We start from the raw sequence: 144,179 nt of genomic DNA on the forward strand, positions 1-144,179 counted from the left end.
TGTATGGTTTCGTGTCTATCAGATACGACAGATGGTGCCTTAGAAACCCGTCATGGTGTCGTGTTTTTCACGTCAGGTGAAACAGAGCCAGGGCTTTTTTATTCAGTCTAATCAGCGAGTTTTTGTGAACGGAGACGACGTGTTCCAGCGGCGATGATGACGACGGACCACCGCGATGAGGAGTGTTGCGCAGCGACGACCTGCGTCACTTTCCAGCCGGCGGACGGGTGGACGGCGAGCAGAGGAGCAGAGGAGCAAAGCAGCGCAGCGCGGCGGGGACACCAGCGTTCCCGGGGGAGAGGAGATCACTCATCCCGACGCGACGCTTGGCGTGGCGGTGGCGGTTTCCACTTTCCAGGCCGACTGACAGCACAAGCTGAGGGCCTTCGCAGACCTTCTCGTGTGGGGTCTGTGATGAAGATGTTCGGCTTTTCCCATCTCTGATGATGTTTCAGAGCTGGGAGGGGGGAGGTGGTTATGAGAACTTTCAGCGAAAACAGCGGTGAACATTTTCTCAACTTGGTCCGTGCGGCTGAAGCGAACTTTCAAGGTAACTAGAAGAAGCGGCATACAGAAGAATTTCCTTTGTTCATATCGGAGGGGAGACACATTCCTTCTTTCTGATTACAAATTGTGTCGCGTTTCTACTAATCATTTTACCATTATTCACTGTTTGGGATTATTTATTTGTCAGAAAAGTGATTTAAATTACGGGATGGAAGTTATTAGTGAGGGGTTAAATTTCTGTTGGCTTCTGGGGTAACGTGTTCTTCCTTATTTTTTCATGTGAATCTCCAAAAAGAGGGGTTCATGTGATTTGGTGTGTTATTGGTCCTGTGAATCTCCAAAAGAGAGGTTCATGTGATATTGGTGTGATTTTGGTCCTGTGAAACTCCAAAGAGAGTTCATGTGATCTGGTGTGCTTAAACATGTTATCCTAGATTTGAGTAACGACGGAAATTATCCTCCTAATGATGTAACTTCTGTAATGAAATCATTTATGTCGAGTTGCTTAATCTTGAATGTCTGTGTTTGAAAACCATGTTGGGGAAATTCTGTACTGTAATGCTGTTATTCTGGTGTCTCGAATGTATTGTTAAGCTGAGGATCGAGGGGGATAGGAGAGAATTATGGTTCCATATTTCTTTTGCGACAGACGTTTGTTGTCTGTCGAGGGGGGTTGTGTGGAATCTGGAAACAATAATTCTTACAATATCTCATGTTCTTGGGCATAGCATATGGTGATCCTGTTTATTCAGTTGGTCAGACTAGCTGGCTGGCTTAATTGTGCAAGTCATTTCGTCTGCAAGGCCTGTCTTTGATATTCAAGGACAGGGGTGTCGATGGTTTGAGTCTGAGTTCCTGTGACACACCCAAAGTACATTTACATGTGTTGTATCTGAGACAGTTGTTCAAAGGGTAAATGGTTCAAAGGGTCTCTACCTATCTAGGGGGGTGGCCAGTGGCCAGCTGTCTGGAGCTATGTGTAAAACTGTACTTAAGCAAGTTGATTTCTATGTCAAATTGTCAGTCGATCCGAGGCCGTGAGGCTGGAGGAGCCTATGCCATGCTTTGCTGTATGCTGTGTTGTCGAAATAAACATCAAGGAACATCTAATCTGCTCTGTCGTGCCGTCACAATTCTCTTGCTCTCCAGCTTTTTGGTTAAGTGTCTCTGTACAGTATTTTTGTATGGTTTCGTGTCTATCAGATACGACACGCGCGTGCATGCATGTGTGCTCAGTGAGTGTGAGGTGCCGCTGAGCAGACGTATGGATGTTCGGCCTCAGCGGAGCAGCTCTTGGGGCTCCATGTTCGAGGGTTTTGAACCAGCACACAGGAGGAGGAGGAGGTCCTGACATCTGGAGCAGGCTGTTGGAGCTGGGAGAAGGTCAGTGGACGTCCGTCTGACCAGACCCAATGTCCTGGACCTCCAGACAGCCCTGGGAACCCCCGTGGAGAAGAGAGGCGTTACATTCATTTTGCTCCTATATGACACTAAAATGTGGAACGCCCCACCAACGGCGATTAAGACATGTGAATCCCTAGACTCCTTCAAAGAGCACCTGCGGACGGCTGCGATTCGAAACTGGCCCCTGTAAATAAGTTTTCCTTACTGTACATGTTTTCCCCGTTTTTACTCTATACAATGATGATTTATTTATTTTTCTTCATAGACGTGTATATTTGTACGTATTTAAATGTGACAAAAACAAGTGCTCTTTCTGTTTTCATCCTTGTAGCAGTTTTTGTATTGGCTTGTGCTTTCATTTGAAATGCACCCATTCTACATACTGTAAATTCAATATTCAATCAATCAATCAATCAGCTAAGGACAATCAGAAAACGAAAACTAAATAAAAACTAAGCTATGATGACTAAAACTAAGACTAAATATATTGACAATTTTGTCAACAAATACAAACTAGACTAAAATGTTAGGAAGGGACTAGTGGTCCAGTATAAGTCATTTTACACTTGGTTGCATGATCAAATACATTACGACGGCATCAAGGCCCACCAAAATAAACTTTAGTCGACTAAATTAACTGCAGATTTAGTCGACTAAAATCTTATGACATTTAGTTGACTAAAACTTACACAGACTAACACTAATACATTCCAGGTGACTAAAATATGACAAAACCTAAATTAAGTTTCATTCCAAAGATTATGGGCTATATTTCTGTCCATGCTAAACCCCTTATCCCTAAACTACGTTGCCTTTTTTTACTATTTTGAAAATATTCCTTGAATAGTTGAACTGTAGCTTGTAGATTGGCTATTTTAACTAATCAAAAATGTTTTTCAAAATAGTAAAAAAGGGTAAAGTAGTAAGGGGTTTAGCGGGAGGCATACTATGGTCCGACGGAGCATTGGTTCGACATGCGTCCGCACCTCGGACTAGCGTCTGCTCCCGTGCTTGCGGTTATGGTTAGGTTAGGGTTTGAGGTGGGTTGTCGTGTTTCGGACCAATGACTAGTCGGACCAAACACATGCACCCGGGTTTAGCGTGGACATAAATAGAGCCCTATGACTAAAGAAAAATCGAAAATTGCTTCCAAAAACCACACTGCAGTGAAGGGGTTTCTCACCGATCCAGAAGGGTTTCTTTCCTACAAACTTCCACATCCAGGTCACGTCTCTGGTAGAATGCACACTGACCAGGTTACTGTCTGATCTGCAAGACACAACACAGTAACGTTACAGTACCAGGACACAACACAGTAACGTCACAGTACCAGGACACAACAAAGTAACGTTACAGTACCAGGGCACAACACAGTAACGTTACAGTACCAGGGCACAACACAGTAACGTTACAGTACCAGGACACAACACAGTAACGTTACAGTACCAGGACACAACACAGTAACGTCACAGTACCAGGACACAACAAAGTAACGTTACAGTACCAGGACACAACACAGTAACGTTACAGTACCAGGACACAACACAGTAACGTTACAGTACCAGGACACAACACAGTAACGTTACAGTACCAGGACACAACACAGTAACGTTACAGTACCAGGACACAACACAGTAACGTTACAGTACCAGGGCACAACACAGTAACGTTACAGTACCAGGACACAACACAGTAACGTTACAGTACCAGGGCACAACACAGTAACGTTACAGTACCAAGACACAACACAGTAACGTCACAGTACCAGGACACAACACAGTAACGTTACAGTACCAGGACACAACACAGTAACGTCACAGTACCAGGACACAACACAGTAACGTTACAGTACCAAGACACAACACAGTAACGTCACAGTACCAGGACACAACACAGTAACGTTACAGTACCAGGACACAACACAGTAACGTTACAGTACCAGGGCTGGCTTGTGATTGTGATTTCATTTTGTTTGTTGCCACGGACATACAAAATGAGCGGACAATAATATTACCAGAAACACATTTAAAACCCATTTTGGGTGGGAACCCCTTTTGGTGTTAGCATTATGCTATGCTTTAGCTATTGGAAAATAGCAGATCTACAAGCTCATAGCATGCCACCGAGTGGCACGCTACGAGCTTGTAGGTCTGCTATTTTTGAAAAATCGAAGAACGACTGACATAGACACATAGCTTTTTAAAAAAAATGTAATTTTCAAACAGACATTTTTAGAATCTGATCTCAGGTCAAAATGGGTTAAGAGTAGTTGGCCTACTTAGGACCATGACAGTTCTGTAACTCTACTACTCTACTCTGAGAGTGTACAAATGGAACCAAATTGACTAATTTACGGGTCAATGTGGTTCCATTGGTACCCTCTCAGAGTTAAGGGGGTCCTTACAAATAAAACATTTGAGAACCACTTGTACTAGTAGTTGGGACTCATAGGGCAGTATTATGCGTGTCTTAAGTACCAGGTCTTATTACTTAACTTAAGACCTGGAGGCGTGATCAATGCCATTTGGCTATTCTGAGTGGCCAAACAGCATTGACATGCTGTGAAACATGAAGTGCAGTGAACATACTAGTATATTCAGTATATTTAGTACTATACTATAGTATACTATAGTATAGTATGACAGCAGTGGTGGAAAGTAACTAAGTACAGTTTTGAGGTATTTGTTGAGTACGTCAGATGTTATACTCCACTACATTTCAGAGGCAAATATTATACTTTTACTCCCTTACTCACTATTTGAAAACTTGAGTTACTAGTTACTTTGTAGATTTTGAATATAAAAAAAAAGACAGTAGCCAATGAAGTCTTTTTGACCTTAAGTCAGCTTGTGTGGTATAGCTGGCCTTACTTCAGTCATGTGTTAAAGGTCTGGCTCAGCCTGGTCAGAAGGTAAAACACTGCACTCTGGTGGTCCAGATATGAAAGTGGGGTTATGAAGCGTGTTTGCTTACAGCAGTGAACAGGCCCGCTGAGCGCTGCCCCAAGTGGCCACTCCTGGACCCTGCAGGTAGCAATGTCTCCTGTAATGAGTCCAACCGCCTGGACACCCACTGACCACTGGCTGGACCGTCTGACACACACACACACACACACACACACACACACACACACACACACACACACACACACACACACAACAGATGAATTATGATATCTGACCTAAGATCTATGGTCTAAGATCTATTCTATGACATCTAAAGCTCACGTGTCCGAAATTCAAAGGCATCAAAAGCAGCAGATCTACAAATTCGAAACGCATTTTGAGCTTGCAGATCTGCTATAGTTTGATGCTTGTGTGTGACATGATCACATAGGGCGTTAATTTACGAGAAAACCCCCCCCACAAAAAGTTAAAATATGGAGTAAATATGCAAAGATATGATTTTATAATAATTTATCTTCAATATTCCAGGTTGTTCTTTTTTAACTTATATAATTATCCCCCAATTGTTGCAACCAATTTTCCCACCCAGTGTCAATAGTCAATATTATGTAATCCTGGGCGCTACACTATAGCTCTGCCAACCTGGGGAGAGCAACGGACTTATTTCAATGCATGAGCGTCCAAGCCGCTTCTTTTGACCGACAGCGCTACCGACTGTGCCACCGCGCCCCTGAGGTTCCTGGTTGTTCCCTATTTTTACAGAAACAGAGAAGCTGCAATTTGATTCTAAGAGTGTTCCAGGTGCCTACCTTGTGTTGCCTGGTGACAGGGTGGCCTCTGGTTAATTCTGGGCTGTCCATCTGAGGTTGGTCCCTGAACCCCTGACCTCCGACCTCCTGCTGGAGTCCCGGGAACATCTGGGGATCAGGCCCCACCCCCTGCAGCCTCACCTGGAGTCCAGGGAACACCTGGGGATCAGGCACCGCCCCCTGCAGCCTCACCTGGAGTCCAGGGAACACCTGGGGAGCAGGCTCCACCTCCTCCTCCAGCCTCAGAGATGTCAGACTGTGGAACTGATGGAACAGTGTGCAAACAATGATCTCTCTGATCGAGTAACTTGAGGCATGACCAAATTTGGGCATAATCTGAGCACCTGTGACAGACAACTTGGACTTTCTGTAACAACATTTTAGACCAAAATACATATGTATAGTACAGATACTAACGGCAGATGACGTTTAAATGTAAACTGACTGATTTCAACTTTCCTGGCTTGTAAATGTATCGCTTCTAATGAAAGACCTTCCTGGTCCTAAATGTAAACTTCATGGTTTATAATACAAACTTCTAATGTAAACTTCAATAAACGGCATGGCTTATTGCGACGGCAGGTCACATTTACTATGCAATTGTGCATTTCCTGTCAGTCAGTCAGTGTATCACTCAAAATCCCCATACATGGGGAAAGCCCCCATATATGGTGCCCAGGTCCCTGATATCATAGTAAAAGCGACTTGCTGTCGCTGTGGAAATATCCATGATATTGGTATTGTTCAATAATGAAGGTACTATCCCAGAGTTGACTCGACAAGAGGTCACCATTACTGCTGGCAAAGCAAGTTAACAGGAAGGTGTGAAATGTGACACCTCCGTCTCCCTCTAAGAGAATGTCAGTGCTTGTAACTATTGTATGTACCAATATTTGTCTACTAAAACTCCTCAGTGTAATTATCCATTGAATGTCTAATTATTGTAATGTAGCAGTAATGTATGGATTGAATGTATAGACTTGGAGTAGTCAGACAAAGGACTGCCATAATGAAGCAAGCCGGAGAAACTTCCTCAAATAGGCCTCACACACAACGGGGGAGCTGATAAGGGCAAACTGCCGGTGAATAGCTGAAATCAGCAAACAGCAGTTGTGTAACCAGAGCCAGTTCTACTAGCCGGCCAAAGCACATGTCAGTTGTAATACTTCCTGGTCTTTCAACCAATAGAAAGGCTGTTACAATGTGCCAGCAGCCAATGATGCCAGGTTGGTACGGAACCGCCCACAGGGCGGGCTCCACTGAACAGAGATTTTATAAACCCTGCGTGGGGCTCTAGCAGTCAGATTCAAACCAACTACGAAGAATCCACACCTCATGTAACCACATGGACATGATGAACAACAACTCACATTAGACCAATGGTAATTATTGATACATAATGCAAACTATTAATAATCAATGAATAATGTGTTATCCATGTGTTGTAACCTGCCTGTAATTGACGAATGCTATGTATATCTCTGTTTCATCTGTACAGGTTTTTTACCTAAACGAACCACTAAACGAACCACTAAACGAACCACTAAACGAACCACTAAACGAACCACTAAACGAAACTAAACGAACCTAACTAACGTCTAACCTAAACTGGGTTAAAACTAACCCTTAAACCAATCCTAGATAATTAGTTCATGTGTTTAAATGTATGTTTGTTAAACGACAATAAAAGTATAAAAGACACTTGGGTTATATTATTTAGACAGTTTGAGTAAAGACATACTCTTTTGTGCAGTTGTGGCCTTTCAGTAGGCGTAGCTATGGACCATGATGCTATCAACTTAGCAAGTTAAATCGTGGATAGCTATAAATCTGAACAGTCGCAATTAAGCCCACAGATCCCTGATGTCATCAATATTGGCCAGCAACTCTACATCTGACCTCAAACCTCAAACCCTTAGATCTCCATATAAGGATATACCTGTATGTCAGAACCTGTTCTGACATTCCATATGTTGATCCTTCTCCAACCACCCTTCCTCTTCGATGTCTATCCATTTAAACACTAGACGGGCCTAGACGGGCCTGCCCCAACGTTATTAATTCAGCCGCGCCCGGCAGCCGGCGAAAACTCAACAGGCCCGAAACATTAAGGCATTGCCCAACCTGGGCCCTCATCAAACCCTGTAAACTCAAGACACTGCCTCCGCTGCCACCCTTAGATCTCCATATATGGAGCTGACCTGTTCTGACATTCCATATGTTGATCTGACCTCATCAAAACCTGTACACTCAAAACACAGTCCATATATGGCTAGTACAGAATTCATTCCATATGTTGATCTGACCCCCCATGCCAAAGCGCCAGCGCTTGCCCAGCAGTCTGCCGTCACCCAGGCGGATTCGTGCACGCGACCTCGAGGTCTCTTCTCGCCCTCAAGCGTCTTACTGGTAATATAATCTTCCTTATTTATAAAGTAGACGTCCTGGTTTATAATGCAAACTTAATGGATTATAAATGTAAAGTTACTGGTTTATGAACTTCTGATGTGTTTCTAATATAAACTGACAGTCGTCTTACCGTCCAGACTCTTTCTTCAGTCTTCTGTCCAGACTGCTGGACCTACAGATGCCAAGAAAAATGTTTCAATCAATTAACCTTCATTTATTTATGCACATCTAGATCTGCTATTTCCACTACTTCTTAGACTTTTTGGAATATATATATATATATATATATATATATATATATATATATACATATACATATACATATACATATACATACATATACATATATAGTGTATATATATTAGTATCGTGACATATTAGTGTTGTCACGATACTGGATCTTACACTTCGATACGATATTCTGAAAAGTATTGATATTTCGATACCATTTTCGATACCACGCAACCATGGCGATTTTAGTGCAAAATAATATTTTTATTTCAAGAAAAATACAGAACTTGAGGTAGTGCTTTTATAAAAGCTGTGCAATCTTATGCATTGTCATACCTATTAAAGAAATATAGAATATGAACATTACAACAATCAACAATGAAAACAATGTTCACTTGTTTAACAGTTCAACACTTGTTGAAAAGCCTGAGATACTAGTGGTACCGTGTAACACATTCAAAAGGCATAAAAGTTCAAGTAAAAATCAAAGCAAATACAGTACAATATATTCTCATCTTGTCTATTCAAGTAACAACTTAAGTGCAACTGAGGTATAGTACACAATATAAACTTGAAGTACTACAAACAAAGTACAAACTCTGAACCCTGAAATGATCAACTGTCTGGAAGTTCTATTATTTCTTATACAGTAACAGTACACTAGTACAGTATGTGCAACTGCAAAATAATGCAATAATGTAATTTAAAGTAATAGAAGCAGACAAGCAGTTATATTGAAAAGGCACTTTTTGACAATTGAAAATAAATAAATAAATGCAACAAAACAAAACAGTGCAACTGTGCAACAATGCAATCTAATGCATTTTCAATAAAATTCAAAACAAAATAGTTTGTGCTAGGAACACCAACATGTCAATCTGTAAGTCGTGCCCTTCTTGGACTGCAAATAAACCCTGATGTACTGAATACATTCCCATTAACGTTGCGATGGGAACGATGTACAAAAACGAATTTCACCCACTTCTTTACCCTGTAAACCTGTGATGTGACAATAAAACTGATTCTGATTCTGATTCTGATTCTGATTCTGATTCTACACGCTCTGAAGCTACACTTGAAGCAGCGATGCATAAGTACTTCTTAGCAAAGTGGGCAAGGTGAGGTAACATTTGGTCATGTCTTCTCCACCATTTGAGTGGGTCCTCTGCTGCATTGAGTTCAGGTATCTTTTCATAGATTGAGAACTCTTTTTGGAGTCCTGCGCCTGCAGCAGGAACCCCCTCATCAACCTCCTCATCATGACTCTTTTTTCTCCCTGTATGCTCCCTTCAGACTCGTTTTCTTTTTCTTTGCTGGTTGCTGGGCCTCTGGAGATGGGGGTAGTGGAATTGGGGCTCCTGTTTGCAGTAAATTGGCAAGAGTTTGTTTTACCTCCTCTCTTAAAGTAACAATACTGGACTTGGAGCGTGGATCAAGGAACGAGGCTGTGTTCAGTAGCCCGTCCTCATATCTTTGCCTGAGATCCCCTGCAATCTTTTCTTTCATTTGAATTGTAAGTCTGCCGTCACCTGTCTTAACGGTCAAACAATTGAATATCTTCCAACATAGGGGAAGGACCGCTTGCACAACCTCAAGAGCTTCAATGTCGTTGTCCCTGGATATGAGGTGCCTTTTCTTTTTATTTTCAGGCTTCGTTAGATCAGCATGTGGTCCTGGAACTCCAGCTCCAACACCTTTAAGAAAAGAAAAAGAGAAAGAAGAGAAATTACTGCACTGCAAAGCAATCAACACATTTTAATACACTTAAAACTGGTAAAACATAGGCCAAATTGTAAAATAAAATAAATGGCAAAAATGGTGAAAATAGCTGATCTACAAGCTCACCTCCTTTTGTTTTGCCTTCAACTGTCGAAGCATCTTTGGAGACCTGCTGAATGCAGACACAGTCTGTCTGAGTCTTGACAGTACTGCAGGCACACGATCCATATTCAGGCCCTTGTTAACGGCGAGGTGGAGGTTGTGCCCAAAACAGGGGACCCATGTGAAGTCCTCCATGAATGCCTTCTTATTGTTTGAAGCATTATCAGTAGTGATGCCAGTCATGTTTGACATGTCCAGCTCCCATGTTTCACGTACCGTCTCCTCCAGTGCCTCCTTCAGGTTCTCCCCTGTGTGATCAGAGTGCATCCCAGAACAGCCCCAAACACCAGCTCTGCATGTCCCAGGAGTCTGTTATAAATTGGAGCGTTACTGCCATGTAACAGGAGTTGGCCCTGCTGGTCCATAGGTCAGTGGTACAGGCATAGAATGGATTGCTCTGAAAGCTGTCCATAACTTCAGATTTGACCTCGTTGTAAAGGGCAGGGATTTCAGTGGCCATTAAATAAGTATGTGAAGGAATGGAAAATCTACAATCTAACTGGCGAAGAAGATATTTAAACCCAGGTTTCTCAACCGTGTAAATGGGGATCTTATCAATGCAGATATACTGTGCTACGGTCTTGTTCAGTCTTATGGCGTCCCGTGACTTGGGATCATAGACTCTCTGTTGTTCAAAGGCATCACTTATTTTAGGTTGTGGCGTTGCCGTTGCTGCAGTTTCATTCGGATTCTTCTCTGCAGCTTCTTCTCTCTGGTGCTAAAAGAGAAATATAACAGAATGGATTGTTTTTATTTTGATTATTTCTAAACATTTATTTAGTGTTTCCTCTTTAAATTAGGCCTTTAAAATAACTGATCTTATTGATTAATCATAGAAAGAATCCAAAGTACACGTAATAGTAAAGCACAACAGTAAACAGTTCATTATTTTCTGACCATACTATTCAGTATTATTCACCACATCATCTTGGTTTCTATTCATATATTAACCAATGCATCCTGTCTAAAATACTAGGCTAGCCTATATCCGGTATTCAGTCACACGCACGCACGCATGCTTCCGTATCCTCCTCTGTAGACCGCAATGCAACCTAACATTGTTTAGCGATAGCTCGGAAGAGCGATAACTTGGAAGAGTTCACTAAGGTGCTGGAAAAGGCCTTTACCACCACGCAGCCAGAAGGAAGTGCTCAGCAAAGATGGAGCTGCTTGAGGGATAAACTGCACAGCATAGCACTGAAGGTGTTTGGAAGGAAGAAACGTTTGTCTCAGGACTGGTTTGAGACCCACTCAAGCGACCTCAGCCCTGTGATGGAAGTAAAGCGAGCTGCTTTGCTTAAATACAAACGATGCCCCACCCGGTCCTCACTACAAGCCTTACGAACAGCAAGGAGCATAGCCCAGAAAACTGCTAGGCGCTGTGCAAATGATTATTTTCTGCAGATCTGCGAAGACATTCAAACAGCAGCTGACGCAGGCAACATTCGTGGGGTTTACGATGGCATAAAATCAGCTATCGGACCTGCACTGCAGAAAACTGCACCCCTTAAGTCTCCAACAGGAGAGATCATCAGAGACAAAGGGAAGCAGATGGAGAGATGGGTGGAACATTATTCAGATCTTTACTCCAGGGAGAGCACCATCTCTGATTCTACAGTGGAGGCAATCAAGAGCCTGCCGACCATGGAGGAGTTGGATGAAATGCCATCCCTGGAGGAATTGAGCAAAGCCATCGACCGCCTACCTTCCGGAAAGGCTCCAGGCCTAGATGGTATCCCACCTGAAGTTGTCAAGTGTGCAAAGGGACCCATGCTAAACAACTTGCATGAACTTCTCCTCCAATGTTGGGAGGAGAGTGCTGTACCACAAGACATGCGGGACTGCAGCATTATCACCCTCTATAAGAACAAAGGGGATAGAAGCGACTGCAACAATAAGGTATCTCTCTGCTTAGCATAGTGGGGAAGCTCTTCGCCCGTGTTGTTCTGAACAGGCTCCAGAAGCTTGCAGAGAGAATATACCCCGAGTCGCAGTATGGCTTCAGGTCCGAGCGATCCACGATTGATCTTCTCTCTACGCCAACTGCAAGAGAAATGCAGGGAACAGAGGATGCCTCTGTACGTTGCTTTTGTTGACCTGACCAAGGCCTTTGATCTGATAAGTCGTGATGGCCTCTTCAAGATCTTGAACAAAATAGGATGCCCCCCAAAGCTCCTAAAGCTGATCCAGTCTTTCCATACAGATATGAGAGGCATTGTCCAGTTCGATGGAGCATCCTCGGATGCTTTCAACATCCGCAGTGGTGTGAAGCAGGGCTGTGTCCTTGCTCCAACGCTTTTTGGCATCTACTTTGCTGTAATGCTGCAACATGCTTTTGGACAGTCAACTGATGGCATATACCTCCATACAAGATCAGATGGAAAGCTATTCAGCCTCTCACGCATGAGGGCAAAGACTAAAGTCAGGAAATTCCTCATCAGGGACATGCTCTTTGCAGATGACGCTGCACTGGTAGCTCACTCACAAGAGCAGCTGCAAACACTCATGGATCAGCTCTCCAATGCATGCACAGACTTCAGACTAACCATCAGCTTGAAAAAAACAAACATTTGTTGAGAACCCCCCTTCAATCACCATATCAGACTATACACTGGAAGCAGTGCACCAGTTTACCTACCTTGGCTCTACAATCACGGATAACCTCTGCTTAGACCCTGACATCGATCGGAGGATTGGTCGAGCTGCAACAACTTTTGCTAGGCTAAACCAGAGAGTATGGACCAACAGTAAACTATCGACCCACACCAAGATGGCTGTCTACAAGGCATGCATCATCAGTATCCTGCTGTATGGGAGTGAGTCCTGGATCACATACTCAAGACAAGAACGACGCCTCAAAGCATTTCACATGCGAAACCTCAGACGCATCCTTAACATCAAATGGCAAGATCGTGTCACAAATGAGGAAGTCCTCAAACAGGCTCAGATGCCCAGCCTCTACACCATGTTACGCCAACGACGTCTTAAATGGCTCGGCCATGTTCGCCGCATGTCAGACGGGAGGATCCCCAAGGACCTGCTCTATGGACAGCTTGCCACTGGCACCAGGCCAGTGGGCCGACCCACCTGCGGTTCAAAGTCGTCTGCAAGCGCGACATGAAATCCATGGGCATAGGAGTAGACAACTGGGAGGACAGTGCAAGTGATCGTGCCTGCTGGAGGCATGAGGTCTGGACTGGAATCCAGAAGAGCGAAGCGGAGCTGAACAAAGCAGCAGCAGAAAGGAGAGCTAGGCGAAAGGCACCTCAATCGGCGTCAGCGCATTCAAATGTCATCACTGCCAAAGAGACTGTCACTCACGTGTTGGGCTGCTCAGACACACAAAGTACTGTTCCCTCAGCACCACCTGATCCAATCCAAGTGCGCTTGTGCCATAGTCTCTCGAGACTGAAGGCCACTACTACTACCAAAGCAGCTTAACATTAGCAACAGCTTTAGCCATCGTAGGACGACACACAGTACACAGAAACACCGACATATTATAACTATAACACACAAGTCAAGTTACCAACCTCTTTGAACTGTTTGTGAAGGTCTTGGTGTCTATCCTGCAGGTGCTTTGCTAAGTTGCTTGTGTTAGCTCCTTTTGTCGGCACAACACGGTGGCATCTCTTGCACATGGGTCTGTAAATGTCCTTTGGTTTTCCGTGTCCATCCGATTCAAATCCAAAGTATTTCCAAACGGCACTTCTGCCTTTCTCTTTATCTAGCAGAACATGCTGCGAAGCAGGGCCGTAGGAGACATGGGCCGCGGAGCGGCTCACGGCACGGTCGCGAACCATTTGTTGGGCCACCGGGAAGAGAAAAGGAATAAAAAAGCCTCAAATAGGGCAGGCACTTGGACCATGCGGCCACTGACTCGGAGGGGGAAGTGAGGGAAACGACAGATCTACCAGGCGCATGGGGCTGCTGCCCCTGTCATTTATATGGAACGAACGTACGCTTAGCTTGATGCTAACGCGACTCCCCCCCCCCCCCCCCCCCTCTCTCTCTCTCTCTTTAACGCGCGATAGAGAGACGCGTCTCTCTCTCTCTCTCTCTCTCAGCAGGGAATCATAGCTTCAAATTGACATTGGTTGTTAATTTAAATTGATGTGTTGATGTTATTATGGTATTTACCATAGGCAATATGCCAATATTGAAAAAAGTTAAAATGACCAGTGAGCAGGCTCATCAAAAAGGTAAGATTTGCACTAGGCTATTTCTGCTGTGCAGACCCGTTTTTACCCGAAAATAACGACTTTATAACCGGAAATACCCGATTTTTTTCGCACGCATGTGGGCCGGAGTATCGAGTATAGAGTATAGAGTATCGATACATCGATACAATGAAAAAGTCATATTGAACGGTTTTAATTTTTCAGAATCGATATTTATCGATATATCGATATTTTCGACAACACTAATATATAAAATACTCTTGAACAATTCGAATTATTCTTGATATTTTGATTCTTGATCTTTTTAAATAATATACTGTAAATATTTGTGTATATGTTGGAAACATTTTTTTTTTACCCGAGAGACCCATACAAATTGATCTGCGACCAAAAATTTGGGAATCAACTACAAACCAACCCTGGTCTGTGGAGCTCCGGCTCGGACCCTGTGTGTGCCGCCGCCGCCCCTGGTGGCCAGTGAAGGTATGCCGGGGTGGAGGTGGGTGTGGCTGAGGGTGTGGCCAGCAGAGCCTGGCTGGTCCTGGAGGGCGGGGTCTCCGTGGTCGTTGTAGCGGTCCGGGACGTCTCCACGGGGACGGTGGGGAGGGGCCTGGGACCGGCTCTCCCACAGCACCTCCACCTCGATGTCCGTGATTGGATCCTCCGCCTCCAGCTCCTGCTGCTCCTCCTCCTTCTGCTGCCTGGGGGGAGGAGGAGGAGGCGGATGAAGGGGGCGTGTCCTCTCCTCCTCGCTCACCATCAGGTCCTCCGGGTCACACATCCCTGATGAGAGAGAGAGAGAGAGAGAGAGGGAGAGAGAGAGATTGCAAACATGACTAATCCTCCTACATTAAACTCATTCACTGCCAGATGAAATACAAAAATGTAACCCACCCTGACAAACAGTAAGTCATTGTAAGTATAAGTATGTCATATGAAAAAAAGGGAACCATAGCTTCAAACATATTGGTTGTTCAGTCTGACCCATCATGTTTAGGAGATGTGGCTTATCGAATAATGTCTTGCCGAGATACAGGAGTTGAGAAAATAGCCCTGAAATATTCACTTCTGTGGTCTGTGGTATTTAGAGAGTGCTTGTTCCCCTCTGTTCAAAATATGTGTGTGTGTGTGTGTGTGTGCGTGCGTGCGTGCGTGCGTGCGTGCGTGCGTGCGTGCGTGCGTGCGTGCGTGCGAGAGAGAGAGAGAGAGAGGGTGATGGAGGGAGGGAGGGGCAGGGCTGGACTGGGACAAAAATTCGGCCCGGGCATTTTCGCGTGAATTTGGCCCAGACCGGCCCACCACAACCAGCGCGCAGATAGGCAACATAATATTATGTGGCCCCCCCCCCTGCACTGCACCGCCGGGGGGGGTCAGGGGGGGCGCTACCCCAGAATGGCAGCACGCCCGGACCTTTTCTGGTGGCCTGCCGCCTATTGGCCTGCCTGCCTGTCAAAAAAAAAAGAAAAAAAAAAACATTTTTTTTTTTTTTTTATCATGGCGGCCCCCTACGGTCGCGGCCCACCGGGCAAATGCCCGGTATGCCCGGTGGCCAGTCCAGCCCTGGGGAGGGGGGAGTATGCTATGAAAGGAAGAAAAGTGAGCCATTAGTCGTTACAAATGCTAACCCTTTTGGTGCTGTAAGTATATTTGGGGGATGTAACCCTCCTCACCTCCTCTCGGGTCAATGATCTCCACGCTAGCGGAGCTCGTGTGTCCCAGCAGTGCATTCTGGGGGTTCTTCAGAAACACGCTGAAGCTCTCGTGGTTCTCTTCCAGTCCGTCCGCCTCCAGGAACACACTCCACGTTTTCACATTCACCCCTGATTTGGAGGAGGTGCAAAGAAATGTTGTCTGTGAAGTTCGGTGCGCTATCATAGATTATTATAGAGCCCCTTATCAAGGTCCAGGGACGTGCACACATAGATATCAAAGGGGGCTTCAGCCCCTGCCCTTTTACCCGTCTGTAAAACAACTGCCCTCTCCAGACGACGAATGCATGCATTTACTATGGTGAAAGAAATGCAAATGCCCTCCTCTCCTTCCCATGCCATACCGGAAGGCAGCATTCAGGAGAATTGTTTTTCCGAAGTCTCCTGCGACTAATTTGTTTCGAAATCCATGTTGTTACACCGCATCTCCAGTAGATAAAGAGTGCTGGGTTGCGCCCCGGAAAAAATTTCGCTAGTTTGGGCCAAAAGTGCTCTCTTATGGGGTTTCAGCCCCTGCCTCTCTGCACGTGCCTGTCAAGGTCCATTATTGATTGGGCATTTGAGCCACGGACCACCATTTGATGACATTTAGCCTCTCAGACCCAATTGAGCCACGGACCACCATTTGATGACATTTAGCCTCTCAGACCCAATTGAGCCACGGACCACCATTTGATGACATTTAGCCTCTCAGACCCAATTGAGCCACGGACCACCATTTGATGACATTTAGCCTCTCAGACCCAATTGAGCCACGGACCACCATTTGATGACATTTAGCCTCTCAGACCCAATTGAGCCACGGACCACCATTTGATGACATTTAGCCTCTCAGACCCAAAACTAAAGAATATTTTGTTATCATTGGATGTTATCTATAATTGTGTAGACTTCTTATGAATGAACAGTAATGCAGATGTTTAACAAAAATGAAACTCTTGAGAGACTTAAAATGAAACCAAATGGACCCGTAAGGGTTTCATGTTAACTATCTATATATTCTATATATATTTGATACTACAGTCTCTTTCTAGTGAAGTTTAGTAATTTGGATGCAATCACATTAGCGATTTCTTCATATCCATATGAGTAAAACCGCCAGGATCATTTGTTTTTGGAACACTGTTTTAACTTGAAGAAAATTCCATGAAAAAAAAAGGTGTAAATTACGCCAGACTGCCCCCCCACACACACAGATCAACAGAACGCACGCACGCACGCACGCACGCACGCACGCACGCACGCACGCACGCACGCACGCACACACACACACACACACACACACACACACACACACACACACACACCTGGGTCAAACTGGATCAGGTTGGCTGTGCTGTGTGTGAAATCTCTGCCCACTTTAGCTGAGCCTTCCTCCACCTGTAAAATAATGAGGTAGATACAATGAAGTATTGATCAGCGATTATGATAACGATACATGTATTCATCAGTGATTACCTGTATCATCTGGATGCATTAATGTTAAAGGTGTACTAGGCAGGTCTGCAGTGTTTGTACACACAAGGAAGTGGTGTTGGCAAACAGAATTCAAACTCCCCCCCCCCCCCCCCACTTCCCCCCTGTCATCGTCACACTAAAGCAGTGGTTTTCAACCCTATTCATATCAAGGCCCTTATTTATTTGGTATTTGAGCCATGGTCCACCATTAATGACATGTAGCCTCGCAGACCCAAAACTAAGGGATATCTTGTTATCGTTGGATAAAGTTTTTCCACAATTCTAGTGTATTGATGTTGGTACTATTCAGCGCTGACCGCACAGTTCAGGACTCAGAACTTCTACGCATTCCTCAGAAACCAGTGAAAATGGAGCTGGATGAGATTCCAACCCTTGAGGAAACTACCAAGGCCATTAATCAATTGAAAAGTGGCAAGGCTGCAGGAATTGATGGGATCCCACCGGATGTCTGGAAACACGGAGGCCCTGTACTTCACACTAAGCTCCATGAGCTCCTAGTGTGTTGTTGGGGGCAAGGCAAACTACCAAAGGACTTACACGATGCAATTATCATAACCCTGTACAAGAACAAAGGGGAAAAGTCAGACTGCTCTAACTACCGGGGTATAACACTGCTGTCCAGAGTGGAGAAAGCTCCTATCAAGGCATTTGGTGTTTGACTTGGGGGTTTCCAGGGCGTGGCTTGGTAGTACTCTCCGGGTGATTCGACCTGAGGTGTGAGCTTGAGGTAGTAGTGCTTTGAGGTCCGCTGGACAGTTGGGAGTGTGCATCTTGTAGAGAACAGTTGTTGCTGTAACTGTTCGGCGATGACTCAGCTTGCTGATGGCGTACTGCTGTAGGGCAAGGTCCTCATCTACCCCAATGATTTTTAAGGCCTTCTTTTGGATGAAGTCTAACTGCCTGAAAGTGGTCAGAGAGGCATTCATCCAGGCTAGGCAGGAGTACTCCATGATGCTCCTGACCTGGGTTTTGTAGATGTTGGCCCTGCCTTTGGCATCAAGCTTGTTGGCCAGCTTGTGCAGTGCTCCAAGACGTTGGCCAGCGCGTCTGCAGATGTTGGACAGATGGCTGGTCCACGTAAGTTTGCTGTCTATGCAAAGACCCAAAACCTCCATCTGCTCGCTGAGCGTGATCTTGGTGGTGCCAAAGAAGAGATCTGATTTAGAGTCCCTTTTGTGAATCGGGATCACTCTAGCAGTTTTCCATTGGTCAGGGAACAAGCCAAGCGATTCCACCAGCGCTGCCTCCGCACCATCCTCAACATCCACTGGAGTGACTTCACTACAAATACTGAAGTACTCGAGAAGGTGGAGACCATCAGCATAGAGGCCTTACTGTTGAAGTCACAGCTGCGTTGGGTGGGACATGTTGCCAGGATGGAGGATCACGCCTGCCAAAGATTGTACTGTACGGTGAACTCTCCTCTGGCCATCGTAACATCAGTGGTCCAAAGAATAGATATAAGGATTGTCTAAAGAAATCCCTCCGTGTATGTCACAATGATCAGCACCAGCGGTCTACCCTCGCCTCAAATCGTGAGACTTGGCGTCATACCATCGATGGTGGCGTGTCTACCTTTGAGAGAAACCGACGCGCCGTAAAAGAAGAAAAGAGAAGAAAAAGAAAGAACTGGAATGCAGCACAAGCAGAAACATCAGAACACCCGTTTCCCTGCAGCGGTTGTGGCAGAGCTTGCCGGTCAAAAGCGGGCTTCATCAGTCACCAACGTGCCTGCAGCAGACGTGGACATCCGCCTCCCAAGATCTTCGTTCGCGAAGCAAAGCCATGACCATGATAAGAGAGACAACAGATAAATGTTGATCAAAATGTGTAGACTTCTTGAAAATGAAGTACTGCCGATGTTTAACAATAATTTCAAGATCTGTAAGGGTCCATGAAGTTACCAACTCTCCATCATTTAGCTGGGGACCACCTGGAACCCCTTCAAGGACCACTGGTTGAAAACATCTGCACTAAAGCACCCGGCCCTCCTCCTCCCCCATGTTTATGGATCGATCAGGTATGAGCTGCACGCCTGCATGGATGCATTCATGTTAACAATAGATATTGATCAGGCATTACCTGTATTGATACGTAGGCAGGGTCAATGCTCTTCCCAGAGCGCTGCAGTGTGATGGTCAGAGTCCCTGCGTTCTCACACACTCTGTAGCAGCTGGAAGAGAGCTCTACCCTGCTCCACATCACCTCTAATCTGTTAGGGATAATGCAATGCAACACGCCACGATGTTAGATACAATGCAATGCACAATACAATACAATACAATACAATACAATACAATACAATACAATACAATACAATACAATACAATACAATAGTAATAATAATAGTATTCACTAATAATAGTAATAGTAATAATAATAAAATCTATCCTAAGATGCCATCAAAGAAAACTTTTTTTACATGTTAACTCGAGCTAGGTTTAAACGGTTTAAATGTTTGTGGTACATGAGCCTATATACTGTAAGTGAGGTAGGGGAAGAGAAGGGGAAAAAAGAGGGGGAGAAAGGGGGGGTAGAGGTAGAGAGAGGTAGGGATAGAGGGGTGGGGGAGAGAGAGGTAGAAAGAGAGGGGGGAGAGTGAAGGGAGAGAGAGAGAGGAACAGACTCCATCTGCCAGGGACTCTTGACTGTTTCAAAAAAGATGTAAAACCATTTGTTTCATGCTATGTTGACTGCCAGCCCTTCCCTGCGCCCAGTTCAATTTTGCTTACTTTTTAAGTAGTCACAGAATTGTCATCTTCACTACGATCGCATCCCCGACCGCTTATGCTCCGAGACGTCCGCTTGCGCGTTCGCCAAAGAAAACGCATCTGACACCGACCATCTGTTCAATCTCTCTAGGTCGTCCTCACAGAGGAGCCCTCCATCACCGATTCCGGTCATCCCGGTTCTCCATACATCTGGCCAGCTCGTTGGTGCTTTGTGCTCCTGCGTCGTTCCTGAGTACATCCACATATGTTGATGTGGGACGTCCTCGTGACCAGTGCCCGTGTGTTGGTTCCCACAGCACTACTTTGCTGGCTGGCAGCTATTGGTGTCTTTGGCAGTGTCCTGCTAGTCTCATTCTCGTGGCTGCTATCAACTGGCTCACCCTTGGCACTGCATCATGCAGATTCCTGATGGTAAACATGTGTACTCTTGCTGATGTTAAGTTCTGCACCAGTCTAGAGACTTCTGCAGGGCTTGGCTTCAGGGTACAGCATTCACTGCCATATAGAAGAACAGACTCTACCGTTGCGACTGGAATCGGGCGACTGTGGCTCAGGAGGTAGAGCAGGTCGTCCAATGATCCATGGGTCGGCGGTTCGAATCCCGGCTCCTCCTGTCTGCATGTCGAAGTGTCCTTGGGCAAGACACTGAACCCCAAATTGCTCCCGATGTGCTGGTTGGTACCTTGCATGGCTTTTTTTTTTTTTTTACCGTTGCATAGAAGAAGCTGAGTTTGGTTTGACGGGGGAGAGTCAGTTGAAAAGTGAATGTTGGTCACGGCAAAGGGTGGAACGATCCAGGAGGAGAAAAATGAGCATGCTAGAAAAATGCTCCAGGGGACCCCCCTGGGACACCCTCAAGGACGACTGGGTATCCTCGAAACCACTGCAATGCATGAAGGTGGCGGGTGTATGTGTTTGGTTAGACATACCAACTGTCCTACACCCTACCCAAAGCCCTGCTACAAGTAAAATACCAATAATGAAAGTCAATAATGTAAGTAGCTATATCCTTAAATATAATTTGTGTGATATACTGTAATGTAACTGTAGCAGTGACTGGGACAACATGAAGAAAAACAACGCCAAGTGACAGCTGTGTACGTAAACATGCGTGAGCATGCTTGCAGTCCGCGACTGGTTGCACCACTCTGGCCCTCATGAAGTCACATTTCGTCCAATGCGGCCCCCACCCTAAAATGAGTTTGACATCCCTGCTGCCTAACCGCACGCAGAATCCACGGGTGATTTGTAACCGTCCACGCGTAATTTGTAACCGGCAATGTATTGAGCGATGGTGTTGTCGGACTCATGACTGTGGGACTGTTGATATGTCTAACCAACATTTCTCTGCTGTCGGGAGGAGACTCCAGGAAATTAAGAAAAGCTTATATTTTTAAAAACAAAGCAATACAGCCTCATCAAAGTTTGTGTTGTCAAACTTTATATATTGTCAATTACTTCCATGAGAGGGGGAGGGGTGGTGGAGTTAGTTGCTTTAGCAGACATTTTGAAGGTGCAATGGAGTTAAGAGGTTTTGTCCAAAGGGTTTTTTACTACTTTCCATTGGTTCAATATTTCCAAAACAACACACCGATGTAAAGGGTGTTCAATAGCACTGATTTATGCCAAAACAATCTAAAACCTAAAAAATGGAGTTATGAGGTTTTCTCCCGACAGCAACGATATGAACCCCCAAAAGGGCAGGGGAGACCGAGGGAGACACAGATGGAAACTGACGATTGATTCGCTGTGGAGACACCCTAGCCCCCCCTGACCCTAAAGCACATGTAAACTGATGATCCGTCATGCAGTATAGAGGTCATAGGTCAGAGGTCATACATACGTTTCGGGCAGCATGGTGTTCCCTGCGGGGTCGCTGAGACGGAACTGGAAGCTGTCTGACGTCACGTCCACGTCCGATGGGACGACGTAGAGCACAAGCTTCTGATCCACGTCGGCCTGCGTGAACCTGCTCTGTATGTAGGAGCCTGTAAATACAGTAGTAACACTGTGAACCTGCTCTGTATGTAAGAGCCTGTTAATACAATATGTGACCGTTTCTGACCGAGGCTAAGTCATTGATTGACGTTGTTCACTTTGACCCACCAGTTTTGGAGATATGGCTGATAGAGGAATGTCTTGCAGAAAACAGCGAGTTGAGAACAAAACAGGCTTGAAAGGTTCACTTCTGTGGACTCTAGCTACATGTTTAAGCAACTATTTCATATTTACATGTCGATTTCAGCTCTGACATTTATTTCAGACATGCCCTAGTATGTGAAGAGTCTGCCTGTGCTATTAACTCATTTTTGATTAAAAAATAAAGACAAATAAATCTCCTCTCCTGAACAGTTAGTCGTGCCGCCATGACTGGAAGGTCAACATCTCCTGCACAGTGCCCCATCACTGCAAACTCCATCGCATCGCTCCTGCTGAGCAATGGCCGCTTCCCCAACGCAGACAAGGACTTCACTCGAACAACATCAGCAAGAGTCCACGAGCTGCTCAGGGCCCCAGGGTGCGATTCCAACCTATCCATCAACTTCACTACGCAAGAAATTGATCTGGCCAGAAAACGCCTTAAGACTGGTAAGACACCAGGCATAGACGACATCTACCCGGAGTACATGAAACACCAAGGCAAGAAGGCAACTGACTGGCTACGTTCCTTCTTCTCTGCATGCCGCCAAAGCTTAAAGCTGCCGAAGATCTGGCGCCGTGCCAAGGTGATCGCCCTGCCGAAGCCAAACAAGCCGAGTGATGACCCGAAGGGTTACCGGCCCATCTCCCTCCTGTGCGTACCCTTCAAGCTGCTGGAACGCCTCATCCTGGCGCGCCTCACCCCAGTGATCGACCCCCAGCTCCCCAAAGAACAAGCTGGCTTTCGAAGTGGTATGTCGACAACAGACCAGGTGACCCTTCTGTGTCACGACATAGAAGACAGCTTCCAGGCTGGAGAGAAGGCTGGTGCCGTCTTCTTGGACCTCACAGCTGCCTACGACACTGTCTGGCTGCGCGGGCTACACATGAAGCTCCTGGAGACCATCCCAGACAAGCACATGGTGAGCTTCATTATGGAGATGCTGAACAACCGCAGCTTTCGGCTCCACACCAGCAACGACCAAAGCAGTAGGGTGAGAAGGCTCAGGAACGGGGTCCCGCAGGGCTCAGTGCTGGCACCGATGTTATTCAACATCTACATCCACGACCTACCCCCAACAACATCAAGGAAGTACGGCTACGCAGACGACCTGGCAATCCTGCTCAGCAAACCATCCTGGGAGGCAGTAGAGGAAGGTCTCTCGGAGGACAAGAACATCCTATCCTCATACTTGAAGGACTGGCGCATTAAGCTCAGTGTTGAGAAGACTGTAGGAACAATGTTCCACCTCCACAACAGGGAAGCAACCCCTACAGTCCCAGTCCTCCCCAACATACCTTGGAGTGAAGCTAGACAGAACACTGTCCTTTAAACAACACCTGGACAGTGTTAAGGGAAAGACCAGCGCCCGTGCAGCACTGATACGGCGCCTAGCCGGAACCACGTGAGGAGCCTCCACGAAGACACTGCGCATCTCCACCGTGGCCCTGGTGTTCCCCACCGCTGAGTACTGTGCCCCAGTCTGGAGCCGTAGCCCCCATGTCCAAAAGCTGGACGCTGCCCTCAACAGCACCCTACGGACTGTCTCCAGATGCCTACGAGCCACTCCAACCAACCAACTGCCAGTCCTTGCTGGAATCGCCCTTGCAGAGGTCAGGCGAGAAGCAGCCACGCTGGCCCTCACTCAGAAGGCACGGTTGAGCGAATCCCACCTCCTCCACAAGGTTGTCACGGAGACACCACAGCGCACGCGCCTCAAGTCCCATCGTCCTTTTGCCACACAGCCCCAGGAACTGCTCCGCACAACACCAGCCGACACCTCCAAGGATTCCTGGGTGAAGGCGAGATGGAGGGACCAGTGGAAGGCAGCAGAATCATCCAGGCTTCACTACTACATCGATGATCCCACATGTGTTCCTGGTCAGCACCTCCCCCGCAAGGAGTGGACAACCCTCAACCGCCTGAGGACAGGAGTCGGACGTTTCGGTGCAGCCATGCAGAAATTGGGTCTCACAGACAGTGCCCACTGCGAATGTGGGGACCCACTACAGACTAGAACACGTGCTGACCAGCTGCCCCATATACCGGCCACCGAATGGTGATCGTGGGCTAATTGACCTAGACAATGACACACTGGACTGGCTTGCTGCAACGGAGCTGAAGGTCTAAGGACATACGACAGAAGACTGTCTCTGTATCAAAAAGAGTCACATATTAACACTCTTAACCCATAAGTAGGGTGAAAAAAGTAGGCTACTCAATTGGTTTACTGAAGTGAAAGCTCACAACGCGTCGGCCATTTTCAATACTTCTTAAACATTTGGTTTTATTTTTTGAAATTTTGTATATTTTTCCTTGATTTCTTTATGTAATAAGGGCCTTTCTCTGCACCACCTCTCTCCCATTGTTTATATTGTATTTTTAATTTAATTTCCAAGATGGCCGCATCACCAGGAGGGGGTGGCCTTACTGGGCTGCGTTCACACATTCAAGACACATGTCTGTGTATAATGGCCGCTCCAATGCATTTCCAATGGAAGCCCATATGGTTTGACCAAACATTTTGTTCGATGGGGGGGAGGGGGGCAGAACACATCCATCAAAGCTGTGTTCAGACACAAGTCAGGTGTCAGACACAAGGCCCACCCCCTCCTGGTGCTGTGGCCATCTTGGATCCTAAACACAATATAAACAATGTGAGAGGGGTGGGGCAAAGAAAGGCCCTTATTACTGAAAAATAAACACAAAAAAACATTTAATTTCGTTTTTAATTAATGAAAATGTTTGCTTTTTTAGGAAAGTTTTTCGGAAAATGTTTTGAAATAATAATTATAATATTAAAAACAAAATGTAGGAAACAAAAAAATAAAGGGACCCATAATAATTTGTCTGCGACCCACAAATGGGTACCGACCCAGGGTTTGGGAAACAGTGCTGTACAGGATACTGACATGACAAAGTACCTTACCGGGAACGCATTTGTGTCACCTTATAGCTATTGACGACTTTAACCATTATTTTAAACTTTAGCTGTTGAAAATTAGCTCGTAGCGTGGCACTGAGTGAGCTTGTACTGTAGCTATTTTAGAAAAATCGTGAAAATGAGTGAAAATCTATATATTATTTCACAGCAAGCGTTTTTAACTCATCTTTTCTTCTTGGGAGTCCCTGGAACAACATATTTTCAGATGAGAGTCCGTGTCCAAATACAGATAATTCAGTGGGTCCTTGACATGAAAACGTTTGAACACCAGTGCACCACTGATATGTTTGGATTTGGAAGATATTTTGTAGAATCTGGTCTCAGGTTACACAACAGGTAAAGTACCTGTGAGCACATTCTCCAGGTACCCAAAGTGGGGAGGTCTGGTGATGGAGTACTCCAGCTGGGAGGCGGGGCTGTCGGGGTCGGACGCCTGGAGGTGGGCGGAGCTTATGAAGATGCCGTATCTGGCCCCTCCCTCCAGCTCCACCACTGTGCTGGGGCTCCTCCTAGTGGTCAGACCCGGAGGCAACCTGTCTACACGCTCCACCTGCACACAGACAGACAGACAGACAGACAGACGGTGACTCGTTTGTTAGCGAAGAGCGCCATCAAGCGTAAACACTGAAAACTTCCAGGGACCCCCCCAGGGACCCCCCCACAGAAGCAAATATTTGAGTAAAATACATTCAACGTGAAATAATATGTATTCAAATATTTGCCACATTTCTTTCATGATTAAAAAAAAATAGCAGATCTACAAGCTCTTAGCGCAGCACTTTTATGTGGACACGCCCACCAGTTCATTAAGTATGCCTGGTTTGCCTGGTGGTGGGTGGCAATCCACCTGAACGGAAGCCGCACCCACAGCTGTTGTTGTATGATAAAGGGGGAGGGGTTAGGGGAGTGGATGATATTTTGATGTGACTATTATCACTTATTTTTTCATTGGCATGTTTGACTGTCAAGGTTTCAGCCTCCAGGAAGAAAACCTAAATACCAAGGGAAGACATCATTGCACATAAGAACCACACCAAGGGGTCTAATGAAGTATTGTCACCTCATAAACACCTGCAAAACTGAAAAAGAAAATCACGGCACTCCATCTTTAAAGATATTAGGCCCCTCCCACCTGTATGTTAAACACAGCAGGCTCCTCCCTCAGCTGACCCGTCTCCAGGTAACCTGCGTTGCTTCTGTCCGACGGCAGGAAGTAGAAGCGGTCGATGAGCCCCAGGCTGCAGCGACATGAAAATAACACAATAAACTGTAAATAATACTAAATATATTTTTGGGGCTTTTGTGCCTTTATTGATAGATCACAGTAGGTAGACAAGAAACGGGGAGAGAGATGGGGGCATCCAGCATGACACTGTCATGGCGATCCAGCATGACACTGTCATGGCGATCCAGCATTACACTGTCATGCTGGATTACCAGCCAAGGTGCCTGGACTGCTAAAGGCTCATTGTTCTGCCTCCCAGGCAGTTAATTTTGTGTTTAGCACTACCTGTGCTTCTAGTGTGGTATTGCAACAGAAGTAAGACTGGGGGATGGGTAATTTAAGTGTTCAACCTCTTGTGAGTTGTTGATTGCAAGAGTAGCACCTGTTCTTTATTGGGAGTAATTAGGGCACAGCCGCACAGGCCAGCTCAGTCATTTTTGGAAAAGTACTGGTAGAGAGCAGAGCTCCGTCTCTCTTGGAAACAACACTGTTACGGCCGGGCTCCACCGGGCGCGTCAGCGTCGCGTCTCCGTCACCGTCAGGGAATGTTCCCTTTTTAATCAATGAAGGGTGGCTCCACTGCCCGCGTTGACGGAGACGCGACGCGTGCATTACAATTGAACCGGTGCGTTTTTTGACGCGACGCAGACACAACGCAACGCGTCCGGTGGAGCCCTGACAGCAGTCAGATTTTAAGTTTGTTACAGCACATGTTGCAGATTTCTGTGTTCGCCATCGTAAGCATTGTCTGTAAGTGGATATATTTATTGTTTGCATTTACATAATTCAAAATGTTACATTTTGTCTTTGTTGTTTGCTGATGGAATATTTGTGTTTCTGTTTTGTTTTATATTACAGTTTACTATATACTTTACACACATCAAGGAAATTAAAACCGGAGCTAGAACGCTACATCCTGACTCTGTGTGGCGTTTAAAGGGAGTTTGGCTGGCTGTCAATTAATGGAGACACTGTTAGGAGGACAGCACACTCATTCTGGAGTTTCGGTGGTGAGGTGACCACCGCTCTGGTGGTGAGCTGACCACTGGAGCTGAAATAACATTGAGCGGTGGTGAGTAAAAACAGAGAGAAGGGCTGGCAGTGGCGGTGGTTTGCTCTTCACTGCGGCTCGTGACGTCATGTTGTAGTTCGGTGGTCACCTCACCACCGGAAATCCAGACTATGTATGAGCCTTTAGACGGCCCAGGCCATAAAATAAAATATGAACATACAGTATTATCATCATTTTTCAGAAGAAGGGAAGATATATCATCATCATCAGCTCTGTAGCAGTGGTCGGCAAACTGTTCTTCTGGATCGGACGGTTGCCGTATATTAGAGAAGTCTATGGTTGGCTCTTCCAGGAGAGATTTTGCGCTCTCGTTAGAAGGTGAGTGTAAGTGCCATCCAGCCGTTTCTCTAATTTCCCTACATTTTTGTAACCCATTTTTTCACCCAGTGTCAATTGTCTAATGTAATCCTGGGCTCTACACTCCCTCCGCCAACCTGGGGAGAGCAACCAACTGACCTATTGCTTTCTTCAATGCATGAGCGTCCAATCCGCTTCTTATCACCTGACAGGGGGAGTTTCCCTGGTTGGACGTAGCGCGTGGAAGGAACACGTTATTCCAACCAGAAATTTCCCCTCCATCAGGCACCCCGGCTGGCCAGGGGGAGGCAGTTTACCAGTTTACCAGGATTACTGCATGTTTTTTGTGAGGGTACCTACGGCTAGGGGACATGGTAGAACATGCAAACTCCCATACCTAGGGTATGGGCACTGATGAGACGGAGGAGAGGACACGCCCCCAGCGCAAAAATGTGACAACAAAAATGTGTTTGTTGTCATGAGTTGTCAAGATCCGAGTTGGCTTTGTCTGGGGCTTATAAGGTACTTATACTTTCTGAAAGGTCTATAGGAAAAATGCATGGGAAATGCTTTTCCGGGCCTGTCGTCGTCTATTCCAAACATGCAAACATGACCCACTTTAATTACTTCGGTCTATATGTAGCTTTATGAATAGTATTAAGATGTTATTGTATTTTTAAAATTTGTATTCAGTTAATAAAGTTAATAAGTTAATAATTAAAATATAGCAAAAATAGCTGATCTACAAGCTCAAAATGCGAGTTAATATGCAATGTGGCCCATCTGGGGTGAGTGTGGAAATATAGTGGCCCTCTGGAGTGAGTGTGGAAATATAGTGGCCCTCTGGAGTGAGTGTGGAAATATAGAGGCCCTCTGGAGTGAGTGTGGAAATATAGTGGCCCTCTGGAGTGAGTGTGGAAATATAGTGGCCCTCTCCATCGTCAAAGTTGCCCCACCCCTGGCTATTAGCATTATGAAACTCTAACCTTCCAGGGACGTGGCGGTAGGCCAGCTTCAAGTCGTTGACGTCCGCCTGTGTGAAGCTCTGGCGAGCCGCCAGAGGCTGATCGCTCAGCAGCAGCCGGCCGTAGCGCGGAGGCTGCGTGAGGGTGAAGGTCAGGTTCGCGGGCGGGGTGTCGGGGTCGGTCAGCTCCAGGTGTTCGGGGGTGATGAGGGTGTGGGCGGCGCCCTCGAGCAGCTGGAGGCCAGCGTTGCGGCTCAGCGTGGGCGGGATGCGGTCGCCGTGCTCGATGCGGAAGTGCAGCGTTCCACTGCGAGACGTGTCGCCGTTGGTCACCACGAAACTGTATGAAAGAGAAAAACAAGAACACCACGCGTATCGTTAACTGCCATGTGATACAAGCGCTCTCCGCTGTGCATCTGCCCACCCCTCCCCCCCCTTTTTTTCCTATTGTTGTTTTTTTTTTTTTTTTTTTTAACGTGTAGTTTCTCTGTCACGACCTCCCGGCCGTTGTTTTCGTTCGTTTACGACATTTTCAGGGCTGTAAAGGTGATTTGCTGTTTTTGAGGGAGGGGGGCCAGGGAATTCCACACTGGGGTGGCAGTGCTGTAGAAGGAGAATCTACCCATATGTTTGTTCATTTTAAAAGTGGCCCGTATACCAGATCGTTCTCCCTCTAATATTGTGGCTACTAGAGGGGGTTTTCATGATTCTGAATCCATTGCAAGCATTTGTTTTGCACGAAAAACACTCCTTGGGCTAAAACGGCAACACCACGTTTTCATGACATGGTTAACCTGAAGGAGTCGGCCTCAGCGTGGTGGCTGTAGTGTAACGACCCTGCAAAAGCACCCTGCAAAAGCACCCCATTCGACCCGTATCTCTGCATTCAATCGGCGAAATCATCCGTTATCAGCACCTTTCAATGAGCTCAGTATGGCCATACTGGCATACTCACTGTTTCAGTATGTCATTATCACCTATTGTCATTATCACTGATGTCCTGACGGAGGCGCGCCGTGTCTGGTGGCCTTGAGCCACGTGAGGCACCGCCGAGCGAGGCGCTAGCCGAGCGAGTCGCCGTGCCGAGCGTTGCGACAGCCACCAGACCCGACTCAGCGCCGTCCGAGTTACGTCCCGATAGGCAGAGAATAGTATATATTAATAGCCCCTAGTTTCCATGCGCCGACAATAGTTGGAAATTACACGTCCACCAGGGGGAAACCTTGACCAGGCTATGTTCAGCCAAGGGTGAGTATGCCAGTATGGCCATACTGAGCTCATTGAAAGGTGCTGATAACGGATGATTTCGCCGATTGAATGCAGAGATAACGGTCGAATCCGCTGGCAAAATACTCTTTGGCGTGGCTCTTTGCCTGCCTGCTCTGCTGAGTTGGAGATCGGGGTTCGACTCCAGCTCAGGATGCTAAATGTTTCAGGAGGAGGGGGTATAAGTTAGTGGTAGGAGGAGCAAGTTACGGCTGGGTCTCTTGCAGTGTCGTTATACAGCATGTTGTCATGGTTACCTGAAGGAGTCCGCCTCGGCGTGGTGGCTGTTGTCGTGGGTGTAGCAGACTCGGTGCGCCGCCACGTCAATCTGGGTGAAGGCGGCGAGGGGCACCCCGGGGCGCTGTGCCGCGTGAACATGGCCGTGGCGAGGAGCAGCTTGCACACTGTAGAGCAGCTGGTCCGCCGAACCGGAACCGTCCGTGGCCGACAGCACGTCCGTGGTCAAGACCACCCGGTCCCCCTCGGTGAGGACCACGGGGCTGGTCACCAGCACGATGGCACCTACGCACGCACGCACGCGCACACACACACACACACACACACACACACACACACACACACACACAGTGTTAATTGTGTCGACTTAAACTATGACGAAAAATGTTTGTTGACTACTGTTTTTCACTGACAAAAACTAAATATGAAGTAAGCTATGATGATTAAAACTATGTCTAAATATACTGACAAGTAAAAACTAGACCAGTAGAACTAAAGGACAAGTCATGTTCTGTTTGGTTGCATGCGCTCAGCCAGTCTACAAAGCTGGCATTACAACATCAAGGCCCGCCAAAATATGTTTTAGTCGACAATATCGACTGTAGATTTTATAATATTTGGAATACATGGACTCCCTAGGGAAGGAGAGGCGGAAAGCCTGGAAGGATCTTGTGGAGAACATCAACATGACTCAGAACAGCCAAAAAGCGTGGTCCACCATCCGGAAAATAAACGGTGATAAGATCACACCACCCGCTATATCCGACGTAACATCAAACCAGGTTGGGAGCCAACTGGTGGCCAACGGGAGACGAGCAGAAAAGCGCAGGGCCAAAGGACAACACCATCTCACCATCATCCCGGGCAGTCAACAGAACATGTCCATCCTAACCAAGCCCTTCACCCTTGAGGAGTTTGAAGCAGGACTAAACACCATGAAGCTGGGCAAAGCTGCAGGTCCTGATGACATACTGTCTGAGATGATAACCCACCTAGGCCCAGTCGCCAAACAATGGCTATTGGACATGTACAACATCTGCCTACAAACCCAGCACATACCAACGATCTGGAGGAAAGCCATCATCATTGCTCTTCTAAAACCCGGAAAAGACCCCAACCTCCCCAAAAGCTACCGGCCCATCTCCCTGCTTTGCACCACCTACAAGCTGTTCGAGAGACTACTCCTCAGCCGACTATCCCCCCAGATAGACGCTGAGCTAATTAGAGATCAAGCTGGATTTAGACCGGGAAAATCCTGCACAGGCCAACTGCTAAACCTCACCCAGTACATCGAGGACGGCTACCAGAAGAAGCTGATAACAGGCGTTGCCTTTGTTGATCTTTCGGCAGCTTATGACACCGTCCAACTGCAGGCTGCTGATCAAAAAACTTTTCGACATCACAGCAGATGCCAAATTGTGCAACACAATCAGATGTCTCCTGAGCAACCGGATGTTCTACGTCACACTCAACAATAAAAAAAGCAGATGGTTCCACCAGAACAACGGGCTGCCGCAGGGCAGCGTCCTGGCACCTCTCCTCTTCAACGTCTACACCAACGACCAGCCCCTACCAGAAGGATGCAGCAGGTTCATCTACGCAGATGACCTAGCCATGACAACACAGCAGCATACCTTCCCAGAAGTGGAGTCAACCCTGGAACAAGGACTGACAGATATGTCCACATACTATCTGGAAAACCACCTGCGTCCAAACCCCGGGAAGACACAAATCTGCAGCTTCCACCTTAAAAACAAGGAGGCCAAACGGGAGCTCAATGTAATCTGGGACGGAGGCTTGAGAACCACCAGCACCCGGTCTACCTGGGAGTGACCTTAGACCGTACCCTCAGCTACAAAGAGCACATCCAGAAGACGAGAGCCAAGGTGTCCACCAGGAACAACCTCCTGCGCCAATTAACCAACTCAAAGTGGGGAGCTCACCCAAGCACGCTGCGCACAACGGCACTAGCCCTGTGCTTTTCTACCGCCGAATATGCCTGCCCTGCATGGTATAAATCAAGTCACGCACGCAAACTAGACCCTATCCTCAACGAGACCTGCAGGATAATGACTGGGTGCATCAAAACGACCCCCATACCCTGCCTCTACGCCCTCTCTGGAATCGCCCCCCCTGACATCCGCAGAGCAGTCACCGCCAAAGCCGAGCGCACAAAGCAGGCCCATGACAACCGGCACTCACTGAATGAACACTTTGCCCCCCAAAAACGGCTCAGGTCCAGAAGTAGCTTCCTGGATACCACTGCAGAACTGGAGACCACACCATCTGTCGCCAGGACCACGGAGTGGCACAGCCAGTGGAGCAGCATGGGTAGCCAGACAACCCAGTGGACAGAGAGAGGCATCACCCCAGATGAATGTCTAGCGACTGGCCATGACCAATCTTGGGCCGTCTGGAAAACCCTGAACCGTCTGCGGGTCGGTGAGGGACGCTGCAAGGCATCCATGAAGAAGTGGAAACTGACTTTTTCTGATGCATGTGTGTGTGTGGCGAGCCACAAACAATGGACCACATCATGGGATGTATCTCTGCTCCTCAATGCACTGGAGATGACCTGGCCGAACCAAATGCCGCTGCACTCGCCTGCGCCAACCACTGGAAAGACGTGATATAGAGGATGGCCAGACACGACGAAGATTCCCCTTACATATGAAATATGTTGGGTGGAGAGATAGTCTCTTCACTCAGAGAACAAAGGTTACAAAGTAACCATACGTTATTCCTTGCACATGGAGGAATAAACCAGTCTACTTAAGGAAGCTGCCCTGTGTTGTGTCCTTCCTTGCCCTGGGTAGTGACTAGTTTGACTCAGGCCAGGTGTGACTGCTTAAATCAGTCATCCTCCATCTCACAAATGGGTTAACACAGTCAAATCCGGGTCATTCCCGTGCACATTCGACCCCCTGACCTTTGTGGGCGACCCTCACTGAGATGAAGAAGGTGTCCGTCGTCGGGCTCCGGTTGTCACCGTCACTGAGCTGGAAGCGGAAGCTGTCGTGACCTTTGAACCCGGCGGTGGGGGCGGTGTGGGCGTAGCGCACCCGGTTCATGTCCACGTCGTCCTGGGTGAAGTTCTGACCCGGGGAGAGCTCTGCCCAGTCTGACCTCTGACCCGCAGAGAGCTCGGCCCAGCCTGGACGCGCCTGTGGAGAGAGCAGGACCACACAGGACACACGCACGCACGTAACGCACGCGCGCGCACACACACACACACACACACACACACACACACACACACACACACACACACACACCCAACTTCATCTTTTTTATTTCTATCTTCTTTTTATTTTTTTAATTATATTGGAACGTTTAAATCCTATACGATTATTATAGGGATTTCATAATCCTATTTACACAATGATTAGTCTTTAGGGTTCTCTGACTCTGACTCTTAAAACGTAACCAAACGTTAGAGAGGTTACTGTACCTTTAACGTAGAGTGGAGGTTACTGTACCTTTAAGGTAAATAGGAGGTTACTGTACCTTTAAGGAGAGCTCTCCGTAGCGCGGCGTGACACTGAGGATGTAGAACAGCTGCTCACTACTAGAGTCCAGGTCCTCACTCTGCAGGACCACGCTGGAGATCACCCTGTTCTGCAGAGAGGACACCTCCAAGCCCGCGTTCCTGACGCACGCACGCACGCACGCACGCACGCACGCACGCACGCACGCACGCACGCACGCACGCACGCACGCACGCACGCACGCACGCACGCACGCACGCACGCACGCACACACACACACACACACACACACACACACACACACACACACACACACACACACACACACACACACACACACACACACCCAATTTCACCTTTTTTATTTCTATCTTCTTTTTATTTTTTCAATTATATTGGAACGTTTAAATCCTATACGATTATTATAGGGATTTCATAATCCTATTTACACAATGATTAGTCTTTAGGGTGCAGGTTGTGTTCCATTCAATATCCTTCTCCTATCCCTGCAGCTCACAAATCTTGCTGTACTTCGCCCAGCTGATATGGGTGTTTTTTTGCCATTGGTCATCTTTAACCCATTTTGGGCAGGAACCCCATTAGTTGTTTTAAGCATTATATTATGCTTTAGCTGTTGAAAAATAGCAGATCTACAAGCTCATAGCGCGGCACCGAGTGTCATGAAAATGTGGCACAAATCTTTGAATATATATTCTTTCAGAGCGAACGTTTTTAACTCAAGTCTTTGCTTCTGAGGGGTTCCTGGAATAACATATTTTCAGACTGGGGTCGGTGGCCAATTACATATCATTTTTGGGGTCCTTGACCCAATTTCAAGGTCTAAATGGGTAAAAAGAATATATATATATAGCGTTGGTACCTCAGTAGGCGAGGTGTCTCATCGTTGACGGGCGTCACAGTGATCTGCATCGTCCCCTGGACTGAATGAAGTCCGTCTGTCACCTGGACGGTCACCCTGTCCCCCTGCGTCTCTGTGTCATCATGGAGGTACACTATCTGGAGGCCTAGAGGAGAGAGGAGAGCAGATTTACACTATCTGTGGGCCTAGAGAAGAGAGGAGAGCAGATTTACACTATAGGCCTGGAGGAGAGAGGAGATTTACACTATGTAGGCCTGGAGGAGAGAGGAGATTTACACTATAGGCCTGGAGGAGAGAGGAGAGGTGATTTACACTATAGGCCTGGAGGAGAGAGGAGAGGTGATTTACACTATAGGCCTGGAGGATAGAAGATCGGAGCTAATATCGGAGGGTGAGGTTCCATACGGGGCTAATATGGACCTTATGGTGTGTTCTCTATATATATAATAGCTCGGCTATTTTCAAAGGGCCGAAATGTATATAGGGCCAAAGTGGTCAACGTATAGGCTATATTTTGTAATAGTAATCAAAGTACAAAGTAACTAGTAACTAAAGTTTTCAAGTAACTCTAGCGATGGCCTGGGTCCAGGCACCTTGGCGGGTATCTGTCATGAATGCATGACAGTGTGTCGCAGGTTTGAGTCCCGATCCCGACAAACTTTACTGTGTGTCTTCCCCCCGCATCTCTCTCCCCATTTCATGTCTACCAATAGAGGGTATGCGCGTGACATCATTATCATATCTGGAAGTTATGCGGGAACGCCTACCGAGTGGCAAAAAACTACTTTCTGGCCCATTCATCCACACAGAAAAGTCCTATTTGATTGCATTAAATGACGTTAAACAATGTTAAACTCACTTTTCCACTCACTTTGCCACTCAATGTGCCACTCGATTTGCCATTCGCTTTATGCATGTGCATACTCTCTATTGCTACTCAAAAATATAATATAACAAAAATATCTTAAAAATCATAATAATTGTAGTGGAGCAAAAGTACAATATTTGCCTCTGAGATGTAATTGGGTAGAAGTAAGTACTTGGAAATTGGAAATACTCAGATAAAGTGAAAATACCTCAAAACTGTATTTCCGTAAATGTACTTTTTACGGAAATACAATTAAATATTTATGTATTTACCTTGTCTCAGTTCCTGCAGGGTGAAGGAGTGTACATGGAGGCTCTGGTGGAGAAGCTGCTCTCCCATGTCTCTGTACCTGGAGAATGGATTAATAACAACTATATCAGTTATGCAATATAACTATATCATCTATATAGTATGTTACTACAATGTAACTACATCATATGTACAGCGTATGTTACTACAATTTATTACATGGCTTGGTTGAATGCTTGATTCTGATTGGTCAATCGCTGAATTCAGCGGTGAGTTATGTCTTGATAATGACCGCTCCGCTGTATAACAGACCTCTGCCTAATCAAACCCTCTGAGCACCAGCTGTGCGGCTGCGCCCCGCTTGATTTACTGCTGTTTCCAACATGACAGCCATGTAAACACACAATGTCATTTACAGCTAAACATTGCTCTCAAAAATGTTTTTGAAAACATTTGAGCAAGAAATAGACGAAGCAGGACCCGGAAATGGATTCTATTTGATCAACTCACTTCCTTGTTTTCCGACAGTGCATGCTCCAGCCCTGCAGCTGGCCAGACACAACCAGCGCGAACTTATGGAATACTTTTTTTGTCGTGTTTTGGGTCATGTATTAATTTATGTTAGGTAGCCATGTAATAAGCGGGTGTACATAATTCACCTTCAGGGAGTGTAACCACCTCGGCTTCGCCTCGGTGGTTAAACTCCCTGTCGGTGAATTATCTCCCGACAATGACCACCTAGCCAGATATTATCCCTTACTAACAATTATACGTATGGTACAGCATGTTAATACAATACAACTATTACAATCTTATGGTATGTATGTTAATACATTATAACTATATCTGTATGGTACAGTGTGTTAAAGCAGGGGTTCTCAACCCGTGGGTCGCGACCCCTCGGGTTGCAACTGAATGGCTGGAAAGTGGAAATGAAGAGTTTACATAATAGTACACATAGTACATGCATACACCTTCCCTGATGATTATATCTGGTTTCAGTATTTATTTATGGTGTATTGTCTCTATTATTAAGGTTATTGTAGCAGTCCATTTATATTGGGGGTCGGGAGGGGGCGGGGCGGGGGTCCCCGGCCAAAAACGTTGAGAACCCCTGTGTTAAAGGACCACTTATAATTGGTCCTAATGTTCATGATAAAATGCCATAATTTTGTTCTACTCAGTCTGTGTTTCATAGGAGGGCTGTGGTCAGATCAGAAACCGTCCACCAGTGACATCATCATTAGGCTTCTTTTTTTAAAACAATTAGATTTGTATTATCGTGAAAACGATGGTTTCCATTATTGCATTGCAACTTTTCAGAAATAGAAAGACTGCTTGTAGCTTGTATTCCCCATTGTTGATGTCACTGGTGGGCGGGTTTCTGAACTGCCCACAGCCAGTAGGAAAAAAATGGTTGCATTTCATCATGAACATTAGTGAGGACCAATTATCTGAAGGTAGGTTAACGTTGAAAAGTGGTGAAGTGGTCCTTTAATACACTATAGGCAGTATCTGCATGGTAGGGCATGTTACTACACCAGTGGTTCCCAAACCTTTTCATGTCAATGACCCCCAAAATGACACTCATTAGCCTGCGGACCCCCATTAGAAAACAAATGCCAAGGACCCCCATAAGAGAAGATGTTTACAGCTGTAGCAGTGATGTTCAACCATTTTCATTTCAAGGACCCCCAGTTTGATATGCAACAGGCTACGGACCCCTATTTAATGGCATTTATATCTCTGAGACCTTAATTTATATTGTAAAATCAATGTTTAATTTAACTCTGTGAGTGTACAAATGGAACGGGTCCATTTGGTTCCATGTATACCCTCTCAGAGTTACAGACCCATACTGTAAGTCTTTGTTTCCTTCTTCTATGAAATTACTTAAATCTCAAAAAAGGTGGGCATAATAAGCTTCGGCTTCAGCCCTTTCCTTTTCGGTCAATTGTATCATGTCAATCCTTTTTTCTGTATGTAATGTTGGGATAAACCATGACCGAGACAAATAAACTATCTATCTAAGGGTCCATTTGGTTCCAAACTATAATTTAGCTGGGGACCCCCTGGAACTCCCTCAAGGACCCCTAGGGGTCCCCAGACCCCAATTTGGGAACCACGTGTACTCGCCCATCTCCCTCAGTACCTGCTCAGGTCCTTCCCGTAGATGCCGTTGAGCAAGGAGCCATGAGCCGGGGGTTGGACCACGGTGAAGGTCAGGAGGTCGGCCGGAGCGTCCAGGTCAGAGGCGTCCAGGAGGGACGGGGTTAAAAGCCTGACCCCGCCTTCCTTCACCTGAAGGTGTTATACGTAAAGGGATAACACCATTTAGACCCGACACCAGATTCTACAAAATGTAATGTCTTCTAAATCATGACAGTTTTCAGTTAAAAAGCCTATGTTTCTATGTCAGTGGTTCTCAAAGTTTTTCACGTCAAGGAGCCCAGAAACTGTAATTGGCCCCCGACCCCATCTGAAAATATGTTGTTCCTGGGACCCCCCAACCCAGAAGCAAAGGTTTGAGTTAAAGTGTTCACTGGGAAAGAATATATATTCAAAGATTTGCACACATTTTCACGATTTTTCAAAAATATGAGGTTGTGGATCCCCAAAAGGGGTTCCTGTCCTGAATGGGTTAACCCATTTAGACCTGAGGACGCGTCTGTGTCAGCCTTATAGCTTTTAACCACGTTAACCGTTATTTGAAACTTTAGCTTTTATTTTGGAAAAATCGTGAAAATGTGTGCTTGAATTTAATTGAATATTATATTCTTTCACAGTGAACGTTTTTTAAATCTAAATTTTATCCCATGATATTGTAACCCATTTTTTCACCCAGTGTCAATTATCTAATGTAATCCTGGGCGCTACACTTCCTCTGCCAACCTGGGGGGGGGGGTTCAGCGGACTGACCTCATGCTTCCTTCTATGCATGAGGAGTCCAAGCTGCTTCTTTTCACCTGACAGGGAAGAGTTTCCCTGGCCGAACGTAGCGCGTGGATTCCGTGGAAGGAACACGTTATTCTCACCAGTTCCTTTCCCCTCCATCAGGCTGGCCAGGGGGAGGCAGTTTAGAGACCAGGATCACTGCATGTTTTTGTGAGATATACCCTAGGGGACACGGGGAGAACATGCAAACTCCGCAGATGTTGGACTGTACTGTATCTAAGATGATCCTTTTGAAACTTCTCAAGGGAACTTTCAAAGCTGATTTTAGTCTGGACTGTAGATCGTTCCACGACCAAGGGCCAAAGAAGGTCAGACATGTTTTACCCCCCTCGGATTTGAATCCTGGTACTACACACCACAGCCAAGCATTTGACCTGAGGTTGAGGCCATTTTGGACCAAGTCAAATTTGGATGAAATGTAAGACGGCAGGTCACCCAGAATGGCTTAATAAATGAAAATATGCCAATGCTGCAGCCTGCGAGATGCCAATGAGAATCAACCGACCCGCACCATATAACGTGCAATGATGTGTTCTGAAAGGTGAATTAGTTATGAATCTCAATGCAGCATGGTACAAGGGATCCAATTTGGCCAAGGTGGAGGAGCAGGCAAACCTATAAATGGTATCACCATAATCCAATTGGGACAGGAAGAGACCAAAGACCAGTTTTTCACGAGCTGAACAAGCAAAACAAGCCTTCAATCTGTAGAAGAAACCCAGAGTGAATTTAAGCTTTTTGCACAAGGAATCAATATGAAATTTGAAATGAAGGTGTTTATCCAACCAAAAGCCAGGTATTTGTAGCGCTCCACTCACGGAGATGGTCACTGGTGCTGAAATAGCTCGTGGAGTGAACAACATAGCTTTAGTTTTATTGCCATTTAACAATAATTTGCTCTTTATTAATTAATTTTGCAGGGAGACGAAATCAAAGGACAAATTTGCTACAGCCACCTCAAGAGTCGGTGCACAGGTGTACAGAACCGTATCATCTGCATACATGTGATACCTAGAGTGCTTTGATTGACTACAGATGTTGTATCGAACCCTGAGGGACACCTCAGGACACAGATTACCCAGCGGGAATCGAACCCACACAGCAAACGTTTTAACTCAAATATTAAATGATCCATGGGACATATTTAACCGGGGCAATCACAACAATATTAGTTTGTAATATATCGTCGCTGTCTGGCAGAAACCAGATAACTCCATTTTTCAGGGTTTTTATTTTTATTTTTTTAACACCCTTTAATGTCGGTGTGTTGGTTAAAAAAAAACAGCACACCCTTGTGAAGTGAGGGGCACTCTCATCATCAAACATCATCTCATTCTGGCCAATCACAATTTGCATCCTCACCTTCGTCTTCAATGTTTGTGTTTACACAGACAAAAGGTCAAGACAGATTGCTGTACCCGCACTGTTGGGATGAAAAGAGAGTTGTGCCAGAAGCTCTCTGTCTACCGAGCCATATCTTCGTTCCTACTCTCACCTATGGTCATGAAGTGTGGGTCTTGTCCGAAAGAATAAGGTTGCGAATACAAGGGGCCAAAATGAGTTTTCTTCGACGGGTGGCTGGCAACTCCCTTAGAAATAGGGTGAGAAGTTCAGTCACACGAGAGCGACTCGGAGTAGAGTCGCTGCTTCTTTGCCTGGAAAGGAGCCAGCTTAGATGGTTCTGGCATCCCTAGGAAAGTCCTCAAGGCACGTACCACTGTATCCAAGTAATATAATATTATTACTTTTTTAAGGAGTAATATGTAATAAGTAACATATTACTCTCTTGTAATATTGCCCAACACTGCTGATAAAGCAGCTAACTACACTCAATCTCTCTCTCTCCCCCTCTCATGCAAGTATCTGACAATATATAATACATAGCGTGTAATTACTTGCGCAAGCAGAGCGCGCAAGTATTGTGGTCGTGCTGGTACGAATGCACGTGTATGCTTGGTAGGTATTGATGTTGACGTCATTAAGATATGTATCAATGCCGGGTTATAACGTATTTTAATGGTGACGTAATAAAGATGGCTGAGATTTGAAAGGTCGTAGCGGTCGACAGTACTTGCGCGCTCTGCTTGCGCACTAGTAGGCCAAGTAGGCAAGTAGGCACTCGACAGAGTGCAGTTCTAGTTTTGCTACACCACTGACCTAAAGACCAGGAAGTGTAGCTGTGATTGGACAACGTACGGTGAAGTTAACGAGGTGCAGAGACGGCGTCTCGTCATTGGTCGGATTGATGACGATGTAGATCGGGACGGGGGCGGAGCGATAGAGCCCGTCGCTCACGCTGACTGACAGCTGGTCCACGGTAGGCTCCGCCCCTCTGTGTTCCGACTGGACGTAGTTGATGTAGCCCAAGGTCAGGTGGACGAGAGTGAAGGATTCTGGGGGATTGAAAAACAGCAAAGTATAATGGGATCAGCTTTACATCAGAATACTGATATATTATTAATTCAGCTGTTACAATTCCAAACATGCAAACATGACCCGCTTTGTTTGCATGTCCAATGTGTTTGGATTTAGTTCATAAAGTTAACATAACTATAACTAAATTCATTTAAAATTAAATTAAAAGGTTCTTTTTCAGGAGTCCGATTTAAAAAAATGGCGATTTCAATTCAAATATAGCAAAAATAGCCGAACTACAAGCTCATAAAGTTAACATAACTATAACTAAATTCATTTAAAATTAAATTAAAAGGTTCTTTTTCAGGAGTCCGATTTAAAAAAATGGCGATTTCAATTCAAATATAGCAAAAATAGCCGAACTACAAGCTCAAAACGCGTCGCGATGCGACACGTTTTGAGCTTGTAGATCGGCTATTTTTGCTACGACAGTAGCCACCCAAATTTGTGCATGTACAACTTCTTGGTCTCAACTGCGCATATTTCTTTCCTTCCATGGAGCACCATGGAGCAACATGGCGTTGCCCGTACGGTCTTCGCGTCTCGTCCTCTTTAGACAGTCCTTGATGTAGTCCAGGAAGTAAGTGAGACCAGTGTCCATGACATCAGAGACACTGGGCTCACTGCTAAAATCTAAAATATCTGAAACCACATATTACACACAAAGACCCCCAGGAAAGTGTTCTAAATCTTCTAAACGTCATTAACATATTATATTTTTGCAAAAAGGGTGAAGTTTGGCTTCAACCCATTCAGGACGGGAACCCCTTTTGGTGTTTTAAGCATTATGTTATACTTTAGCTATAGAAACAACAGCAGATCTACAAGCACATCGAGTGCCGCTCTATGCGCTTGTAGATCTGCTATTTTTTTTAAATAGTAAAAATGTGGCGCAAATCATTGAATATACAGTATATGCTTTCAGAGCACACGTTTTTAATTCAAAGCTTTGCTTCTGGGGGGGTCCCTGAAGGAACAACATATTTTCAGATGGGGGGTCCGCAGCCAAATACAGATAATTCTGGGGGTCCTTGACATGAAATAGTTTGAGCACCACTGGCACTGACACAGAAACATAGGTTATTCAGAAAACTGTTAGGATTTAGAAGCCTTTTTTTTTTTAGAATTGGCCTCAAGTCTAAAGAAATCACAACCGTGTGAAACGAGGGGCGCTCTTGTCATCGTACATACATCAATTTATGTTAGCGGACATTTGACATTAATACATAAGGTAGGTGGTCCCTTATTGGCCAAGCGCTCCCACCATCATTTAGCTCTTATCATCATACTCTGCATTGGATCGGCAAAATCATCCGTTATCAGTACCTTCGCATAGGGCCAGTATGGCCATACTGGCATACTCACCCTTGGCTGAACATAGCCTGGTCAAGGACTCCCCCTGCTGAACGTGTCATTTCCAACTCTATTGTCGGCGCATGGAAACTAGGGGCTACTAATATATACTATTCTCTGCCTATACTCTGGCCTTCGCAACGCTCGGCACGGCGACTCGCTCGGCTAGCGCCTCGCTCAAGGCCACCAGACACGGCGTGCCTCCGTCAGGACATCAGTGACATTATCACCCGTCACAATAGGTGATAATGACATACTGAAACAGTGAGTATGCCAGTATGGCCATACTGGCCCTATGCGAAGGTGCTGATAACGGATGATTTCGCCGATCCAATGCAGAGACACCGGTCGAATGGGGTGCCATCATGCATCATCTCATACTGGCCAATCAGAATGCCTGTTGCCTGTGATTGGTTAGCTGATTTGCTCGTTTACATATGACGTACATTTTCCCTTCAATGTCAATGGCGTTTAATGTTTTGATGTTTAATTTACGTCATATTTAGCGGAATTTTGATGTAATTTCTCCGTTCATTGTCAATGGCAAATATTGAGCCGTGTGGGGACAAGATTTAGCAGACAATTGACCTGAATTCCCCTTTCATTGTCAATGGCAAATCTTGAGACGTGTTGGGACAAAAGCTGTTTATAGAAGGGGCTAGCGCCCCTTAAAAATGGGTTAAGCATTGACCCCGCGGCCCCGCCTCCCTTTGGATGTGAACCCCCACCCCCCACACAAAAAAAACATTAGAGCTGTATATCGGAGGGGCTAGCACCCCTCAAAAACAGAGAGATGTGTCTGTGTCGTAATGTTTTAGTTTCCCAACACTTTAAAAACTACACCGCAATGATAAGCTATCACCTCAAACTGGAATACGAATGCGTCTCAAGTCTGCACACATGTATGTAAGCACATGCATACGCATGCATGCACCCACGCAAGCGCGCGCGCACACACACACACACACACACACACGCACGCACACACACGCACACACACTCGGTGTGCACTGACCCACAGGGACTCCAGCGTTGCTCTTCTCGGAGCCGGCGGCAGGCAGCGTGTTCTCCAGGTAGCCGTGCAGAGGAGGCGTGTCCAGGTAAAAGGTCAGCTGGTGGGCGGGGCTGTCGGGGTCCATGGCCCCCAGGAGCCCCTCTCCTCCCCCTCCGACCCCCCCTCCCCCACACACACACACTGAGGAGCCCTCGTCCACCACCAGCATGGAGGAACCTGCATGGGAGACACATGGTGGTCATTGTCACATTATTATTATTATTAAGGAAGGGAGGGAGGGAGGGAGGAAGGAAGGGAGGGATCTATCTGTCTGTCTGTCTGTCTGTCTGTCTGATGAGAAAGGCCCATGTAAATCCTATACTGTAGCACATGACACTAGCGCTTCACATTTTGAACCGTAGGTTGTACAATCAATCTCTTTCTTTCCCTGGATCATTTGGTACATGGTGCAACTTGCCACGCCTATTTCCCCCTGACAAGATTATTATTATTATTTTGATACTGAACATATCAGACAGCACTGTACCACCAAACAATAGAAAATAACAATGTTCCAATATCACTCTGCTATTGTCGCACTCTGATGATGGTAAATGGTGCATTTATATAGCACCTTTATCCAAGGCGCTTTACATAGATTGTGCATTACATTCACCCATTCACACACACATTCATACACCGATTGCGGCGGAAGCCATGCAAGGTACCAACCAGCACATCGGGAGCAATTTGGGGTTCAGTGTCTTGCCCAAGGACACTTTGACATGTAGACAGGAGGAGCCGGGATTCGAACCGCCGACCCATGGATCATTGGACGACCTGCTCTACCTCCTGATCCACAGTCGCCAGAGCAGTGATGATGTCATCAGAGAAGTGAGTCAGTGATTGGCTTCTCTTACCCAGGGTGACGGCGGGGACCTTGTTGTTGACAGGAAGCACGGTGACGTTGAGGTCGTAAACAGGAAGTGTCCCGTGCAGGGGGACGGGTGGGGGCGGAGCGTCTCCGTGGCAACAGCTGTCCGTCCCGCCGGCCTCGCCGTCCGACACGATGAGCGTGACCGAGTCCCAGACGGCGTCCGCTCCAATCTCCCCTCCTAAATGTAAACGATACAAGTCAAGCCGTTACAAATCATAAGTCTAGGGGTAAATGAGTGGGTAACATATGAAGGGGGAGCAGACACCAGGATCAAAATGCGAGGATTTATTATAAAGGTATGTAATAATAAATCAATCAAACATATAATACAATATTGGCTCACCAAACAAAAGAAACAATAAATAAACAACGCCTTTCCGAAGGGCGTTCGGAACACATTTAACAAATAAACAATAAGGTAGATGTTCAACAGTTAGTCGTGGTACGTAGCGGATCGGGAGAAGGTCCTAGTGACATTCCCCCCGAGCTGTCAGATACAGACTGGCTATATAGAGCACGGCGCATTCCTGGCCAAGGAGTGCGCGCGACCGGCAGCCAATCAGGGAGTCAGGCGTTGATCAGACGCCTGGCTAGAGCCGGCCCCTCGTTGGTGTTACTACAAGGCAGAACACAGCCAATCCAACCTGGAGTGGAATATAGAACACATATATAATAGAAAGCGCTTTCTATCCCCATATATGGTTCATAACAAGTCTACTGGATGTATAGCTATATATATATATATATATATATAATAAGAGATATCAAAGATAGGTCTAAACATATATATACAATATAACTATAACAATACCACCAGTTACCTCATATAGATATATACATAATATTAACCAATAAATATATATATCTATACTACATCATAACAAAACTAATCATAACAAATCATAACACACACGTGACCGCAGTCCATGTGACACAAGCAAGTAAGCCTTGCCGAGCCATGAGGCCCATAGTGGCAGGAGCCTATCTCCTGTTTCTGTAGCGTGAGGCGGCTTCATGTACAAGTACACCCCCTGGACATGACGCTAGTATATGTCGCAGGGACTTACCCCCAATCCAACCCTTGATGCTGAGTGCCAAGCAGGGAGGCATTTGGTCCCATGCATTTTTAGAGTCTTTGGTATGTATGACCCAGTCCCAGGGCGGACACTCTAACCACAAGGTCACTGAGCTGGTAAATAAACACTAGTTTAAAGGTTTAGACTAAACTATAAACACTGGTTTAAAGACTCAGACTAAACAATAACACTGGTTTAAGACTCAGACTAAACTATAAACACTGGTTTAAGACTCAGACTAGACTAAACTATAAACACTGGTTTAAGACTCAGACTAAACTATAAACACTGGTTTAAGACTCAGACTAAACAATAACACTGGTTTAAGACTCAGACTAAACAATAACACTGGTTTAAAGACTCAGACTAAACAATAACACTGGTTTAAAGACTCAGGCCTGACTCACACCTTCACAACAGATTGATGTATAGCCGATGCATGAGACTTATTGACTGATGCAAGCCCACAATGCATTTCCATCAATGTTGTATGCTAGATCGAAAGGTGTGAGTCAGGCCTCAGACTAAACAATAACACTGGTTTAAAGACTCTTAACACTGGTTTAAAGACTCAGACTAAACAATAACACTGGTTTAAGACTCAGGCCTCACTCACACCTTTCGATCTAGCATACAACATTGTTGGATGCTAGATGTAAACAAAGGGTTTGTTTACATCTTGCCCCAATGCATTTCCAATGGAAGTCACATGGTTTGACACAACATTTGTGTTGTACGGCTTTCGGCTGTGTTTCGACTTCCCCCCAACCCCTCATACAACACAAATGTTGTGTCAAACCATGTGACTCCCATTGGAAATGCATTGTGAGCTTGCATCAGTCAATAAGTCTCATGCATCAGCTATACATCAAGCCGTTGTGAAGGTCAGGCCTAAACAATAACACTGTTTTAAAGACGGACCTACCCTGCTACACGTAAACACCTAACAGTTTAAAGGCACAGTATGTAACATTGCCCTGTGTTTACATTACAAAGCAACATATTGCTTTGCCATTGTCACGCAATGATCAATGATCAATCCATCAATGATGGACAAAATAAATTGACAATTCCGTAAAAAAAGAAAGGGAGATCCAGTAGAAGCCCTAAGACAAGTTTGTAGATTGCCGATTTTAGGTATAAAGCAGGCATTACAACGCAATTGTGTGCACATTTATGTTAATTAAGTAATTCAAGCATGGATTAAAGTAATTCAAAGATGTTAATTAGATGTTAATTAACCTGTGTGACCATATACATGTTAATTATATGTTATTTAGATGTTAATTGATGTTAATTAGATTATAATTAGATGTTAATTAACCTGTGTGAACATATTATATGTTAATGAGATGTTAATGAGATGCGAATTAACATGTGTGGACATAAGATATGTTAAAGAGATGTTAATGAGATATGAATTCATCTGTGCGAACATATTAGCCTAGATGTTAATGAGATGTTAATGATATGTTAATTAACCTGTGAACATAGTAGATGTTAATGATATATGTTATTGAGATGTTAATTAACCTGTGTGAACGTAGTAGCTGCTAATTGGATGTTAATTAGATGCTAATTAGCCTGTGTGGACATAGTAGATGTTAATGAGATGTTAATTAACCTGTGTGAACATAGCAGATGTTAATGAGATGTTAATGATATGTTAATTAACCTGTGAACATAGTAGATGTTAATGAGATATGTTATTGAGATGTTAATTAACCTGTGTGAACATAGCAGATGTTAATGAGATGTCAATTAACCTGTGTGAACATAGATGTTAATGAGATGTTAATGATATGTTGATAATATGCTAATTAACCTGTGTGGACATAGTATATGTTAATGATATGTTAATGAGATGTTAATAATATGTTAATTAACCTGTGTGGACATATATGTTAATGAGATGTTAATAATATGCTAATTAACATGTGTGGACATAGTAGATGTTAATGAGATGTTAATGAGATGTTAATGAGATGCTAATTAACCTGTGTGGACATAGTAGATGGTGCCTTGCAGCAGGTCCCGCTGGGAGAACTTGTCCACGGCGAGCCCTGCCCTCTGCAGCTCTCCTCTAGAGGGCGCTCTGGCCAGCATGTAGGTCAGCTGGTCGTCGTCACTGTCGGCGTCCGTGGCCGACAGGTAGTCCACCGTCACCTGGACACGCCCACCCTCGTCACAGCTCAGCCCCGCCCACAGGCCCGCCCCCAGCTGAGGAGGGACGTCGTTCACTGGCAGCACCTGGAGGTGTTGACGCACGAAAAAAGGGCATTAGCCCATGTAGACCTGAGGGTCTGTGTCTGTGTCACCGTCTGTGTCACGTCATAGCTTTTAAACACTTTAACCGTTACTTTTTAAACTTTAGCTGTTGGAAAAATAACAGATCTACAAGCGCATCGGTGCCGCGCTACGAGCGGCCAAATACAAATCATTCTGGGGGTCCTTGACATGAAATAGTGTGAGCACCACTGATAAAGAAAACATAGGGTTTTAGTTTTTCAGAAAACTCATGATTTAGACAAATTAGACATTTGTAGTATCTGTTCTCAAGTCTTAATGGGTTAACACATTCTAACCGCGATCTTCCATTCTTTAGTAATTAGTTGACCATGCCTTGTTTTCAACAAAAAAAAGTAATAGAAGCATTTTCATGAATCCTTTAGCTTTGGAGTGGAAGGACTGGATTTTTTATCATGTGATTTCCGGGTGTATACTTATCTGGGAGTCATACTAAAACTATGACGAAAAATGAGGAAACCTGAATAGAAGCTAAATAAAAACTAAGCTACGATGACTAAATATATTGACAATTTCGTCAACAAACTAGACTAAAATGGTAGGCAGGGACTAGTATAGATAAGAACAACCAAACATTTTATGTTTGGTTGTGTAGCAGAGTGGCTCACAGCCTCAGCCTGATTACTTAAAACTCTAATATCTTCCTCGGTCCATAGTATAAGGATATCCCTTTGGTCTAGTGTTCGACCTGGGTTCGAATCACAATGGTGCCGTGAGTGACCCGGATCAGGTTTCCCTGTGGGAGGAGGTCAAAAGGGGGGTGAGTGTAGGAGAGTGGCACACTCAAATATATCCCCCAGTCCAAGGGATATCCCTTTGGTCTAATGGTTAATATATTGGACTTTCATGCGGGAGACCCGAGTTCAAATCTATTGTCATATTGCAACCAAGTGTAAAATCAGGCTTAATTTGCCTGACAATAAACTATTCATTCATTTGTTGTACGACACTATCAAGTCACATTTCGTCAAAATCAACTGCAGATTTAGTCAACTAAAATCTTATGACATTTAGTCGACTAAAACTAGACTAAACACTAAAGCATTTCAGATGACAAAACTAAACTTGATTAAAACTAAATTACATTTTATTCAAAAGACCATGACTAAAATTAAATCAAATTTGCTATCAAAATCAAAACTAAGTCATAGCATCATTCTACGTCATTGAAAACTCCACATGACGTAGATCTATGTATCTATCATGGCAATCAATGTGTTAATGACTACGTTTGAGAACGTGCGTCTCCACTACAGTTTGATAGTCCGGCAGCCAACAGGCTTATTTTGTTTAAAGTGGGACATTTGGTATATTGTCCTTTTTTGTTTGTTGATTGTTTGTTTTTTTGGGCCTAAAATATTGTCTATATACATACTGTACATTCATGAATCCGCTTGCTGACCGGCTGTCGGTATTGAGCATTTTTTTATAGGGGATATATGCATAATGAAAGTTTGAATGTTTTGAATTTGTTGCCTTATATAGGTTGTTAATGGTAACCCCATAAACAAAACTGCTCAGTACCGACAGCCGGTCAACAAGTGGATTCATGAATGTACGTATATAGACAATATTGTAGGCCAATATAAAAAACTATATACCAAATGTCCCACTCCACGAGTCCACGCCCCTGGCTGCCGGACTATTAGCATCTTGTTACTTTCTTATGTTGTACATTGTGTTACTACCTGTTGTGTGGGAGTTCTGACTGCTCCGGACCATGCTGAATAACTGCTAGCGTGCATAACAACTTCAGACCTGGACTTAAGTCTGTGTGTGTGTGTGTGTGTGTGTGTGTGTGTGTGTGTGTGTGTGTGTGTGTGTGTGTGTGTGTGTGTGACCTGCACATGCAGAACAACCGCAGCAGAGTTGTGTCCGTCGGTCACGGTCAAATGTACCGTGTCTTCTACCGTCTCTGAGTCATCATGGATGTACCTGCACGCATGCGCACACACACACGCACGCACGCACACGCACACACACCGACACACACACACACACACACGCACACACACCGACACACGCACACACACGCAATTACTATTTAGGCATTTAGATCTTAATCCAGAGCGATTTACAGTAAACAAGAACAACACATCGTAATACAGTACATCAAATACATATAATTCTAAAACGGTTAGTCCCAATACTTCTAATTGGCTGGTTTCTGATTAGACCACGTAGTAAATCTCACGATAATCTACACCTTAAATCAGTTTATATCAATCCCAGGTGCGTTACATTGATCCTGCAACTCGGTAGCTGAACTAGGGAAGGGAAGTGCTTGATTGCTTTACAAGCGAACTTGAGCCACGTGGCCAGGGGGCCAATTACATATAATTTCTGGGGTCCATGACATGAAATAGTTTGAGAACCAATGATATAGAAACAGAGGTTTTTCTGTCACGATTTATAAGACATTTTTAGAATCTGGTTTCAGGTCTAAATGGGTTAATACCTTATACTTAATATCGTGAACTTGTAGATCTATTCAAGCTGTTACTTTGGGCTTGTTTATCTGTAAAGACGGGCCGATGCAGACTGTTGTGGTTTCCGGCCTCAGCTGCCTGACTCAGCATAAGCATATTGATAACCATGACATTATTATTGTCTCATCATCATCATCATTTATTTAACTCACGACCATGATCACATGGTTTGGAGCACAGATTAATAAAAGTATACAATCAACAGTATACATTACATTACATGATATACATCGACATATCGAAAGGCTTTCCCTATTTGTACAGTGGAAGAACATTTTTCAGAAAAGCACCCAATTTATAGATTACTTTTGGTTTTTCAGATTTTAGTAATGCAAATAGTAAAAAGTAAGTAAGTAAAAAAATAAATTGGCAAGTATTTTTGCCTGAAATTCATAATGCTAGCATTCTTACATTCCAACAAAACATGGTACTCATCTCCAATTCTGGCTTCATTACATAGATTACAAATCCTCTGACTTCTTTCCAGTCCTTTATATCTACCGATGACCTTTGGAATTCTTGTGTTGTTTAGCCTAAAGTTGCAAATAGCCTGTCTATACTTACGGTTTTCACATAGAAGGTATTTTTCTAATTTGAACTCTTGTTTGTATTCAACATAGATGTCACATGATGTCATACTATTGAGTTCACTTTGCCATTTTTGCAAAAACTGTTCAATGTTATTACATTTCTGGGCCAACCAAATGTAAGACATACCACATTCGTCACCTGTGCAACCCAAGGTGACACATGGGCACCTGTGTTGAACAGGTTAAGCAGACAGTCGTACATTATTCGACTCAGTTTACTCTTTTTTCCTTCGATCAACCGAGCCCAGTACCCGATAAGTCTCTTTTTAACGGCAATACAAATTGGGTACCTCCCCAGCTCACCGTACACCATATTACTACAGGTACTTGTTTTAACTTTTAGGATATACTTGAGAAATTTAAGATGTAATTTTTCTAGTTTTTCGAACCCCCAGATGTGTACAGCATGACTGGTGAGACCAATTTGTCGAAAAGATCTAGTGCAACATTTACTGGTAAATCAAATGATCTACATTTACTAAGGAGGGAGTACATGGCACGTGAGGCCTGCTTGTGTAATTCTTCGATAGCAATCTTAAATGATCCGTTATAATTCATAATAACTCCAAGGTATTTGAAACTATGGACAATCTCTAGGTTGACTCCATTACAAACAAACTTTGCTGATATCAGCTTTTCTACATCCAAAGACTGTGACCTTTGTTTTTTCACTATTGATTTTCAATTTCCATTTTTCACAGAAACCACATCAGGTCTATTGCCTTCTGCAATCCCTCCTTTGTATTTGACATGACAATTGTGTCATCCGCATATAATAATACCAAAAGCTGGAAATAGCTATCGATAAGTGGGTCGTCATAATTAATAGACTGGCCGCCATTGTGAATAAGGTAATCCTCCAGGTCGTTGATAAACAATGAGAACAGTAATGGTGACAGATTTCCCCCCTGTCTTACTCCAGCTAAACTTACAAAGAAATCTGATTTCATGCCATTAACAAAAACACACGATTTAACGTTTTTATACATATTCATTACTATATCCATACATTTACCCTTGATGCTTACTTTAGATAGTTTATACCAAAGGGCATCCCTCCAGACTGTATCAAATGCCTTACTGTAATCAATAAAGGAACAGAATAATCTCTTCTTTTTAAAGCAAAATAGTTCAACAATGTGCTTCAGGAGAAAAATATGGTCACTGGTGGAGCCTGCCTGGGTTTCCCTCAAGATAGAAATGTCTTCGCAGAAGTTTACCCATGCAACTCAGAAGCGTAATCCCTCTATATCACAGTCGGCAGTATTGTCCAATCTTCAGGGAAGATACCAGAGTCAAGGATCTTGTTAAACAGGGCTGTATATAGTGGCATGAAAATGCTTGATGTACATTAACTCATTTAGGACTTGATCAATACCTGCTGCCTTGCCCGATTTTAATTTTGAAATAACCTCGTTAATTTCCTGATCTGTGAATCTAGCATTTAGAGCAGTGTTTCCCAACCTGTGCACTTTACTGTGCCGTTTGATGTGTCCAGGTGTGCCGCCTGATTTGACCGAAAATAACACTAACCCTCCCCCGAAAGCAATATTATAGCTACTGGGCTGCAGGCTTCCTATTGTTGCGTCGTTGTTGTTGTCACACGTCTAACCATTAGACGTGCGATAACAATGACGGAACAATAGACTCTAACGACCCTCGGCCATTGAAATGTTAATGCTAAAGAGATGCATCCAGAAGACGCTACATTTCGCGCATATGCACGTAGACAGCAGACACGTACAGTCCTACATGTCCCGACCCAAACACTGAGGAGGTAGTAAACGTGACGTTGTTGTGATTAAACATAATGTGCCACGAAAAATAGCTGTCCAACTGTCCAAGTGTCCATACAGTGTTCCATGCTGAAAATGGCTGATTCAGATCAGCTATTTTCAGCATGTGGAAATATGCAGGCTGTGAGAACTGAGACCCTTCACAATAAAAGCATGCAGCTTTCACAAGTTGGCCCATAATAAAGACAAGGAAAAGGATTAAGAATTAGGTGGCATTTCACATTGCATATATTTTTTCTCCAAAATGTATTTTTTTTAAAGGAATTATTTTGTATTATTAAATCCCCCAAAGTTTTTTTTATTCAATAAAGTCTGAGGTTCTATATGGCTATAGGCTGTGGTAATAATAATAATAATAATAATTAAAAAAAGAAAGAACGAAAAATAACTAAAATAGTTCATTTTTTGGAACCATGAACTTTAGTTCAAAATATTGAATGATGAACTAAGAACTGAACTAGTAAAATAAATTAACTTTCCCAACACTGTGTGTGTGTGTGTATATATATATATATATATATATATATATATATATATATATATATATCAAAAAGGGAAAAACCTTCCAAGGAAGGGACTGCACACTCCAGGGAACAAAGACGGACAACTTACTGCATCAACTTATTTATTAGCACGACGCGTTTCGCCGTGAGCTTCGTCAGGTGCTATATATATATATATATATATATATATATATATATATATATATACACATATGTATATAGATAGGCCTATACACCGTATATCTAGGTGTGCCCTGAGATTTTTAGGCTATGAAAAGTGTGCCCTGGGACCAAAAAGGTTGGGAAACACTGATTTAGAGCACTGTCGTCATGGGTGAGTGTTTCAAAATCAACCTCTGGCATCTGACTCATTTGCACATCCCAGTCAGAAAGACTCTTGAAGTGTTCATAGAGCTCCTCTGGTGGGATTGGGCATTGCTCCTTATTTCTGCCGGGGCCACTAAGCATCTTCCAGAAAAGCTTTGGGTTTTTAGACTTTATACTCAGCAGCTCCTTATTAAACGTTTTTCTATATTCTTTCTGGGCTTTAAACAGCTCTTTCTTGTATTCTTTACTATTTAACCTTACGTTTCTGGTAGTTACTTCATTTTTATGTAATTTGTGCATTCTCTTTGCTTTAAGATATATTTTCCTTTTTTGGCAACACCCTTTATTAAACCATACTGCTTTTTTATTTTGTCTTTGCATTTCTAGGTCTATCCATTCTTTTAGGGAATGTGACTGCTGCGCTGCTAATCAGAATGTTACAGGTTTCTTTTGTTATTTCATCCACTGATAGGTTATCTTGATCAATTAACAGTTTACTCAATTTATCAAGCTGAATGTGTTTTATGTACTCGTCTGCCTTAAGTGGATCCCATTTACCTATTTGTTGATTTTCACTATTTGCATGCTCCGTAGGGCCCTCAACCTGTTGGTGAACTATTTTCATGTTTACCTCCAAAGACACTTCCACCATACAATGCTTATCAGAAAACAGTGGGTCAAAATCATGTACACAGAAGCCTCTGGCCTGGCTCACAATGAAAGGGGAACCAATCATATAATCAATGACACGTTTTCTACTGTAGTTGCTTTTCCGTACTGTATGTCATCCCCACTTCTACCGTTTAGTATACATAACTCAAGGTTTCTGCATAGGTCTAACAGCGCACTGCCATAATTTCCAATGTCTCTGTGTGCATCAGCTGATTTTCTTTGTAGAGGGATATTAAATAATTCGAGCATTCCCACATGGCACTCACTTTTGCATACATTCTCATCTGGGTTCCATTTATCCTCCTCAACTAGGACATAATCCTCCCTTTCTTGTGTATGGGCATTCATATCACCAAAAAAATATTATTTTCTAATCCAACGTCAACAATTATTTGCGTGAGTTCATCGAACATGCCTACATTTGAGTATCTCATTTTATATGGTGGAATATAGATTGCTAGTATCACAAGATCCTTGTCGTAACTGAGTGCATGTTTGTTAAATTTAATGCAAACACCTAAGTCACTATTTACACATTTTTGCACACATTTATCAGCCACTTTCATGCTCACAGCTATTATCACTCCCCCAGAGCGCCAATTTGTTAGCTTGTGCCTGTTACTAGCAAACATTAGGAACCCCATAACTTTGAACTTGTCCGTCAACTCAGGTGTATCTACATCATCAGTTTTTGTTTCGTTTAGGCACAGTACATCGTAGTCTTCGTAGGCACAGTACATCGTAGTCTTCGTAGGCACAGTACATCGTAGTCTTCGTAGGCACAGTACATCGTAGTCTTCGTAGGCACAGTACATCGTAGTCTTCGTAGGCACAGTACATCGTAGTCGGGTCTTGCCTTGCCTTCTTACACCTCCTAGGCGGTGTGCAGTGGATATGTCACTTTCGGTGATATTTGCACCTGCTGCTGTGGCAAGTTTACACACCTTCTCCACGAGTTGGTCCTCCGTTTCTCCGTCTGTTTCTTAAATTCCAGTGATGCGGACATTCTCTTTTCGGCTGTACTGCTCCAGCATATCTTCACTGTATCTGCTTTCAAGGATGTTTTTGTTGAGCTTGTGGCAGTCCACCGACACACTAATTTGCTTCTGCAGTGCTTTTACTATAGCTGGCACTGCTGCTTTAATAGTGATCAGCACTATCCTTGCTAGTTCATCATTGCCAAAACTATCCAGAACTGTGCCAGACTCGACTTCAATTGCAGCCATTATATCGGCGTGCATGGCCTACTACTGTATCAGAGGGACTGACTGTACGTACAATATAGAGGTTATGCACGTGACATCATCATCAAACCCGGAAGTTATGCAGGAATGCCCACTGAGTGGCAAAAAACTACTTTCTGGCCTTGACAACCCATGCATCCAAACAAAAAAGTCCTATCTGATTGCATTAAACAACGTTAAACAATGTTAAACTCACTTTGCATGTTGCTTTGCCACTCGATTTGCCACTCGATGTGCCATTCACTTTAAGCATGCGCATACCCTCTATAGTAACGACCCTGCGAAAGACCCGGCCGTAACTTGCTCCTCCAAGGGAGCTAGCTCTCTTGGCGCGCCTTGTTGCCTGCCTTGTCTACTGAGTTGGAGGCCGGGGTTCGACTCCAGCTCAGGGTGCTAAACGTTACAAATATTATGATATGAGATGCAAGCGTGTTCCTGCTCATCCTGTTCTTATCATGGTTTCCATAATCTACTAGGGACGTCATAGATCTACTGTCCTACTGTATATATTACTCTATGTGTGTAATAAACTTCAGAATGCATGGTAACAACATATCACTGTTGTGTTGGCATGTGTTCTCCACACCTGCGACTCACAATGGATCTTCGCCCACCACCCAAATGGAGACTTCTAGATGCCTTAGAGATGGTCGCCCAATTAATAGCATTAATCATCAATCAATATCACCGACTAATAAAATGAAAAAACAATAAAATCGGCCAATACCGACGTGTTTGCCGATTAATCTCCCATGACCATGGCCGCGGGGAGATACTTACAGTAGGAGGTGCTGAACGTTCAGTAGGGGGAAAAGTCGCTTTTACATTCCCTCTCCACACGCATGAGCAAACTGACACAGGCAATTAACCAGGATAAGGCGCCGATACTGATACAGCATATTCATTAGGCCTGGTAACAGAAATCTGTTTTGATTAAAATTATTATTATTTTTCCCCTCCTGTCCGAGGGGGGGGGGGGGGGGCTGTGCCTGGGGGAAGGGGGGGCCATGACTGATCTGGACCACCGACCTCACTCTGAGCTGCCGGAGGTCCTGCATGGTGAAACTGTCTCCAGGGCGCAGCTCCCTGCCCTGGACCTCCATCCTGCCGTGGAGCGCTCCTCTCTGCACCACCGCCCTCAGCGCCTCCGGCGCCGTGTCCCTGTCGCGCACCAGCAGGTGCTCCTCCGTCACCAGGACGCCCCCGCCCTCCTCCACCCGCAGGAGGTTGCTGAACGCCTGCGTGGAAGGCATGCAGCGTTGATTTTTGACAGCACACACATTTTGGATTTTTGTTTTTTTTGTCAGTGTTTCGAATAGTTTTCATTTCGTTTTAGTCACATTTTAGTCACCCCGGAATGTTTTAGTGTTAATTTAGTTTTAGTCGACTAAATATCATAAGATTTTAGTTGACTAAATCGACAGTTGATTTGGTCGACTAAAATGTATTTTGGCGGGCCTTGATGCCGTCGTAATGGCTGATTTTACACTTACACTAGCCGACGCAGTGCGACGCTTGTACGTATATCGCCTATTTTCAGCATGCAACCAAGTGTAAAATTACTAGTCTAGTTTGTCTAGTTTTTAGGGTTGATGTCAGCAATTTTTCACCGGCCTGCACCGGGCCATTATTTGGTTACAGTTCCTGTCGAGCATGTTTTTTTAGTCCAAAATTTAAATGTATGATAAACATACATCTTTTTGATTTACAGTAATAGGCCTATTGAGAATATGGGGGCTTATAGGCAGCTACTGCTGCTTAATTGATTTGACCCAAATCCGTGCAAAAAGACTGGCATGATGTAATTAGTGATTTGGTAGCACAGCTGTGTAAAATTCCCATATTAGCTATAAACATTTTAAAAGGCTGTCATATAGGCAGCCTACTCCTAATATATTCTTTCAAATGAGGTTTGGTCTTATAGATCAACAACACAGTTTTTTTAATGAATTCATTTTCAACTATTTGAATAAAGGTTGTACACAAGAGTGAAATTAACCGCTGGGAAAATCCCTTGAGAAAGTGTACCAGTGAACATGATGCAATATACACTGCATGGCATCTCTCTCCATATCGTTTGATAAAGGCATATAAAAAACATGCTTGTTTCAATCGTGCCATACTCAGTCTATGCACAACGATTGTTTTAATTGTGGTATATATTCTGTGAAATGTTTGTCATTTTGTGTATCTACAAGCTCCAGTGTTGCGTCCACAGCGCGTTATGAGCTTGCAGATCTTACATTTGTGCGCTGTTGTGAGGTGGTGAGGCCACGGTGAGTGCCACGCAGACAATAGGAGGTCTGCAAACTCAACAAGCTGTATAATATAAATGAGGCTGAGTTTGCAAATAACCCATGGGCGGTCATACGGACGAGGTTGAGTTGCAGACCCAGCTCCCAGACCGAACTTTGAGAATAGATTAACGGCGATATATTTTTTATTTGCGCGATAAGAGTCTCGCGTTAACGCAGCACGTTAACGCCGATAACGGCCCAGCAGTAAGAAATACTCAAGTAAAAGTCTGGAATTCAAAATTCACTTGAGTAAAAAGTGCAAAGGTCTTGGTATCAAATTGTACCAAAGTACCAAAAGTAGAAAGTAGGCCTTATGCAGAATGTCCCATTTCAAGTTTACAAATGTTTATTCTACAAGCTCACAATGCGTCACATGGAGACACATTGTGAGCTTGTAGACATCTATATGGGGTCGTTAATGTATGTATGTTTTGTAATTATAATCAACATCTACAAAGTAACTAAAGTTTTCAAATAATTGTAGTGGAGTGAAAGTACAATATTCGCAATATAATACGATATTTTCATTTAGTTTCCAGTTTTTTTTCACCAGTTTAGTTGGTGAAAAAAGGTAGTCGGCAAACATTTTTTTGCGTAGTAGTCGACATAACAGGAATCGACAGGTCAAAGAACGTTCAAGGTGGGTGGGTGGATGTGTGATTGTAAACTCTGACCTCTGGGGCCAGGTTGTCCACGGGGGTCACCGTGAGGTTAAAGGTCAGACCGGCGAGGGTCCCGCCGTGGTGGTCGCTGACGGAGAAGACAAACTGCACGAAGAGAGGCTCCGTGCCGATGTCCTCTATAGGAGGCATGTAGGACACCTTCATGTGGTTCACTGCGTTCTGAGAGGAGAGAGCAGTGTTAATGATGTCCTCTATAGGAGGCATGTAGGACACCTTCATGTGGTTCACTGCGTTCTGAGAGGAGAGAGCAGTGTTATGTCTTCTATAGGAGGCATGTAAGACACCTTCATGTGGTACACTGCGTTCTGAGAGGAGAGAGCAGTTTTAATGATGTCCTCTATAGGAGGCATGTAGGACACCTTCATGTGGTTCACTGCATTCTGAGGGGAGATGAGAGACCAGTGTTAATATGTCCTCTATAGCAGTGATTCCCAAACTTTTTTGCATGTCAAGGACCTAATTAGGCCGTGGACCCCCATTTGAAAAGATATGCCAGGGACCCCCATAAGAGAAGATTTTTACGGCTCTAGCAGTGACTCTCAACCCGTTTAATTTCAAGGACCCCCAGGCCCCAGTTTGACATCCATTAGTCTACGGACCCCAATTAATGACATTTATATCTCTGCGAGTGAGTTAATCCATTAAGACCTGAGACCAGATTCTACAAAATGCCTTCTAAAATAATAACAGTTTTCCAAAAAAACAACGTATGTTTCTATATCAGTGGTGCTCAAACATTTTGATGTCAAGGAGCCCAAAAATTATGTGTTTGGCCGCCGACCGCCCATCTGAAAATATGTTGTTCCAGGGACACCGTCCAGAAGCAAAGATGTGAGTATAAAAAAACGTTGGCTGTATATATTCAAAGATTTGCACAGGTTTTCAAGATTTTTCAAAACAGATCTTGTAACAAAACTCGCTACGAGCTTGTAGATGTGCTAAAGTTTCAAATAGTGGTTACAAGCTAAGGTTCCAGGTCTTAATGCTTTAACCCATTCTGGACGGGAACCCTTTTGGTGTTTTAAGCATTATGTTATACTTTAGCTATTGAAAAATAGCAGATCTAAAAGCTCATAGTGCGGCACCGAGTGCCGCACTATGAGCTTGTAGATCTGCTATTTTTGAAAAATGTGGCGCAAATCTTTGAATATATATTATTTCAGAGTGAACATTTTTAACTCAAATCTTTGCTTCTGGGGGAGTCCCTGGAACAACAATTTTCATATGGGGGTCGGCGGCCAATTACTTACTAATTTTCGCGGTCCTTGACATGAAATAGTTTCAGATTTAGAAGACATTGTGTAGAATCTTTTCTCAGATCTAAATGGTTTAATCTATCTTCTACACCTTCATGTGGTTCACTGCACTCTGAGAGAAGAGGAGAGAGCAATGGTCATTTTGACAGCAAATGTTGTGACCAAACGGAATACAATTCCGTTTGGTCACATTTTAGTCACCTGAAATGTTTTAGTTTTAGTCTAGTTTTAGTTGATTCTGGGGAGAGGATTGATTGATTGATTGATTGATTGATTGATTGATTGATTGACACTTTCCCAAAAAAAAAAAACATTCCTTGCAGTCTTGTATCCTATACTCAATTCATAAACATGACATAACACATAGCAATATTCATTGTTAAAATATAAATGTCACAGAGTAGGGAAGGGTGGGAGTGTTTTTAACCCTTAGACAGATTACTACTGGAAAACACGTGGAGTTTTGCATTAGTCTTTTCTGCCCTGTACGTGATTTTCCGTAGTTCTCTTTTTTTATTAATACCAATATATTAATTCGGTCCGCACCTCTGTATATAGTATTGAGCATAAATATCAACTACATTTCCCAGAATTCCCGTGTCACGTGACACACGTGTATGCTTTCCTATTGGAAACTGACGCCCAGCCCCCAGTGAACAGGGGGGTTGGTTGACTCCTCCGAGGTGGGCACTGGAGGAAGAGTTTTTCAGCCAGGTTTGCAGTCGCCGCAAAAAAAACAATCTGAAAAATGATCCATCCGTGTCCAGTGGCATTCTCCAGTCCCAGACCGTTGGCCGGGCTGCAACATCCACCCTCGCGGATTACACGTGTGCAATGTTTTTTCTTCTCCCCACCGGAGTTACCACCAAGGCTGATGCCTTCGCTAAAAGGTAATTTTATTGTATTCGAAAATGCCCTAATATGACATGTCTAGTAAGACGATCCCTATATTTGGCCCGAGCCGACCTAGTGCTGATATCAGATAGATGTGGTAGAACCATATATGGATAGATCTAACTGGTTTAGTCATCGTGACATGCATAGTCGGAGAATATATAACAAGGGTCGGTACTATAGGTGATCGACGTAGCTAACAAAAACATCTGATCAAATGAATGTATTGTACTGTGTCTTTGTGGGCCGAATCGTGGCATCGTGGCATACAAATAGATGTTTGTATAAGTAGTATCACGATAAAATAATATGGCGACGTTAGAATGACACCACCAATGAGTGATCGCGTGTAATGTAGCTGCCCAGCGTATATCCAGCACCATCACGTCACCACATTCCACTGGCTGTTGGCTAGTAGTAGTTGCTAACAAACACTGCACAAATGGTACTGGCTATTGGCCGGGCCACAAGCCCGGGCAATAGCCAGTACCAATGTTGCTGGATGATTGCGACGCAATGGTGCTGGATATACCCTGGGCAGCTAGCTACATTACCACCGATCACTCATTGGTGTTTCATTCTAACGTTGCCATATTATTTTATCGTGATACTACTTATACAAGCATCTATTTGTATTTGTCATGCCACGACTCGGCCCACAAAGACACTGCACAATAAAATCATTGATCGCCAGCAGCCGGGTAAAACGCCATGTAATAGTAGCGTGCACTGACTACAGCTAAAATGTTTATTTCTTTTTATATATTTAGAACTGGCATCAGATGAGGAGGAGGAGGAGGAGGATGAAGAGTCAAGACTGCGATGGCGTTCTCCGACACTGAACCGGATTCATTCATTCATTCATTTCAGGGGGGGGCAGTTTTTGGGTGTTTTTTTTATTTAGCCTACTCACACATAACCTGACTCCGCCAGATGGGGCAGCAGAGAGTACACTGGGTTCCCCCCTCCTGCTCCCATCTGGGAACTCTCAGGCAGACTTGATGCCCGGCCACAAAACGGCCTGGCCAATCAGCAGCAGCTAGAAGCGAAGTTGCTCACAAAACGGCCTGGCCAATCAGCAGCAGCTAGTAGAAGCTAGAAGCTGCTGCTAGAAGTTGCTAGAAGCTGCTGCTGATTGGCCAGGCCGTTTTGTGGCCGGGCATCAAGTCTGCCTGAGAGTTCCCAGATGGGAGCAGGAGGGGGGAACACAGTGTACACTCTGCTGCCCCATATGGCGGAGTCAGGTTAACTCACACACACACACCGTCAAGGACTGGGTTTGGGGACATTTGGGAGGAGTAGCTCTGATCCATAGCTCTAAATGCGCATTTAGAGCTATGGATCAGAGCTAGGGGAGGAGTAACTGTTTTGTATGTAGGCCTATTTATTTTCTGTAATATTTATCATTTTATTATGTTAGTAGTCGTAAAAAATAAAAGACGCTTTTACAATGAGTTAGACCTGTCATGACTATTTTGTTCACTATTGTGAGGTTTATTGTATATGACTAAGCAAGTTTCAACTGTGATTTACTCTGTAACGGTAGATGGTAATAACTCAATTTCTTTTTTATAATACAGTATACATTCAAGTCTATATTTTGATACATATCATGGGCACCAAGTCATATCAAAACAATGTCCTTGGATGTGTTTTTTATCAAAACTGTGTTTCTTCATAACAGGTTTTTGAGATACATGCATGAATAGACAAGGTACTGGTAAGACTATGTAAACATGGTATATATCAAAATGTGCGTTAGAATGTCTAATTTTACCCCAAAAAAGAATTGAGTTTATATGATGTTCCAATTTCAGAGCTATGGGGACTTTTAGCTGGATAGGTCAGATTGATCATGACTGACCATGCTATTTATAGATGGCAAAATATCTACAGTGGTACATGTGAGAAACTTTTTATTTTATTTTAATTGAACTAGACAACTCACCCTTTAAAATGAGATATTGCATGGCTATGTATGCCCAGCAGAAAAAAAGTTATTTAGAAAATAAAACTTCAACCGGGCATAACTTTTTTTGGTTGTCCTAGAAACAGAAACAGTGTAAATGCAGGCTCTTTTAAATGGCTTCCAACACAAGAACTAAACATTTTATCAACTCAGTTCATTTTTTCAAGCTTTCTCTGAAGGTCTTTCGTTGTCACACATTCACAACAGAGAATTTTCAATAAATCATTCAAAAACGCCATTCTGGCCATAGAGAAGTCTACCTACTATATAGAAATCCTTGAAACGCTCAAAGAGTTAAGTTTACATCAGTCTAGTTTTAGTCGATTCAATATCATAGGATTTTAGTCGACTAAATCGACTTGATTTAGTAGACTAAAATGTACTCTTAGAGAGCCATAACGGCGTCGTAATGCCTGGTGTATAGTATACAGTATGTATAGATAGTGTGCTTTCTGCTTTGGCAATGTAAACGTATGTTTTCTCATGCCAATAAAGCCCTTTGAATTGATATTGAATTGTGTGTGTGTGTGTGTGTGTGTGTGTGTGTGTGTGTGTGTGTGTGTGTGTGTGTGTGTGTGTGTGTGTGTGTGTGTGTGTGTGCGCACACGCGCGCGCGTGCGTGCGTGCGCACATGCGTGTGTGTGTGCGTATGTACCTGTGTGAAGGACTTCAACACAGGCACCATGGGGTCTTTCTTCATGCTGTTGGTGACGTCTGCATAGAACAGACGCCCTGCGTCCATTAACCTGCAATTAATGAGCACAATTGATATTAATTTCATGTACAACAGAGACACACAATCACCGTCAGACTATATTGTTGATACAGTGCCTGACCTGGCCACCACCGCAGAGGTTGTGGGTTCGAATCTGGGTGGGTTTGAGACTTTTGTACGGTACCTTAATAGATTGGAATTGCTCTTTATCGCTGTGGACAATGCTTTCTGTCCTTTACACAATTTCCATTTTACCTCAATATTGTTTAGCGTCCTTTATCTGCATTCTATATAATGTGTGTATTTCCGAGCTGAAAAGCTCGGAAAAGCCATCATCTGCATTTGCCATTGTACCGTGTGCTGCCGGCTTTTTGTGTTTGTGCTGCCGGCAATGTTTTTGTGTGTGTGTATACCTGCCCAACTCTGTATCTGGTTGGCTTACCTTGAAATCCTGCCCTATGTTAACCAATCATCACCTCTTCTGCGACGTGCCATTGCTCAAGCTAGTGTGAGAGCAGAGCACAGAGCAGCAGGTCATCTGTTAAAGGCTCATACATACTCCAGTTTTTGGTGATAGCTTATCACCGCGGTGTAGTTTTTAAAGGGTTGGAAAACTACAACATTGGACAGACACATCTCTCTGTTTTTACTATCGACAAGTCCTTTCACTCTGGAGCTATCACCCCGTTCACTGATTGGTCTAGATGTTGAGTGGGCGGTTTTGCAGGCATGGGGTTTTTGTATCTGAACCAGAGGGAGGCGGGGTCAATGCTTAAGGACACTCACCGTGACTCGTTATGAAGGTGACGGTGATAGGTGAAGACTGAAGTATGTATGAGCCTTCTAGAGACTGTAATGGATATTTTAGAACGCCAAAATTTGGCATATATTTGGCAATCTATTTAATAGATTGCCAAATATATGCATTATTGTGTATTTCTCTGCCTTCCATTCAGTCTCTTTGCTCACCAATGTGCTCATTCTAACTCAAATGCAGCTGTCAATCTAACAGCTGACCGGACTTCTCTATGCTTACTATCACTATGTCAGCAAATGTGTACTTGTGTAACTATTTTGTGTGACGCCCTTATCTTTAGAACAGATCCTTATATGACCATTCAGTATAGCATCTCTGTTAAGACTAGAATATAAGAACTGTCTGAGAATAGGGTTGGGGAGGCTTTCTCCCGGAGGGGCTGCTGGAACAGGCAAGGAGGCCTGTTCCTCACTCTCTGTATGTTGTTACTCTGCTGAATCTTCTCAATAAATTCTCAATACTTCACCCTGAAGAACTTTGTCAATCTTTGGAAGATTATTTAATCTACAACAAGACTGTCTTTGTGGTACTTTTGGGTACATTTGGGTACTTATGGGTAATTGGGTATGCTTGTGGGTACTTATGGGTACTTTGGGGTATTTTTAGGTACTTTTGGGGGCAATTACTAGGACCCCCATGGGTCCAAGTAGGTCCGAGTAGTGGATACTTCCATGAGAGCCTTTTTTGGCAAAGAGGAGGATTACATATTTTGAGTGTCATCGTAAATATATGTCGTACATATTGTGGTGTCTCGATGGCAGAACACCGCCCAACAGGTAAGCGCACCCCTGGAGGCCAGCAGAGGCAGAGAGAGAGAAGAGCGCACCAACCTCTAGGGCGGGTCCTAGAGGGCAGGTATGTCCCGCGTCACATTCTCGATCAGCTGGAATGCGCGTCACCTGCGTTCTGTCAGAAGGGCGGGACAGTACAAAAGGCAGCTCTCTCTGCCTCAGTACAGATCCAGTCTCCAGGGGTGAAGCAGCACGCTATCGGGCGAGTTGGGCGGTAAGTCGAGCACCACGATTCACTACCCATTCTATGTGTAAACGTGAATAGATATTATACTGATTGTGTCCTGTCCTGTGTCCGACTATAGGCTTCTACGGCGCACTCAGTGAGCGCCTATCTGACGGACAGTCACATTACTGACTGGTGAAGAGGACGAGGAAAGAGGAGCACATAAGGATGGAAACGGAGTAAATCCCTTAGTACAGCACATACCTAAACAGGCACGGGATGGAACCGGAGTAAACCCCTTAGTACACAGCAGAGGAAGCGGAGTGACGCACTCATCCAATGCTGAGTATCCACTATACTTCCCGTGCTTATATATAGAGGCCGAGAGCTGCACAGACTGTTTGATCACGTACCTGCGTTCCCGTTTGCAACCGGCAGCTCTGCGGAGAGCGTGTCTGGCCTAAGTTGTACTCACCCATTCACATTCCTTGCCGAGAGAGTAAATGTCATGCCAACCTGTGTGAAGTCATATACGCACCTTTGATCGCAGTCCCGAGACGAGGTCCAGTGGCGCCCCGCCAGCACCATCAAGTGGGCGAACAAAGGAACTGAACTATCTGTGTTGTAACTCCCTACTGTGACATGCCATGCAAGTGAATCTGAAAGTACTATTCTGTTAACTGAATTCTGTGATTAAAAGCCTTGGAATAGGCAAACGTCCTTCTGTCTCCTGGGTGTGTGTACCAGTCACCACAATTGGTGGAGAATCCGGGCATTGACTGGTCCACGCTAAATAAAACCCAAGCATGATGGAGCAGAATAACGCCATCGCCGCGCTGATACAGAATCAGGCCGAGCTACAGGCAGCGGTGCAAGAGATGGCACGGAGCCTAAGACGGGACCATGCAGCGTCTCGGCCGCCGGGGGATGTCCTCTCCAAACTGACGCCCCACGACAATATCGTGGCCTATCTCGAGCTGTTTGAGCGGATCGCAGCCCGAGAGAGGTGGCCGGTCATGGACTGGGGGACCATACTATCCGGATTCCTGACCGGCGAGCCCCAACAAGTGTGCAGCGACCTCTCCATCGCCGAATCCCGTGACTACCAGAGATTAAAAGCCGCCATACTCGCCAGCCAGGGCAACAGCCTGCCGGCGCGTGCCCAAAAGTTCCACAACTGGTCCTTCGCCGCCAGCCAGCCCGCCCGGAGCCAGGTCGCCTCGCTGATGCGTCTCACGGGCAGCTGGCTACTCGGAGAAGGAGACGTGCCACCCGTGGAGAGAGTGGTCATCGACAAGTGTATCCGTGCGCTGCCGGCCGAAGCACGGAGGTACGCCTCACAAGTGAGCCCCGGCTCCGTTGATAGACTGATTGATCTGATCGACAACTGGCAGGTCACCTGCGACCTGATGAAGACTCCCCGCGGGGAGACCTCCAGCAAACCGGCCACCGAAGAACGTCCCAGCCGTGACCGGCGCTCGAACCGAGGCCAGCAGCAGCAGCAGACCGAGCGCCGAGACGGGGGCTCGGAGCGCTCCTCCCGAGGCGGAGAGAAACCCCGCAAATGCTATGTGTGCGGAAAAATAGACCATATCGCTTGGGCCTGCCCAGAGAGAGACCGGGATGCTTCCATGGCGAGCGTGACGTCAGAGGCCCCCCGTACCGCTCTGCACACCCAGAGCGAACCAGGACAACAATTCTCTATACCGGTGAAAATCGACGGCACAGACGCCCAGGCCATACTGGACTCAGGCAGCGCGGTCACGCTCGTGCGCGCCGACCTGGCGGGAGCGCTCTCCTCTGTCACCATCCCGGTCACCTGTGTCCATGGAGACGTACGCCACTACCCCACGGCCAACGTGCGGGTACAGACGCCCCGCGGCGACACGACGGTGGCCGCCGGCGTCGTCCCCGACCTACCGGTGCCTCTCCTATTAGGCTATGACTGCGCTCTCTTCGAGCGCTACTGGAAACCCGGCCAACGAGCGGCGCGGCCCCGCCGCTCACACAGACCCCGCCGCCGCCGCCAAACCACCGCAGCACGGCCCGCCTACCCGGCATTCCGCGGCCGCGGCAGAGAGAACCCCAGCGGCGGCTCGGCCAGAGAGGACGATCGAGCGCCTTCCCCCTCCTCTGGCTCAAGCCCGCCTGACAGCCTCGCAGAGGAGCCAGATGTGCCGACGCGCGGACCCCCGGCCTCGGAGAGCCCGGACCCCTTCGCCGAGTTCCCGGACGCCGAGCCCCGAGAGGCGGCGACCCGTGGCGAGTTTGCCACCCTACAGTGGGAGGACTCGAACCTCCGCGGCGCCCGCGGACAAGTGACAGCTATCGATGGCCAGCTCGAGGAGGGGGTGAGTGAGCTACACTATCCTTACTTTTGTGTAAAACGAGGAATGTTATACCGGGGAACAAAAAATCGAGGCGGGGAGATTGTAGAACAGCTGCTTGTGCCGAAGCAGTATGTGAGCCGCGTCCTATTCCTGGCACACACCCACCAGTTGGGAGCCCACTTGGGGGTCCAGAAAACATACGAGCGAGTGATGGCACGGTTCTATTGGCCGGGAGCAAAAAAAGCGATAGAGGATTTTTGTAGAAGCTGCCCAGAGTGCCAGCTAGTGGCGCCCCGCCCGTTCCAACGCAACCCACTCATCCCCCTGCCCATTATTGACATTCCATTCTCACGCATCGCCATGGATGTGGTGGGACCCTTGCCCAAAACTAATCGGGGACACAGATATATTCTCGTAATTGTAGATTACGCCACCCGATACCCCGAGGCCATTCCCCTGCGCGCTGCAACAGCCAAAGCAGTGGCGCATGAGCTACTCATGTTAGTCAGCCGGGTGGGAATTCCAGATGCGGCGATTTCGGATCAGGGCACTTGTTTTATGGCGCAAGTGATCACGCTCCTGTACAAGTGGCTAAATATCAAAAGGATTAAAACCTCGGTGTATCATCCTGAGACTGACGGGCTCGTCGAGCGGTTTAATCAGACGCTCAAAAAGATGCTAAAAAAGTTGCCTGATATTGATGGAAAGGATTGGGACCGCTTGATTCCCTATGTGATGTTCGCTATCCGTGAAGTCCCCCAGGCATCCACAGGTTTCTCCCCCTTCGAGCTGCTCTATGGACGGCAGCCGCGCGGCCTGTTGGACCTGGCTCGAGAGGCCTGGGAGAGCGAGCCTTCTCCACATCGGAGCGTAATAGATCATGTGGAACAGATGCAAGCGCGCGCCAGGAGGATATGGCCGCTCGTCCGTGAGCACATGGAAAAGGCACAACAAGAGCAGAGCCGGGTCTATAATCGACGAGCCACGCCGAGAGAATTCCAGGTGGGTGACAAAGTGCTGGTTCTGATCCCCACCGTTGAATGTAAATTCCTGGCCAAGTGGCAGGGGCCATATGAAATTGTGGAAAAGATTGGCCCGGTCAACTACAAGGTGTGCCGACCCGGACGCCGCAAGAATGAGGTTATTTATCATGTGAACCTATTAAAGCGGTGGCACCAGCCCGAAGCCGCCCCCCCCTCTGCTCTACTAACTATTGTCTCCCCTCAGAATGTGGAGGAGGTACCGATCGGGGGGGATTTATCCCCCAACCAGATCCAGGATGTGAAGGAGCTCCTGGCTCGCTATCGAGATCGTTTCTCAGAGATCCCCGGCCGCACGAATGTGATCCGCCACGACATCATCACCGAGCCGGGGAAGGTGATTCGACAGCGGCCGTATCGCATACCAGAGGCCCGCCGGCTGGCGATTAGAGACGAGGTCAAGAAGATGCTGACGCTCGGAGTGATCGAAGAATCCCATAGCCCGTGGTCTAGCCCTATCGTCATCGTGCCCAAACCGGACGGCTCGCTCCGGTTCTGCAATGACTTTAGGAAGCTGAATGACGTCTCCCTCTTCGACACGTATCCCATGCCGCGGTCCGACGAGTTGGTGGAACGGCTGGGGCCGGCCCGGTTCGTCTCAACGCTGGATCTGACCAAAGGATACTGGCAAGTGAGACTCACAGACCGCGCCAAAGCGAAAACCGCTTTCTCCACGCCGGACGGATTATTTCAATACACCGTGCTTCCCTTTGGTGTCCACGGAGCCCCGGCCACCTTTCAGCGGCTCATGGACAGGGTACTGAGACCCCACCGTGAGTATAGCGCCGCCTACTTGGATGACATCATCATCCACAGCGAGACCTGGGGCCAACACCTCGAGCATCTGGAGGCAGTCCTAGGTGCCCTGCGCAAAGCGGCGCTCACCGCGAATGCAAAAAAATGCCAGGTTGGACTGACCGAGACTGACTATCTCGGCCACACCATCGGTCGCGGCTATATTAAGCCACAGCACAAGAAAGTGGAGAGGATACGTGACTGGCCCCGCCCCACCAACAAGAAACAGGTGAAGTCGTTTCTTGGTTTGATGGCATACTACCAAAAGTTTATTGACAACTTTTCTACTATCGCAGGGCCACTCCATGAGCTGACACGAAAAAATTTCCCTAACACTGTGAAGTGGACGCCCGAGACGGAGGAGGCGTTCCAACAGCTTAAAGCCGCTCTGTGTGCGGAGCCGGTCTTAAAAGCGCCAGACTTCACAAAACCCTTCCTCCTGCACACTGACGCGTCGGGGACAGGGCTCGGGGCTGTCCTTGCGCAAGACTTTAACGGCGAGGAGCACCCGATCACGTTCATAAGCCGTAAACTCCTACCCCACGAGAAAAATTACGCAACCGTAGAGAAAGAGTGTCTAGCTGTGAAGTGGGCAGTGCACCACTTAAAATACTATCTCTGGGGAAGGACCTTCACACTCTTCACCGACCACGCCCCCCTCAGATGGATGTCCACCAACAAAGACACTAACGCTCGCGTAACGCGCTGGTTCCTTGAACTACAGGCTTAAGTTCAAGGTGGAACACAAGCCAGGGCGGAGCATCCCCCACGCCGACGCCCTGTCTAGACGGTACGAGGAGGACGGGGGGGGGGGGACCCGCACCAGCCAAGCGCTTAAGGGGGGGGATATGTGGTGTCTCGATGGCAGAACACCGCCCAACAGGTAAGCGCACCCCTGGAGGCCAGCAGAGGCAGAGAGAGAGAAGAGCGCACCAACCTCTAGGGCGGGTCCTAGAGGGCAGGTATGTCCCGCGTCACATTCTCGATCAGCTGGAATGCGCGTCACCTGCGTTCTGTCAGAAGGGCGGGACAGTACAAAAGGCAGCTCTCTCTGCCTCAGTACAGATCCAGTCTCCAGGGGTGAAGCAGCACGCTATCGGGCGAGTTGGGCGGTAAGTCGAGCACCACGATTCACTACCCATTCTATGTGTAAACGTGAATAGATATTATACTGATTGTGTCCTGTCCTGTGTCCGACTATAGGCTTCTACGGCGCACTCAGTGAGCGCCTATCTGACGGACAGTCACATTACTGACTGGTGAAGAGGACGAGGAAAGAGGAGCACATAAGGATGGAAACGGAGTAAATCCCTTAGTACAGCACATACCTAAACAGGCACGGGATGGAACCGGAGTAAACCCCTTAGTACACAGCAGAGGAAGCGGAGTGACGCACTCATCCAATGCTGAGTATCCACTATACTTCCCGTGCTTATATATAGAGGCCGAGAGCTGCACAGACTGTTTGATCACGTACCTGCGTTCCCGTTTGCAACCGGCAGCTCTGCGGAGAGCGTGTCTGGCCTAAGTTGTACTCACCCATTCACATTCCTTGCCGAGAGAGTAAATGTCATGCCAACCTGTGTGAAGTCATATACGCACCTTTGATCGCAGTCCCGAGACGAGGTCCAGTGGCGCCCCGCCAGCACCATCAAGTGGGCGAACAAAGGAACTGAACTATCTGTGTTGTAACTCCCTACTGTGACATGCCATGCAAGTGAATCTGAAAGTACTATTCTGTTAACTGAATTCTGTGATTAAAAGCCTTGGAATAGGCAAACGTCCTTCTGTCTCCTGGGTGTGTGTACCAGTCACCACAATATCCTGAAGAAAACCAGGAGACTGGCATTCAGTAATTGGGCAAAAAATGCCACGGACAAGACCAAGTCTTTTCCACGGACATATTTGTCCGTGTATGGACAATTGGACATATAGAGCACTGAAGTCTGACGTCAATATTGTTATAGGGCACTACGTCCACAGGTTTGTTATTTTTTATTTTTAGCGATATACAAATTGCGATTGCGATTTTACATCGCCTCATATAAGAGCTGAGTTTGAAAAATAAACAAATCATCCTGATTTATACGGATGTATGAACGAAATGGACCCATTATGACCCATTAGTGTACACTCTCAGAGTTAAATTAACATTTATTTTACCATATGAATTGGGGTCCCAGAGATAGAAATGCCATTAAATTGGGGGTCCGTAGACTGATGCATGTCGAACTGGGGGTCGTTGAAATTAAACGGGTTGAGAATCACTGCCAGAGCCGTAAAACTCTTCTCTTATGGGTCCCTGGCATATCTTTTCAAATGGGGGTCCGCGGGATAATTAGTGTCAATTTGGGGGCCCTTGACATGAAAACGCTTGGGAACCACAGCACTATACTACTCACCCTGGCTGGGCGGGGCTGAAGCAGGCCTGTGTCACCACGTAGGTCAGGTCAGTGTCCGGATGCTCTCGGTCTCTGAAGTGAAGGTGACTCTGACTCAGGTGAACCACCTCCGTCTCTCTGACCGTCAGAGAGCGCACCGTACCGCTCACCTCCACCGGTAGCTGGTCCTTCACCGGGAACACATGGACCACCACAGTCTGGGGCGGACGGGCAGACGGGTAGACGGGCGGGCGGGCAGGCAGGCAGGCAGACCAAGGTTATTATAATTAACACAGGCAGGCAGGCAGGCAGGCAGGCAGGCAGGCAGGCAGGCAGGCAGACAGACAGACAGACAGACAGACAGACAGACAGACAGACAGACAGACAGACAGACAGACAGACAGACAGACAGACAGACAGACAGACCAAGGTTATTATAATTAACTAAAACTAAGGAAAATAACTAACTTACTAAAATAAAATATACATTTCCGTTAACTGAAGTAAATAAAAACTAGAAATGGGAATAGAAAAACGATAATCAACTGAAAAGGGATTGTGTGTTTACAAAATAAACTAAAACTAACTGAAATGATGACAAAATGCCCGTAGTTTTCATCTTTATCAATTAATTTACAAGCTTAATCTGTAGCCCTGGAAGTGTCTCTGACACTGAACGTAATCTCTAACACCTCCATTTTTCGGGGGCAACTTGCCCGGGGAGCAATTTCGGACTCACAGGCCCGAAAATAGAGTCTGGAAAAAGTATGGAATTTTGAAATTCAAAATGTGTAGGAAACCTGTGTAATGATTGTGACTGTAAAGTCTGATTATGGTCATCAGTGCCCATACCCGAGGCGGGGTTGGCGAAAGGGCCTTTCTGTGTGGAGTTTGCATGTTCTCCCTGTGTCCCCTAGTGTAGGTACCCTCACAAAAAAACATGCAGTAATCATGGTCTCTAAACTGATGGAGGGGAAAGGAACTGGTCATAATAACGTGTTCCTTCCACACACTACGTCAGGCCGGGGAAACTCCCCTCTGTCAGGTGAAAAGAAGCAGCTTGGACTCCTCATGCATAGAAGGAGGCATGAGGTCAGTTCGCTGCCTCCCCCCCCCCAGGTTGGCAGAGGAATTGTAGCGCCCAGGATTACATTAGATAATTGACACTGGGTGAAAAAATGGGTTGCAAAATGGTGGGATACAAAATATATTTTAAAAAAAAGGAATTCCTTATTGCTATATTTATAGTTAACACTAGCATGTCTGAACTCAATTCACCTACTACTCTGACGGCTAACGGTCATGATGACCGTGTTTTTCGTGCAATTCCATTGGCCACTCTCTCCCTGCATCGCTTCTAATGCTCTTCACACCTCTCCCCCCGCGGTGGGGGGTTGACGACTTGCCATTGTCTTCTAAATGTCACATTCCAACTAATTCAAGGCAGCGTTTCAACTCGACAGGACAACTCGACTTATTTTTTCTTTTTCATTTCAGTTTACCAAACTATAATTATAGTGACGGTGTGAGCGCTATATTGAATACCCTTGCGCAGCGCGAGGTAATTAACACCAGCTGCCTGCAAATTATTTGGTCTTTGATTGTGTGATTAACGGATTATATATAAAAATCCTTTTAGACCAAATAACAAATACAATACTGGGAGTTGGGGGTGCGTCAGCTCGGTCAGGAGGTAACAGGGGTCCAACACAGTTTGGGAACGGATAAAACACTGTCCGACTTTGTATTGAGCCAATAAAATACCACAGCCAGAGCCAGGCGCATTGCTCAGTCAGACGAAATACGACATTAGAGTTATATATTGTCATTTTTATATAGAGGGGGAGACATAGACTACACGTGTATGGGTAAGGGGCAAAGGCGCATCAATGTAATTAATATATATTTGATATATTCTGCCAGCGCCAGAGGTCTGCATCTCAGCAGCAGAAGGTTTATAGCAGCACGGTTTATATACCATAGGATAGATCAAGTCATGTGACGCATCACCGCCACAAATAGTGCTACAGCGTTATCTAAAATGCACTTCCGCATACCTCACCATCAGTTACTTGGATTCATGAATATATTCTCTCCCTCTCCGCGAGAGAGGGAGAGAGAAAAAAAAGAGAGCCGTGATGCGTGCAAATCAGTTCCACTGGTCGCGTGCAGAAAAGTTTACAGACAAAGAAGGACGGACAGAACTGTTATCTTTTGACTGACAAAACATTTAGAGGTTCGGGACGTCTATCGGGTTGGAATGATTTATTTGGAATCGCATCGGCAGGCATTCTCGCTCCAAGGAAAGGAAATGTCGGTCGGGTCAAACAGACCATGCACAGCTCGTAGTCACGATGCTATAAACTTTATTATTCCAGGATAATTGATTTATTTTTATCATCACCACCTTACATAATTATGCTATAAAGATGGCGTGTATAGTCAACATTTATTTATATCTATTGAGCTATGCGCTTGGTGGAAACAATACACCAGTCAGTCAACACACCATATTTCACCATATATTTTTTCCATTTCGGGAAAATAAAGTCAGACATTGTTATTTCTGCAAACCGCATATAACAAAAATAACCTCTAAAACAACATTTAGTCTACATGTGAGTACATTCGTAATGTATGTTTTCCTACATGTGGAAGTAGTTGGAATGCAAATGACCCATTTAACTTGAACAATGCCCGTCTCCAGCCGGGAGGGAGGTGTGAACTTCACTGCTTGCGGGGGGAGAAAGGGTGACGGCGGTCATTTTGACGAAAAAGACCAGACCTACTAGGTATAAGTATGCCTAAAATCATATTTACAAAACGTTTCAGATGGGAAAAAAACTGAGATGATTTGAATCTAATATTTAGAAAAAGTCATGTAAGGGGAACTTTCTCAGAACTTCATGGGCAAAGAAAATCCACTTAAAAATCTCAAAATCGGTCAGATGGACCGATTAGACGTGCTAGTGTTAACCAGTTATAGTTTTATAAACAGCCAGTATTCAAATTATATGCGAGCACCCACGAAAAAAGAAATAAATAAATACAAAATCGTACGCTTAGATCTGTTATTAGCTTGGGTGTTATTATCTAGTGGGTGTGTCAATGGGCATGGCAGTGGGCGTGTCATGTTACTCACATGTCGCTGTGAGTGGTTGGGAGGCTGGTGGCTGTCGGACAAGGTGAAGTCAAAGGAATCTTCAAAGGTCTCGTCTCCCGAGTGTTTGTAATAGATGAGGCCCTGAGAGAGCTCCCCCTGGTGGAAGGAGGACACCATGACACCTACAGGAGACACATTATCCCATTAAGACCTGGAAAGCATCTCTGTCACTTTAGCTTTTAACCACTTTAACCAATATTTTAAACGTTGTCTATTACAAAATAGCAGATCTACACGCTCATAGCTCATGAGTGTGTAGATCAGCTATATTTTTAGAAAGAAATCTGTAAATGCAAATCTTAAAAAAAAAAGAGGAAAAAAAATATATATTTAGAATCTGTTCTCAGGTCTAATAGTAATGAGAATGGGTTAATACATGAGACTCTGAGAGAGTGGAAGGGGGACACCACGACACCTATAAAGCACCACATATTAAAAAGCATATTCAAATGTTTGATTTTAGCTCTATATCGTCTGTCTGGTGGAAACCTCATTGTCACAGACTGTGGCAAAGGCAGCGGCTGCCACACCCATTCACATAGGGTCTAACGGTTTCAACGTGTTTCTCACCTCACCTGTTCCCATTCCCCCTAAGTGCCTAGTTCAGGGACGTGCAGAGAGCATTAGTGAGGCAGGGGCTGAAACCCTGTAACTTTTGGACAAAAAAATAGCGAAAATAGCATACGATACATGCTCACAATACAAGCTCGAGAGCTTGTAGATCAGCTATTTTCGGGGCGCAACCCAGCACTCTTTAGCTAGTGGAGATGCAGTGTAACGATATTGGATTTCAAAACAAATTTGTTCAACGCAAAATACTGTGTTCAAGTTCAAAAAAGCAATTCTCCTGAATGCTGCCTTCCCGTATGGCATGTAAAGGAGTAGCATTTGCATTTCTTTCACCGTAGTAAATGCTGCATTCGTGGTCTGGAAAGGGCAGTTGTTTTACAGATGGGTAAAAGGGCAAGGGGTTGAAGCCCCCTTTGATGTCTATGTGTGCACGTCCCTGCCTAGTCTATTACTATTAATAGCCCTTGATGTATGTGTGTTGCTTTATCAGTTTTGCTCTACCTGTATGTATTCACTATTGCCTTGCCTTGTCTACGTTTGCAAAGTAAAGACTATTTAAGTTTACTCCTCGTGTCCTTCTTGATGAGTTATGCATTTTGAGTCCTTACCTGGTTTTTACCAGCTGCTTGCTAAAGCGGCTGGTTAGTGTTTCCCTGGGAAACTTGCGACACCACTAGTATTTCTGCTCTGGTAGACTGACACCACTAGTGCCTTAGACTGACACCGAGCCACTCAGCCTTTCTGCTGAGTGTTGCCAAGTCTGCATATTTCCAGCCTAACGTGGATTCATTCACAGTTGCTTGCCTGGTTTGGTTTTTGGAGGCTGCTTCGCTTATTTCTGTCACGACAGTTGCCACCACTGGCAACAACCCATAACATCCCATCATCTGCACGGCATGGCTAGTCGAGCAGTTCTGATTGGCTGCCTCGTCTCCAGCCATTTTGCCTCAGAATTCTTTAGGGTCACTAATTTGAGCATAACAGCGGAGCGCAGCTAAAAAGTGGCATAACGTCAGCAGCAGACCCACAGATAATAATAATGCAGTTGGTAATTCATTGATTTAATCAATTTTGGCTTGTTGAGAGTCCTGAAGGCCTATTCATGCAACAGTTTTAGGTGATGAGGTGACCACCGAAAATGACAACATGACGTCACGCCACGGTGATAAGCGTGTCTACATATGACGTAATTTTTTCCTTCATTGTCAATGGCATTTAAGGTTTATGTTGCCACAAATTAAGTCATATTTAGCGGACATTGGACAAAAGCTGTATATAGGGGGGGCTAGCGCCCCTCAAAAATAATCACACTCTTATCATCATACATCGTCACATTCCGTGCTCAGCCAATCAAATCATCACAAACGTCATTCCGGCCAAGCACTTTTGGCGTCTTCACTTTTCTGCCCTCACTTTTCATCCTCAATAAGTACTTTGCTAAGCCAATCAAGTCATCGCTATGGGTTTGTCATTGTAGACACATTTGTAGTCCTATTAGACATATTTGTAGTTTTGTGGTACGTAGTCCACCAGAGGAGAAAAAAGTTTTTTTCAAAATGAGTTAATAGCACAGATACTAGAACATGTCTGAAATAAGTGTCAGAGCTGAAATCGACATGTAAATACGAAATAAATGCTTAAACATGTCGCTAGGTGTAATGTTAGAAACCACAGAAGTGAACCTTTCAAGCCTGGTTTCTCAACTCACTGTTTTCTGCAAGACATTACTCTATAAGCCATATCTCCAAAACTGGTGGGTCAAACTGAACAACCAATATGTCAATTTGAAGCTATGATTGCCTGCTTTCACATGACATGAAAAAACGAAAATTAAAAAAAATCCAATGGCAGTCCCTCAGTCAAATTTGGTCACACGTGTAGTCCTAGTAGACATATGTGTTGTCCTATTAGACATGTGTAGTCCTAGTATACATTTGTAGTTCTACTACGGTACCCGTGTGTTTTCCATATTAGTAATCCTTGGAGACACATCTGTAGTCCTATTAGACATGTGTAGTTCTACAGTACCTGTGTGCTGGGCAGAGCTCTTCTTGAGCAGCTGCCCGGTGCTGGGGGTGGAGACTATTGTGTACAGGATGTAGTCATCACTGGAGTCCAGGTCGTTGGCTAATAGCATGTACTCCTCCAGTCGCAAGGCCCCGCCCTCTTCCACCTACAAAAGGATATCATAGTTTTGCATTTTTTCAATAAAATATGTTTTCAGCAGTTAATGTGTTGATACATTGTGATTAGTTTTACAATTGGGTTTGCTAGTTTAGTTTAAGCTATATTTGTCACAAGGCTAAGTTTGTGGACACCGGTGCGTCCATATATAGGCCACACAGGGCATTGCCTTGGACGGCAGTTAGTAGTGGCGGCACAAACTCGCCAAACGCGACTCAGGTATTCTCGTGCCAGTTCCCGTGTGCTCCCCACGACTCAGTTATTCTCATGTCAGTTTCCGTTTTGTGTCCCGTTCTGTGAGAAGAAAATTGCGCGAGTCGGGAAGGGGAGGGCGCATCCGTGGGATGCGGCCTAGGGCGGCAATTTCCTAAGCGCCGCCACTGAGCAAGGTTGAGAATGGGTGGAGCGTTCCCTTTACCTCCAGCGCCACGTTGTTGATGAGGAGGGGCGGGGTGTCATCTTTGGGAAGGATGTTGATTGGCAGCTTGTGGCGGATGCTGTGGCGACCGTCGCTGATGCGGAACACGATGTGGTCGCGCGTGGTGTCGCTGTCGTCATGGTGATACACCACCACTCCCGACTTGAGGTCGCCGACGCGAAACATGAACGCCTTGCCACCTAGAGAGAGAGAGAGAGAGAGAGAGAGAGAGAGATATTCATTGTTTTCAAGGCAAAGAAAACAAACCTCTCTGCCTTTCAATTAAAGGCATATAAGTACCTTATGAGTTATGACAGTGTCATAACCGGGGGGGGTCGGGGTTCGATCCCTGGTCCGGTCATACCAAAGTCTCTGAAAAATGGGACCCAATGCGTCCCTGCTTGACACTCAGCATACTAGCGTCATGTCCAGAGGGCCTCACGCTAAGGAAACAGGAGATCGGCTTAATGTAGCCCCATACAGAGAGTAGAGGTAAAGAAGTTGGAGGACTGTACAGCAGGGATGTTGCTGTGGACTTTTAACTAGTGGGTTTATGTCACGTGCTCACAAGCGATCACCAATTGAAATAACCTCTTTAATGCAGGGCAGGCCTATTTATTGATACACAATATACTGTATCACACATTTTATTCTATTTACTTGCATAATAGGGAAACGTTTGTGTTGTCATAATTATGCATTTACCTGGCAAATGTTACCTCTGTAATTTAATTGTCTCCACCAGGCTGAAGGCATGGGGAGAGAGCATGTTTTGCACTCCGTCCGTGTGCGTGTGTGAGTTTGTCCGTGTGTGTGTTAAGGCTGTCCCTAAACATTCAAGGTTTGAATGTTCGCTCGTTAGGGTTGGCACTCGAATCTTAATTAATGGGCTTGAACCATTCGTTTTATTTTTTTTATTAAAACAAAATTTTTATTTTGTTCCTTTTTTATTAACTCGGAAATATATCTCGGCGAGAATGCGATATGAGCATGTCAAAAAAAGTTTAAGGTTTCTAGTGCATTCCTGTCAGAAGTTATGCTTTTTTATATCTCCTTGTTCTTCTGTCCCTCTCCAAAGTCTACCGTGCACAACTGCACATTCCTTTGGTGATTGACCTTTCTCACCTTGTTCTGTGAGAACAAAAGAGTTCCATTGAATGGAATGTCTGACATGTCTCACTCACTCACACACACACACACACACACACACACACACACACACACACACACACACACACACACACACACACACACACACACACACACACCCCAGCATGATCGCTGATAGAGGGAACCGTTCTTAGCAGCCATAATATATTAGTATCTATGCTCTCTAGCATCACATAGCCTATTGCTAAAAATAAGTGAACTTTGATCATTGTTAAGCAAAAGGGTCACTCACGGTGACAGGTTCTGCTTTTGCCCTGTGCCCACTTCAATGCGCTTCTACACAGATGGAACAAATTAACGAGTGACAGCTAACGAGCAAGCTACGCTGTCGTCTGCCAGCAAGCTCGCAGATCAGCTGTTTTCACGGAGCCACTTGACTGTGTGTGTGTGTGTGTGTGTGTGTGTGTGTGTGTATGTGTATGTGTGTGTGTTGGGAGAGACGAGAGAGATTGATACATTTACAATTTACAATTTAGGCATTTAGCAGACGCTCTTAATCCAGAGCGACTTACATTAAGCAATAACAAAAGCATGGCATACATCACATATATAAAAAGTAGTTATCATGAATCATGCGTAGACGCATGATTCGCGCTGCGCTGCGCTCTGATCGAGACGGATATCTCAAAGGTTATTTTTTAAATTAATTAGAAACAGCGCCACCAGGAGGCCGACTTTTGAAAAACACATTTTTTGATATTACTCCTCCCGATTCTGTCCCGCATTTCACTGCACTCTTGCAGTTGCACACTATCTCTATAGTCATGTGTTCAAGACGGATCTTTCCGATATTTCATAATTCATCCTAATTGGCTTTCAAAGTTTGCAGGATTGGTTTTGAACAAAAAGCCTCAAATCATGAACTCAGCGTGCAATTTACGTGAAATCTTTCACAGACTTTCCTACTAGGCCGAGGAATATATCCCACCCTCTTCACATTGGCGTAAACCAGCTCAGTGGCCTTGTGGTTAGACCCAGTGCCTCCCTGCTTGACACTCAGCATCAAGGGTTGGATTGGGGATAAGTCCCTGCGACATACTAGCGTCATGTCCAGGGGGTGTACTCGTACATCAAGCTGCCTCACACTACAGAAACAGGAGATAGAAATTGCTTCAGATCTGATTTGCAGGGGCGCTGTTGAGCCAGCAATGGAGAAAGACGCGTTTGTGAGAGCTCTTGCCAAACATCTTAAAAAGTATTATTTTGCGGTGTATTATTTTCGCTATCGAGTCAAAACAGTCTTCTAAACACGTCTGCCTGTTGCATTATGGCGGCGAATCTCCGCAAACACAGATACATGGCGAATCTCCGCAAATACAGATACAAGAATGCTGAGCCAAAGAGCCCCGCAGCGCAGAGTACTCATGAGACCGAAGAACGTTCACCCAGCCCGGGGGTGGAGCCGATAGTGGACACCGATGCGTTGAAGGCCGACATTCTATCCGACTTGAGAGCGGACATTTCCTCTATCCTCAAGTCTGAACTAAATAATACGTTTGCTGAGGAATTCAGGTCACTCAAGATTGAGCTTCAAAATGAGCTACATGAGGTTAAAAACAACACAGTAGCCATCCGCTCCGAAATGGATACTATGAAGGCTACAGTCAAAGATGTGGAAGAAGGCTTGTCAACATGGACGGACATTGTTGTTCCAATGGAAGCTACCGTGGCTAGCCTCAAAACGGAGCTGGAAGAATTGAAGGAGAAATATAATGGTTTGGAATCCAGCATGCAGAAATCAAACATTCGTATAGTAGTGATAGCAGAGAGGCCAGGCTCATGTTCTCCTACTGCCGTTTCTAAACTCCTAAAAGAAGTCATAAATGACCAAAAAGATTTCCTTGTTGATCGTTCACATCGAGGCCTAGCTCCAAGCAAAGATGGGAAGCCGCGGGTGATAGTTGCAAAACTCCACTACGACCAGGACGGTGATGAAATACTACGCAAAGCGCGACAACATGGCCCATACGAATACAACGGGTTTACAATCAGTATCTTTCCAGACCGAACAGCGAGGGATGCTAAGACCTTCGCCTCCTTCAACGATGTGCGGCTTCTTCTAAAAAATCAAATCGACGTCCGATATGGCTTTATAACCCGGGGCCGTTTCCTTATCACGATCAATGGGACTACCAGGGAATTCAAGGATCCAGGGAAGGCAATGGCATATGCGAAAGACAACATCCCAACAAGTTTGGCAGAGACTGCTGACCATCCTGATTCTACATGAGGCGGCGCGTTCTATCCTTTTTGCCCTTAATATATACTGACTAACCAGCCTTTATATTTCAGATTGATAGCAGGTTAACCTTATTTACTTTACTGACAATGACTGAGAGAAGGCCTGGACGTGCCTATATCTACCCTAGGCTATAACTGGAGGGCACTGATCATTTACCTATTTCACCTGCTATCTGTACTCTTTATATAAGATACAAGACATACATATATATTTTTTCTCTTATTTTATTATGTGTACAGGTATATGTATATATATATTTTACTTTATTACTATTTTTGGTATTTCATTTTAAATATGGTTAACATTGTAATACAATAAGTGGCTAGACTACTGATATTTGTGAAGGGTGGGGGGATTGAGTGTGTCCGCTAATGGTGAATGTGTGTATATATCTGTGAACTGCTCTATATAGGCACCTTTATCTCAGTGGTAAATTGTTTATGGATATTGTCATTATTTTATTTGGTAGTTTGAGGTTCAGTTGTGCCTGGTATTTTTGGTTCCATTAATATTCATCTCGGCCTTCCAATGCTTTATAATCTAGGTAAGAAAGCAGTAGTATAATGTCCCCCATGAACGAATATCATTAGGACAATCCGAAAACCTTCAGCTGTACTACCTCATACTGGACTGAGGTATTTCTGATACTAAACCATGCAAGAATTACACTTGAATCTTATGATACCTATGGTGGGACTACTGTTACAATTAGAGGTTACATTAGATCGATGGACTGGACTCACTGTTTAATTATTCTATTATTCCTCCATCTGGTTTGTTTACTTGTTGATAGGCATAATTGATGTGATGCTAGATTTGCTGTATGCCAGATTGAAGCATTCAATATCCTTTTGGAGGGCCGGATATCTCACTTTATGTTTGGGTAATGTTGTTTGGATTACAAGATCCAGGGTTTGTCGGTTTGGGCTCAACAGGTTCCACTACTGGGACGTCCGGGTGGTGCAGGATAAACTCCCTGCCCACCATCATGGAGCATAGACTCCATGGTGCATTTGGCTTGGCCGGGCGCTCCAACGAGCACAATTGGCCGTGTTCATGGGTGGGAAGCCGATTGGGGAGGGAGAGTTGATTTCTGTCGCTGCATTGATGATCTGTACAGATCGTCAGGGCGCCTGTTCAGGGGGGAGAATAACTGGGGAGGATAGCGTGTTCCTCCACATGCGTTACGCCCCCCCTAGTGAGGCTCTTAACTGTCAGGTGAAAAGAAGCTGGTGGCTTGAAGCTCGGGTATCGGAGGAGACCCGTGACTATCTTCATCGTCCCAATGACCTTCTGTGGGGATTTGCAGGGATGGACCACTAAGCAGGGAAACTGGGAGAAAATATATATTTATTTTACTTTTTGGGAGGGGCTCGGTGTGTTCAGCAGCGTAGTCACCTTATTATTTATCTCTGTACCTATTACATGCAAACAAAATAACTCAGATCTTATGTTGTACTTACTTTAAATCTGTCATATTACCCAAGGAATATGATCTGTGATCATGACTATTACTGTGTCTACCTGATCCTAGGATATCTTTCACTGGAAATATCAATAAAAAGATTTATGGAAAAAAAAAAAAGATCTGTTTTGCAGGGCTGTGTATGGTTATGATATTTCCATCCCATCATTCCAGACACATCCATGATCAGTCAGATAACTTGCATGCAGTCAAGCTAAGCACAAGACACAGAGTAGCAAAGATAATAGACGATATTTTAATACTAACATCTGCTGCTTTGTTTTCTCCTTAAATGTTTTGCCATAAGCATAACAGTTGTTAGGATGTCAGATTGTCAACCAACCACCAACATGATGGGAATTTCAAAAGAATAACAGCTGGAGATTTCTTGCTATTACAATACTTGAAAGAGCTGTAGCATCATTCACAATCCAGAATCATATGCCCTCTCAATTCGAAGTATATGTACTGTTTGTGTATGGTTCGTGTAACGATACACTGCTGACTGCAAACAAATTACCACCTTATTATATATTTTTGTCATATTTGTATAGTGCTATATCAGCCCTTGCACATTAATGATCCATTAATGCCATTCCAGATAATTTTGTTTTGATTGTTAAAACATAATTTCTGATAGTTTGATCGGTAGGCCTATATGGCTGCTGCTTTTTAAGGGACCAATAAGTCACGTAGTGACTTTGGTCACTTATTGTTTTTGTGGGTTTTTTTCTTCTCCTTCTTCTTCTCCTTCCGCCAAAAATAGCTGTTCTGGCTGAACCGTGCAGTCGGTTTTCGCGAAACTTGTCAACATGGTAGAGGGCCATGCCAAACGGTGACTATGCGAAGCCCATGATGATTGACCAAATGGTGGCGCTATAGCACTCAATTGAAAATGCAAACTTTGAACGTGCATATCTCATGAACCGTTTGACCGTTGGCAATGACACTTTGATACACACATGTGTCTCCTCATGCCGAACAACTTTCGTGTTCTGACTTTTGACCTCTGACCTTTAGATCACCTGCCATTTTGAATTATATGATAATTATATGATCTCCCCCCAGGATCTTTGATAAAAATGCACGAAAACTTCTACACGTGAACTTTGGACCTATACGGACAATAAATCGTAGCAAATTTTTTCTAAGTGAAAAAATTAAGTTTTTATGAGCCAATGCAAATTGCTGGGTTGTGAAAATTCTTCTTCTGCACCTAATACCTATATGAATACTGGATGATGTTACTGTTTAGAATGAGTCAACTGACTGTGTCTGCATAGCTCAGTCGGTAGAGCTCTCGCTGTTCGACCACAAGGTTGTGTGTTCAAATCCGGGTAAAGACAACTCAGTGTATGCATTGTGTGCTGCAAGTTTTGTGATGACTCAACTATAGAAATATTGAAGTAGATTACATTTGACCTCACTTTTTGACCCATCAGGCACTAGGACATGGCATCACAATAATAGAGATACTAGTAACTGAAATAGTGTAATAAGTCTCATTTTGTAATAGTGTAATAGTGTAAGTATATTTAGTGTAATAGTGTAATAGTGTAATAGTAGTGTAATAGTGTAATAAGTGTAATAGTAGTGTAATAGTAGTGTAATAGTGTAATAAGTGTAATAGTGAAATGTGTAATAGTGTAATAGTAGTGTAATAAGTGTAATAGTGTAATAGTAGTGTAATAGTGTAATAGTAGTGTAATAGTGGAATAAGTGTAATCAGTGCAATAGTGTAATAGTGTAATAAGTGCAATAGTGTAATAGTGTAATAAGTGCAATAGTGTAATACCGTACTGTACCATACTGTGCTGTACTGTACCGTACCATATGGTACTGTACTGTACTGTACTGTACTGTACTGTACTGTACTGTACTGTACTGTACCGTACCGTACCGTATAGTACCGGGACATGTTATGAGCATGTAGATCTGCTAATTTCTAAAAGTTTGAGTACTTATGCTGAACTAACACTGAATGATTTTCCTGTTAACAATGGAGTAACTGATTGTATCCGTGTAGCTCAGTCAGTAGAGGTCTTGCCCTTGGACCGCAAGGTTGTTGTTTTCTGTTTTCTGTTGTCTTCTATCTTGGTCCCGCTTTATCGCTGCTTGCAGCTATATTCATTGGTATTGTTTTTTTGGGAGGTTATGAAAGCTTATATTGCACTGACAAGTTAAGGAGATGCCACCTTCAAAGCGTGTGGCTTCTGTGTACATACTGTTTTGATTGTAAAGATTGTTGGATGTAAATAGTTATTTTATTATATTTATGTATTTTCCAGTCATGAATGGGTGGCTCAAATATACTGACTCAAGAACGACAATTAGTGTCTCCTGTCTTATTTTGCCAAAAAGTACATCTTTTTTTTTTCCTTCAAAATAATAAAAAATAAACAGGATATAGGCTCCTGCCCTATGGACCTCATGGCTCGGCAAGGCTACTCTTCACATTGGCCTGTTATAGCGCCACCAACAGGTGGATTTTTGCTAAACACATTTTTGGAACAAAATGCCTCAAATCATCCCATTGCCATCCAAGGCCTAAGAAGAAATGCCACCCTTTTCACATTCCCTTCATTGGCCTATTATAGCGCCACCAGGAGGCCACAACCTGACCTGCCCTGGTGGAGACCTGTGCCCCGATGGGCACTTTATCTAGTTATTCATGAATCCCCCCCGTCAGGTGGGAAAGAAGCTGCTTGGACTCCTCATGCATTGAAGGAAACATGAGGTCAGTCCGTTGCTCTCCCCAGGTTGGCAGAGGGACTCTAGAGCCCAGGATTAGCCTACATTAGACAGTTGACAGCGGGTGGAAAAAAAGGGTTACAAAATTGTGGGGGAAAAAATGTAAAGAATCAGACATTCAACCAAGCCGTGTAATAAACAATGACATCATCCAGTGAGCTTTGACCTCTGACACTGAGGCGTCCATGCAGCGGTCCGTCCACGGCCACCAGGTAGACGGCGTTGATGTTGTCGTTGTCCACGATCTGAAGATCGGACCACGTGATTGGTCGAGACTGACCCTCCAAAAGATCCAGACCTGTGTGTTGGAGAGAGATGGAGCCCTTGTTGAAACGCGTGTTAAAACAATGTCATGTTGAATAATTTTTTGCTTATTACTCATAAAGTAAAACATATAATGAAATGTAGATATGAAATATAGACAAGCAAAATAGTTTGATTGCAGGTGCATGTATGTGAATAAATTCTGATTACAGGTGGATGTATGTGATTTATGATTAATTTAGATCCATCAGGCGAAAGGAACTATATGGTTGGAATAACGTGTCCCTTCCACGCACTAAGTCCGCCCGGGGAAACTCCCCTCCATAAGAAGCGGCCTGCTCACTCCTCATATGAGCTCGGTTCGGGGCTCTCCCCAGGTTGGCAGAGGGATATTAGTGCCCAGGATTACAGTTTTAGGCAATTGATACCGGGTGAAAAATCGGTCACAGAATCGTGGGATAAAAACGTAGTAAAAGAAAACACCCATATTTCAGGACACTTTGGGTCAGTCTTTTTATTTTATATTATATTTTATTTTCAGTTATGAAGTTACAATAATGATAATCTCACCCATGTTCCAGGACACTCTAAGGCGTAGTTAGGTTCTGATAATCAGAACACCACTATATGGCATAGGCCTACCGGTAGTTAGGTTCAGATAATCTCACCCATGTTCCAGGACACTCGGGGTGCTTTGGTTTCGGCGGTCCTGATGGAGAAGTGCACCAGGATGGGTGGACTGCTGGCGTAGTTACTGTCCAGAGCTGTAAACTCTACCTGTAGATGTGTACATAGTTACTGGCCATATATATTATATACTATTGTTGTAGTCGAAAGCCACTAAAGCGAGACCAAGACAAGACCAAGACCTATACGAGACCGAGACGACACAGAGACCGCCGCAAGCCTAGGGAGGCCGAGACCAAGACCTAGAGGGGTCGAGACCGAAGACGAGACCAAGACCTCACGCCGCGAGGTGAGACCGAGTCAAGACCAAGACCTTTTTTTTCTTTGATAGGCACAGAAAACAACCTTGATCTGAAACACTGCAAATAGATTTTACTGACTTTGGAGAAGCTCAAAATTAGGTATACTACAGCATGATTCATTCAAATATTTATTTTAAATATCAATGAATGAATAACAATGAGGCATGCACATCAGGAGGAGAAATGCGAGAAATATAAAAAATAAATAAAAAAATATTGAAACCGGTTCAACCCCGGTGAAAAAGGAGCCACTGTTTCTTAAAGGGACACTACACCCCTTTTGAAACCAGTTCTTGTTTTAATGATGTTTGGAAGACAAGAAACACTTTACTGGGGTTTTTATGTGCGTAATTTGTGTTTTTAGATATTTTAGTATTTCAAAGTGTCTATGATGTCATGGACACTGGGCTCACTTACTTCCTGGACTACATGTTGTCTCAGTAATACAGCCCTCCCCCTATCCATGAGGAGGAGCAGTGCACCAAAGCATTATGGGAATTGTAGACCAGGAAGGAAGTGAGCCCAGGTCCATGACATCATCGACAATGATGTCCATGACATCATGGACACTTTAAAATACTCAAATTTCTAAACACACATATTACCCACATAAAAACCCCAGGAAAGTGTTTCTTGCCACCCAAACATTATTAAAATAAGATCTGGTTGCAAAAAGGGTGAAGTGTCCCATTAACACAATATTTGCCGATCCCGGGATGTATCGGGTTTCGTGCTTGCAACCTTGTGTACCAAAACGATAAGTCTCAGGTTTTATTAATGTAATTTAATCCAGAATTAATAGTATTTCATTTACCGTTTGTTAGCTGTTTTTAGCATCCATCGCTAGCCTCCGGTGGCTCCCATAGTGTGTAGTCACTGAATATCCAAAATCTCCTTGTGCATGCCCACGAACGTGATCCAAAGCATTTATAGGGCTCAGATTGAGCTAATGGACGATGTTTAGAATTTAATATTACTTTAATCCAACCTCGCGAGTACCAAACCATTGTTTACACTGAGAGAACACGGCACAGACTGTAGCTATGACTCATCACACAAACACTTCCGGTTCAACGAAAGGATTGTGGCACTAGTACTGAGTTTACCCACCAGATGGTGGCATGCAATCGGTTAAACTAGCTAAAAAAGTACATCAATCAATCAATCAATCAATCAATCAATCAATCAATCAATCAATCAATCAATCAATCAATCAATACCTCATAGGTCCTCCTGTGGACGTGGCTAGCGTTGGGCGGCTGGTAGGCGACCTTCATGTCGTTAAGGTCGCTCCATGTGAACGAGCCCAGCGGCTTGGTGTGGTCGTCCAGGTGTGTGATGTAGCCGCCGGCAGGGGGCAGCGTCACGTTGAACACCAGGCGCTCCTGAGGGGTCTCGTGGTCGCTGGCGTCTAACGCTGCCCTGCTCAACGGCGTCAGGATGAACTGGTCCACCTGAAAGAGATAGTTCACAATTTGTAAGTGGTGCAACCACTTCCTTAAGTGAATATGTGTGTGTGTGGGTGGCTGGGTGGCTGGCTGGCTGGGTGGGTGCGTCTGAGCACGAAAACAGCATGGTGTTTTTCACCAACTGTGCGCAAACTAACACACACACAAACTGTATATTAACTGTATATATGGTGATTTCGGGTGTGCCAGTACAGTACAGTACAGTACAGTACAGTACAGTACAGTACAGTACAGTACAGTACAGGGACCCCCACACGGTAACTGTCATTTCTCAACCGTTTCGGACGCGGGGTGGCTCGCCGGAATCGGGCCGGCACCCTGGGTGCGTTCCTGTTGGTCTGGAACTCCCCCCCCCCCCCCCCGGGGACCCCCACACGGAGTTGCACCACTTACTTCACACGGGTGTGATTTTTTTTAACTTAAGTTGTATGAAATACTTGCCAGTAATATAGTGGTTGCAACTGTATTAATTGATTGCCCGAGTCCCGTGGTGGGAGTTTTTGAATGGTTTTGGTGAATATCAACTATTTTTTCCCCCAAGTCCTATCCCAGGTCTGTATAGTGTATATATACGTACCCCAACGTATACTCCGTCTATAATGCCTACGGAAGCTTTTAACATTGGTCCGGTTCCTATAGCAACGCCCCACCGTTCCAACTATGGGATTGCAAATATAATCTCAGTTCAAAGCAGTTGAAAGGAGGATTAACCTCTATAAATCGGACTCCAGGATCACTGTCCTTGGTGGATTTTCTGCCATCCACATTTCCGATTTAGTTTGTGCCTTTGTACCGCGACGCTGCCGCCATGTAAAAGCTTCTGACGAAAGGTAAACAGTGTGTGGTTGTTCCAATGATACTAGAGTGCGTGTAGCGAGTGTGTGGGGGGGCGGGCAAACTCCGTCTTTTAAAGTGAACGCGTATGCTGGCACTGGGAACTGGGGTTTATGCTAACAGCTAGCGGTAGAGATAGAGTTAAGTAGTTCTGGTCATTTTGTGGGGGGCACCTGGGGCCACGCATTAAAAGAAAATGAATTGGCCTGAGCCGTGGCTCAGCGGTCCAGGCACCTTGGAAATCCAGTCTGGCAGTGTGCCGTGGGTTTGACTCCCAATGGCCTTTACTGTCACCCCCCATCTATCTCCCCATTTCCTGTCAGCCTACTGTGATTCTATCCCTCTACAAAAAATGTAATAAAGGTGAAAGCAAAAAAAAAAAAAAAAATCATCATTCGCATTGTTGACCCATTTAAAAACTATTAGCGCAACATTCGTTCAACTGGACACAAAAAACAGTTCTGTGTGATAGAGATAAAAATTAATGAAAGTTGCACTATATGGTATAAATAAGTCATCAATACAAATGACGCTAGTTTTGTGAATACCATGTGCTCCCCACAAAATGACTGGAACTAAATCCGCCAGCATTTATTGATAAATTGTGATATAATTCACGCCAGCATTTATCCCTGTTCAGCTCTTATTTTGAAAAGCCAGATTTCCAGCCAAATCGTCCAACACGCTAGGGTGTTGGACGATGTGTGGTCACTTCCTGTTTACCAAACGGAGCCAACAGAGTGTAGTGGAAGGCATCACAGCGTCGGCTCCCGGTCGTGGAATAAACCTTGTTTTGACCAAAAATGCCATCTGGGACAAGGAATAGGAGATACAGGCGATTGAAAGAAACAGATAGAATGGGTGTTTATGGGCACAATGATCATGATGGCGCGATCCTGTGATATCGACAACACCAGCTAGCAACCCGATGCTAACGTGAGTAACATTTATTAATTGCTTTTAATTGACGTAGATGTAATGGCAATGGCGGTTTTTGTGTTATTAATGGCAAGTATTTCATACAGCTTAAGTTAAAACATTCTGAACTATCCCTTTAAGCCCAGGAGAAATAAATACATCGTTAATTCATTCATTGTATTTATTTATCTAATACAGTGGTTTTCAACCCTTTTCATACCAAGGACCATCATTCATTTGGCATTTGAGCCACGGACCACCAGATGAAATGTAGCCCCGTAGACCCAAAACTTGCTGTATTGATGTTGGTAAAAGGCCTGTGGTTTCCAGGGCTAGCAACAGGCAAACGTTGATCAAAATAACAATTATTCTACATCCGCTAATTGTGTAGACTTTAGTAATGCAGATGTTTAACAATAATGTAACTCTTGTGTCCAGGTTGCTCAGTCAGTAGAGCTCTCGCCTTTGAACCACAATGCTCATGGGTTCGATCCCGGGCACCGCCAACTCAGCGAATGAGTAGCAATGGCTTGGTGCAGCAAGTCGTGTGGGAAGTACTGGGAGCCGATGGTAGTTGTGGTGCTCCATCTCAGCAATCCATCTCCCAGGGGTCTAGCGCATTGTAACGGGGATAGACTCCCGTGTGCGTGCGTGTGTGTGTAACCAAGAACTATCCCTTTTTGAGGGGCACTAGTCCCTGCTATGCCCAGCTTTCCGGGATTTGGCTTGTGATTGGCTGATCACCCCATAGCGATGATTTGATTGGCTGATCAACGTACATATTGAGGAGAAAAGTGAAGACACCAAAAGTGATTGGCCGGAGTGACTTTTGTGATTATTTGATTGGCTGAACATGGAATGTGATGTATGATGATGTATGATGATAAGAGCGCCCCTTACTTCACACGGGTGTGATTTAGTTTTTTATATATATGGTTCCCGGGACACCACGTGACACGTCATTGATTGATTGATTGAAATATGTATTGACAGTTTGCAGAATTACAGTACATTTCAAGCACAAACTCAATACAAAGACTGTTAACTGTGAGTGGACAACCCAATTAAGCATTACACTTGTTTACAAGAGGATCCACCTTGTTCAATTCAGTTCAATTCATCAAATCACATGACTGAAAAACATGATATTGAAATGCCTTTCCAAGCATGTAGGAGCTGGTGGGGAAACGCCACATAATGCATTCCTATGGACAACCGCCTATGAGCCGAGAAGATGGCCTTACGACTGTGATTGAACACATACAAGGAGATGTGGAACTGCTGTGTGCTTCTCCTGATGGAAGCAGCACACAGACCCCCATTAGAAAATATATGCCAGGGACCCCCCCCATAAGAGAAGATTTGTACGGCTCTAGCAGTGATTTTCAACCATTTTAATTTCAAGGACCCTCAGGTTTTACCTGAATTAGGCGATACGGACCCCATTTAATGGCATTTCTATCTAAATTTCTACAATTTATATTGTAAAATCAAAGTTAATTTAACTCAGAGAGTGTACAAAGGTTCCATTTGTACACTCTCTGAGTTACAGACCCATAAAGGTCCATTTGGTTCCTATCATTTAGCTGGGGACCCCCTGGAACTCTCTCAAGGACCCCTGGGGGTCCTCGGACCCCACAAACCACAGGCTAAAGGACATCATTCCAGATGCTGCTACTTTTCCGTGCGGACCGAAACAAACAACTATCGGCAAAGACGAAAGGCACCAACCTGCTCATCGGGAGCAATTAGGGAGTCTTGCTCAAGGACACTTCAGCCCGGGATCGAACTGGGAACCGGCAAGTCTACCTCTGAGCCACTGAGCATATTGACTACCGTCCAATAGCACTGACTCGGATAGTCATGAACGGCTGACCATGGCTCACTTAAACGCCAACTTTTGTCTATTATTATAATTTTATTTTGTATTTGTTTTACCTCCAGGATAAATGAGGACATGAAGGAGGCCTGTGGGGGCTGGTTCTGCATGGCACCCTGGATTAGAACTGGCAACCACACCGCTTCTGTCTGGAAAATAATACACATTATTTATGTTACATTATGGTACAACAATGTATCTTGGTTACAAGTAATAATAATAATAATATAATATCTCAAACTTATATAGCACTTTTCTGAGTACCCAAAGACACTTTACATGGGGGGCTTTACAGAGGTAACAGCTCTCTCCATCTCCATCTCTCTCTCCATCTCTCACAGAACAACCTGCTGGATCCCAACCAATCAGGATTCAAGAAGGCACACTCCACAGAAACTGCCCTGCTGGCAGTCACAGAAGCACTACATGCTCCCCAGGCTGCTTCCCACTCTGCTGTCCTGATTCTCCTAGACCTATCTGCAGCATTTGACACAGTGAACCACCAGCTGCTCCTAGACACCCTAGCGGATCTAGGCATCGGCGGGACGGCACTAAAGTGGTTCTCTTCCCATCTCACCGACCGGACCTACCAGGTTTCCTGGAAAGGTATGCTATCATCCCCCTTCAAACTGGGGTCCCACAGGGATCTGTACTTGGTCCCCTCCTTTTCTCACTGTACACCAAATCCCTTGGCACTATCATCTCTGCTCACAATATATCATATCACTGCTATGACACACAACTGTTTCTATCTCCCCCCCCCCCCCCCCCCCCCCCCCCCTCTGCCACCCAGGTGGAAGAGCGCATCACTGCATGCCTGGCTGACATCTCACAGTGGATGTCCTCCAACCACCTCAAGCTGAACCCAGACAAGACTGAGCTTCTCTTCTTCCCAGCTAAATCCTGCCCTATGCGGGAGCTAACTATTTCCGTAGACAACGCCCTGGTAACGTCTGTCCCAACAGCCAGGAATCTTGGTGTTGTCCTGGACAGTCAGCTCTCGTTTAAAACTCACATCACAGCTGTCACTCGATCCTGTAGGTTCACACTCTATAACATACGACAAATTAGACCGTTCCTCACCCAGGAATCAGCCCAGCTCCTAATACAGACAACAGTCTTGTCAAAACTTGACTATTGTAATTCGCTCCTTACTGGCCTACCGGCATGTGCACTTAAGCCTCTCCAACTGATCCAAAATGCCGCAGCTCGTTTGGTCTTCAACCAGCCAAAATTCTCACATGTCTCCCCCCTGCTCCGCTCCCTGCACTGCCTCCCGGTCGCTGCCCGCACAGAATACAAAACTCTGATGCTGACATTCAAAGCAACCAAAGGTATGGCTCCCCCATATCTTGCAAGCATGATTGAACCCTACAAACCCTCCCGCGCACTCAGATCAGCCAACGCAGGAAAGCTGGAAGTACCCTCACTAAAAACGTCGGGACAATGTTCCACACATCCCAAACTCTTCTCCCTTCTGGCCCCAAAACTGTGGAATGCACTCCCTGTTGCAATCAGAACTGCAGCATCACTCCCAATCTTCCGCTGTAGTCTGAAAACCCACCTTTTCAGACTCCATCATGGCCCATAGCACTTATCCTACCCCCTTAGATAGCACTTTTTAGACTTAGATAGCATTTGAAACAGACTTATGGCATGTCATGTAGACAGCACAATAATTGCATTGTATGTAGCCATAGCACCTCATAGTACATATGTATAGCATAGTATAGTTACGTATATATGTGTAGTTTATATGTATAGTGTCATTATGTAGTTATGTTCTAGTTACGTTCTTAGCTTACGCATGTTTCATGATAAAGGCATTTTATATATGTGATGTATTCCCATGGGGAATACATGATGTATTCCCATGGGGAATACACCCTTAGGGAGGGCATTCTATTGCCCATATTCAGACCACAGCCATCTTGCCAGCAAGGTGATACCTAGGTGATACTTCCCATAGACAGCCCATTCATCCAAACAGAAAAGTCCTCTCTAATTATATTAAACAACGTCAAAATCACCAACATTGCAGCTGTAGGGAAAGCTTGAATTATCCTCTTTCAATATGTAAAGTTTTTGTTTAATAAAAATCCACCGTAGACATGTTATGAGCTACTTCCTGTCAAGAAATTCCTTGAAGATGATTATTTTCTAAGTAGAGTATGGAAGCGCTCGTTATCTGTAAAGCAACCTCCTGCTGCCTCCTGCATTATGTGCAAATTCAAAACAGGTGGTACACGTGGGCCGTTGAGTGATATTCAACGAGCGCTTCCAAACTCCAAGGAATGGATGCAAGGAATTTCTTGACAGGAAGTAGCTCATAAAATGTCTACGGTGGATTTTTATTAAACATCTTCTTGGCAAGATGGCTGCGGTCTGATTATGGCCCATAGGGTTGGGGCATCAAAGGCAAAAGCTCATGTCACCCCATGTACTGCACGGAGTTTGGTCTTGGGGATGTCGAGGAGGTTTGCATCACCGCCTTGCATTGTTTCCTCTGAATGTCAGGACTTGTAGACCAACCCCCCACATTACTCTGGTTTTAGCTTCACTACATTGGCTCCCAGATGTTTTTAGGATTGATTTAAACATTGTTTTACTTGTCTATAAAGCTTCCAATGGTCTAGCACCTTCGTAACTATATGACTGCCTGCCTAGATACGTTTCAAACCACACCCCTCATGTCTTCTACTACTGCTCATCTGCTCCGAGTGCGTACAATGGCATATAAAACTCACACATGTCAACAGGCATGCTTAAAGCAAATATAAAAAGCCCACAGACTTGGCTGCCGAGATGTTTTCGTTGGAAAAGTTTGTTGCTGGATATCACAGTTTATGTGCGCTGGTCTTACCGTCTTGTTTGAAAGAGCAGAATCTCCTCTTTGTTTTGAAGCCAAGTTTTTTCGGCTAGCTTTCTGAACGTTGGTTGTTCTTATATGCCTGATTTATTGACCTCTGAACTGCTGTGTGACTGGTTATGGGGCGTTTTGGTGATTTATGCTTTTGCTTTTCTTTTCTTTTTCTTTATTGCTCTGTAAAGCACTTTGAGCATGTCATGTCATGAAAGGTGCTATATAAATTAACTGTAGTATTATTATTATTATTATTATTATTATTATAAGGCACCAACATGCACATGGGGATAAATTAGGGGTTCAGCGTCCTGTGAGTGCGTGCATGTGTTCGTGTGTGTATGTGGCGCGTACCTCCAGCAGTGCCCTGGTGGAGGTGTCTCGTATCTCCACCCTCAGAGACAGGTAGTCTATCTCGGGGGACGGGGGCCTCAGGTGTTGGTACCTCAGAGCCAGACCCAGGAACTCCTGACAGGACGTCTTCAGGAAGGGAACTGGCCGGGTGCCGTCATGGAGACAAGGCCTGTTGCCCGGACACAATGCACCTGTCTGCCTGCCTGTCAGGGTGAGACACATAGGAGAACCAGATCCAACATTGAGGAACCAGGAATCGGTTCCATCACAGTGGCCCCATTTCGACTTAAATAACTTTGGTTCTATAGTAGCCTACTATAGATTCTTGGAACCTTGGCACTTTTACGGATCCAGATGCAAATCGGCCAGCCTTTCCAACAGTTTTAAGCATGTACGCCCAATGTAAAACTATATAAAATAATAAAACAAAGTAAAAAAGTAAAATAATAATAAAATAAATAAAACAACTGTTATATAAGTTCTGTTCTGGGTGAACTAATCCTTTAACAAGTGTTAAAGGGATATTTCACTTTCAAAACACTTTTGGTCATTGTATCATCTACTCAGGCTTATGTGAACACTCCAAATGGTTTTTAAGTCGCTCAATTCAGTATTTAGCTGCCCCGCCCCTTCCTACCCATTGTAACACAAACCCATTGTAACTTCAAACTCCATTTTAATCATGATAGATTCATAAAAAACACAAAACCTTTTTTTCTGGTGACTGATATTGTCCTTCTAATACGTGAGGGAGGGCATATTATTTCAGTTGCTTTTTTCATTTATTTTTAATAATTTCTTTGGAAAATAATCAGGAATAGGAGGAGGCCAAAGGAGACTAAAACATCAAACAAAATTATTAAAAATAAATGTAAAAAAACATGTCCCCTAACGTAGCAATATCAGTCACCAGAAAAAAGGACGGGTGTTTTCGATGAATCTATCTTGGTTAAAATGGAGTTTGAAATGGGTTTGTATAGGAAGGGGGCGGGGCATGAATATCAAATATCTAAATAATGAACCTTAGTGGGCCGGCCTAGAGGCTTGTGGTGGGCCGTTCTGGGCCAAATGTTAAAGGAGAATTTCGGACTAGAAGGCTTTCTTTACCTTTATTTGTAATTGTTACGTCCCCACCAAAGAGGTCCAAGTGTTATTTTGTGCAAAAGCGCATTAGTGGCTATTGTTAGGTATTTTCTGTGCATTGGTCTTTGTGAATGAGTTTTCATATGCCCTGTGCCCTGCATACTTGTCACATTGATCCCGCTGATTTTCATATCACTCCTCTCTGACCCGTGAGATATCTCCTGTATGTTTATTTAGCCACATTCCGTGGCGTCTTACATTATCTGCCCCTCTATGGAAAACATGTTATTTGACCTTGGTGCGGTGCCGAGGCAGATATCCAGACTCCCACTTAACGTTAATTACGTCCCTAAAACGTTATATTAGTCGTCACGGCCATCAGCCACGTCTCCCAGTCTTACCCTTAGTAAACCTCCCAGCCACAGGTGTCGCCATTGTTCACTTTTTGTTAACCTCTGAACTGAATACTTCCCATGTCAAAGATTTGTTTTGTTTGTTCTGCTATATAATGTTTCCACTGACATTTTGTCACTGGGAGATCTTTGAACGCTGTGATGGATGTACCATGATTTCTCCCCCCATATAATTTGGAATATATCATCTGAAAAATCCTACGCTCTGGCTCGTCGACTCCTTCCTTGTGTCTTGTGTCAATTCTTCTAAGGTACTCTTCTATGGTATACTCTGAGATACTTTTACTCTTCCTATTCTCTCATTTTTAGTATTGTAGTTTTTCCCTCTAAAGTGTTTATCCTTAAAAGGTTTATTAATATAGTATTACATTTTTATAAGATTAACATTATACCATTAAAGATAAAGTTTAATATTTACTTGGTTTAAAAGGTTTATAACCATTTTTGGTAAATTGCATGTTAGAGGCTCCCTGTCTGGGTATTTGGTACTGAGTAGTTTTTTCAGAAGTATTTTTACATTCAGGGTTTTCCTGCTCTGCTATCGAAGTTAAAATATTCCTTTCTAATTAGCATTATTAATTAGGTTAATTATAAATATTCCCATCAGCTATTTCCCTCAATGGGGGTTGGGTTTTAGTGCTAATTTGCTTATTTCCATCGAAATAAGTAGTAAAGTGTGCCGCTTGGGATACTATTGACATTATGAAGAGAGGATATACAAAAAATATTTGTTTTTGAGCGATGGAAATAAGCGAATTAGCACTAAAACCCAACGTCCAATTCAATTCAATTCAATTCAATTCAATTCAATTCAATTCAATTCAATTCAATTCAATTCAATTCAATTCAATTCAATTCAATTCAATGCAATTCAATTCAATTCAATTCAATTCAATTCAATTCAATTCATTGAGGGCTTATGGTAAGGGAAATTGCCTATAATGCGCTTTTGCACAAAATAACACCTGGACCTCTTTGGTGGGGACGTAACAACTACAAATAAAGGCAAGAAATCCTTATAGTCTGACATTCTCTTGTCTGTTTCAGTGTAGTCGTCTATTGGTTGTGTATATAATTTATGTTGTTCTGTAAAAGCGGTGGTATTAACCCATTCAGGATGGGAACCCCTTTTGGTGTTTTAACCTCTTAAACCCCAGGGGGAAAATGTGCAACATCGGAGTTGGAACCGGAGACCAATTGGGTCTCCATTGACCCACTGAGCGCTGTTCAGAGGTGGACAGCCGCTGCCCCCGCCGGCGGGGGCAATGGGGCTGCATTATGTTACACTTTAGCTATTCACAATTTTTCAAAAATAGCAGACAAGCTTGTAGATCTGCTATTTTTGAAAAATTGTGAAAACGATTTTTTTGTCTCAGTCCAGCCCTGGCTATGCTAAAAGGATAACACAAAAAGGCCCACAGAGGGGGCTTGCGGCCCACTGTACTAAGTTCATCAGTAGGCCTATAGCCTGCTACTCACCCTTCCTCTGTCCAGAGTCCAGCTCAGTGACCAGCTGACCCAGGGAGGGGGTGCTGGTCTCGGAGGACGTCAGTCTTATGGTGCAGGCGGAGCCCGGCCGGGTTCCGACCCGGAGAACAGAGCCGTCAATGGCGTTGGACAGACCATAATAGTCTGACACCACCAGAGGGGAGGAACCCACAGACACTAGACCTCCGGGACGGGGTTCTAAAACTGATACCGACAGAACCACGGTCTGGACCTCTGTCTCGCTGTCTGTGAACCTGCACACATGGAGAGGGACAGACAGACAGACAGACAGACAGACAGACAGACAGACGACAGACAGACAGACAGTCAGTAAGGTCTTATATAGCCTGATCAGCTGTGGTCTGACGTAATGTCTGACGTAATGAAATCACACCCGGGTGAACTGGGTGACCGTAGCAACCATGCTCATTTTTTCTGCACAGACAGACAGACAGACTAACAAAGCCAGTTGTAGGAGTGGTTTACACCACTCAAAAACAGGATTATGAACCAACCTGTAAACTCGTAGCATCACAGTGTCCTGGTCCAGCAGAGGACTGCCGTTATGATCATATGAGACCTCACCTTCCAGGAAACTACAGTCAAACACCTACAACAATTACAAAACATTTTTTTAAATTTCTAATTATTTATATATTTTTAAACATTAGTGTCGAAGTGTCCTTGAGCAAGACACTGAACCCCTAATTTTCTCCTGATGTGCTGGTTGGTGCCTTGCATGGTTACCGCCGATATCAGTGTATAGGCTATGAATGTGTGGGTGAATGTAATGCACAATCTATGTCAAGCACCTTGGATAAAGGCGCTATATAAATGCACCATTTACCATTTACATGTTTTGGGAGAATATAGCAGTGGCGCCTATTTTCGGGTTCCATATATCGTTCCAGACCACATTCATTTCCCCATTCCAGACATTAAAAAGCCCACAGTATTTATATTGGCCACATGACATTTAGTGCTCTAAGCCAGAGGTTCCCGACCACCGGTACACATACATGTGCCGGCCCACGGGACATATCCCACCGGTACACAGGAAGGGAATCCCAAGTTTTCCTGACCGTGAATTCTATAACCTTGCGTCAAGGATTTTCCAAACAGCGGTGAAAAGTTGAATCGGTCGAATGAAGATACCAAGGATTCGTCAGCGATGTGTCACTGACTGTGGTTTATAAACACCTTTGAGTCTGTGTTACTTCTGTGTTGAACAGTGACAGCACTGTCGAATCCTTGGTACTGTATCTTTACCGTTCATGTGGGTTAAGCGAGCAGCTGCATCAGAGTAACAACAACAAGCTGTAGCATATTTCGTCACGCCCATGCTAATGACACAAAACGCTACACAGTGCGGGATTATTTCATGTCCAAACATTCAATTATCAGAAGATGATGTAAAAAGTAATGTAACTCTGCATTTTTAATTATAGTTTTCCACATGTCCAGTCATTTCTGAATAAGACATAGGCCTAATGTTTACTTTTTTTTAAATCATCCTGTCCTTGTTGTTATAACGTCATTTAGGTCAAATATATACTGTAACATTATGTTACACACGCACGCACGCACGCACACACGCACACACAGACTCACCGGTGGATGTAGTCGTCCTACTCTTTGAGTGACGGGTTCGTTAAGGACCGCCTCCACCTTGCAGTGAGCCGTCTGCTCCACCCTCACCTCCAGATGCCTGTGAGTCAGGGAAACAGCGCCCCCTCTGGACACCTGCAGCCTTGACGTCTCCACCTGCAGCCTCCCGGAGCAGCCGGGAGCCAGGAGCACCCACAGCATCAACACACACCGCAGGGCGGCCATGTTGGCTCCACTACTGTATATCTGCTTCCTGCATGGTAAAGAAAGAATGTCAACACACCGCAAGGCTGCCATGTTGGCTCAAAAATAAACCCCAGCATTCCGATTTTGGGGGGAGCATTTGGCAAAAATAATCAGATCTAAAAGCTGATGACAGCTTATCGGTGGGCTATTTTTTAAGGCGAATATATTTGGTGTTGATGGAAAGAAGTGGCTTAACACATAAAACGCCATTGGCCTTAATCTACCTCAATTAATACATGTTGCACTTAACGCCAATGCCGTAGATGTACGGCAATTGATATTTTATTATAGTGCTCTTGATTTGATTGATCAGGTCGTAATGCTACTCACGTTAGCTTTGGGTTGCTAGCTGATGTTGTCAATAACACTGGATGGCACCATATTGATCTCCGTGTGCATAGAGACCCATTCTATCTGTTTCTTTAAATCGCCTGTATCTCCTATTCCTTGTCCCAGTTGGCATTTCTGGTCAAAACAATGTTTATTCCACGGCCCACAGAATGAGTGACAAATGCCACTGAACACTAGAGGGGGTTAGAGTGGCCTTGCCGGGGCGCCACCGAAAATCAGTCCCCAATAACCCCCCATCCCCCAAAATGTGGGGTTATGGTTTGGGATCGGACTTAAGAGAGTTTGGATCAGTGCCACCGTGCTACCCCAAACCCCCCGAAACTTCACATACAAAACTGCATTTTGGCACAGATATTATTATTATTATTATTATTATGAATTACCTGGCTGTGTGCTTCCTCCCCTCCCATGTGTCTCAAAACGTTGTCTTTAGCTTAACCACATTATCAGCAGCTCATGATCAAATCTCACTGTATGACCAACTGTAAGTAGCCTATTCTATATAAAATGTACAACGGCATCATCTCCTGGGCAGTTTTCAGGAGAGGAGAGGGTTTTAATGTTTTAATCACGTAGGATATATTATTGTAAGCTTGAAGCTTCTATCAGAGCACCTAGACTAGCTTGGTTTGGCGAGACGTAGACAGTAGACATAAAGGCCCTTAACAACCTGGTGTACACCGCGTTGATAAATAAGGGCCAAAGGATTTATCTTAAGACGTAAGGATTTATTCCTGATGAAAACATAAAAAGTAAACACTCAATGGTAAGACGGTATAGATAGTTTGTGAAGTAGCCTGTCGTTTCCATCAAGGTGGTATCGCTCAAAGTGCCTGCCAAACGTAAGCTCCTTCTTTTCTTAAACATCCGAGTAATTGTTCGTTGCATTGTGCTCTCTTGTAACACTGGGCGAAAAACAAGAGCAAGGATTCAATTAAACGGCGATAAAACATTAAAAACAATAACGTGCCATATGTCGTTAATGACATTGAGGGCTTAATACAATGCATAGCGTCTGCTATAGATGCGAGGCAGGGGCTTGGCGCCTTGCCAAGTGACAACGATTTTCCTGTTTAGAGGGAACGGGCCAAACTACAGCCTTTAAAATATATTGCGTTTATCTGTGCAGGATTTCAATTTCAGTGGGTGCAGGTTCTATTAAATAAGTATTTTAACACTCATGTTTATTTATTTATGGTTCTAAATTTCTCCTAAGATCACTTTGGAGGGACAAATGTGACGTTGGGGGGGATAACACCCGCCCCCCACCCATTTGCGCCCCTGTGCTCAAGTGAAAAATGGCTGCTGCCTTAATAGTGTGTGAGAACTATAGATTTTGGGGCATGAATAATATAATAGACGCTTTTAATACAGAATTGATCAATGTCACCATGGGCCACATACTGTACACAAAACAAAAATAGAATGAACAAACTGTACAAAAAAAGAACAACGCCCCTGGTCCTTAGTAGTTTGAGAAATCCAGTGACTTACTGTAGTGAACTGGTGAGAGAGGTGCGAGTTCACAGTAGTGGGGTGGGGGGTGGTGGGGGAGGGGGGGGGGGCACTGCGGACAGTCTGCAATCCTTGTTGTGAGGTATCAGCGCCTTCTCTCATTCCACTTCCTGGTCAAGTCATGTGACCTTTAGCCATGTGATCTGCACTGCAGCGAAGACGTTCACTGTTGGCAGAGATGGACAAAATACCTAAATGTCGTCAAGATATAACACACACACACACACACACACACACACAGTACAGTAAAGTACGGTACGGTATGGTACGGCACAGTACAGCACTGTACTGTATGTATGGTACAGTACAGTACAGTATGGTACAGTACAGTACGCTACAGCACAGTACAGTACAGCATGGTACAGCACAGTGCAGTACAGTACAATACAGTACAGTATGCTACTGCACGGTACGGTACAGTACAGTACAGTACAGTACAGTACAGTACAGTACAGTACAGTACAGTACAGTACAGTACAGTACAGTACAGTACAGTACGCTACAGAGCATGTGAGCGGTGCGGAGCACGATCGGCGTGAGGAGTGGAGCGGTTGCATTTTGAACTGAGCACTGAGCGGGTTTTAAAATGGGTCAGAACGGCTTCCGGAACGAGAACTGTCCTCCGCTCCGAGCCGCTCAGTGCACACGGCACACGTTTAAAAAGTGTTACAAATCAGTACAAAGGGAGTCTACCAACGCGCCTCAAGCCAGGAACGGCCTGTCCGGTGCATCACAGGAGCAAGGACACAGGAGAGGACACTGGAGCAGCTCGGACAATGTAAGCCTTTTTATTAGGTGCTAGTATACAAACGACTAACGTTTCGACCTATAGTCATGAACTTGACTTGACATGACTCTGATGAAGACCGCATAGGTCAAAACGTTATAGTCGTATGTATACTAGCACCTAATAAAAATAGTGCAGGAAAAAACCCTCTAAAAGAGGCTTAGTTTTTGAGGTACCCCTCCCCGAGGTATAACAAAACGGGACAACGTTTTTTCATATCTTTAGGATGTCCCCTTCATGAAATGGATTGTCCAGAGATTTACTTTTACTGCAAAAGTCATGAAATTAATCCATGAAGTGACTCACCACATAGGCAAAAAAAACGCCTATCCTAAAAGAGGGAGTTCCAAGTAAATCCTCTGTCATTTTCTACCTGCTGATTGTTTTTACATCATACTTGCACAGATGGTCTACAGGTAGTGTGCCTACATCCCAGCACAATCAGAATGCCAATATCTGGTTCTATTGTGAATCAGCAGCCTTTTATATAAGGTATTAAATAGGCGGAAATAGCAAAAAGTTAACTTTTCTGAGCAACATTCACTTGTCCTACTCTTTATCAGGGTTAGAACTAAATGGGACATAGTTTTTTCATATCTTTAGGATGTCCCCTTCATGAAATGGATTGTCCCAAGTTTTACTTTTACTGCAAAAGTCAAGAAATTAATCCATGAAGTGACTCACCACATAATGAAAAAACGCCTCAATCATGAAAGAGGAAGATCCAAGTAATTTTCTACCTGCTGCATGGTTGGTTTTATGTCATGCTTGCACAGATGGTCTAGTCAGGTACATCCTAAAGCAACCTAAATGCCAATATTTGGTTCTATAGTGAATCAGCAGGCTTTAATATAAGGCCTTATTAGAGGCAGAAATAGCCAAAAGCATAGAAACTGCAGTATCAACCATCAATCTATTTACTTTGAATGCAAAAGTCATGCAATTCTTCAATTAACTTTTTGCACCAAAAAAAGTGCATACAGTGACCCCAGTGTCTACAGGTGTCTGTAGACAGTAGTGTCTATCGTACATGAGCAGGGTTTTATTAGCCTGGCTAATAAGCCAGAACGAATCAGCCGTTGTCAAAAACAATTGCCTCTGGCAATTTGAGTCTGGCTTATTAGCCAGGCTAGGGTTTTATAGGCACTCTGGGTTAGAATCATAGGTGTTACACTCAAGAGTACAGGTCTCCGCCAGACCAATTACAGGTTATTGTGGGCTGGAAGTCAATCTTAGCCAGTCAGGATGGAATATGAAAAATCTGAAAGAACTGTTTCTTTATTGTACAGATGACGGTCACACGCGGACGGACAGACAGGGTGAAAAACATAGAGATGCCATGCCTTTCGTCCTGGTGGAGACAATATGTTTTTACCCAGCCACTTCATATTCATATAGAATCTATTATTCTCAGATGGACCTAATATCGCTACACCTGAAAGCATCAAGAATGACACATTATTGATGTTGTATTCTATAGGTCTATTTAAAATTACAAAAATCAAATATTTAGACAATATGAAGACGATGAATAGGTTAACTAGAGCTAGAGCTATCATTTGTGCACGTGTCATTGCTCAACTTCTTGCTTGTTTTGTTTTTCTCTTTTGTTTTGTTTTTGTTTTTGTTTTGTTTGTTTTTTTGTTTTGTTTTGTTTAGATGTGTATGCGCCAATCAATAAAGTAAACTAAACTTTTAAGTGAAAAGGGGGCAGGTATTTATAAGAATTTATTCTTCTTCCTGCTCCTTTTCGTCATAGGTGTATCAGATACTGTATGAAAGACAAATGAATTATGAAATATATTAATTGTTATCTATTATGATTTGTACTGTATTGTGTTACACTATGTGCGAAATAAAATGAAATTAAAATGAAATGAGGTCCATATAGCCTAAATGCAGTATGGTTTAATGCTGTAGAATTCACAGCTTTGTGTGTGCCATTCTTTTTTTTTTTAAATAATTTTTATCCCACGATTTTGTAACCCATTTTTCACCCCTGTGTCAATTATCTAATGTGATCCTGGGCTCTACACACCCTCCGCCAACCTAGTCCCCATATATGGGGGACATGGGGAGAGCAACGGACTTGAACTCATGCTTCCTTCATGCCTGAGTGTCCAAGTTGCTCCTTTACACCTGACAGTGGGAGTTTCCCTGGTTGGACGTAGCGCGTGGAAGGAACACGTTATTCCAACCAGTTCCTTTCCCCTCCATCAGGCACCCCGGCTGGCCAGGGGGAGGCAGTTTAGAGACCAGGATTACTGCATGTTTTTTGTGAGGGTACCTACCCTAGGGGACACGCGGAGAACATGCAAACTCCACACAGAAAGCCCCTTTCGCCAACCCCGCCTCGGGTATGGGCACTGATGATGCGGAGGAGGAAACACGCCGCCAGCACCCAAAGTGACCCAAGCGGGAATCGAACCCAGGACGTTCTAGCTGTGAGGCGACAGCACTACCAACTGTGCCACCGTGCCCCCGTGTGTGCCATTATTAATGAATAATCAACAATCAGCAGCTTATGGAAACCAATTTGGCCCCAGTCAGTCAGTTCCCCCCACAATGCTCAAGATGACATTGAGAATAAGCTGCTGATTGATAAGTAGTACCATAGAAGACGTTAGGCCTCACCCACACCTATACATCTAGCATACAACAATGTTGCCTTATATAACAATATTTTGTCATTCCAGCTGTTTTGAGGCATAGGCTCAAGACAGAAACATCCTTAGATTCCACATGAATGTGAGTAAACTAAAAACATGGCATCAAAATATATTTCCTGTTATTAAGTTTGTATAGGCCTTTTACAGTATTGGATCAGGATTAGAACATTTAGAAGTAACTCTTGAAAAGAAAACTGTTGGATAGATAGATAGATAGATAGATAGATCAATCCACTTATAACCAGTAAGACGCCTGAGGGTGAGAAGCGACCGCGTCATAAAGGGCGAGGTGACGTGCACGCATCCACCTGGGTGACTGCTGGGCGAGCGCTGGCGCTTTGGCATGGGGGGTAAGATCAACATATGGAATTAATTCTGTACTGGCCATATATGGAGCATGTCTTGAGTGTACAGGGTTTGATGAGGTCAGATCAACATATGGAATGTCAGAACAGGTCAGCTCCATATAGATCTAAGGGTGGCAGCAGGGGCAGTGTCTTGAGTGTAAAGGGTTTGATGAGGGCACATGAGCTGGGCCTTCATTTTCAGGCCTGTTGAGAACTCTAGTTTTCGCCGACTGCCGGGCGCGGTTTGAGGTCAGATGTAGAGTTGCTGGCCAATATTGATACATCAGGGATCTCCATATACTGTATGGGCTTAATTGCGACATCAGGTTGTATTTACTATGACATCAGGGACCTCCGATGCCACGTGATGTTATGAGACCTGGGCACCATAGATTGGGGCTTTAGAGTGTTACACTGACTGACAGACAAAAATGTACGATTTCATAGTAAACGCGACCTGCGATCACAATAAGGCCTTATATAAACGGTTGCTTATTCACAATAGAACCAAATATTGGCATCCTGGGGGCAGAGAGCACTGAGGGGGAAGGTGCCCAACCCCCAGAAAAGGGCACCATTTTGGGGTGGACTTTTTGTGGGGGTCCCTTGTGCCATTTCACATCAGAAATATCCAACTAGGATGTTCCACAATAACTTGGCCTGTGTCATTGGACAGTAAAATAATACATTCTAATTTCCATGTAAACATAAAAATATATAAAGTGTGTGTGTGTGAAATGAAATGATTACTATATTTACCCAGGGTATCTGGGCTAAGCTCAATAACTTGTTTCCAGCCAGGCCCTGCTCATAGAACATTTCATCGTAGTGGTTCAATGCCTTGTTCAAGGGCACTTCAGCGGTGGTAATTTTAACGTGTCGGACCGCTGATTCGAACTGGCGACCTTCCGGTATCAAGACCGCTCCGCAATCCGTTCGGCCACCGCTGTGTGTGTGTGTGTGTGTGTGTGTGTGGTGGGGGGTAGGCGTTTCTTTCAGTGGGGATCACTTCATGGATGGATTTAATGACTTTTGCAGTAAAAGTAAAACTTCTGACCATCCATTTCATGAAGAGGACATCTTAAAGATATGAAAAAACAATGTCACATTTTGTTGATAAATAGTAGGACCAAAATTACAAGTGAATGTCAGAAAAGTAAACTTTTTGCTATTTCCGCCTATTTAAGGCCTTATATAAAAGGCTGCTGATTCACATTAGAACCAAATATTGGCATTCTGATTGTTCTGGGATGTAGGCACACTACCTGTAGACAATTTGTGCAAGTATGATGTAAAAACAAACAGCAGGTAAAAAATTACAGAGGATTTACTTGGAACTCTCTCTTTCAGATAGGCGTTTTTTATTGCCTATGTGGTGAGTCACTTCATGGATCAATTTTAAGACTTTTGCAGTAAAAGTAAATCTCGGGACAATCCATTTCATGAACGGGACATCCTAAAGATATGAAAAAACTATGTCCCGTTTTGTTATACCTCGGGGAGGGGTATAGTCAACTTTTGGGGCTTTTGTTCCTGCACTAAAAGGCTTAAATTGTCCGTGCTACTCCAGTGTCTCCTCCTCCTTCTGTTACAAATAAGTGTTTAGAACCTAAACGCTTGGATTTAGTGTGTGCAGACTCTGCAGAGCGCATTTACCAAAAGTATGAAAGTGTGCTGAAATATTGGAACATTCGTCAACGCGTGATTCGCGTGGCGACCGACAGTGCCAGCAACATGTTCAAGACACAACACGAACGAATGACGAGCGGGACAAAAGCCGCCGAGAGCGAAGAGCGGATTTCTCGGCCGATCCGCAACGCTCACATGCTGTTGTATGCTACAGTACGATACGGTACAGTACAGTAAAGTATGCTACAGGACAGTACAGTATGCTACAGTACAGTATGGTACATTACAGTATGGTACATTACAGCACGGTACAGTACAACACAGTATGTTACAGTACAGTGTGCTACAGTACAGTATGGTACGGTACAGTACATTGTGTTACAGTACATTATGGTACATTACAGTACGGTACAGTACAGTATGACACTTTACGGTACGGCAAAAATGAAACGGAGGCAGTTGTGCAAGGGCAGAGTTCTGTGCAGGGGGATCAGAACGAGCAAAATTAATTAAATGATCAAGAGAAAGTGGCCAAAGGTGCAAAAGAAAAGACCAGCGGGGTGTTACAGAGAAACAAACTGACAAAGAAAAATGGGAATAAAGAGATTAACAAGCAGCGTCAGGCTGACGATGTGGTTAAAGAGGGACTAACAGGTGAAAGTGTGTCTGCTGAAAAAAGAAGCGCAGGTTCATCAAACACACCAGCAGGCCAGTCGGGGGAAAAAAAGAAGACTGCAGCAGTTGTTCAAAACATGTTTTTTGGCCAAATGTCTGTAGTTGCTGGGAAAAAATACATTTTTGAGGATATATGTTTATCTAGTAAATCCACCAAAAGGAAACTTAACACATAATTTGCTAACCATGTATCCGTACGTCTTTAATCACTTTTTTATTGAATACTTTCATTCATCTTTTTACCCACCCGGACAATGAAGAACCATCCCCCTTTCATTGCTACAAAGAACCGCTCACGTGATAAAAAAAAAAAAAAAAAAAAGCCTCCCCCCTCATGAAAACAGGGCGGCGGGCCACTTTACGTGTAGAAGGCAGGTTATCTAAAATGGACGCGCCCATGATCTAGTCTAGTCAGTGTGTGAATAGAAGTATCACATTTCACCCAACACCACAACACTCGATTCCCCCCTCCCCTCCTGTTTCTCCCGAGGAGGAGGACCTTGCGAGATGGGGGGGTCTGTCTGTCTGATCATGGAAAAAACATGATGAACGCTGCCTAACAATTCTGCACCGTATGGATGCCAACCGCCACAAAACCCCACGAAGACGAAGCTGCGCCGTATCGGCATTGCATAACGTCTGCAACACACATGGACAGAATTGGACGGGGGGGGTGCATGATTCCTTCTTCATACTACGAACTAACAAACTAATCACAGTATCGAGGGACGAGGGACGGTCCGTCGATACTGTGGCCGGGTTACACAGGTCTTCCGTTGGGGGATCACCGCCGGAGCCGTCATCATGTGTGATCGATCGTAAAACACTTTTGTATTCATTATAATTGCAGTGATAAGATTGCAATGAACGCGTCAGGGACGTAATCGACCCGGTTGTAACTTAGCCTATAACGAACAAAACTTTTCCCCATCCTAAATGGTTTATATTCTGTACAACATCGCCGCCGGTTATCTACATGCCCAGACATGTACAGATGGATAAGTACTAGGCCTAATGACAACGCTGGATAGTGGGACTTTGATCAAGACTTTGATGTCCCCTGTTAGTGCGATCGACGGAATGAAAGCAATCTGTGCGATAGATTCGGCTCGGCGAGGCGATCATCATCATCCTCCTCCTCCTCCTCCTCCTAGAGTAAGAAAGCAGACTTATGGAAAGTTTAAAGTCACAGACATTGACAGGCAGATATAAACATGAACACAATAAATATCCTATACATCCTATACACTGAATGAAAGTCCTGAATGTGTACTTTTACGAGGAAAACAGTACACATTGATCCCATGTACAGTTTGTCAGAAATTGGTTATTGAATGCACCTTGCGCCCACCAGATATAACTTCAGAGAAGACATGGACCTGAACTCAAGATTCACAAAATAAGGCCTATAGCGACATATCAATATTATATACCGTATGAAACAGAAGACTCTCTGCTTTCATAAGAAAAAAACTTCTACTGTAATAATAATAAAAATCACACCCCTGTGAAGTGAGTGGTGCAACTCTGTCCCATATTCTGTTCTCTACTTATTCAATACAGCTCGCTATATACGGACTGAGGCAGAAAGTCACCTTTTTATTACAGTTTGGTCTGTGCCCACATTATCAGTGGCTTTTACAAAAGCCACTGATAATGTGGGCACCACAAACCAAACTGTAATGGGGGGCCTCAGTCCGTATATAGCGAGCTGTATTGAATAAGTAGAGAACAGAATATGGGACAGAGTTGCACCACTCACTTCACAGGGGTGTGATTTTCATTATTATTACAGTAGAAGTTTTTTTCTTATGAAAGCAGGGAGTCTTCAGTTTCATACGGTATATAGTATTTATAGGTCGCTATAGGCCTTGTTTTGTGAATCACAAGTTGTTCTGGTCCATGTCTTCTCTGGAGTTCTCTCAGGTGGGGGCAAGCTGCATTCAATAGCCAATTACTGACGAACTGTAGATGGGATCGATGTGTACTTTTTTCCTCGTGAAAGTACACATTCAGGGCTTTCATTCGGTGTATAGTATGTATAGGATATTATTTGTGTTCATTTTTATATCTGTCTGTCAATGTATGTGAACTTCAAGCTTCCATAACTCTGCTGTCTGTTCAAGCTGCAAAAGCAGGCGTTACAAAAAGGTAAATATCGCCAGAATGGAAGAAGATGGAAGATTTAAATTGGAGTGGACAAGTTAAGCTTTCTTTTGAGGTATGCTGTGTGATTTTCGCTATAAGAGAACATTTACTGTGGGCCTCAGAAAAGGTCCTTTTGTTCAATGCATCACCCCTAGCACAGCCGGAATAGCTCTGCTCAAAATGGCTAGCAATCAATGTGTTAATGAAAAGGAACAACCTGGTACTAAAGGTAAAAATTTGAAAGCAATGGAAAATATGTCAACATCAGATGATGATGAATGTGATTGGTCTCCTTCACAAGAAGAGGCTTTGTCTCCTCACAGGAGGCTGAAATGGAGTTCTATCCTATTGATACAATTTGCAAGATGGGGCTTTTACTGACCAAGAGATTTGGAGGCTTAAGAAAATGAATACAAAAGATAAAAAGGCAACTATAGAGGATGATGATGATTAAGTTGATTTGGTTTTTCCACACATTTGTATGTGTGTTTTCTGTACTGTAAATTTTTTTATTTTTGATGGGGGACTTTAAAATTGGTTCTTTAAACAGAAGTGATGCAAAAAGAGCTTCTCTTTATAAACTGATAGAGTTAAAAAGAATGGATGTAACTTTTATTCAAGAAACGCACAGTGATGTTACAAATGAAAACAAGAGTGGCCTGGAGGTTATTCTAAGTCATAAATTGTCTAACAGCGGTGGGGTTGGGGTGCTTTTTTCAAAGGGCTTCAGTCCTTATTCTTTTGAAGTGGAAGAAGTAATGTGTGGCTATATTTTAAAAGTGAAAGTTCAATATGAAAACGTGACAATGAATTGTATTAATGTTTATGCTCCAGTTTTGGCCATTGAAAGAATTAATTTTTTGGATATTTTGTGTAATATTCAAAACTGCAGTGACGATTTTTTGTTTTTGGGTGGCGATTTTAATTGCACAGAATTGGCGTCAATTGACAGAAATCACTTAGAGCCTCATCTTGCTTCTTCTGTTAGACTTAGGCGTCTAATAGAGACTCATGAGTTGAAAGATGTGTCGAGGGGTTTTCGTAGAAATGCTAGGCAGTACACATCGTTTTGTCTTTGGCTAGGCTTGATCGTTTGTATTGTTTTGAACATTTTGGTATTTTTAAAGATTGCAGAATTGTTCCTGTTGGTTTATCTGATCATTGTCTTGTTCACTGTTCATGTTACATACAGAATATTAAGGTGCAAAGTGCGTATTGGCATTTTAATACGGGTCTTTTTCATGACAAATCTTTCGCAGAGGCTTTAAAACTTCTGTGGGTCTCACATAGGCAGAATAAATCTAACTATTCCTCATTGCAGCAATGGTGGGATATTGGTAAGACCCAGATTAAACATTTTTGTCAGCAGTATACTCGCAATGTTACTAGACATATTACCAGGTCTCTTCAAGACCTAGAGATTGAAGTGGTAGAGCTACATAATTTGGTAGATTCTACAGCAAATCAAGAGCAAAGTGAAGCTCTTAAATCTAAAAAGGCTTTGTTAGCCAACCTGCTGGGCTTTACAGCACAGGGAGCTCTGGTCCGGTCCAGGTTCATGAATGCATCTCACATGGACGCCCCCTCGCAGTTCTTCTTTGGTTTGGAGCGGAAGAATGGTCAGAAAAAGATAATTCACTCACTGCGAGCAGACAATGGTTCTACAATCACGGGCACTCCTGAGATTCGGAGATATGCCACCTCCTTCTACAAAGAACTGTTTAAAGAGGAGTATGTGGAGGATGCTGAGCTCGCTGACTCGTGTTATGGACTTCCTCAGGTGAACAAGCGCGATAACACAGTGTTGAACAGAGAACTGTCTGTGAATGAACTGTACACTGCTCTCATGAGCCTGGGAAACGGCAAAGCACCAGGCATTGATGGACTGCCTGTTGATTTCTACAAGTCGTTTTGGGCAGTGATTGGTGGAGATATGCTGGAGGTGTTTCGGGACAGTTTGAGCAAAGGACTGTTGCCACTGAGCTGCAGGAGGGCAGTTATCACCCTTCTGCCAAAGAAGGGGGATCTACAGGAGCTAAAGAACTGGAGACCTGTTTCTCTGCTGTGTGGGGACTACAAGATTCTCTCCAAGGCTCTGGCCTCCAGACTCAGAGAGGTGATGAGTGAGGTCATTCATGTCGATCAGACTTACTGTGTGCCTGGCAGGTTAATAAGTGACAACATCACTTTAATTAGGCATGTTTTGGACGTCTCTAGCTCATTCGGCTTGGATACTGGTCTTATTTCCATAGACCAAATGAAAGCTTTTGACAGAGTTGAACGAGGGTACCTGTGGCAGACCTTAGGTGCCTTTGGGTTCAACTCTGGATTTATTGCTAAGATCAAGGTACTGTATAGTGACATTGCGAGTATACTTAAAGTTAATGGTGGCTTGGCTGCGCCTTTTGATGTAAAACGGGGGATACGACAAGGATGCTCACTCTCAGGAATGTTGTACTCTCTCGCCATAGAACCACTGCTTCATAAATTAAGGAGAGAACTTTCAGGTGTTTCTTTCCCTGGTTGCATGACAGCAGTCAAACTCTCTGCTTATGCAGATGATGTAATTGTAACAGTAAATACACAAAGAGACATTGATTGTTTGGAGAAGAATATTGATTTTTTTAATAAGCTCTCCTCAGCCAAAGTTAATTGGGCAAAAAGTGAGGCTGTAATGGTCGGGGATAAATTGAAAGATGAATTAAGTTTACCAGAAGGGTTAATTTGGAAAAAAGGAGGTATAAAGTATTTGGGTGTTTTTTTGGGTGAAGAGTCCATGTTAAAAAAGAACTGGGAGAATGTTTTAGAAAAAATAGAAGGAAAGCTTAAAAAGTGGAAATGGCTTTTGCCAAGCATGTCCTATAGAGGTAGAACACTCATAATTAATAATCTGGTGTCTTATTTGTGGCATAGATTAGCTTGTGTGGACCCTCCTCCAAAACTGCTTTCAAAGATTCAGGTTATCTTGGTCAATTTATTTTGGGATAAACTGCACTGGATTCCACAAGCTGTTCTCTTCCTTCCTACCTTCCTGCCTAGTAGAGGTGCTGCTTTCCGTCTGCAGTTTGTTGTATGGACCTGAAGATTTGGTATGGAGACCACTTGCTCATGTCACTCTTCAACGCTTTAATGGACTGGGCCTGAATAACTCACTGTTTCTAGTGGATTTTAAAACCATGATCTTCAAGGATTTGCCGCTTTTCTACCGCGGAATCTTCACTATCTGGAAAGTGTTGGTGAAGGAGAGGCTGGAGGAAAACACCTCTTTGTTTTGGTTACAAGAACCTGCAGTGCATGGAGAACGCTTGGGCACCCCCTGCTGGGCAGGTTCAGCTGTTGCAGAAGTGTTTCGCAGGGCTGGGCTTCTAACCTTGGGATCTGTTGTGAACATTGCTGGGCCTAACTTGGATAATGCTGCTGCTCTAGCATCTGAGTTAGGAGTGAGATCTGTGAGGAATGTTAATAAGCTGCTTGATCACTGGAAGCACCAACTGACTGGACATGAATGCCTATTGCTGGAACAATATAGCAAAGGTTTGGTTGGGCCTCATAACGATGATTTATTTCCAGGTCTTGGTATCTGTCCTGACTTTGGTAACTGTGCTGGGGTTTTCATAAATGAAAATAGTTATAATGTCGTAGACTTGATGGAGGCAAACGGCAAAACGCTATATGAAATGATGGTAAAATGTTTAAATAAGGATAAATTGCACAATCGGGTTGACACACCTTGGAGGGGTCATTTGCTTTTGGGGGAAGAGGTTAAACCTGAGTGGAGGAGTGTTTACAAGCCACCATTGACTAAAAAATCACACCCGTGTGAACTGAGTGGTGTAAGGTTTTATATAGCCTGATCAGCTCTGATCTGACGTAATGAAATCACACCCGGATGTGATTTCACAACTGGCTTTTTTTGTGCAGAAAAAATGAGCATGGTTGCTACGGTCATCCAGTTCACCCGGGTGTGATTTAATTACGTCAGAAATTATTTTGAACATAGCAACCATGCTCATTTTTTTCTGCACACAAAAGCCAGTTGTAGGAGTGGTTTACACCACTCAAAAAGTAGCTGACTTACAGTGGAGAGTGTTACATGGTATAATAGCTGTCAATGCTTTTATTTATGTCATGAATGAGGATGTTACTGATAAATGTCCTTTCTGTCCTGGCAGAGAGACCGTGTTCCACAGTTTTGTGGAGTGCAAACGCCTGGTGCCGTTGTTCAGGTTGCTGGAGAGGTTATTCAGTATGGTGGGAGACGTTTTCTCCTTACAAACATTTATTTTGGGTTTTAAATATAGAATGGCTACAAAACAAAAATCTCAACTCATGAATTTCATTCTGGGACAAGCAAAGATGGCTATCTATGTTAGTAGAAAAAGGAAAATGTATTGACTCAGTGGACATTGATGTAGACTTATTGTTCAAAAGGATGGTGAAAGCGAGAATCATGATTGATTTTAATTTTTATAAAGCAATGAATGACATTGATGGACATATGATGATGTGTTGTGTTCCATAATGGATGAGCAACTTATTTTCTCTTTGGAAATTATGTGTTTTTTTTATCCTTGTTGGAATGTGTTTTTATTTTTGTGAGACTTGTTAAGTCGTGATTGATGAGAGTTTTGTTAAAATAAAGATTTGGTTAAAAAGTCAAAAAAGGGTCCCTGCTTCATCTCTCTCTCAGCTGGGGTCCCTGCTTCATCTCACTCTCTCAGCTAAGGGGTCCCTGCTTCATCTCACTCAATTCAATTCAATTCAATTCAATTCAATTCAATTCAATTCAATTCAATTCAAGTGTTGCCAAAGCACAATCACAGATATGACAAACAACAACATAACACTCTCTCTCTCAGCTAAGGGGTCCCTGCTTCATCTCTCTCTCAGCTAAGGGGTCCCTGCTTCATCTCTCTCTCAGCTAAGGGGTCCCTGCTTCATCTCTCTCTCTCTCTCTCTCTCAGCTAAGGCATCTCTGCTTCATCTCTCTCTCAGCTAAGGGGGTCCCTGCTTCATCCCACTCTCTCTCAGCTAAGGGGTCCCTGCTTCATCCCACTCTCTCTCAGCTAAGGGGTCCCTGCTTCATCTCACTCTCTCTCAGCTAAGGGGTCCCTGCTTCATCTCTCTCTCTCTCAGCTAAGGGGGTCCCTGCTTCATCTCACTCTCTCTCAGCTAAGGCATCTCTGCTTCATCTCTCTCCGCTAAGGGGTCCCTGCTTCATCCCACTCTCTCTCAGCTAAGGGGGTCCCTGCTTCATCCCACTCTCTCTCAGTGAAGGGGTCCCTGCTTCATCTTACTCTCTCTCAGCTAAGGCGTCCCTGCTTCATTCCACTCTCTCTCAGCTAAGGGGGTCCCTGCTTCATCTCTCTCTCAGCTAAGGTAAACTTATTTTTGTTTGGCTTCCTTACAGACAATGCAGCGGCATACAGTAGATGGCTTAACATTCAAAACAACAAAAACACAGCAAGCACAGCAAACAAATTAAGAGACAGAATAAAGAGTGCAAGAAGGAGCAAACAATGAGTAGATAAATAGTAACATACGTACATGTGCATGTTTTCCCTGTAGTAACAAAGTTAGGTAAACTTGTTTGTGAACAGCTTCACAGTAGTGGGTTATGTGCCATAAACACAACACAGTTTAGTTTAAGATGGTGCCCCTGTTTTATCTCTCTGTCAGCTAAGGGGTCCCTGCTTCATCTCTCTCTCTCTCTCTCTCTCTCTCTCTCTCTCTCTCTCTCTCTCTCTCTCTCTCTCTCTCAGCTAAGGGGTCCCTGCTTCATCTCACTCTCTCTCTCAGCTAAGGGGTCCCTGCTTCATCTCTCTCTCTCAGCTAAGGGGTCCCTGCTTCATCTCTCTCTCTCTCTCTCTCTCTCTCTCTCTCTCTCTCTCTCTCTCTCTCTCTCTCTCTCTCTCTCTCTCTCTCTCTCTCTCTCTCTCTCTCTCTCTCTCTCTCTCTCTCTCTCAGCTAAGGGGTCCCTGCTTCATCTCTCTCAGCTAAGGGGTCCCTGCTTTAACTCTCTCTCAGTTAAGGGCTTCCTGCTTCATCTCACTCTCTCAGCTAAGGGGTCCCTGCTTCATCTCACTCTCAGCTAAGGGGTCCCTGCTTCATCTCACTCTCTCAGCTAAGGGGTCCCTGCTTCATCTCACTCTCTCAGCTAAGGGGTCCCTGCTTCATCTCACTCTCAGCTAAGGGGTCCCTGCTTCATCTCACTCTCTCTCAGCTAAGGGGTCCCTGCTTCATCTCTCTCTCAGCTAAGGGGTCCCTGCTTCATCTCTCTCTCAGCTGGGGTCCCTGCTTCATCTCACTCTCTCAGCCTAGGGGACCCTGCTTCATCTCACTCAATTCAATTCAATTCAATTCAATTCAATTCAATTCAATTCAATTCAATTCAATTCAACAGGCTTTATTGGCATGACATTTTACAAGTGTTGCCAAAGCTCATCTCTCTCTCTCAGCTATAGGGGACTAGAGGGGTTAGGGTGGAAGGAGATGAGGTGGAGAGATTGTACACAAACAGCTGTTTGAATACTTTGTCACGACTCACTTCTACTGAATGGAAAACACATTGAGCAACGTTGCCAAGTCTGCTTATTGTAAGCATCAATGGGCAATTTTTGAGTGGTGTAAACCACTCCTACAACTGGCTTTGTTATTGAGTGGTGTAAACCACTCCTACAACTGGCTTTGTTAGTGCAGAAAAAATGAGCATGGTTGCTATGTTCACCCTGTTCACCCGGGTGTGATTTCATTACGTCAGACATGATTTCATTACGTCAGACAGGCCTTACACCACTCAGTTCACACGGGTGTGATTTTTTTTTCCTGTAAAGGCACCAGTAGTGTTTTTCGTTTTGCTGTTTAAACCAGTGGTTCTTCATGTCAAAACCCCCAGCTTAGTATTTGGCTACTTGTTAGAATGTTTAAAATATTAAAAATATTTCCACCCAAGATTATTTTGAAAGGCTTTTTTATTGTTTTCTTAAACCCGATTGCTTGAGTCTTTCACAGTCTGCCAGCCTCGCACGCACGCACGCGGGCGCACGCACGCACGCACGCACAGCATGTATGTTAGCAGCATGTTAGTTAGCAGCAGTTAGCATAGTGAGCAGAAGTGTGTGTGTGTGTGTGTGTGTGTGTGTGTGTGTGTGTGTGTGTGTGTGTGTGTGTGAGAGAGAGAGAGAGAGAAGACATAGGCACATACCTGCAGTTGGAGCTGACTGACCTCCTACAGCCGACACACAACACAACACACAGAGAAAGATAGACATCAAACTGTGTGTCCTGTTCTGCTGCTCTGTCTGTCTGTCTGTCTGGCAGCCCATGAGACAGAGAGGGAGAGAGAGAGAGACAGAGAGAGAGAGAGAGAGGGGGGAGAGAGGGAGAGGGGGGGTTGTAGCTAAACCACATGACAGGAACTTCACAGGACTGCCAAATGTTTTTACATCCCACTCACTAGCACCTCCCCCCCCCCTCCAGGCCCCCCCGCTGCCGTTACACACGCCACTAACCACCCCCCCCCCCCCCCCCCCCCCCCCCTCTCTCTCTCTCTCTCTCTCTCTGTTGTCTGGTGCTGTGGTTCTGAGAGTGCGGTGTACTGGGACCCTTCGTGTTTGTTGAGCGGGTTTACAAATGGACCCTTGCTGGCTCTGTAACTCGATCAAGAGATTGCACTAACGTGTCCAAATGGACCCTTGCAGGTCTCAGGTCTGTAACTCTGAGAGTGTACTAATGGAGCCAAATGGATCTGGGTCCCGGGATTATTTTCATTGCAGTAGGCCTAATCCAGTAACCTAACAAAGTTATAGTAGAAAGGAACGCTACCCAACACTGCCCCCCCCCCCCACCCCCCCCCCCCCCACACACACACACACACACGCAAGCACGCACACGCACACACACACATTGACATCATGTGGATGAGAGCTCTATACTGTAAACTGAAACATCATGAAAACCTAAAAGAGAGAGAGAGAGAGAGAGAGAGAGAGGTTATATTCTCAACCACATAACAGGAACCTCACAGGACTCCCAAATGTTTTTACTACTACCCCCCCCCCCCCCCCCCTCCCCCCACCCCACCCCACCCCTCTCTCTCTCTGGTCAGCTCATTTTCTTGCTTTCTGAAAAAGAGTGACAGACAGACAGGCAGACAGACAGAGAGATCAAAGGTGATCAGTTAGACAGTGTGTGTGTGTGTGTGTGTGTGTGTGTGTGTGTGTGTGTGTGCACGTGCGTGCGTGCGTGCGTGCGTGCGTGCGTGCGTGCATGCGTGCGTGTGTTCTGTGGTCAGTCCGAGCAGGACAACGGCATGTTGATGCATAGGATTATAAACAGTAACACCTCAAATGCAGCTTCATGGATAATTTAAATGAAAGTTCAGTTCACTCAAGCAAAACACTTGACAGATTGAAATCAGTGTAAAACTGTCACAATATGTGGACCCACTACTAAAACAAAGCCAGAGGTTATTTTTTCTTCATCTTTTCCTGACAATAGTTGCTTGTTAACTCTCTTTCTTTCTTTCTTTCTTTCTTTCTTTCTTTCTTTCTTTCTTTCTTTCTTTCGGGACTTGAGGAAAATATAGAAATGCATTACAGTAGTGTGGTGGTGGTGTTTATATGATGCGTAGCCTGCAGAGTAAGTTCAGGCAGACATACTCGAGGGGGTTCAGGCCATGCTCAAAGGCGGATACTATAGACGCCTTAAAGGGGAATTTCTTACTAAAATGCTTATTTTACCTTTTAAAGTACTTATCTGGTCCCATCAGGACTCCTCCAGGTGTTTTCTTTCACATTGGTCCATTTGTGGTGTACCCCCCATATCCCTGTTAGCCCCTCTGAATCGTATCATTGCAGCCCAGGGTTCTGTTTTCCGCCTTCAAAATCCGCGCAAAATTCACATTATGGATATGTATGCAATCCGTATGGTGTTTGCTAGCATATTCCACCGTCAGTGTCCCTCTCACTATCCGTAGCTATTGTTTACTTCCTATTTTTACCAAGTCCCGTTCAATGTTTAGTCTTGCGATACTTCCGGTTTATCTGGTGCGCTTCCGGTTTCCCTAGCCGGTGCGCTTCTTGTTATTGTCTCAGTCCATCTCACTTTCCCAGTGGCTGTATCAACACGCATTCTCTACCTATCGTCCTTCTAACTTTTTCTACGGATAGACCAGTCTTTGTTTTAGCAGTCAAAGTACTTTTGACTAGTTTATCAACTTTTATTACGGATCCTGTTGTTCTCCCATTCTTTTGTTGACTATTTCGAGCGTCTTTTTTGTTCCTTTTTCTTGTTGCGAAGATGAAGCAGTGCGTATTTCCAGGCTGTCTGAACAAATGCACCCCAGCGACTCTAAAGCGTAAAAGCTTTCATAGGATACCATATATGAATGTAGAAACGCGTAAATTATGGCTAACTGCGTTACAACAAGAGGTCAATATACCACATTAAACTACCCAAAATTGGACAGTGTGCAGTGATCATTTTGACCCAAAGGATTTTTTTGTTAAGGAACCAGAAACCGTTATTGTTTCGCCAAAGAAGAGAGCTGGGCTTAGGCGCTTGAAAAGAAAGTCACATCACACAGCAAGATGTCATACTACCATCCGCAAAAATGCTGTTCCAAAGAGTGCGCATTTACAGGTATGTAGACAAAATCAATAGGCCACAAAACATGTACTTGAATAATGGCTACAGTAGCCTACTTGTATCCTTTACTATGTGAAATATGACACGACATTATTTTTTTTCCAAACCCCATTTATATAATATCCTTCTGTTTATGACTTCTCCAATAGTGTATAATAATGAATATGTTTATACAGGCCTACTGGTGTGTGTTTTTTTTACTTTGAAATTGTATTGGAAAACACAGAAAGTTTTTCACATAGTGTTTGTCTTTGAGTTTCGGCCCTTTTGTTTAGGGCAGGCATACCCTCCCCCACTATCACATTTGCATCTAAATAAGAAAATCGTCACACAGTCTACAACCCCAATATTCACAATATTCTGGTATTGACTAGTATTCCCATCAAAACTACAAACTGAAACATTTCGACCCAAATAATTATATCATGCTAAAAAAAAAGCACAATGATAGAAAGCACTATAAAACTGAAGGACTATTGTGCGTTATTACAGTGGCATAAATCACAATTTGAAATGGTACATATAGCTGATTCTTCACATAAGTAGCCTTGCCGAGCCATGAGGCCCATAGGGCAGGAGCCTATCTCCTGTTTCTGTAGCATGAGGCAGCTTGATGTACAAGTACACCCCCTGGACATGACGCTAGTATGTCGCAGGGACTTACCCCCAATCCAACCCTTGATGCTGAGTGTCAAGCAGGGAGGCACTGGGTCCCATTTTTAGAGTCTTTGGTATGACCTGGCCGGGGATGGAACCCCCGACCTCCCAGTCTCAGGGCGGACACTCTAACCACAAGGCCACTGAGCTGGTGATTCTTCACATACATAGTTATTATCAGTCAAATAGTATAATAGTTTTTTTTATGATAACGCAACATTGTTATATTTACAATACATAGTTACATACCCGTTCTACACCACCGCAGGTGGTACTGTGCCCGGTGTCGAGTCGGTCGGACCCAGGGTTGTCCCAAAAAGGCCTCTGCCCGGGCTCTGGACCGGGCACCTGCCCAGCGTCCATAATATGGAGCTGGCCTGTTCTGACCTCACAACACTCCATATTTGGGCATGCCTGAAACATAACTCCACAAGCTGGCTGCATAGACTCCATATTTGGGCATGCATTACAAAAAACTCCATATATGGCCATAAAAGGGAAACGGACATAATATCTGGGTGGGTCATGCTTTTCTAACTTGCATTGTTCCAAGTAGTCCAACAGGCACTGCTGCAGAGGCCCCACGGGCACCGCTCTAGTGTACCGTATTATAAAGCCAAATGTTATAAATCAGTGTGTATTTTTGAGTGGTGCAAACCACTCCAACAACCAGCTTTGTCTGTATGTTTGTGTACCTGTGTACATGTCCGTGTACCTGTGTACGTGTCCGTGCACAGGTGAGCATGGTTACTATGGTCACTGACATTACGTCAGACCACAGCTGATCAGGCTATATAAGACCTTGCACCACTCAGTTCACACGGGTGTGATTTTTTAAATTGTGTCCAGGACATGCCCGCACATTCTTCGGGGTCCACAACAATGGAGTCTGAACCTGCTGAGGGAGAAATAGCATAGAATTCTAAATCAAAACATAAAAGAGGTGATCACATTTTACTTCTGAAAGTTGATATATAAAATCTTACTTCTTTTTGTTTCTGTCTATATGTATTTTAGGGTGCTGAAGGTGGTGACATACCTGCTGGTGACACATATTCCAGTCCTGTGCAGACTCCGGCACCCCCAGCACTCGATTGTCGTCCTAAGAGACCTCAGTCCTTCTATTTGAATCTGACCACCCCGCTACATAAAGCTGGACAAGTGCGCACAAGGCCTTCAATGTCGGTTGTACGAGGCTGGCCCCCCAATACGCTCTATGGTACAATTATTCATGCTCTTTTCTTTTGATTTTGTAAAATACATATTATCAGTGATGATGTTGTTATGAAAGAAAATCTAAACCATTGCTCAAATGACACTCAATTCCACCTTTTCAAAATAGCCATCAACTTCCAGTCCATCAACCTTGAGTGTCAGGCAATCAGCTGGGGAAGACATCTCTCTGGTAAGTAAAATTAAAAATGAAAACACATGTTTTTAATCTGATCCAAAATAGGCTACACATACTCCTTAGGGGACCTATAACTAATTTATTATAACGTATTCAATGTTTTTGTTTGTTTGTCAATAGACACCACCTGCCGATGGCGAGGAGATTAGTGCACTGGAAGTGTCTTACAGCAATCTTAGTCTTTCCGATGATTCTGTAGAGTCAACCCCTGGAAAACCGTCCACAATGGCGCACGATTCAGATGCATCCTACTGTCCATCCAGCAAAAGCTCGAGTTCTGACACTGTGGAAGAAGAAGAAGACGAGCAGCCTGCTGCATGGGACAAGAGTAGAAGATGGATAGTGGACGAAGCCAAAATGATGGAACTATTTGAATTTTGTCCACAGTGTGGTAAAAAAGTGACCAAAAAAGAACCACATGTTGTGGGAGGCAGCCATCTTGTGGTCAAATGGGAATGTGAAGGTGGCTGCAAAACATCCTGGCAAACATGCCCACAAATGCCTATAGCAGGGCAGATAACATGCAAATTACAGGTGAATCGTTCACTTGCGGATACAAGCACCAAAATTGGCACACATACTCCTTAGGGATTGCTCTTTTGATAAAAACCATTGTGCCAAATACAATTTCAAGATGGCGGCCATTTTTCAAGATGGCTGCCATTGAATATACAGTAATATTGCATTTAGCAATGAAATCCCATAGACTTGTCCTATTTGAATGATCTTGGTGTCAAATCAAACATTTTTCACTATGTAGAATCCAAATTTGGATCCATGTGCTTACTCATTGGCTTCCTTGTACCATATATCAGTCCCGGAATCCTAATATTCTGCTAAATTAGAGGTTTGTGTTATGTCTGCCTCGGGTAAAAATGGATGGTAGTCTATATCTTAATATTGTTAGAGGTTTAGTATGTGTGTGTGTGTGTGTGTGTGTGTGTGTGTGTGTGTGTGTGTGTGTGTGTGTGTGTGTGTGTGTGTGTGTGTGTGGGGGGGGGTAATGTAGTAGCTCAACAGAGCAGATGTCAATGTACAGCCAGGGCACACTGGTGGCACCGCTCCTGTGAAACTCAGCATGGGATTCAGTATCAGCAAATATATGCAGTAATTTGTTTGGTGTAGCTAAATAATGACTTCAGTGTCCCAAATGTTGTCTAATAAGCCCTGCATCGTTTAGCTAGTGTAGATTACATGTAGTTTACCATGTATGATGTTCAGTTAGACAGCCGCGCCTGAATTGACAGGGTATGTCAGCAGGATGACATGACTTATTCGTGGACTTACCAAGATGGTGTACAGATCACACTGGACTTAAATAATACTGGATGAACGATCGGGCTAGGTGTAGATCATAATTTTATTGTCCAACCTAGTCATATCCCATACCTTATTGTGCATGATGGCGGTAAAAGGATAACCCCTCTGCTTTGATTCACTGAATACAGATAATGGTCATACTGTGATACCTTGATTACCATTCACCAAGATTGCAAATATAGATCAAGGACCGTCTAAATTCAAGACTGACTGGAGCAAGTGTTGTCTTTGCAAAGAGAAGAATAGTAAAGCTCTCATCACCACATGCACGACAATCACAACATGATGGCTACACTATGATTGCAACTAATATTCCCCTCTTTCACACAATGAATGAGATGCATATTAATAAAATGGATCCAGACAGACGCAATATCACAAAAGTTGTCGCATTACGAAACTGGAGAAGACTGATGGAAAAACTGCTGTCAGAAATACCTGAGTTGGAGTTGGTTAATTTCGAGTTGGTACAGGTAAATACTCAAAATGACATAATTGAAAGCGTGTGTGTGTGTGTGTATATATATATATATATATATATATATATATATATTAGGGGCCTCGAGGGGCCCCTAATATTAGGGGCCTCGAGAAATTGCAATATTTGGGAGTCGATATAGGCCTGATTGCAACTGACAGATCACCTTCTATCAGAAAGCTGATGCAGAGTGACACATACAAAGGCATAATTCAGCATGAGTTTGACCCGTGGCATGTTGCAAAAGGTAAGTTGACATTTCATAATACATTTAAAATACATTCATCTTGATATTGCAAATGAGAGCCATAACATCTGGCATCATTCAATGTTGATCCTTTTTTTTTGTTTCATTAGGAGTCAAGAAGCGTTTATTGGCTGTAGCAATCAAAGCCGCTAACAGACCACTCCAAGCATGGATGAAGGCTATCAACAACCACCTTTTTTGGGCCTGTGAATCTAGCGATGGAGATCCAGAGGTAAAATGTTCTTTTGTTTTCCAATGTTTTTAGTTTTTCTTTTAGGGTGGGTGAAGAACTAAATATTCAATGTGCAATCCACTATGTATAGTATATATGTTTATGTGTTCCAGATGTGTGTACGCCAGTGGAAGTCTCTGTTGCACCACATTTGTGGCATCCATCGATGGGAGGACGATGATGTGCAGTTTACATGCCAACACAGAGAGTACACAGAGGAAGATCAGCGGAAGAAGAAGTGGCTCACTGCTGACTCTCCTACCTTCTGGGCGCTTCAGGGCATTGTGTTGGACCCAAATATACTTCGGGACCTCAGACAGATGTCTCACTTCAAACACACAGGTATAGTATATCAGAGTATATTTAGTATTCTTGTACTTTTCTACAAAATGTATAGTGAATTTAGTTGACTCTCTCTCCCATTTTATCAATCAGTCACTCAACCCTAGGGTTGAGTAAAAAAAAAATCAGTCACTCAATTAGTCGTTAATACCATTTTGTTATATCTTGCTGAAGTTCTTACTAATTATATTGTGTAATGTGTTTATGATTTCAGGTTCTTTGGAAGTGTTTCACTCGACGATTCTGAAGTATACTCCCAAAAGACTTCACTATTAGAGAGTATGCTCGCTCGGACCAGGTTAGCGGTTCTGGATCATAATTTCAATGTCGGCAGAGAGCAGGCCACAACAAAGACAGGTAATGTTCTGAGTACATCAGTAATTACCTTGGGCTATTGGAATTATAAATATCTAATAGTATTTTAAAAAATGTTTTATCTGAAGCAAACTCAGAATTGGGTTGCAAAGAACACACGTGAACCTACACAACAGCTGCCCATTCGCCGTGATCTGCTGGAGCGTGTGATGAAGTTGAGAGCTTTGGTGCCTTTGGAAAAGAAGAAGGATAAAAAACACCCACCCTTCCCCAGACCCAATATAACCAAAAAAGAAAGGCCAGAAATGTCTGTCCTGCTTTCACAGAGATCCGACCGTTTCAGTCATCAAAGAAATCAAAGAAAGCAATAAGGTACACCCGCACACTGTATCTGCTCGGCACAAGAGTATTGTCTTATTTAATGAAGCAACGTATCGGTCACTAGGGACCTTCCTCAGGCATAACACATCATTTTGACAGAGTTACTTATATACAAACATTTGAAAAATAATCAACCAATCACAATAGACAGAGTCTAATTAGAGGAAGAGGTACAGCTTGTGATGATCCTCAATTTGCTGACATCATTTTAAAGGCACAAGGACCCCAAATAACTTTTACATCATTTCAGTTACATTCTAAAAATCATTATACGAGAAAAGATGTAAAGACTAATGGTTGTACAAATACATTAGGAAATCAACATAGTCAACAATAAGAGCCAAAAAGTCACTAGGTCCTGCTCTCATGACATGCAGACAATGAGAGTGGAAAAATACATAGAATATAGTCACACAAACCAAATTCACTCAACGAGGCAAGAAGTTCTGAATTAAATAGCGTTGGGGGGGGGGGGTTGTAGAGCCAAATAGGGCCCTTAAGGGTGTAGTAGTTGTATATATTTAATCCTGTAGATTTTATATCAGTGGAATTCATAATTATGAATTAATTATTCAAAAATCTGAATTATAAGTTTTCAAAATTAAGAGTCAAATCAATCTGAATTTTAGAAGGGGCACCAGTGAAATGAGCTTAGGAATAAGCACAAGATTAATTCGTATTTAACCCTTAAGTTTAAACCACTAATAAAATAATTAAAAAGATTATAAAATAATCAATTATTATTTTATCTCAATAAATCTATGGAATCTGAAGGTAAGAGATCTTTTTCCATTACATAGCCTTTTTACTTTGCATGTGTCAAAAACCAGTAAGTTCAACTCTTGAGCAAATAATAGACTTGTTTAAAAATATGAATCAATTTATTTCCATACCTAAGCTATATACAAACTTAGTAGAATGGATCACAATAATCAAACAAATTCTTAAACAAGGGTTAATGCAGGTTCAAATAGAATTTAAGAAACACATCAAATGATAATGAAATTATCTGATATAGATAATGTTCCTTGCCATGAACTTAGGAACTTGATGTAAATGCATCACTTTCCTGAGTGTTGGTTTGTTGAGAGCTTTGAGAGAGAGGCAGACTGGGGTCGTCTGTCTTCTGAGGGAGAGAGGTTGTGTGGCAGGCGGCAGGGGTTTGGATCGTCTGGGTAAATAACCCCTGAGCCTCTCGTTGTAGTGCCTTGGATTGCCTGGGATCGTCTGGGATGCTCAGGTCAGAGCGTTGGGGTTGGTCTGTGTAGCGACGTGGCCAAGACCCTCTCATCAGACATCCTTCTTTCTGGTTCCTTCTGGTTCCTCTCCTCTCCCTCCATCAGGGTCCTGGATCCTCTGGAATTCCTCCGGATCCTAACCGTTCCTAACCCTATCCTTATCCTGGTTGGGCTTCATCTGCCTCCTCATTATATAGCTCTCTTCGTTGTGCAATGCATGGCTCAGTTTCCATATGTCACTCTCATTGCAAGATGGAGACATTGAGATGTCTTGTGACGCAAGGTCCTTTCAACATTCCCAGAAGTTGTCAACATGTTGTTGTGAGGCAAATGTCTCCTTGAAGTTCATTTTGGGAAAAGGTGTACTCATGCACTTATCATGGCTTTAGATTTCACATAACACACAATCTGCAATAATTACATTTATTGTACAGTGAATGTCATATTTCCAATCAATGATCAAGGAATTGTGAATGAATGCTTTTATGACTGGAACTTTATGACATATCCAAAGTCAGGGTGTGATCTGTGGCGATGACACTTTATCCAACTGAATGGAATCAAGTCTTTATGGTACAAGGGTATCCCATGGGACTGAGTCTCTGAGTCTGTAGGGAAACAAGTCAATAGAATGTATATTTCCTATGAAGGCCTCTGGAATTGGACAGTTCTGAGTAAGAGTGTGTACATTTGTGCACACAATTCTGCTACCATGGGCAGTTTTTGATCAGACAGTCAGTCTGATCTGGTCAGTAAACCATGCTGACCATTCTTGAGGGTCAATAGGTCAGAAGACTCCTCTGCAGGCTATAACTGTCCGGCTCCTCCACTTACATGCACTGGGTGCACGTGACGTCAGTATGGGAGAGAGAGCTCACTTGATGTTCATTAGATCATCCAATGCTGTAGGTGTTATAGCTGGATATGATAGCTCAATATTGTGCTTTTATACCCCTCGTCTACTACAAATCCCCCATTTCACAATCAAAAGGTCAAAGGTTACTGATGATATTTTGATTATGAAAAGAAGTAGTTGATAAAAGCACAATCAATGAACTCAGGGAAGCAATAGATCATGTTAGCAAATTCATGGCATAAGAACATATCTCTATGCTACGCCTATAGTATGCTAATGCTACTGATCCATAATTTAATTTCATTAATGAAAACTTCCTGAGATTATAAGTAGACTTTTATTAAAAGGGATAAAACAGCATGCAGTATATTATGGATAATACTGGGGTTTTATTCTGAGTGTTGTTCTACCCTATAAGGAAATGGGGATTTCCTATTTTCACAGTAGTTGGAGTATAGGGGGACTACACTAAGTTTGAATAAAAGAAAGGAAAGAAAATAAGGAAAAGAAGGGAAGGAATTATGTTGACTGGTTGGGTCAAAGCTGAGAATTCTTCCCAAAACTTATATAGGGAGGGGACTAAGGATGTCACCTCATTCCTTGGGGTTCCTACACAAAAAGGGGCACCTGGTATACATGCAGCATGCAGGTCGGTGGCTATTTCAGTACTTGAGACCTATGGGGCATAGTGTAGGAGGTAATAGTTTAATATTGAGTGTAATATTGACTGGTTGATCAGTTTCCACCCTGTAGGCTACTAGCTTATTAACCAGTGAATACAACGATTAAGGTCCCTATGAAGTTGACTATTTTGGGCGATAGGTAGATATCTTGAGAGCCAATAGCAACTAAAAAAAAATTGACATCCCCCAATGGCAGATGTCTCGACACGCGGTCTGTAAAACAGAGTTACAGAAAAACAAAGTTAACTCCGTTCAGTTTGCATTAATTCTAGTGACAGAGTAACAACGCGGTATTTGGGAGTACTATGTTACTTTAGCTTGATTAGTGCTAGTCTAAGGACTCATTTTAACAAAATAAAGCAGCATATCTCCTGTGAAGGAGATTCACAAAAGTATATGCAAAGACCCCCCAATTTAAGAGTTATTGGAATGCATGTCATAATATGCCAGCAGCTGTTCTGGTATATCATGAGGACATAGGGAGCCCAGACGCATAATAGTTTGCTGGTTTATATAAGTTAAAATGTTTTGTCAGTGAATCAATTTGACAGGGTAAAAATACCATAGTTTATAATCCCAAGTATTGATTAGCATAATAAAACAGGTTTTAGTTTTATTCTATTGGTTACTTTTTATTTATGAACTATCACTAGTAATTTAGCATGAGAGGATAGACTTCATTCAAGCATCAGACTTTAGTCGCCAGTTCACGGATCTTTCCGCAGGGGTACAGTTGGGCCTATGTTTATCGGAATTTAGAAAAGCATTATTTTTCCGTCTTGATTGGACAGGTGAGCTCACAACTGCAGGGTCACTGGGACCTCCCTGTGGGTGAGACTGGTTGGTATACTTTTCCCAAGCCATCTCAATAAGATCATTATTATAAATTCGGTCAGCGACCGTTCTTAATTCACTGCTGGACATATTCTTGTCCGTGTTGTCTCGGACACTAGGTCTGATGCTTGTATCAAGTTGATTGAGAAAGAATGATTTAAATGATTGATCTTCTTCCATTTGAATAGTGTTCTGGTTAGAGAACCACGCTTTTCGCAAACGACTAAAGAAAGTGCTAGGACGTTCACCTTTCTTTTGTCTTAAGGAAAGAGCGGCAGATATTCCCTCAGACTTGTGGACTTGATATTCCCCAATAAGACTCTGGGACAGAGCATCATAATTTTCAACGACATCGGACGGTTGACGATCAATAAATCGTCGTACCTCAGAACCAGAGGTCATTACGATCAGTTGGATTTTGTGGTCTGTGGTTACACCTGAATAACCTTTAAGAAAGTAGTCAATATTTCTTAAATATCCAACGATATCGCAATTGTCAGATGCTGTTTCAAACCTGGGAATATGATGTGCTATTTTGTCTACTTTGTCGGTAGTCATATTTTCAAAAGGAACATTTTGGAGAGACACTGTGATGTCAGGTAAAACATCTGGTATGTCAGGTAAAACTTCTAAGGCCTCATGGACTGTTTTGGGGGCCTGGCCTGTCTGAATCTCAGAATTAACAGCTGGAAGTTTTAATGGCTTTTTAGAAATCTGTTGTCCTGTGGTTCCTTTTGAACAACCTTTACGAAAGAGGTCAATATCTCTTAACAACTCGACAATATTAATTTGATCAGATTCTGTTTCAAGCCTGGGAAGTTTTAATGGCTTTTTTAGGAATCTGTTGTCCTGTGGATCCTTTTGAATAACTTTTATGAAAGAGGTCAATATCTCTGAACAACTCAATATCAGTTTCATCAGATTCTGTTTCAAGCCTGGGAAGTTGTAATGGCTTTTTAGGAATCTGTTGTCCTGTGGATCCTTTTGAATAACTTTTACGAAAGAGGTCAATATCTTTTAACAACTCAATATCTGTTTGATCAGATTCTGTTTCAAGCCTGGGAAGTTGTAATGGCTTTTTAGGAATCTGTCCCTTAAGTAAAATAATATCTTCTTGTTGTTGATTACTCTTAATCGTAAGTTGTTCATTTTCATGCTTTTGACTTTTAATTAAATCAATACTTTGTTTTAATTTAGCTATTTGAGCTACTGTCTCTTTAGTGACGACATTAAAATAGGTAATTGATTTTTGTATGTCTTCCATTTGGGCCTTAAGGTTTTTGTTGGTGTCCAGTACCATATTTAATGCAGAAATAAATCTAGCATTGGTAGTCTGTTTATTTTGTACCTCATCCACTTCAAAATGTGGCTGCTTTGAACATTCCTTCTCCAGTGTCAAAGGGCACGTGCAATCACATTTATCTTTGAGAACTGGAGAGGGAAATTGGTTCAAATCTTTAGAATTATCATTAATGTAATTCTGCGTTGCTTTCTCTAATGGTTTTGAATCAAGTGTGGTTAGTACAAATTCTGTGATTAATTTTAGCACATGAAGTACTTTTATAAGAAAGACCTTAGGGTATGATGATCCGGTGATAAGAATCATCATCACTAGAGGTGACAGAGACCATACCAATTCCATGACATTGGTATTTTGGGATAAGGCGTCAGCCATTTTTGTCTCTGTAACACAGGGAGATTGATTAGAGAATTAAGCAAGGATAAAGGTAATTTAACCACAACAAAAATGATAGGCCTTTAGTTAAAGAATTGCATTAATGCAATATTATTTGGAAGGGTCAACAAGCAAGAGTTAGATTGATCTAATCAATTACTTTGATAATTTTGACACACACTGACTAACACAGACACCGCAGAGAGAAAGGGAAGTCTCTTGCAGTGTGTGTGTGTGTGTGTGTGTGTGTGTGTGCGTATGGTATGTGAGTGTGTGTGTCTATGGGGTCCGGTGTCCCAGACAAAAATAGACCTCTCCTCCTCTCGAGGGGGAGATGTGTATTAAGAACACTCACGTACACAATGGTACAGCCACAAATATGGCAGTCTGTAAGGGACGCGTGGTACACTCAAGATGGCGTTGATGGTTTGCCGTCTGGAGAGCGCGTCACGTGACTAGAAAGAATGTAAGCACACTTGGGTGTTTATAGCTAGCTGACAGTGGCTGTCACATAAATTCTGTCCACCCTCTTTGCTGAGAATCAGAGGGTTAATTTTAAAAGCAGCTTTCGTTGGCTTGCAAATTAAGGAAAGCGATCTTTTAAAATGTGGAAGTACAAGGAGCGCAGTGGCTGTCTGTCTTATCTTCACTTATACAAAAATGAACCAACATATAATAAATAAGTTAGCTATGCCTATATTTATTAATTTACAGTGGTTTATTAGATCCTTTACCAGAGATTGGATCATATTGAAGGATTACAATATGAACAAATTGTATAAGGAGCGCAGTGGCTGTCTGTCTTATCTTCACTTATACAAAAATTAACCAACATATAATAAATAAGTTAGCTATGCCTATATTTATTAATTTACAGTGGTTTATTAGATCCTTTACCAGAGATTGGATCATATTGAAGGATTACAATATGAACAAATTGTATAAGGAGCGCAGTGGCTGTCTGTCTTATCTTCACTTATACAAAAATGAACCAACATATAATAAATAAGTTAGCTATGCCTATATTTATTAATTTACAGTGGTTTATTAGATCCTTTACCAGAGATTGGATCATATTGAAGGATTACAATATGAACAAATTGTATAAGGAGCGCAGTGGCTGTCTGTCTTATCTTCACTTATACAAAAATGAACCAACATATAATAAATAGGTTAGCTATGCCTATATTTATTAATTTACAGTGGTTTCTTTGATCCTTTAAGAAGATTTGATCATATCGAAGGATCACAATATGAACAAAATGCTTATTTTGCGTTTTCACACGACGTTACAGTGGAATTTAACACACGATTAACGGTGGGATATGCACATTTAAGCAATTAGACTGTATTTTAATGTAAACACATTGTGGATTAAACACACAGTAATGTGGTTCCTTTTTACATTAAGCATGCAGTAGCTTATGTTTGCGTTTTCTCTGTCAGTGGACACACGTTGACTCGATTTTGCGCAGAATTGATGACGGTTAGACTCGGATAGAGTCGGATAGATGAATGGCTCATAAGCTCTCAAGATAGACCATGCAGGGATCTGTGCACTCAGTTTTGTCAAAAATAACTGGGGCTGCACAGGTATTAAGTTACACAGGCTAAGACAGTCAGGCAAGACTTTCAACTGCCTGTTGACTTATCATTTATCTTTTAGGTTGTTAAGGTCCTAATTGGATGAGACGTCAAGTTCCAATATGTACCTTAACAAGTTTAATTGCTCATAGTTGAATTTACTGAAGGAAAAGCAACTAGTTGATGACACATCAGCAAAGCAAGGATGTTAAATTGGCCTCACTCCATGTCATAGTGTGGAGCCGATTTAACAAGGGTTTAAGGTTGAAATCCTATGTTGATTCAACGATATGTTGGCCAAACATGTACGGGGCATCAAATATGTTGAATCAACAATAGGTGGGCCTCACAGGGGGCACCAATATGTAGTAGTTGTATATATTTAATCCTGTAGATTTTATATCAGTGGAATTCATAATTATGAATTAATTATTCAAAAATCTGAATTATAAGTTTTCAAAATTAAGAGTCAAATCAATCTGAATTTTAGAAGGGGCACCAGTGAAATGAGCTTAGGAATAAGCACAAGATTAATTCGTATTTAACCCTTAAGTTTAAACCACTAATAAAATAATTAAAAAGATTATAAAATAATCAATTATTATTTTATCTCAATAAATCTATGGAATCTGAAGGTAAGAGATCTTTTTCCATTACATAGCCTTTTTACTTTGCATGTGTCAAAAACCAGTAAGTTCAACTCTTGAGCAAATAATAGACTTGTTTAAAAATATGAATCAATTTATTTCCATACCTAAGCTATATACAAACTTAGTAGAATGGATCACAATAATCAAACAAATTCTTAAACAAGGGTTAATGCAGGTTCAAATAGAATTTAAGAAACACATCAAATGATAATGAAATTATCTGATATAGATAATGTTCCTTGCCATGAACTTAGGAACTTGATGTAAATGCATCACTTTCCTGAGTGTTGGTTTGTTGAGAGCTTTGAGAGAGAGGCAGACTGGGGTCGTCTGTCTTCTGAGGGAGAGAGGTTGTGTGGCAGGCGGCAGGGGTTTGGATCGTCTCGGTAAATAACCCCTGAGCCTCTCGTTGTAGTGCCTTGGATTGCCTGGGATTGTCTGGGATGCTCAGGTCAGAGCGTTGGGGTTGGTCTGTGTAGCGACGTGGCCAAGACCCTCTCATCAGACATCCTTCTTTCTGGTTCCTTCTGGTTCCTCTCCTCTCCCTCCATCAGGGTCCTGGATCCTCTGGAATTCCTCCGGATCCTAACCGTTCCTAACCCTATCCTTATCCTGGTTGGGCTTCATCTGCCTCCTCATTATATAGCTCTCTTCGTTGTGCAATGCATGGCTCAGTTTCCATATGTCACTCTCATTGCAAGATGGAGACATTGAGATGTCTTGTGACGCAAGGTCCTTTCAACATTCCCAGAAGTTGTCAACATGTTGTTGTGAGGCAAATGTCTCCTTGAAGTTCATTTTGGGAAAAGGTGTACTCATGCACTTATCATGGCTTTAGATTTCACATAACACACAATCTGCAATAATTACATTTATTGTACAGTGAATGTCATATTTCCAATCAATGATCAAGGAATTGTGAATGAATGCTTTTATGACTGGAACTTTATGACATATCCAAAGTCAGGGTGTGATCTGTGGCGATGACACTTTATCCAACTGAATGGAATCAAGTCTTTATGGTACAAGGGTATCCCATGGGACTGAGTCTCTGAGTCTGTAGGGAAACAAGTCAATAGAATGTATATTTCCTATGAAGGCCTCTGGAATTGGACAGTTCTGAGTAAGAGTGTGTACATTTGTGCACACAATTCTGCTACCATGGGCAGTTTTTGATCAGACAGTCAGTCTGATCTGGTCAGTAAACCATGCTGACCATTCTTGAGGGTCAATAGGTCAGAAGACTCCTCTGCAGGCTATAACTGTCCGGCTCCTCCACTTACATGCACTGGGTGCACGTGACGTCAGTATGGGAGAGAGAGCTCACTTGATGTTCATTAGATCATCCAATGCTGTAGGTGTTATAGCTGGATATGATAGCTCAATATTGTGCTTTTATACCCCTCGTCTACTACAAGGGTGATGAGACACTCAACTATAGAGTACTGAAAAACATGCAAACGTATAACATGACATTTAGTAACAGTTCATCATTGAGCCCCTTTGGGTGAAGGGTTTGAAGGGTATGGATCCAATATGCTTCACGTTGTTTGAGTAACAAGTCATCAAAGAAATACAAAATAAATAAAGGAGAGAACAGCAAATGCATTGACCAATTTAATTTATAATACTGTTTACTGTGGGTAAAATAAATAATGTGTGACCCCCAAAATTGACAGCATATACAGTAGGCCTACTACTGCCTGGTGTACAGCTTTTTTATGTTGTTTTACAGAAGCAGGGACCATTTTTCAGATACATTTTGGGCACTGAAGAAATTTGTCTGTCAAATGCTTTTTTTGAATCCATGTGTGTGCCATGTGTGTGCAAATCTGTATAAATGATAGATAATAAATGTAGTCCAAAAAGGCAAAAACTGATTATTTGTTTCACTAGAAAATATTTATTTTAGTATAGTACACATTTTGGCTAATGTAATATAGACTAAAATAAATCAACATAATTGATGCATTTATATTGAAAGCATATTTGATGAATACTATATTTTTTGTATACTGAGCAGTGTTTATTTGCCATTTGTATTGCCTGAGGAAATTATCAACATCATAGTGGGATGTTTAAAAATCATCACGCTGAAAGTACAGTGTTTAGTATTTAATTTTTGTATATTGGGACAATATACACCATGTTGAAGTTTAAATGTCAACTATATCACAGGATAGTCAGAGGCAGGCCTTCAAGGTTCAATGTTTTGCTTTATTGTTACAACTTGTGTACAGGACAGGTACATAAGAGCAAAACTTGTTTTTGTTTGGCATCCAGCAACAACATAATATAACATCAAACATCAAACACAGCAAAAACACAGCAAACAAAATAATAAAATCATCATAATAATCAACCGTTAGTCCTTTCTTATATCGGCCAAGTGTATTTATCATCTGAAAGATCCCCAGCTTCTTCTAAAAATCCACGATAACGTCCATCTGCTGATGGATAGGCTCTCCGAATTGCAGCAATCACACATGAAGGGATGAGAGAGAGAGATAATTAACATACATAACTACACTATATTATACTGTAATCCTAACTATGTAATGTAATTGTCATCTTTATTCTATCTTATTTATTTATACAAAAAAAATATGTATTTTGGCTCCTACAATTTTGATGAGATTTGAATTACAATGACCAAATGACTCAATTTGACACAAGGTAATATTAATACACCACATGCATAGAAATAGTAATCTAGATTCATAGTAAACCAAGAACCACTACCTACATACCTATCTCTATCTAACCTAGTGGTTCCAAAAGTGGGGTCCGTGGACCCCCAGGGGTACCTGAGGGAGTTCCAGGGGGTCCCCAGCTAAATTATAGTTTGGAACCAAATGGACCATTATGGGTCTGTAACTCAGAGTCTACACAAATGGAACCAAATGGACCCGTTCCATTTGTACACTCTCAGAGTTAAAATAACATTGATTTTACAATATAAATTGGTGGTCCCAGAGATAGAAATGCCATTAAATGGGGGGTCCGTAGACGAATGCATGTCAAACTGGGGGTCCTTGAAATTAAACCGTACAAACTTCTCTTATGGGGGTCCCTGGCATGTCTTTTCAAATGGGGTTTTGCATTGTGGTAAGGGTTTGAGCAACACATGAGGTGACCGAGAGGCAGATGCCAAAATAGTTATTTAAATTATATTTGTAGGGTCAAAGTCTCCGCCATCTTCATTCACTTTATCATGATAGCAACCTTTCATAGGGCCCATCTATTGGTTTACATCCTCTTAGCATACCATGTAATGAACTGTATTTTCGTTTGCTTTTTCTGCAAACTGCAGAAAAAAGTACTCATTCAATACATATAGCTGCTGAATAGCCACCGCGGGGCTACAGCGTCATCTAGCATGCTAAAAAATACAAAGAGAAATTGCAAATCTGAGACATGGTCCCTAACGTAAACAACATCTACATCAACAATGGAGCGTTCACACGGGCAGATAAAACGATGCACCGTTGTGAGTTGATTTGGTTAGCTACATGCATCGTTCCGTCTATCAACGTGATTTCGCTGGCTTCCATTGACAACGAATGGTAGACCGCATCGTTTAATCTGCCTGTGTGAACGGGCAGATCATTAGATTAATAAAAAAGCAATCCATAATAAAAACTCACCTTAAACATTAACAACATACACCTGAAAACCTTCTCCTTGTTCTCCGGAAGTCCCATGTGGATTGTGGAGCGACTCCCCCCCCCCCCCCCCCCGTCCCGGAAGTTCCATGTGGAGCGAGCCAAGAAATAACAACAATAATAATAATAATAATAATATAGAAGCAGTAAATATGTAGACCTACAGATTGTTGGGCTTTCTATTAATGTATCATTAATATATTAATAATAATAATAATAATAATAATAATAATAATAATAATAATAATAATAATAATAATATAGAAGCAGTAAATATGTAGGCCTACAGATTGTTGGGCTTTCTATTAATGTATCATTAATACAATAATAATAATAATAATAATAATAATAATAATAATAATAATAATAATAATATAGAAGCAGTAAATATGTAGGCCTACATATTGTTGGGCTTTCTATTAATGTATCATTAATATAATAATAATAATAATAATAATAATAATAATAATATAGAAGCAGTAAATATGTAGGCATACAGATTGTTGGGCTTTCTATTAATGTATCATTAATATAATAATAATAATAATAATAATAATAATAATAATAATAATAATATAGAAGCAGTAAATATGTAGGCCTACAGATTGTTGGGCTTTCTATTAATGTATCATTAATGTAATAATAATAATAATAATAATAATAATAATAATAATAATAATAATAATAATAATAATAATAATAATATATAAGTATTATTATTATTCTAAGTAGCACAATGGCTGAACTATTATAGCATTTAGCTTCCAGAGTGATTTACACATACATCAAATACATAGAAATAGTCGTCAAACATCATCAGTAGTGATATATATTTTATTGAGTGTTGTTAATATTGCAAACCTATCGATTTTTTTTATTTTCGTGATGTGACGTCACTGACGAGCAACGTATAGAAGTGAACGGGGAGGAAATAAAGTACATATACACGGATTGTCCTCGTGACGTCACCGACGAGCAATGTATAGAAGTGAACCGGGAGGAAATAAAGTACATATACACGGAATGTCGGGGAATCTAGTGTCATATGCACGCATTTGCAGTGTGCCAATCCGTGCTATTTCACCGTATTTGGGGGAGACCGGGTTGGTAAAGATAGTTTGTTATCAGCGAGCCAGGTGCAGATTCTACCGAGTTCAGAGCTGAGGGCATTTTCAACCTGCAGTTTGTCCCTGTCCGAGACCAGCAGTGCCGAGTCATCTGCGAACAGGAACAAGTTGCAGTCACAAGCTGAAGTCATGTCGTTAACATATATTAGGAACAGTAGAGGCCCTAGTATGCTTCCTTGTGGAACGCCACAGCTCACTGGGAGGGGGGGGACAGTGTTCCGTTCACTTCCACCATCTGTGCTCTCCCCTCCAGGTAGGATTGCATCCAGCTCACTGATGTGCTATCGAAACCAATTGCTTTTAGCTTGTTAACCAGTATTGAGTGGTTCACTGTGTCAAAAGCCTTTTGGAGGTCCAGCATGACCATGCCGCAGTATTTGCCAGCGTCCACCTCTTGTTTGATGTGGTCGCTCAAATAGAGAAGGCATGTGTCAGTGGAGTGGGATGTTCTGAAGCCAGATTGGAACTCGTACAATAATTTATTAGTGGCAAGATACTTTTCAACCTGTTCATAGACTATTTTTTCCATCACTTTCGAGATGGAGCTTAGAATAGAAATAGGGCGGTAGTTGCCGGGGTCTAATTTACTCCCTTTCTTGTGCAGGGGGGTTACTTTGGCCAGTTTGAAATCTAGGGGGACCTGTCCCTGTTTGATGGAGAGGTTTACTATGTGGGTGATGATTGGAGCTATAGAGATGGCTGAGTCTCTGAGAAATTTGGAGGGAATATTGTCATGGCCAGTGGCGTTGTGGGGTTGGAGGGCACTCAGTTTCTTAAGTACCTCATCAGTTGTTACCATAACTAATTTAAAATCGTCTTTACAAACACCTAGGTTTCTGTAGAAGGTTTTAATGTGCTCTACACCAAAGAGCCCAGAGTGGGAGGGCAGATTGTTAACCAGCGTTGTTGATATGTTTGTAAAGAAGATGTTCAAGTAGTTGGCCACATCAAGCTTGTCAGTGATGAGAGTGTTGTTCGCTTTAATGTTTATGTTTGAAAACCTGGTTTTCAGTTTCTGACTATAGCCTAATTGGTTGTTGAGTAGCTTCCAGAGCTCTCGAGGATTGTTTTTGTTTTCCTCAGCTTTATTATTAATGAAGTTACTTTTGGCGGATTTGATCATGGCAGTAACATTATTTCTTAGCCTGTTTCGTTGGGTTTTTAGGTTGTCCAGCTGAGCTTGGAGACCCCTGTTGAAGCGCTTGGCAAGCTTTGACTTGCATTTTAGAAATTCAGAGCATTTTTCGTCTCTGGCATTCGTTGCAGTCATTATGTCCGAATTCATCCATGGCTCCGAGCAGGTTTTGATCCTGATGGTTCTCAGAGGAGCCATGTAGTTCAGTACTGATGTAAATTTGGTTTTGAAGCCAAGCCAAGCTTCTTCGACAAGTGTGCTGTTAAGCTCATCGGACCAATCCAGACTCTCCAATTCTTGGTTAAAGGCCTCACTAGAGTAGGTTTTGAGGTCCCTTGATATGACTGCTTTGTGGCAGCCAGACTTTGGTTTTTGTTTTTTGCGGGTACAGAATATCATGAAATGATCACTAAGCCCACATACAATAACACCTTTCTTGGAGATTCTGGATTTGTCCGAGGTCAGAATGAGATCAATGACAGTTTGAGTAGAAACACACACTCTAGTGGGTTGGGTAATAAGCTGGCTAATACTATGCAGATCACAAAACCTACTAAATGATTTGAAAACAGGCGCCTCTTTACGCTGTACGTCTGTATTCAGATCGCCCATCAGGATTTTCTCTGCACCCTCCTCCTCAGCTAAGCAACCCTCAAGAATATCATAAAAGCCTTGCTGATAAGGAGGTCTGTAGACTGTGCCAACTAGTACTGATTTCGCATTTTTGAAAATTAATTCAACCCACACAGTTTCAATTTCAACATGCTGTAAGTCAGTACGGGTAATGAATTCAGTATCTTTGTGGATATACATGCAAACACCACCCCCATTACGGTTTCTATCATTTCTGACTACTGAATAGTTCTCAATTTCAATCTCAGCGTCCCTGATGGATTCATCTAGTTTGGTCTCAGAAAAACACAAAATGTGTTAGCAACAGCCACATGTGATATATCTCCAAGGACCCCCATCTCCCACCTTATCCCCAGTACCTCTACACATTCACTTGAAGAGATGACTGCAGCAACAACACCCAGCTCCACAAATTCCGATGAGGAGATGACCACCCCAGCAACACCAACAATAGCAACAGCCACACCCAGCCATTATAAAAGGAAAAAAACTAAAATATTGGCTCCATTGGCTCAAGCCAAAATACAATTGGCCAGGGGCAAATATTTTAGAGCATTCACATGCTTTTTAAGGTCTACTGTCAAGCAACATTTGATAAAGGCCTGCAGTCTCGCCATCAACAAAGAGGTAAGGTCTGTGTACTGTATGTGCTATTATACATGTTAATCTTATTGCATGTTCTATTTATATGTTTTTTATTTCATGCTTAAAAAATATTTTATGCAGCGAAATAAACTGTTTTCGGATGCAGACGGGCCCTTGAGAAAGCCAGTCAACCCCAAGGAAATATCCTCATTTACATGGGATGGTGTACTGAACTGGGCTATTGACAAGGCACCACTCCTGATGGAATGTTTGAGAGGCACATTCCCACATTCCCAAAAGCATGTCAAGTATGATTCATTTTGGTTGTGTTTTTACATTTTCTGGTTCAGTTATACATTTGTGTCAAACTATAATCATACATCCACATTGTCTGTCTTTTCAATGGCAGTGTTCCAGGACCAAAAACACTTCCAAAAATGTCTAAAGGGAAGCGCAAATCCAAGAAGCAAGCCACACCAAAGGACACCACGTAAGATTCTTGCCAGGGAAAAAAAACCATTTAGCTACGTACTGTTTTGGGAGGTGGAGTTGTGTAATATATCCATAATAATGTGTGTGTGTGTGCGTGTGTGTCGTACATTATTCTATATGCATATTTAGCATTATGTGAACAGTTGAGTCCCATAACGTGTATATATAACGTTATAGTTTAAGGGACTCAACTGTTCACATAAGGCTGAATAGCCTACTTTTAAATTTAAGATACATTTATGAATTTCAGGAAAAAGAAAAGCCCTCTACTGCAAGAAGAAAAGGTAAAACGGAGGACCGGAATGGCACTAGCAATGGCACTGTTCTCATCCTTTCCTAAAGCAAATTTCATTCAGAAATGCATCGGCATCGAACTGTGGAAGCACGGATGCAGTCAGAAGGTCATCAAAACGATGAACCACCTTGGTTTGTCGCTGGGAGTCGATGCCACCAGAAACGCCATTGATAACATGCGGTTAGGCCATCATGACAAAATAAAAGACTGGGAAAAAAAAGCAGAGGTACAATTCAAGACTCCAACATAATGAAATTACATTATTTGTTTCTCACAACAATCACTTCCTTTTAAAATAACATCATTGTTAATTCATGTTTTAATTTAATTAAAAACAGTATACAAGTTTATGATCAATCAAACAATACAAGATTATAAGTTTTTTTGTGTCTTTGTTGGTGTAGGTGAAATCAGCTTTAAAAAGGAGGCTATTTGGGCCTGCTGCCAAGAGAACCTGTTCCTACTCTGTGACATGGGACAATGTCCAGGTATGTTGACTATGCAGAAAATACATTGACAAACAACATAAATTTGAATAAAAATGTAACAGAACAACAGCAGTTTTGGGTGTATTAATTACAGATTAAGGACATATAAGGCCTTTTCAGACAGGGGTCCGAATACATTATAGACCTCGATGTTGTGACGTTAAAATGTATTGTTTCACTGTTTCTCATGGCAGTATGACGATGCAATATCAATGTTTGATTGACAGCTAGCAACCTGTTTGCTTTTGTAGGACTTCCGTGCAAAGGATGGATAAATAGTATTCTCTTATACCTCTATCCACATTCAGCCTGGACAGAGGTGTACTAAAACAGCTGGAGTCTGTTTGAGGGTCTTTACCAACAGTATAGCATACAAACCATCTGTCCAGACCAGAACAGTTGCTGTATTTGTGGAGTTCAAAGAGCATTGAACAATGTAATCTTATTCATGTGAACTTATACTGACAAAAGTAATAACATCTTTATTTGTGGTCCCCAGATGTTGGTGCATGGGAAACACCAGAGCAAGGGCCATGCAAATACCTTCCTGCTCTATGCACTAACCTTCGCACATGAAAACAAGGTGAACTTTAGTCACCTTTCAGGAAAAGGATGCAGAGCCATTGAGGTACAACCAAAACAACTTCTGCCTACGAAAGTGAGTGACATTCTAAAAATATAGTGTTAATTGTACACACACACACACACACACACACACACACACACACACACCCACACACACACACACACACACACTCACACAGTATATAATTTTGCAAAAACATAATTGTACATTTTTTAGGTTTTCAAAAGACTGCGAGATCGCATGGTGATCTTGGTTGAGAGAATTTTGGTTGCCAACCTGACTGTGCTGTCAAAAATCAATGTGGAACAACACATTGCACACGACTACACAACAGAAATGAATGGCAAAAGCAACATAGTAAGATATACTTATATTTATGATATCAGTTCAAATTTGATACGATGCATGTGAAGATGAATAAACATAATTAACTCCATGAATTTGTGCCTGTAGTGGATGATGAACCTTTGCCGATACTCTGCTGTGGCGATGGACTGAGTGTTGATAGAATGATCAACTGCAAGCAGATGACCAATGGTGCTCGCACGTCCTCTCTACGCTTGGACGGACTGATCCCTACACCCCAAGAATTCCACAGAGAGATGCTTTTTCTACAGGTATATTCAACATTACTTATGTTAAAAATAAGTAGTTTTAATGCATAACATTCTCTATGATATTTGTATTGTAAAACAGTAGTACACTGTATTAAAGAAACATTCTTTGTCCCATCCAAAAGGTACATCTGGCTTCAAGTCCACATCTTTAAGTCAATAATAGTAACCTAAGAGCACTTTCTTTTGTACAATAGGACAGTATGAATATACTGTACGAAGCGGAGAGTGAATGTGCAAGAGGGACCATTACACAGTTGAAAAACTTCTTCACACACAGGTCTCTGAAAAAATAAGTGTCTGCAAATGTCCAGCATACATCGGACATGGTGGAAGTGAGTACACGACATGAGTAATCCATTTATTCAGTTATATATTCCATATCTATTACATATATGTGATTTCAAATGCTTGAATCTAATCTTGTATATGTATGTACTACACTTAATGTCTCCCTTATGTAAAAAGTTTGCTACTTCAGCCTATGTCACTCTGCTAGCCACAACAATCTGTGGAATGGCGAGGGTAGATGAAGTTCCAGAAAATCTGCCCAGCAGCAAGGCTGACCGGAAGGACTGCCTGGAAAAACTGGCCAACAGGATAGTGGACTATGCCTGGATGGCTCCAGACCAAGAGCAAATAAACCTGGTAGCAGCTTCTGCAGCCAGTGCCGTGAAAAGTTCTGAGAAAGACTTTTTTCTTTACTGCCATTGCCAAGACGGTATGTCACACACACACACACACACACACACACACACACACACACACACACACACACACACACACACACACACACACACACACACACACACACACACACACACACACAGTGTATTTTTACCCATTTAGGACTGAGGCCATATATTCTACAAAATGCCTTCTAAATCATGACAGTTTTCTGAAAAACATGATTCTATATCAGTGGTGCTCAAACTATTACATGTCAAGGACCCCTACATATATATATAGGCTATTTAATTAGACGCTGACCCCCATCTGAAAATATGTCGCACTTAATGAGCTTGTAGATCTGCTAGTTTTCAACAGCTACATTTTAAACTAATGGTTAAATTGGTTAGAGGCTAATGTGACAAAGACGCGTTCCAGTCGTAAATGGGTTAAGTTAGAATCATCATGTCTGCCTACGTGGGCTACATAGGATGTCAGTTATTAATTACATTAAATGTTTTTTTTGTCCATAACTGTACATATTCCTTTTTTTGTGTTTGTGTGTTTGCAGCCAAAGAAGAACCCATGGTACAGTGCTGCAGCAGCCTTTGTGAGATTGGGTGGGTTCACCTTTCATGTGCAGGTCTTACAGAAGTCCCAGGGAAAGACGTGGACTACTTCTGTTCAGAAGCCTGCAGTGAGGACGGGACCTACATGTACTGTACATGTAAGGAAAGAAAGGGAGGGCAAATGGTACAATGCCAGATGGCGGAGAACTGCAAAAGTAGTGAGTGGTACCACACAAAGTGCCTCCTGCCATCTGACAAAGTTGATGCACAGGGTATGTTTTGCACTTGTTTTATAAAGAGGAGATTATGTTTTAATACATCTTATATGTAATGGATTTTACCAAAAAAAAAAATATTTCATTGATCATTCTCTTACAGACAAGTGGTACTGTACTGATGAATGCACAACTGCTGGCTCAGAGGAGGACTTTGTCCAAAACTATACCAAGGCGTTGATGTGGGAAGGACTGAACCATCTGGCGAGAAAGGATGCCGTTTGAGAAGGTGACGTTCCAGCCATGGTTGACAGCTGGAAGGTGGACATGCTTCGGTTTTGGGGAGGAAGCGGCAGAAGCCATCCCCACTACCTGTTTATTGGCCACTACATG

General features: G+C 43.6%; 1 protein-coding gene across 1 annotated transcript; it reads right to left on the minus strand.

Annotated features, from left to right (window-relative positions):
* Positions 1 to 1,739: 1,739 nt before the first annotated feature.
* LOC306914399 (FRAS1-related extracellular matrix protein 1-like) lies at positions 1,740 to 117,467 on the minus strand (the record flags this gene model as incomplete). Its single annotated transcript, XM_079491393.1, has 40 exons — positions 117,367 to 117,467; positions 99,799 to 100,048; positions 98,703 to 98,797; positions 98,179 to 98,441; positions 95,204 to 95,406; positions 92,046 to 92,135; positions 88,107 to 88,340; positions 86,566 to 86,674; positions 85,800 to 85,931; positions 78,006 to 78,205; positions 77,432 to 77,576; positions 74,813 to 74,955; positions 71,692 to 71,888; positions 63,291 to 63,381; positions 58,508 to 58,675; positions 56,566 to 56,774; positions 49,757 to 49,850; positions 47,606 to 47,858; positions 44,516 to 44,710; positions 43,617 to 43,832; positions 41,030 to 41,226; positions 38,031 to 38,179; positions 35,902 to 35,978; positions 34,762 to 34,906; positions 33,901 to 34,042; positions 33,323 to 33,557; positions 30,414 to 30,678; positions 28,913 to 29,230; positions 26,465 to 26,570; positions 25,678 to 25,882; positions 22,092 to 22,236; positions 19,599 to 19,728; positions 17,345 to 17,417; positions 15,999 to 16,148; positions 14,747 to 15,111; positions 8,166 to 8,207; positions 5,627 to 5,890; positions 4,885 to 5,003; positions 3,095 to 3,180; positions 1,740 to 1,942 (listed from the first exon to the last, which is right to left on the minus strand). The coding sequence occupies exons 2-40, from the start codon at positions 100,018 to 100,020 to the stop codon at positions 1,740 to 1,742; spliced, it is 6,675 nt and encodes a 2,224-aa protein (XP_079347519.1). The 5' UTR covers positions 100,021 to 100,048; positions 117,367 to 117,467.
* Positions 117,468 to 144,179: the final 26,712 nt, after the last annotated feature.

This window comes from Electrona antarctica, assembly GCF_951216825.1.
Source record: "Electrona antarctica genome assembly, chromosome: 21".
NCBI classification, from domain to species: domain Eukaryota; kingdom Metazoa; phylum Chordata; class Actinopteri; order Myctophiformes; family Myctophidae; genus Electrona; species Electrona antarctica.